This window comes from Mauremys reevesii, linkage group 3 (genome assembly GCF_016161935.1).
Source record: "Mauremys reevesii isolate NIE-2019 linkage group 3, ASM1616193v1, whole genome shotgun sequence".
NCBI classification, from domain to species: Eukaryota; Metazoa; Chordata; order Testudines; family Geoemydidae; genus Mauremys; species Mauremys reevesii.
In genome coordinates, this window is record NC_052625.1 from 117,841,097 (window position 1) to 117,959,393 (window position 118,297).

At 42.1% G+C, this 118,297-nt stretch overlaps 1 protein-coding gene across 5 annotated transcripts; it reads right to left on the bottom strand.

Annotated features, from left to right (window-relative positions):
* Nucleotides 1-11,740: 11,740 nt before the first annotated feature.
* On the bottom strand, nt 11,741-103,274 carry PKIB (cAMP-dependent protein kinase inhibitor beta). 5 transcript variants are annotated; one of them, XM_039531555.1, is made up of 4 exons: nt 103,164-103,274; nt 21,776-21,840; nt 19,083-19,263; nt 11,741-12,747 (listed from the first exon to the last, which is right to left on the bottom strand). In XM_039531555.1, exons 3-4 carry the CDS (start codon nt 19,234-19,236, stop codon nt 12,662-12,664), a joined length of 240 nt encoding a protein of 79 aa, XP_039387489.1. In that variant the 5' UTR covers nt 19,237-19,263; nt 21,776-21,840; nt 103,164-103,274; the 3' UTR covers nt 11,741-12,661. The 5 variants fall into 5 exon arrangements, with proteins under 5 accessions (XP_039387489.1, XP_039387486.1, XP_039387488.1 ...); XM_039531552.1 differs by lacking the exon at nt 103,164-103,274 and adding an exon at nt 98,922-99,131; XM_039531554.1 differs by lacking the exon at nt 103,164-103,274 and adding an exon at nt 98,362-98,403.
* Nucleotides 103,275-118,297: the final 15,023 nt, after the last annotated feature.

Consider the following 118,297-nt stretch of genomic DNA (forward strand, 5'->3'; position numbering starts at 1 on the left):
CTCTCCACACCACTGGCCATTCTTCTAATTACTGTCCCAACCACAACCCTCCCCTCAGGGCTATTACTAGAGGGCTCCCTGTAGGATTCCACTCCCCAGACCCCTTTGTCTATGAGTCCTCTGAGCTCGTCCAGAATTACCATCTTCATTTTAGGATCAGCTAGCCCGTGGCTGAGCCACTTCTTCCCCTGAACCTAGTGGCCTCTGCACAAACCTTCTGAGTGGCAGGGTTCCTCAGCTCTGGCCAGTACTGTCCCATCAACACTTTTCACTTGTCTTTCTGCCAGCTCTTTTCTTCAGCTGCTCCCAGCTACTGTTCACTGGTGCTGTTCATGCAGATCTCCCAGGGAACTCCCACTAGTGCCCTGCTACTGCTTCCTGTTCCTCCATCTACCACCTGGCTCTTTATAGAAGCCAATGGCCTTTATCAGGGCCCATTAGGAAGCAGCTAATTAGTCACAGGTGAGCTGGACCTATTATCTCTGAAGGGGCCAGGCACCCTGTGACACTGATCCTTCCACAGTTCATCGGAAAGAAATCCAACTCTGACACATCAGTGAATTGGGTATCACTGGTGAACCTCCCCAGGTTTGCTGGAGGTGGGGAGAGGGATATGGGAAGTTGAAGGGAAGACTGGATGAGAAGCACTGCTGGAGGATGGTGAATATGGTGATATCTGTGTAAAAGGAAAGCGTTGTGATTAGAGGTACATAGAGGATGGAAGTTCTGTTTCACAAAATATTTTGAGATTTCAAAATCTGTCTTCATTCCAAATCAGAGCAAAAACTGAAAATTTGGAATCCTCCATGAAGGAAAATTCCGTAGTATTTTCATTTTGCATTGAAAGAAACATTTTGTTTTGACAAAAATCAAAACATTTAGTTTCACTTTAGACTTTTTAAAATTTTGTATTATGATATATAATAAAAAACAAAATTTTAAAAATTTGGAAATAATGTAATTTCAAAACAAAGAATTGGAACATTTCAACACTACCAAAACTTTTTCTAATGGTTTTTGTAATAAACAAAATTCCAGTAAAATTGACACCATTTTGCAGAGCATTTTGATTTCAATAGAATCACATATTCTGATGTAATTATGTGCTATCAAAATTCCTCCAACCAGCTGTACTTGTGATGAAAAAAAGTGAGTAACTTTCTTCCATTCAATTTTAAAATCTCTATCGTGGGCTGTGTTAGAGACATGATGACCATGTCTGGGTGATGACTTGAGGTTGTGTTACTGTTGGTTAGTTACAGAGAAAAAAGGAAGAAGGTGAAATTCTCTGTTAAGGTCACATTTCAAATCTGACTGATCAGTCATTGTTTTTTGTTGCAAACTTAATCATTATTTTATGAAAAAATAATATGAAATTAAATTGTCTTGGACCAGAAATTGTAGTAAATTTAGAGATTAAATTAAATCCCTTAACTGTGAAATTGAGGGATTTTAAATCCTGCTTTAGGTGAAAAAATTACTATTATTTCATCTGTGAAGTCAATAATTGATGTCTCCTTCATATGTACTACTGGCACATGTAAGATGTGTTAGAGTGCCCTCTGCAGACAGCTGTATTGCATTTCTTAGCTTAAATTCCTAGCCAAAATAAAAGAATCTAGCTGCTCGCTCTCATTTCTACTCTGCTACACTATGAGTTCTTTCTTTCTTGGTTTTAAACTCATACGAAAGGAGTTTCAAACAAATTAGAGAGACAATGTGTGTGAGGTAATATCTTTTATTGGACCAACTTCTGTTGGTGAGAGAAACAAGCTTTCAAGTCTACACAGAGCTCTTCATGTCTGAAGAAGAGCTTTGTGTAATAAACATTACCTCACCCACCTTGTCTCTTTAATATCCTGGTACCAAAATTACATACACTGCATACGTTCAAACAGATTGTCACTTGATAAGACATCTCAGACATAGGAATAAGATTCCCTAGTCTGGATTTGAAAAACATTTGTATCGCAGATGATTGCAGTGTAGCCATCCTTCTGCTTGAAATGTGCTTGGAATGCCACCTAGTGTTTGCTGTCATGTATTCTCCTGGTGCATTGGGCACTGGTTCTGCAAATCAAATACAGCTTCATCGTTAGAACATTCCTGATTACAATGCAAATTGATACTTTCATTTCAGAAAGAACATAACCACATCTGTCAATCAGACAGTAATGAACTGTGGAAGAAAGATATTAATATGGAGAAGGGCTCTACTGTGTTTTTGTTTGCTTGTTTGTTTGTTTGCTCTGGTTTATGGTAGTTGTTTATTATGGCATTGCAAGAGCAGATTCATGAGGATACATATATGGATATCCATGGCTGTACACAGAGACACACACACACAGAGACCAGCACCAGCATTAGATTCACAAGGCTACGATGTAGCTGTGATAGCACTTAGAATCTACTACCATCTTGAATGGTCCCTTGAAAGTGTTCTTTCTTCAGAAGGAATCAGTATGGGAGGATTTAGGTTTCTCAAAACTGCATCTTCCAATCTCATTCATGGTTGGCCTTGTGTGCTACTACCTTCCACCTCAGTTCTTTAAAGCTTCTGTAAAAGAGGACCTTCTTCTGCATGTTGGACATGAATCCTACCACTGCAGTTGTCTTGTTCTCAACAGATGCAAGACTGGAATTTGCCAAGATCATCTAAATATCACTTTGTGACAAACTTCAAACCAATAAATGTTAAGAATACACCGTAACTTTTGACACTGAAAAATGTTTAGTTTCCTCACTTAAACTGTTTTTAATGGCCATGTTTCAGCTCCATATAACAGGCTTGTCATCACCACCACACTGAAAACTTGTATCTTAGTTGTCACACAGACATATCACTGTCCAAACAGAGGCCTTTCAAGATTCTGAAATGCCATTGACACAAAACCAATCTGATGTGACTTCTTCAAATTTAGAACCTCCTACTATCAACTGACTACTCAGATAGATAAAACTATTCACTCATTCAATGCCACTGCTTTCTACGTGCAGTGTCAGCACGCCATTTGTTTCTGTTTTATAGAAGACATACACAGCTTTGATTTTATCATCATTGATCTTAAGTCCCAAGGAATCTGCAGTCTTTCACAGTTCTTCCAGCAGTAGCTGTAGTTGTTCAGCAGCTTCCAAGAAAGGCAATAATCTATATACTTGAGATCCTCTAAGAATGAATATTTAAATTTCACACTTCCTACTCATACACTTCAGTCAATTTTGTCATCGGATAGTCCAGAGGTAGGCAACCTTTCAGAAGTGATGTTCCGAGTCTTCATTTATTCGCTTTAATTTAAGGTTTCGCGTGCCGGTCATACATTTTAATGTTTTTTAGAAGGTCTCTCTATAAGTCTATATATTATATAACTAAACTATTGTTGTATTGTAAAATAAACAAGGTTTTCAAAATGTTTAAGAAGCTTCACTTAAAATTAAATTAAAATGTTGATCTTACGCCGCCGGCCTGCTCAGCCCGCTGCCGATCTGGGGTTCTGTTCACCTAGGCTGGCAGTGGGCTGAGTGGGGCCTGTGGCCAGGATCCCGGCTAGCAAGGGTCCAGCAGCCAGAACCCCAGACCGGCAGCAGGCTGTGTGGGGCCTGTGGCCGGGACCCCAGATTGGCAGCAGGCTGTGTGGGGCCTGTGGCCGGGACCCCAGATTGGCAGCAGGCTGTGTGGGGCCGGTGGCTGGGACCCCAGACCGGCAGTGGGCTGAGCGGCTCAGCCCACTGCCTCTCAGGGGTTCCATCCGCCGGCTCCTGCCAGTCGGGATCCTGGCTGCCGGACCCGCTCAGCCTGCTGTCGGTCTGGGGTCCTGGCCCAGCCCACATACAGTGGGTACCTACCTTCTCCCTGGTTCTGGCCCATTCTCTTCCTCTCTCTGCACTGAGCTGAGGGTGGGAGTGCACTGAGCACAGGGCTGGGGGTGAAGGAGCAGGCTGGGGTTTGGGGTGAAGGGTCAAGCCAGGAGCTAGAATGAGGGAGGGGGATCAGGGTTGGGGCAGGAGGTTTGGGTGTGGGGCACTTACCTGGGCAGCTCCCATTTGGTGTGAGGGGTGCAGGTGGGAATGTGCAGGGTGTGTGTGTGCAGGAGCTCCCATTTGGTGCTTGGGGAGGGGAATGTGGGGAGGTGCAAGAGTCAGTATGTGGGGGGTGCTTGGGTGTGGGGGGGCTGGGTATGTGGGGGGGTGCAAGAGTCAGGGCAGAGGGCTGGGGGCATGTGAGGGGGTGCAGGTGTCAGGGCAGGTGGGGGGGCTGGGTATGTGTGGGGGTGCCAGAGTCAGGGCTGGGGTCATGGGGTGGGTGAAGGAGTCAAGCAGAGGGCTGGGTGTGTATGAGAGGGATACAGGGCTCAGGGCACGGGCCTGGGGTGTGTGCGGGGCTCTGGGGCTCAGGGCAGAGGGCTGGGTGTGTGTGGGGGGGGTCAGGGCAGGGGCTGGGGGGATATGCCCCTATTCCACCCCCCCTTCCCCAAGGCCCTGCCCCTGCTTCTTCTCTTCCTCCGCCGGGATCAGCGAGCATGCTGACTATGCTCCTTCCTGACCCCCTCCTCGCAAGGGCCATCAGCTGATCGGCCGGCAGGGAGGAAGGGACGGAGAGGCAGAGGAGAGGCAGGAACCCAGCACACTACAGGAAGAGGCAGGGGAGCCGGCAGGACCACACTTCTGCCCATAGGCGTGCGCAGCACATTTCATTAGGGTGTGCACGCCAGGATCCCTGCCCTAGCCCCGCCCCTGCCATGCCCTAGGCCTGCCCCCATCCACTCCCTCCTACTTCCTGCCACCTGACTGCCCCCCTCAGAACCACCAACCGCCCCTGCTCCTTGTCCCCTGACTACCCCCTCCTGGGACCCCTGCCCCTAACTGCCCCCCAGGACCCCACCCCCTACCTAAGCCTCCCTGCTCCTTGTCCCCTGACTGCCCCCCTAGGACCTACCCCCTAACTGTCCCCTGACTGCCCCGCACCTTATACACACCCCCACCCCAGACAGACCCCTGGGACTCCACACCCCATCCAACCACTCCCCACCCCTGACAGGACCCCAGAACTCCCAACCCATACAACTCCCCGCTCCTGCCTGTCCCAACCCCTCTACACACCCCTGCCTCCTGACAGCCCCCCCCAGAACTCCCAACTCATCCAACCCCCCCAGCTCCTTGTCCCCTGACCACCCCCTCCAGAGACCTCCCACCCTAACTGCCCCCCAAGGACCCTCCTTACTCCCTGTCCCCTGACTGCCCTGACCCCTATCCATCCCCTGCCCCTGACAGATTCCGGGACACCCATGCCCCATTCAACCCCCTTCTCCCTGACTGCCGCCTCCAGAGACCCCGGCCCCTAACCACTCTCCAGGATTCCACCCCCTATCCAACCCACCCTGCTCCCTGTCCCCTGACTGCCCCCATCCCTTATCCAACCAGGCCGGGCCCGGCAGGATTTTTAATGGCATGCTGCTGCCTGCCGGGACTCTGGCAGGCAGCAGCGTGCCATTAAAAATCGGCTTGTGTGCCGTCTTTGGCACATGTGCCATAGGTTGCTGACCCCCTGCCCTAGAATTGAGCAAGCTGATGACTCTCCTATTTTGAAAAAAGATTTCCAGTCTTCTGGAATGTGACCAGTTTCTCAAACTATTAAGCCAACTCTATGAAGGCAGAGAACTAAATCCAGGCCTCCACTCTTTAGCAGTTCTGATGAAATAGCAAGACAAAGTATTTTGTAACTGTTTGACCACAAGCATCACTTGTCACCAGCCTGTTTTCTGCTGGATTCATTTTTTGATTACACTGTAGTTTACCTGTTGGTGGGGATCTGTTCATTAATTCACACATATGCTCACCACAGCATCTAAGTTGTGCTTCAATATCTTGGCAATATTGTCTATTTTTGTCCTTAACTGGTGGAAGGCACAACAATGGCTGGGCATTTAGGACCTTTAAAGTCTCAATTACACATTTCTGGTCATGTCTTTCAGAGGCTTCTTTGATGCACTGCACCATACTATTTACACACACACACACTCTCAGGGCTAGTCTACACTACTATGCTACATAAAACCTTTATATCATGCTGCATCATTTTATATCCTGGGTTCACATCTCTGTGTGACTGTGCACAGACATTTAGACAGACAAGGTGGGTGAGGTAATATCTTTTATTGGACCAAACCTTTGTCTCTCTACTATGCTAGGACTAAACACAGGTACAATTACATTGCACATATCAAGACATTGTCACTATATGGGAATGATAAAGGATGTATAATGCCTTGTTATGTAACTCTGACATTAGGACATAACCATGAATATGTTGACAATGTAAAAATTGCTGTAGTAATACTAATTCCAGCTGTGTGATGTTTACACAAGAGCATTCAAACATTTTTTAAATGACCTGTAAGTATAAATGCTAATGACATAAAGTAGTAACACAGATGGTACAGGGTATACAGTACATCATCTGCCATTTAGTTCAATAGCATCCATTCAGGGAAGATAATAGGATGATATTGATTTCTGTTGAGGTGCATTTCAAAGTTTATTGAGGAGCACGGTAAACACAGACTTAAGCAAGGTTCAGAACTTGTTAGCCAAATCACTCTTCTTTGTATTGTGCACTGTTAGGAGCCATTTTGATCTGTTTAGAACGCATATAAGGTTTAAGCCACCGCTACTACTATATCTGGGTTATGATCCCTAAACAGCAGCTGCAATTACACCCCGAGCCAACTTTTATTGTAGTCAATGGGCAAGCCATTGACTTCACTCCCTGGGAGCTGAATGTGGCCTTTAGTGAGCTATTCTGGAGTCTCTTTTGAAATGGCATACAAACCTTGTGTACTTTGCCCATTCCATCAATCACCTTTTTTCTAAGCATGGTGGATATAATACTATACCAATACAAAACTTATGGCATAAGTCCAGCTGAGGAATAGATATATTAAGTGCAGATAAGTTGCTTTTTAGAAATTGAAGAATTCTACTCATGAAGTTGCTCTTTCTAATTTGAGAAAATTTTAATAAATCTCCCCAAAAGTATATTTGCCCATTTATTGCCATGCAGGAAGCAAATGGAAATACATCTATTCATACCAAGAGAAGATCCAGCCCAATATGTTTGCTATATATCATATATGTCTTCTGACAGCAAAGCCATAGGTCATAGCCAAGGAACATTATCTTTCCAATGAGATATGTGAGTGTTCATGGCTGACTCTGTAAGCACTCAAAATACCCAAAACATATTAAATATATCTACAGCATAATGAACTAATGCTTTTTTCATAGTGAGTAGTTGAAAATGAATAATTGCTCCATTAAACTCTAAAAGCCACATCATAATAGATACATTTTTCCTGCTTTGTAGCAGAATTGCTCTCTTTCCTCCATAAATCTACAGAATACCATGCATCATTTACACTGACAATAAGGAAGCTTACAGTAATATACAGCACTTGGACCAAATTGGCTGGAGTGGAAATTGGGTTCAATGCTTTGCAACATGTATCAGACTACCAGGAGCTTAAGCGTGTACTTAATTTTAAGTATGTGAGTAGTCCCATTGACTTCAGTGGGATTAGTCTCATGCTTAAAGTTAGGCATCTGCTTAGAAACCTGGCTAAATCAGGGCCTTAAAGCGGTTACTGTATAAATGAGAAATTTGTTAGTCTCTAAGGTGCCACAAGTACTCCTGTTCTTTTTACGGATACAGACTAACATGGCTGCTACTCTGAAACCTGTCATTGCTGACCATTAGCAATGTTGCTCCTTGTATATAAAGCTGGCACCAAATACTTTCCAGACAGATTAAATATGTTGACCCTGTTGAATTTAGTCATGTTTAAAAAAATCCTGTTTTGTTACTGTTTCTTTTTTCCTTCTCCTTAGATGAAGGTAACCAGTTTTCTATTTTAGATTTACTCCTTCCCTTGTTTATTTCTGTACTACATTTTCTCAATGGCATCTGTACCCTGGCAGACCAGGCGCCAGCTCATGCCAAGGTCCCCATGTCTCAACTGAAGACTGACAGATACGTAGCTGAAATCTGTCTGGTTCACTTGTGGTTTAATAGTGATAAAATAAGTATTAGAATGACGGGAAGTTTTTAGTCTTTGGACTCTGTTGAATATTTGTGGTTACTGCATGCATTAACTTTAGTTGTAATATGTGTATTCTATATTGAATGAAATATTTGGGCGGGTGTAGTGTGAACCCCTCTGTGACTGTAGGCATCACTGTACAGTAGCAGGACATTAATTAGTGTGAAGAGCTGCTAAATTGTTACACCCCCCCACCCGAAAGAGGAGTCCCGTCAATACCAGACAGGCTGTTGTTGGATCTTACAACTGGAAACTCTCTACTTCTGGTTTGAGGAACAGTCAGCAAATGGACTAAAGACTCTTATCGTTCTGATCTCCTCCCAATGAACGGGAGTCATGCAAGTGGACTCTTCCCACCACCAGAGTGCGCAGTTGAGAGCCCATGGCAGGTGTGGGAGTAAAAACCCCAAACTAAAGGAACTAAGGATCTCTCTGGTGCTGGAATTCTGTGGGGGGAAAGGCATTTCCTAGGCCTATGCAAGAAAGCCCCAGCTGTTTAGCTGGGGTTAACCCTAAAGAACAAACAGAGCTTGCTGATTATAGAAACCTCTTTTACCATTTAAAACCTAGAACTCATTCATGTGTCTATATTCACTTGCTTTACCCTTGTAAATAACTCTCTAGTTTCCTTCTCCTATTTAATAAATCTTCATAAAATGTATTACAGGATTGGCTACAAACCTTGTCCTTGATGTGCAAGGTACAGCACAGTTGACCTGGGGTAAGTGACTGGTCCTTTGGGACTAGCAATAACTTGAATATTACTGTGAATTTTAGTTTTAAGGGCCATCTATCACAGAGATATGCTCACGTGGGTGACAAGACAGACTGGAGTCTCACGTGGGTGACAAGGGGACTGTCTGTGATTCCATTTAAGGCTATGTGCCCCTGAGGAGTTTGCACTTAGTGCAATTGGTTGGTAAAATCTCAGTTTAGAACTCATGACCAATTTGGGGTTTGGGCCCTAGTTTTTTAACTGTCTGCCCTGAGGTTGGTACCCAGGCTTTTGTGTCCCTCTTGGGAACGTCACAGCATCTTTTTACACATCCCAGAGCAATTAGAGCCCAACCCTGCAAGGTGCTGAGTGCCTCGTGTGAGTTTCTGAGCACGAAAGCCATGATCCTACAAACAGTTAAGCACATGCTTAACTTTACACATGTGAGCAATTATGGGACTACTGTCATATAAAGTTAAGCACATGCGTATGTGTGTGCCGTATTGGACCTTGCATCCCATTGATTCATTTCATTAGCATTCTAATAGAAAACTCACGCAAAACACCTTCGGTTAATTAAAGCATTTGTTTAGCATCAATGTATGTAACCCGGCTTTCACTGTCAACGTCAGTGATTCGCAAACTTTTGTACTGGTGACCCCTTTCACACAGCAAGCTTCTGAGTGTGACCCCCCCTTATAAATTAAAAACACTTTTTTATATGTTTAATACCATTAATAATGCTGGATGCAAAGCGGGGTTTGGGGTGGAAGCTGACAGCTCGCAACCCCCCATGTAATAACTTCACGACCCCCTGAGGAGTCCCAACCCCCAGTTTGAAAACCCCTGGTCAATGTACTGTAAGGTGCAGTTTTCAAAATAGCCAGTGTTCCAACTGTGAAGAAAAAGAAGGAGAATTAATATAGGCTAAAGCACCTGCTTCACTTTAAACCTGTGAGAAGTCCCATGTAATGGTACTTTACTGCTTAATTTCCATGGGACTACTCAGGTGTTCAAAGTTAGGCACATGATTAAGTACCTTGCTAGAGCAGGCTGTCATAAAGGCCTGAAATGGGGACTGGAACATAGAACCAAATAAGAGCAGGCACTGCAAGTGCAATACAACTTTGAATTCCTCTTGTTTAATCCTTCTGCTTTGCTTTTCTGATGCCATTTCCTTTGCTCTTTCAACCTTTGGCAGCGCTTTGATCTTGTTTTAGTGGAATGGTGCTTTTATAACGTGCGAAAAGCTCTAGGACTTAGTTCCTGCTGGACAGGGGTCGGAGGGAAGTGGCGGAGCTCAGCTCCCACTCAGTTCGGGGGAAAATCCTCCTTTGCTGAAAGGCCCACACAACAGGCATTCCTGGACTGGGAGGAAAGGGATGTGAAGGCACAGTATTTGTGCAGGGGTGCCTCTGCACACTCTGTGCACAAGGGAAATGTTCTCTGTGCCAGCTAGGAATGAGCTGATGTGAAGGGAATATAGTAGTTGGGATATGGAAATAGCAACTGAATCTGCACTGACGTAGTTCAATGGCCAGTGATGTCTGCATAGGGGTTGCACAGGCACAGCAGTCACTACTAGGGCTGGGCAAAGTTTTGGTGGAAATCATTTGTTTGCTAAAAATTCAGTTTTTGTTGGCCAGAATCCAGTCACCAATTCCATATGCCCATTTTGGCAAGGGAAGAGATTTTCAGGTCTAGCAAACAGCATGTGTCCCCACTTTATAAACTGTAGCCCAATAGCTAGGGATTTGCATGGGATGTAGGAAAATCTACGTTTGAATCCCTGTTCTGAACTAGGGATTTGAACTTGGAATTCCCCTAACCACTAGGCCAGGGGTGGCCAACCTGAGCCTGAGAAGGAGCCATAATTTACCAGTGTACATTGCCAAAGAGCCACAGTAATACGTTAGCAACCCCTCATCAGCTCCCCCACCCCCACTCCCAGTGCCTCCCACCCACCGGCAGCTGTGCTGATCAGCTGTTTTGTGGCGTGCAGGAGGCTGGGCGGGGAAGGAGTGAGGGCACAGGGGGCGGGAAGGGCTGGAAGGGGGGCAGGGCCTGTGGCAGAGCCAGGGGTTGAGCAGTGAGCACTCCCCAGCACATTGGAAAGTTGGCGCCTGTAGCTCCAGCCCCGGTGTTGGTGTCTATACAAGGAGCCGCATATTAACTTCTGAAGAGCCGCATTTGGCTCCGGAGCCACAGGTTGGCCACTGCTGCACTAGGCTATAGGCTATTCTAAGGTGAGCTGCTCTCAGTTTCTCCTGTTGAAGTTGTTCCACTTTGTAGAAATACCTAAATATACATTGAACCAAAAAGAGAGAGAGTGAGAGAATGATTCTGTAGCCTGGTGATCAAGGCATTCACCTGGGAGGTAGGAGATGTGGATTCAAACCCCTCCTCTGAATTAGGCAGAGAAAAGATCACTTTGCCATCTTATAGATTGTGATGCAGCCCTGCATCTTATCTCTAGGCTAGGGTGTGCATCATGCCCCTATCCCTCTATAGGGCAGCCAGTAGCATAGAGCCCCATTACTTTGGCTCCGTGTGGGATTTATGATCATCATCCTTTGAGTACTGCTAATACCCATGTACCATTAATACCTCCACCTGTAAGCCATACTCCAACAGAAACACACTGTGCAAATAAAAGTGCCTGATTATCAGAATTAGCTGCACTCTATACCTTTATAAGAATTTCAAATGACCATTGACTCCGATTCCAACACAAGTGCATGCATTTATGTGACTCTCTATCCTGAATAATAAAGGGATACATACAAAATATTTTCAGGGATACAATCTTTGTAACAAAACATGAATGATCTTTTAGTGCAGGCAGAAAGTCTTTGTTTAAATATGTTTTAGTAAACCCAGAATGAATGGAATAGCTCTGTCATAAACGGACAAACAAACAAACCACAAATGAAACAAAAACATTGTGTATTATGGTACTTCTGATTCATTCCTTGCCATACAGGAGAGACATCAAAGATTCAAGAACACAAAAGAGACGGGATCTATTTAATATCCAGGGCAAGAGTAAACAATTTAAATCACTTACAAATGTTGCTATTTTATTTTAAATACATCTGAACAAATAGAGCATTGAGGCTGTGCACAGAAAAGACAGAAGGAGTATGATTGTTGGGAATAGAAGAACCCAGATAGGGGGATAGGGCTGAATAAACTGAAGAGATTTTCAAAAAGTTTTTTTGTTTTTTAAGATGTATATAGAACATTTTGGAAAAGAAGAGGAGAAAAATGTGTTTTGTTTCAGGCTTTTTCACCTCATTTCTCTTCCCAAAGAGAACAAAAATCTCAGAAAGTTCCAAAAGTTTGTACATCATGGATGTATGTGTTTCTTCTATCTTTAGAGGTCAAAAAAAATCCCCTCCCTATCTGCACCCCAATACACTTGACATAATCTCATCTTGGATGGGAAACAAGACTTGGTGTCACTGAAAAAAATAATTTGGAAAATTAATCGGAGTTATATTTAGCATGGTTATTGTGTGGTGTACAACTGTTAACCATAATCATTGAAATGATCAAAAAGGGTTTGGTTGGATTAGTATCAATATGGTGCAACTGACAACAATTAAAAAAAAAACCAACATACATTCTTTAGCTTTTTCCTGGCTGTGATTTGTAGATTACTTGCTTTTTGATGGACTACAGTAGAAAACAGCATGAAAACCCTAAGTAGTAGCTGCAAGTTAATGTCATCCAGATACAATTGTTTTGAATAGTCCTGCCCAGACCACTACCGTTTCTACTAGGGCTCGGAACCTGTGAAAAGCAGAACATTTGTAAAGTCTGTCAATGGTCATTGTAAATCCAGCAATCTCTAGAGATTAGGATTAGATTTTCCTTCTATCTCTGGGTTTTCCAACATGACTTCGGATGATATTTCTCCACCTTCTGCTTCTTCATCTAAAGAGACATAAATACATGATAAAACACCCAGCACATGCATTCTCATGCAAGAGACTGGCTATTTAATCAAAGATAAATATTTATTGATCACTGCTAGTATCAACTGGCTCTTAACTACCACAGTGACAGACGTTTTAGCAAAACCATTCAACAGCTAGAATAGATAGCTTAGACAGATAGGACTTGCATCTCATTTTCCAACAGCAATTCTCTGTTGATGCTGAGTTGCTTGCCCTGTGCTTATATTGATCAATGGGCATTTGGTTGTAAGATTCAAATTGGAGATAATTTCTTTAATTTTTCTCTTGTCATTTCCCAAGATAAGAAAGAATTTCATATCTCTGAGTGTGGCTTGGTTGCACATAGAGAATGTTACAATGTATGGGGCTGCCCGTTATGGTATGACTGACTTTTCTTAGCACTGAAATGCTTCATAGACTCCACTTTGCCTTTGCAAGGTGAAGATTTTCTTTCTAATTTAGAAAGTTCTCTTATGGACTGGGTTAGAGTGATTGTTTGAATACAACAAAACCAAGGTAGCCTGAAAAGATAATTAAAATAGAATTCCACTGTATAACTTCTGATGTATTATACTGTTAATTCTTTACGACTGATTAAATATACAAGTAAATATAAACTGCCCTCTGTTTTGTTTTCTTTACTGCTCAGCAACCGTTTCTAAAACTATACTGCCCTCAAGCCACATGTGGCAGAACCACTGATGTCAATGGGATTTGCACACCCAAATCTAGGCCAGACTATGGCTTTTAGGGATCCGTTCAGACCAGGTAGCTCTGATTTAAACATACATTACTTGGCCGTGGAGCTCTCTGAGTCCTATGAAGTTTGACTGTCAGAACCTAAGGGGTAAATTTTCAGCAAGCAGCTCTAAGAACTTGCCATAAAACTACCATTAGCAAGAAGAACTGTGTATCTGCCAGAGTGAAAATATGCAACTAAGCATCATCCCCTTCATGAGTTGCTTAGCACCCTGATTGAGCTGCTCATGCTTGCATACAGCTGCAATGAGCTAGCTCTAATTCTAGAGCAGGGGTTCTCAACCTGCGGGTCAGGACACCTCAGGGGGTCATAAGGTTATTACGTGGGGGGCCGCGAGCTGCAGCCTCCACCCCAACCCCACTTTGCATCCAGCTTTTATAAGAGTGTTACATATATAGACATGGCTTTAATTTATAAGGCGGGGCTTATGTGAAAGGGTGCTTTGTGAAAGAGGTCACTAGTACAAAAGTTTGAGAACCACTGTTCTAGAGTGATTGTGGTGACAGCTAATTTATCCTCTGCTCTTAGTCCTTGCACAGCCAGCGCTGATTGGCTGAGAAAGAAGCCATATTGAGGTCATCTGCCAGTAAGTAAGAACTTTATTGAGCTGACCACTAGCTGGTTCCTTCACAGGAAGCCAATTTCTAGGTAGGCTCAGAATAAGTAACTCCCACAAAGGGGAGGAATCTAAGCATTAACTTGATGTGATCTTTACAGCACACAGGGCTACACCATAGACCAATGTATGCAACTCCCATCCTTTGCTCCATGTGGAAGGGCATCTTGGCTTTTCACCAGTATTATAGTGGTTTATGGCATCTTGGAGACAATGTAAAACTTATGGCCCACAAGCATTAAGGAAGGACAAACCTATTTGGATAAAGTCTCCAAGATCACCACCTACATTTAAACCCAAATTGAATTTCCTTTCAGATATGGAAAAGTATGGCTTGCTTTAAAAAATAAAATCATTCCCCTCTGCACTTCTCCTCTCAGCTGGAAAAGAGGCTGTTCTTGAAGTATTTCTGGCTCAAGTGGACGGAGGAATTGCCAGAAACCTTGTAAGAAAATCCTTTCATTGTGAAATCTCCAGCTCGGTTGCAGATGAGGATCCAAACTTTTGGGTACTTGACCCTCCAAACTTTCTGGCCATTGTCTTGTCCTAAATTTACTTCCAACAGTGTATATGGGCTACAATCTGTTGCATACATTGAGAATTCTTGAAATAGGTTTATGTGGCATTTACCAGAATGATACAGAACCATTCTGTAGCTAGTGTCAAGGAAACCCTCTGAGAACTCTCTGCTCATACAGCACTCCTGAGTCATCCCTAAAGTTAGAGCCAAATTGACCCCGATCCTGTGCAAATTTCCTATTACCTCATTTTCACCATTGCAAATTACTGATATCAGAAATGGAGGATTCAAAAGCAGCCCTTTTCAGAAACAGCACTGGTCTACAACAGTGTTAAGAGCAATTGACAATTCATTGTTCTTCCAATCTCTGCAGATTACATCCCTGTATTCATGTGAAAGAAGCAGCACATTTTGCTGGAGCTACTGTATCTCTGTTTTATTTGTTCTTAATAATAGATTGGATGGGCACCAGGAGTGGATGATTATTCTGTCTGGAGGCCTAAATACTTTTACATTTTGTGTAATGTCTTGGCATTTCTTTTAACAAGGTGGTCACTCTTTCATGTTCATTTTCATGTGGTAAAAGACTAAGGGGAGAGGCTCTGTGCTGTAAGAAGCACATTTGTTTTTTCCAACAACTAAGCTTTCCAGAGGCTAAAATGAAGCAAATGGGAGGAATCTTTCTTGATCTCCAGTTGTTTTGTTAACTCTGTTTTATTGAAGTTAGTTATGTGTCTCTCTCTTAAGGGTGAGTGTGCTGAACTATATAAAGCTTAATAAGATTTTTTTAAGCCAATGAATATTTCATTGGGCTTGGCTAATGCAGTGTTTCCACCTCCACAGTTCCAGCTGTGAATAACAGCCCAAATCCACATTGTTCTCAGCTACATCCCATTCAGTAATGGAAATAGCAGCTCCCCAGTGGCGTAGTTGTAAAAAAAAAAAAAAAAAAGAGAAGTGGGTAAATGAACCTAAACTAAATTCTATATTCCCCAAATGCGAAATTGGTAAACTCCATTTACCTGCATTTACCCTCATTACACTATTGCAGCTCACTTTTCCCCAGTCTGAGCATAAAGGGAACCAAGCCGAGCTCAGAGTAGGAAGATTTATTACAGTTCTTGTCAAATGAAATCTTATACGTTGACCAACATAAATAATTCTCATTATAATATGTATCAAGAATGTGGTGAAGTGGACTCTTAGGATATGTCTACATTGCAATTAAAAACTCATGGCTGGCCCATGCCAGCTGACCCAGGCTCAGGCTAAAGGTCTACATTTAATTGCAGTGTAGATGCTGGGCCTTGTGCTGGGCTCTAGGATCCTGTGCAGTGGGAGGGTCCCAGAACTTCGGCTGCAGTCTGAGCCTGAACATCTACACTGCAATTGAACAGCTCAAGTCCCACAACCCCAAATCAGCTGGCACAGGCCAGCCCCGGATGTCTAATTGCAATGTAGACATACCCGTAGTGCTACAGGAACTAAGGGCAGCCTCTGTCATAATGCAAATGCCTGCAGGGAGATATTAAGATCTCAGTTTCTCTAGAGGTCTGATCCAGCTCTCACTGAAGGAGAGTTTTTCCATTGATCTTAGGGCCTGATTCAGTTTCCATTACCTGCCGTCACTGCTGTCAGACTCTCAGGGCTGCCAGCACTAGGGTCTCCACTGCCCTCCCCTAAACCTAAGGCAATATCTTTGGACCACCCCTACTGTCTTTCCCTTCTAGCTAAAGCAATCTTGTAACCATCATCAATTATCTTTGAAAACTCATGGAAGACGGGTGAGTTCCCAGAGGGCTGGAGAAGAGCAAACATAGCACCTATCTTTCAAAAGGGGAACAAAGGGGACCCAGGCAAGTACAGACTGGTGAGCCTAACTACAGTACCTGGAAAGATATTGGAACAAATTATTACACAATCAGTTTGTCAGGATCTAGAGGATAATAGGGTTATAAGGAATAGCCGGCACACATTTGTCAAGAACAAATCATGCCAAAACAACCTAATTGCCTTCTTGGACTGGGCTACTGGCCTAGTGGATAGGGGAGAAGTAGTCAAGGATTTTGACACATTCCCACATGATAGTCTTATAAGCAAATTAGGGAAATGGGGTACAGATGAAATTACTACAAGGTGGGTGCACAACTGGTTGAATGACCATACTCAAAGAATAGTTACCAATAGTTTGTTGTCAAACTGGGAAGGCATAACTAGTGGGGTCCCATGGGTCAGTCTTGGGTCCAGTTCTATTCAATATTTTTTAAAGGCCTTGGTAATATACAAGAAAATATACTTATAAAATTTGCAGATGACACCAAACTGGGAAGGATTGCAAGCACTTTAGAAGACAGGATTAGAATTCAAAATGACCTTGACAAATTGGAGAATTGGTCTGAAACAAACAAGATGAAATTCAATAAAGATGACTGCAAAGTACTACACCTAGGAAGGAAAAATCACATGCACAACTACAACATAGGGAATAATTGGCTAGGTGGTGGTACTGCTGAAGAGAATCTGGTGGTTCTAGTGGATCACAAATTGAATATGTGTCAACAATGTGATGCAGCTGCAAAAAAGGCTAATATCATTCTGGGGTGTATTAACAGGTGTGTCAAATATAAGACATGGGAGGTAATTATCCCATCCTGCTCGGCACTGGTGAGGCCTCAGCTGGAGTATTATGTCCAGTTCTGGGCACCGCACTTTAGGGAGGATGTGAACAAATTGGAGAGAGTCCAGAACAGAGCAACAGAAATGATTAAAGGTTCAGAAAATCTGACCTATGAGGAAAGGTTAAAAATATTGTGCATGTTTAGTCGTGAGAAAAGAAGATTAAGGGGAAGACCTGATAACAGACCTCAAATATGTTAAGAGCTGTTATAAAGAACTTCTTGTCAGAGGATATTGTGAAGGCCAAGACTAACAGGGTTCAAAAAAGAACTAGATAAACTCATGGAGGACAAGTCCATTAATGGCTATTAGCCAGGATGGGCAGGGATGGTGTCCCTAACCTCTGTTTGCCAGAAGCTGGGAATGGGCGATGGATCATTTGATGATTACCTGTTCTGTTCATTTCCTCTTGGGCACCTGGCATTGGCCACTGTTGGAAGACAGGATACTGGGCTAGATGAAGCTTTGGTCTGACCCAGTATGGCCGTTCTTATGTTCTAAAAAGAGGACAGTGATCATTTGTTTTCCATGTCCACTCAAAGTAGGACATAATGTTATGGGCTTAATCTTCAGCAAGGGAGATTTAGGATAGATATTAGAAAAAGAGGTTGGACAAATACCTGTCAGGGATGGTCTAGGTTTATTTGGTCTTGCTTCAGCATTGGGTGCTGGACTCGATTACTTCTCAAGGTCTCTTCCAGCCCTACATTTCTATGATTCTTCTCTCTGTGCCCATCTCTTTCCCCCTCTACTTTATAATGCTCTGCCCTTAAACTTTGTGCTTCTGTTCTCCAAACACATACACCCTAAATTTCTGATTCTTTTTCCACCCTTCTCATTTCAAGCCAGCAGGTGGCAAGTTGATACCTTTTTACTTCTCTACTCAAGTGCTCTATCTTCCTGTGGGATCTGCTGAGAAAAGGTCTGCCTGTTCATTACCCTCTCACAAGTCCCCCATGATCCACAGTGGGTTGGAAATATCAGTTATAGATCCTCAGAGGTATATGAAACTGCAGATAAGACGACCATGGAAGATAAATAATAGGAACAGCTTGTCTCTTTGAGAGCACCAAGGGGCCAGAAACTAGCTGAGAATCCCCTTCGGTTGAGCAAATTCTCAGCTGGGGTAAAGCTGGTGTAGCTGTCTCCTCACCACCCCTTCTCCACCCTGACAGAGGAGAACAAGGCAGAACACAGCTCGCCTCCACAAATTCACAGCTGGGGTAATAGGTACATCCCTAGATGGCTCTGATTTATGCTTGAGTTGGGGCCAAAGTTGCAGTGGTTTTGGAACTGGGGTGCTGTAAGTGGCTTCCTGACACCTCTTGCCCTCCTGTGCTGAGACCCCAGTGCAGAAGAGAATCTGGCACATAAGGCAAGTAACTGACTAACAAGATGATCGGTGGCACAACAGTGTTGTGGTGTGGATGGCTGTTTTTTCTTGTTGCTGCTGCATGGATTTGGAATTCATCTTATAATTCCAGCTCCCCAGCTAGTGAACAACAGGCATAAGGGTGGATATGGCAAGTTTAGCTGAAGTCTGGTATAAAATTAACCTTTCTCAATTACTGGGCACAACTAATGTCTGCTTTGGAAAACAGATGCAAATTTAGTTTTAGCTGGAGAAGAAATACTACCATTGCACTTGACATCATAAGTGAAAGAAGTGGTAAAAGTCTTGGGAGAAAATAGAGGATAACTGCATGAAACCCTTAGTTCTCACCAATTTGTTGGCATTACCTTTTGACACAGAAAGTTCAGCTAGTTTGTGTGGCAGGTCTGAAGTCCCTGCCCCAGCCCCAGCAGGAGAACCCAGAATATCTGGTAAGGCATTTCGGCGGCCTGCCCTTCCCGATGCTGCAAAATCTGTGACCACAGGCTCCACATCAGTCATTTCTAACTTCTTTCTTCATAGCAACATCTGCAGACAGAATACAGACACACACACAAAAGTGTAATCTGTCTTGAAACATGCAGTAATCCTGTTACTTAACAATGGAAGGTAGTCAGCTTCTGAACAATCAAATACCAACAGCTTGTGAAAAGTGACCAAATAGTGCTTTCTTAATAAATGTTACATACCTCAATACTCCACTGCCATAACTTTATCTATGCTCTCAGAAAACATTTCACTGTTCATTTCCATCTGTTTCCATTTGTACTTTAGCATCACAAACACAGACTAGCATCAGGGCTGCCCAGAGGATTCAGGGGGCCTGGGGTCTTCGGCAGTGGGGGTGGCGGGTCCCGGGGCGGAAGGACCACCCGCCGCCGAATTGCCGCCGAAGACCAGGAGCGGAAGAAGCTCCGAGGGCCCGAGCCCCACGAGAGTTTTCCAGGGCCCTCGGAGCAAGTGAAGGGCCCCACTCCAGGGGCCCCAAAAAGTCTCGTGGGGGCCCCTGTGGGGCCTGGGGCAAATTGCCCCACTTGCCCCCCCCCCCGGGCGGCCCTGACTAGCATAATGGATAGCTCCCAGTACCAACAAGGTACCTATAAATAGAGGTAGCCTTTCTATGAGCCACTTGTACTGGGGGGAGGGGTGTCCTGATCCCTTTTCTTTTTTTGTCTTTGTAGGTGGTTTTACCAGACAGTCACTTGGAAGGGAATTGAAACTCTGCCTTGCTACGTTGTCTCTGAGGATCAGTCAGTGGGTTGTATTAATTAATAATTAATCATTATTATTATTATCCTTATTTAGGCTGAAACAAAATCCTTCCACAATTGGAGCAAGGTGTAAAGAAAGGACTCTGTGCTTTAGTTCTGACAAAGAACTAAACATAAAACCTCACAATTCCACAAAAGTCCTTTATCCTGCAAGTACAGGTGCTTTTACTTTGCCCTGTTCCCATAGAAATACTTTTAGTAGGTTTAAATAAGACATGTTGTCTCTTACAAATAATGTCCTTGTGTAAATAGGTAGAACCAGTATTTCCCCATCAGGGGCGGCTCCAGGCACCAGCATGCCAAGCATGTGCTTGGGGCGGCAAGCCACGGGGGGCGCTCTGCCGGTCGCTGTGAGGGCGACAGGCAGGTTGCCTTTGGCGGCACGCCTGCGGAGGGTCCACTGGTCCCGCGGCTTCGGCGGACCTCCCGCAGGCGTGCCGCCGAATCCGCGGGACCGGGGACCTCCCGCAGGCAAGCCGCTGAAGGCAGCCTGCCTGCCGTGCTCGGGGCGGCAAAATACCTAGAGCCGCCCCTGTTCCCTATGCACTAGAAGCCTGCTTCAAAGCCCACTGCAGTCAGTGGAAAGGCTCCCATTGACTGCAGTGGGCTTTGGATCTGGCCTTAGGGACTGAGAAAAGTTATTTGCATGCAAAAGTGTTTGCAGGATCTGGCCCTGGCATATCAGCTGAGGTGGGAGGGTCTGCCCCCAAAGGGGCGGGACAGGGTGGGGTGGGGGGAATAGTGTTTCAAAGTGTAATGTGTATGAATAGCTTGTAACAATTACAAATAGTAACTGAAATTAACAGCAATAAAACAATTTGTGCATGATATAAATAATTTGTGGTAACAATAAGAGTAAAGTCTATCAATCAAATACTAATTGCTCCATTTAAAGTAATATTTACTTCCTTTTGGGGAGTTTGACTGTCTTTTTCATAAATATGGTCAATACTTAAAATGGGGAGGGGAGAGGAGGCGTGGTCTGAATGGAAGACTAGGAATTTTGAGGTTCTTACCCTGACATTCTTCATGGCAATTGTCCCTATTTAGAAGAGTTTTTTTTAAAGGAAAATATAAATCATGTTACCACTCTGTTTCTCCTGTCTAGACTGCTACTTATAATATGTTTCATTTCTCTAGCACTTTTCTCTTGAGAAGCATAAAGCATTTTACAGTCACTAATACTGTCATCCTCACAACACCCCACTGTGGTAGGTCAGAGCTAGTATCTCCAACTGAGGCAGGTAGAGATTAAACATGATTTGCTCAAGGTCACACAGGAAGGCTGTGGCAGAGCCAGAAATAGAACCCATTTCACCTGACTCCTAGTCCTGTGCTTCAGTGACAAAGATGATTCTTCCTCCCTTCTTGTAAACTCCTTGCAGTTGTTTAGCTTCAATTTCAAGCATAAATATTCTAAATTCATCTTTGCATTTCTCAAGAGCTAAATATACTTTAAAAATTAATGGCCAATAGTGACAGGCATGAGCAAACTGTTTCACACGACATGAATGTGTAAATGAACCACTCTGTTTAAACAAGGGCAGCCGCTAGAAGTGCAGGTCTGGTGGGCTAGTAGAACCTTCCTGCCTTGAATGCAAATGGGCACAGGTTCAGATCCTCACCAGGCTTGCCCAGATATGATTTAAATAAATATAAACTGATATAATTATCTATCTAATATGCTACCCTGACAAGAAATGCTGAAAGGAGATTTTACATATTGCATATACATTATTCATCATAAATATTTGTCTGTTTTTACTTACTTCCTAGAGGAGTTCTGAAGTTATTGCTCATGTGCTCAGTCTTCTCATGACAGCAAGGAAAGAGGCTGGAAATCAGATTTCAAAACAGAAAAGAGCAAGACTGTAATCAGTGTCTTCCTCAGCCATTAAACTTTTAAACATTGTTACTTATTCCTGGTGCCCAGCCCCCAGTACCACAGCAGCGCCTTCCTCTTTTGAGCTAGTCAGTTAGGTATTGTGGTGGATCTAGCCAGTCCAGTATTGTTCCTCTTTGACTGCTGTTTTTTAAAGATAAGCGGTGTGGTTGTAGCCATGTTGGCCCCAGGATATTAGGGGGGCAAGCTGGGTGAGGTAATATCTTTTATTGGACTAACTTTTGTTGGTGAGAGAGAAAAGCTTTCAAGCTGCCTAGCTCAAAAGCTTGTCTCTCTCACCAAGAGAAATTGGTTCAATAAATTATCTCACCCACTTTGTCTCTCTATTTATTTAAAGACGCAGTTCAAAACTGGCCTCTGTTTTTAAAGGCCACAATGGAGGTCTTCCAACCTATGTCATGCACACGATCTCTCTACTCTTTTCTCTCAGAAACTGGCACCTCTGTCCCCCAATATAATTTGTGTATAGGAACCTCCCCAGCTACAGCTCGTACCATCTGAAACAAGCTTCCTGTATGGTATAATCTCCTTTCATCTACCTCATTTCAAATTTCATCTGAAAACCCTTTTTTCTCCATTACTCCCTCTTTTTTCTCCCCGATACAGTTTATCTGACTGTAATTGTATTGTGTAACTCTGGAAAGTATTCTGACATACAGTTTGCATCTATTTTATTTTTCTTAGATTTAGATTTATACATTAATAAAAATGTATCTAGCCACTGCTCTAGGCACTTCTGAGAAAAACTGACAACACAGCCCCTCAATGTCCACCAGTTCAGCAGCCTGGTTTTGTGGCCACTATTGCAGTGTAGCCAGCCAAAAAATAATCAAAAATACCCCATGCTACCTACAAACACCTCCACTCATTTCCTCCTCCCTTTCCAGCATTGCTGAAAGGTCAGTAGATATAGGATATTTCAGATCAAAGGGAGGAGTGAGCCCAAAAGTTGAGGGCCACTCAAAACATCCTGCCTGCAGCCCCTTTTCTTTTAACCCCAGGGTGCTCCAGCTCAGATTCCTTCTCTAATTACAGTTGTGGTTATATGGCATGAAGAGAGATGTTGTCCCTCAGGTAGGCAGATTCTAAATTTTATAGGCCAAAACCAACACCATAACTCCACCTGGAGACCAACAGGCATGTATGAAAGACCCTATTCAGAATAATAAGGCATTGTATTGTGTAAAAAAGCCCATATTTTAATATTGTCAGAGATTTATTTTCCTAACTCTTTTTTACTGTAATGATTCCTGTGGCCCACCTCCTCCCCTTCCTATGGTGCCCTTGTACCCCTCTATTGTCCTAGCCTGTGTAGGTAGAGCTGGGAATTACTCTGTCATTATCTATTGTAGCCAAGTATCTGAAAAGGTCTGGTGTACCGTAATGTCTCAGTTTCAGTCTATGGGAGGGGGGAAGAAATAGTCAATTACAGTGTGATTTGCCCATAGTCCAGGTAAAATTTCATTATTGTAGCTATCAGAAGTTTAAACAGGCATATTTTGGATATTTGGACAAAATATTGACAGGCAAACAACCAATTTTTTTTTTTTAAGTGAGATCACTGGCTTATTGTTCCTTAGCTGCAGGACTTTCTGTCAGTGGCATACCCACCACTCCAGTCTCCTGAGAGAAATGATTCACAGAAGCTGACAGGGTTTATTAAAAGCAAATGCCAAAGGAAGAGACCGAATTACTTTCTTGAAAGCCAACATCACAGTCATTCTCAGAATCAAGAATAAAGTGTTTCATGGTGAATGGGACTAATAGGTGCCCCAACTCATATTCACTGTCAGTAATGTCTCTCTTTCACTCTATCAGGAAGCAGACAAATCACATTTTTGGAAGCCTTTTTTTCTCCCAGTCTTTTCCCTGAACGCAAGGCTTACTCGCAGACACATTACTGTGGTTATTCTGCTTGGGAGGACTGACTAATCCTCATGAGATGTCATAGTGCCTGACATCTATTGCTGCCAGTTCACACAAGAAACAGAAATGAAAAAAACATCTCCACTTGGTATTCTTAAACGTGTCTGTCTTTTCTAAATCTTCATACCTGGTTCTTAAGAAAATACACTTTCTGCCCACCGTCAAAGAGAGAGTTATATTTCTTAACACTGTCATCTTTTGAAAGTCCATTTTTTAAGAAGCCTTCATGTATCAGAGAACTACACTCAAGAACATCTGGAGAATATGATATATAATAACTAAGAGTTAATGGGCCAGAGCCATATTAAGATTAATTCTGTGTCTTGATGAACTCTCTAAGCATGGTCAACATCATTTAAGTCATAATTTATTAATGAAAATCTTTCCATTTGTAAATAATAATAAGACGTTGTGCTCTTATAGCATTTTTCTCCAAAGATCTCTGGCTACAAGAGGGCTTTCATGTCACAGCAGCCTAGGCCCCTATTAAATGATATACTACCTGCAGTGCAAATGAGAGGAAAATGACACCTTCTTAGCTATGCAATTCCCATGTTTTCATAACCTCTTTTGTTGTGATATGCTCTGATGGCATTACTACCTACTCCTAAGAATTTCTTCTATACTTAGGACTCCCTCATAATATATGCTAATACTATTGCTGGTGGGAAGAGGGAAACATTTTGAAGAGCTTGCCACCACCATTGTATCTCCCACCATATGAGAAGTCTGCTATCAAATATTCCAGTTAGACTATATCCTGGGAGTTTGTCTCAATTCACTGTTTCTGGACACCAAATTAATTACGGCTGCCAAAACCCTGTTACCTGAGACCAGTAAAGCGGCTGCAGATGATGGCCTAGCCAATCCTAGCCATTGTGACTTCCAGGCTGGGTCCGTGCACCTTGCTGTACTTGGAAATGAATGTCCTGACCTTAAAAATACTCTGATTAGTCCAAAACACAGCAGCCTGGCTCCTAGGCAACACCAGTTTTAAAGAACTCATCAACCCACTGCTCTGTTCTCTCCACAGACCTCCCTCCCCATAGAAAACCAACATATTGGCCCTCTTCTTTAAGACCTTCTATGGCAATGGGCCAATGTGTGCTCTCAATAAGGGACCAAGACCTCCCTCAGCAGTGACATTCCACAGGAACAATGACACTGTCAACTTCAAGGGTGAAACTCACAAGAGCAGGGGAGAGATCTGTCTAAGCAACTGTCCAAAGACTCTGGAATTCCAGAGGAGGGGAGAATGATGACAGACCTCAAGGCCCTTACAAATAAATGTAAAACTTATTTCTTTATCCTAATCTTCCCACAATAACACCCAGAGCAACACCAAAGAAAAAGAAGAGAAGAGGATGAAGAGAAGCTCACACACTTACATTAAAAGAAGAGAGGAAATTACTTTCCAGCATCTTCCTCTGGAGGAGGGAGAGATTAAGCCAGGGTCCAACAAATGAGCTCTCAGTTCATTTTGGGGAAATATTCAACTATCTATAGTGATGGTACCAAACAGGAACCTAGATAGATAGATACATGGATAGCACCTTTCATCAGAAAGAACAGGAGTACTTGTGGCACCTTAGAGACTAACAAATATATTTCAGCATAAGCTTTCGTGGGCTACAGCTCACTTCTTCAGATGCATAGAATGGAACACACAGACAGAAGATATTTATACATACAGAGAACATGAAAAGGTGGAAGTACCCGTACCAACTAAGAGGCCAATTAATTGAGATGAGCTATCAGCAGTAGGAGAAAAAAAACCTTTGAAGTGATAATCGAGATGGCCCATAGAAAGTGTGAGGAGAACTTAACATGGGGAAATAGATTCAATTAGTTTAATGACCCAACCATTCCCAGTCTCTGTTTAAACCTAAGTTAATTGTATCTAATTTGCATATTAATTCGAGTTCAGCAGTCTCTCTTTGGAGTCTGTTTTTGAAGTTTTTTTGTTGCAAAATTGCCACCTTCAAGTCTGTCACTGAGTGGTCAGAGAGGTTGAAGTGTTCTCCCACTGGTTTTTGAATGTTATGATTCCTGATGTCAGATTTGTGTCCATTTATTCTTTTGCGTAGAGACTGTCCAGTTTGGCCAATGTACATGGCAGAGGGGCATTGCTGGCACATGATGGCATATATCACGCTGGTAGATGTGCAGGTGAACGAGCCCCTGATGGTGTGGCTGATGTGGTTAGGTCCTATGATGGTGTCACTTGAATAGATATGTGGACAGAGCTGGCATCGGGCTTTGTTGCAAGGATAGGTTCCTGGGTTAGTGTTTATGTTGTATGATGTGCAGTTGCTGGTGAGTATTTGCTTCAGGTTGGGAAGCTGTCTGTAAGCAAGAACTGGTCTGTCTCCCAAGATCTGTGAGAGTGAGGGATCATCTTTCCGGATAGGTTGTAGATCTTTGATGATGCGCCGGAGAGGTTTTAGTTGGGGGCTGAAGGTAATGGCTGGTGGCGTTCTGTTATTTTCTTTGTTGGGCCTGTCCTGTAGTAGGTGGCTTCTGGGTACTCTTCTGGCTCTGTCAATCTGTTTTTTCACTTCAGCAGGTGGGTATTGTAGTTTTAAGAATGCTTGATAGAGATCTTGTAAGTGTTTATCTCTGTCTGGAGGATTGGAGCAAATATGGTTGTATCTTAGAGCTGGCTGTAGACAATGGATCGTGTGGTGTGTCCTGGATGGAAGCTGGAGGCATGTAGGTAAGTATAGCGATCAGTGGGTTTCCGGTATAGGGTGGTGTTTATGTGACCATTGCTTATTAGCACAGTAGTGTCAAGGAAATGGACCGCTTGTGTGGACTGGTCTAGGCTGAGGTTGATGGTGGGATGGAAATTGTTAAAATCATGGTGGAATTCCTCGAGGGCTTCTTTTCCATGGGTCCAGATGATGATGTCAATGTAGCACAAGTAGAGTAGGGGCATTAGGGGATGAGAGCTAAGGAAGCATTGTTCTAAGTCAGCCATAAAGATGTTGGCATACTGTAGGGCCATGCGGGAACCCATAGCAGTGCCGCTGACTTGAAGGTATATATTGTCCCCAAATATGAAATAGTTGTGAGTGAGGACAAAGTCACAAAGTTCAATGTATAAATATCTTCTGTCTGTGTGTTCCATTCTATGCATCCGAAGAAGTGAGCTGTAGCCCACAAAAGCTTATGCTGAAATAAATTTGTTAGTCTCTAAGGTGCCACAAGTACTCCTGTTCTTTTTGCGGATACAGACTAACACGGCTGCTATTCTGAAACCTTTCATCAGAGGATCTCAGTGTGATTTTCAAACGTGAATAAAACTCACAACACACTGGGAAGGAGAGCATTGTAACTATTTTACAGATGGATAAAGGGAAGCACAGACGAGTGTAAGTGACTGGCACAATATCACACATGGAGTCAATAACCAAATCCAGGTGTCTTGAGTTCCACTTCCCTGTGCTAACCACTGAACAACATCCTTCCCAATAACTAACACGCAAAAGTGACTCAAACCACAGAAAAGTTAAAGCAGAAAGGAAAATAAAATCCTCAACTTGGATTTCCCCCCATCCGTTTAGTTTCTTAATGAATGACGACAGTGAAAGCAAGGACATAGCAAAGTGGTTTTCCCCACATCCTGAGCGCTGACCACATGGGCCTCTGCACTCTACTTCATGACTCAGGAAGAGAATGCACAAGTGCCATTCCACCCAGGGAGACTGAATTACATCCCTGCGTCATCCTTTTCAATCCATTTACAATGAAGCAGCATGTATGAGTTTTTCCACAACTCTTGACATATTCTTGGTCTCATGTGGTTATATTAGCTACTTATGAGCTTGGGCATAACACTTAACCATTGTTATTTGTACTCAAAAAGTTTTTCATTCCTTTTGGCTCCCTCTGTTCTCTGAAGCTTGACATGTTTGTGTTCCTGCTTGGGTCTTACGTTCTGGACCTGACACTTACTTCTTATGGCATTTGTGCACTGTGGAATTTCCAGCTATAGAGCTTCTTTTGGATCTGCTCCATGCTGACGGAATGCATTTCCATATGATTCCCTTAGTATTTTTAAGGTCAAACTTAAAACATGGTATTGCTGGTGTTGCACTCCATATGTTTTATAGAAATATGCTTATGAGTATGAATATGATGTAACTGGAATATGCTTTATGCAAAAGGCGTCTTGTAAGGTATCATAACAAAGGTTATAAATTATTCTTACAATTTGTATGCATGTATCATTCTTGTATCTGAAGCTAGAAATATGAAGTATAACTCTGAGGTCCTACTGTAATTATGCAAAGTGTGGGCCATTAATGGTGGTTGAGAATCTTGATGGCTCCCATTGACTAGGACAATTGGTTGTAAACGGTTTATTTACCTGCAAGCCTTCCTGTGTATGTGTGGGCCAACCCAGGAAGAATGGAGACTAGGGGTCTTACAGTGACATGTGACCATGTCACATGATACTGGAATCCATCTTAATCCTTGTACTTTTCCATTGATGAGGTGGGGGTGGGGACAAGCACAGACAAAAGATTCCCGCCTTGTGCCAAAGCTATAAAAGGGGGTGGAGCAGGACAAAAGGGTGGCCAGTCATGAGAAAACCTTTGCTTACCACCTGAAATGTCTGCTGGATTTCACAAAAACTGTACCGTGGAAAGGATTGGGCCGAGACTAGGAAGGAGTCTAGTCTGTGAAAGAAGCTTATTGGAACATCTTTGAGGGTGAGATATTACCTGTAATCAGTTTTTTAATGTATTAGGCTTAGACTTGCGTGTTTTGTTTTAATTTACTTGTGACTTACTTTGTTCTGTCTGTTATTACTTGAAACCAACTAAATATTACTTTTCATACTTAATAAAATCACTTTTGTTTATTGATAAACCCAGAGTAAGTGATTAATACCTGGGAAAGCAAACAGCTGTGGGTGTCTCTCTATCAGTGATATAGAGGGTGAACAATTTACGAATTTGCCCTGTATAAGATTTATACAGAGTAAAATGGATTTATATGGGGTTTGAATCCCATTGGGAGCTGGGTGTCTGGGTTCTGGAAACAGGTAACCTGCCCAGCTATTTTTAATTAAAGTCTGAAGCTTTGGGGGTGTGGCCCAGACCCTGGGTCTGTGTTGCACCAGGCTAGCATGTCTGGTTCAACAAGGCAGGGTTCTGGAGTCCCAAGCTGGCAGTGGAAAACGAGCTCAGAGGTAATTTCAGCACATCGGGTGACAGTCCCCAGGGGATCTCTGTGACTGAACCCATCACAGTTGGTAGTTGTCCAGTCCTCTCAACTGGAGTACAGCAATGCAAAATACCTGAGGACTTCAGTGCTTAGGAAACTCCAGCTAGTACAGAACTCTGCAACATATCTCAGCAACACTGGCTACTGTGAACACATCAGGCCTGTCTTCTGCTCTCTACACTGGCTTCCCATAGAATTCTGAATCAAGTTCAAGCTCTTAGTCCTTATGTTCAAAGAGCTGCTGGGCCCAGGGTATCTAAAAGAATAACTAAAGCTCTGGGATGAAGACTGTGGTCAACAACTTTCACACCTCTGGCACAATGGACCTCTCTAACATAAGGGTAAAGCTTGTCTGTGCATAAGACAGCTTCTTGCAGGCTGGTCCAAGACTGTGGAACAAACTTCCCTGGGAAGTAAGGACCATCACAAACCTCACCACATTCTGCTCTAAGTGCAAGGCACATTCCTCTGACCTGGCCGTCTCTAACAGAAAGACGTGTGTGTGTGTGTGTGTGTGTGTGTGTGTGTGTGTGTGTGTGTGTGTGTGTGTAAAAATTCCAAAACAAAACACTCCGCTACACACACCACTCCCACCTGGGGAGAGAATCATAGAATAAATGCATGACAGATGTGTGGTCATGTTGCTTAATGCACTACTGGAAGACGCACAGATACTACAGTGATAAGCATGGTATAAAAAATCCATATAGATAGAATAGGTTCAATGTGGGTTGTGGGTTTGATATTTGGTTTGTATAGCACTGATACACTTTGAAGTTACTTTATAAAATGAAATAACATTAGTAACTGTCCAACTTTTCCCCTGAAAAAGAAAAAATGGGGATAGGCATGATGCTGAAAATTATTTCACAAATGATTGTCAGTAAGTAAAATTTAGGCTAAATACAGTGATATTTGCTGAAGACAGTCAATACTAGCCAAGAAAGCCATCACATTCCAAATGACTTTGGAAGAGTACAAGCTGTGACACATAAGAGCCTTAGTCGCATCCACAAGTGAGGTAATGCAGCTAGAGAGAAAAACAAAAAACAGATAAAGCCTATTGTATTTGCACATGGCTGAAAGAAATCAATCACGTCCAGACCCTGCTATAGAATAAGAAATTAAGCCCAGTGGCAAACCAAGCCAAATGCTGTCTCCAATGCTGTGGCCATCCAGTCTTACAGTGTTTCTGTTCCCTATTGAATAAGTGGCATAAATATATAATGTGCTACCTATGCATGTATCATGGATTTATAGGGGCTGTGTAATGCTCCCAGCCTTTCAACCACCTTCCAGGAGTAACCCCATTAGCATGCCAGAACCCAAGGGTCCACCCAAAATACAAGGGTGAGTTCCCAAGCTATCTACATCCAAGATTGTGCCTTTGGGCCCCAGCACCCTTCTTTGTCACTCTGTGGCTCTCACCAGGGACTCCCACTGAGATCAGACTGCTGAGAGAGGTTTCAGCCTCTGAGGGAGCAATGCAACCCAGCAAGCATCTGCAGCAACACCAGGCAGCCTTTTCAAAACAAGGTAGTATTATTAGCCAACAGGAGCATAGCATACAAAAATTCTTAGATTAGTATGGAAAAGCCAAGCTCAACTGGGAGTCCAGTATTAGTAGCAGAAATGGCCACATCTTGGCTCCCTGACTCTGTGTCTCTCTGTATGTGAGCCCAGTTCTTAACAGCCACCGGAAACCTCATTCCTTTGTTCTCCTGGCTCCAGCTATGCTGTGTTCACATGTTCAGCCTGCTTTGGCTTCCCAGTTAGAAACCACTTATGTCCCAGTCCTTGGTTCTTTCATTGTCTCCTCTGAGCCCTTCTTTCATATACATTGATTCCAGCCAGTTCTTGTTAAAATATCTGGTATCAACCCAGATAAAATATATGATACCTTGCAATGCCTCATTCCCCTCTCCCCTAGGAGAAGTCAATCCTTTCATACTCAGTGTATAGCAATACAAAGGGGTGGGTAAACTAAGGCACACATATGGCTCCTAAATATATTCCCAAAAATTCCTACATTCATCGCAGCACAGAATACACTTCTTGAGTGTATCCCAAAGGCCCCATATCCTTACTCCATTCATGATCCACCTCTGCACTGATTCCTATTGGAAAACTTGCTGACTGGCAATGACAAGCTTGAGGAGTAGTTTGGGAATCATTTACATGTCCTATTTAATAGGCCAGATCTATCAGGATACTCTGGATGCTATAACCAGTCAGCTAAACTAGGCATGTGGCTGTTTTGCATTCCCAGAGCAGGACAAAGCAGCCAGAGAGTACCACTGCATTTGGCCTTATATGTATTGCATTTATTTAGCTCTGATAGTATACTTGTGGGTATATGTACATATATAGTGTGCTTCAATCTGTTTATTTGTCTATTGTTGCTTTATGAACTCCTTTGGGCAGGGATTGAGCCTTCTTTTCTGTCTGAAAAGTGTCTAACTAAGATCTTGTGGGTGCTGCCAGAAAATCAATACACAGATACATAATTCAGCAATTAATTATACCATACTTAGATTTCTTATTATATGCAGCAAATGCTGCCGTTCTCAAATTAGCTTACTCCATTGCTGGAGAAAAAAATCCTACCATGCTCCACTGCATGCAGTTTTCTCCCTCAGTGTTAGTCATATTACTTAGGCCCCAGATCCACAAAGAGACTTGGGTGCTGCAGCAATGAATGTCACTGAATGCCTAACTTTTAGGTACCTAAAAAAATAACAGAAACGACACTGAGATCTACAGAGTCTGAGCTAGGCAACTAGACTCCCTATACAATTAAAAGGGAAGAACTAGCACCTTAGACTGTGCGCCACAAAACCAGTACATTAGACGGGGAGCCACCTAAGCTAGTCAATGGGAGATGCCGATCAGAGGGGTGTGTGCGAAGACCCACCCCATCATGGAGATAGGCACCAAAGTCTGGGCTGCAGAGGGATGCTTATCTCTGCTTGCAATCCACAAACTGGGGGAAAATATGCCTGCGGGAGATCCACCGGAGCCGCCTGCCGCCCTCCCAGCAACCGGCAGAGCGCCCCCCGCGGCATGCTGCCCCAAGCACGCGCTTGGCGTGCTGGGGTCTGGAAACGCGGGACCGGTGACCGGCAGAGTGCCCCCCGTGGCATGCTGCCCTGCTGGGGGCGGCAAAATGTCTAAAGCCGCCTCTGCTGAGAATTTAACTGCCCACTTCACATGGCATATATTGACATCAAAGCAGCTTTTGATTCAGTCAATGGGACAGCATTTTGGCTCTCACTGAAAGGAGTTGGCATCCCAGATGTTCTGCTAAATCTGGTGGCCTGATCTTTACATTGGTACTGGTGCAAAAGTGTTGGTTCCTGGCTTTCACTGCATTTCTATACAACTTCAGGTGTGCAGCAGGGATATATTCTTACCCCGGCACTATTCTGTTTAGCTATCAACTGGATATTAAGACTCATTGCTCCACAGGTGAGACTCAAGATTGGCCAAGAAGTGTTCACCGACCAAGATTACACTGACAATGCTGCCTTGCTCTTGGACAAGAAAGAAAATTTCAGCCCCCCCTTCCAAGGTCTCTATGATGCTGCTCATATTACAGGGTTGAATGTCTTGTAGCAGAAGCCCAAGGTCAAGAATCTCAGAATTGGGCCATCAGGTACACCAGTGCAGGTGGGGTTGAGTACCATGCGAGTTCATCTACCTAGGCTGTAAGTAGGGTTCAAATAGCCGCAGCAAACTGGACATTCTTTGATGAATAGGTCTCGCTGCCTCCTGCATAAAGTCCATGTCTCGCTTAGGGATGCAAAAACATCTTTGCACTGAGACAAAGTTTGGGATCTGTCAAACATGTATACTACCTGTATTGCTATATGGGTCAGAAACCTGGACCCTTGTACAGGCAGACTTGGAGCAGCAAGAGGCATTCCGTATATGCTATCAGTGCCAAATCCTATGCATAAAGTGATTTGACTTAGTGCAAAATGTCATAATTTCACAGAGATCTGGCCTTCCTTCAATGGCTTATTATATTCAAAAGTGTCATGGCATGCTCTTTGGCTGTATCTCCAAAATGGACAAAGACTCCCAGAATATTATTTTCTCAAACTTTCCATTGACACTTGAAGAGGTGAACTTTCTGACCCTACCTGGTGCCACTCACAGGGCCACCCCAGAAATTTATGGATTCACAGGATTGAGCCAGAGCTGGTGCAACGCCATCAACTGTGATCACATTCGCTGGTGCAATGGTCCCTTAGTAGACTATGCATGTTTGATGATGATGATGATGATGATGATGATGCACATGTTGTCATGTCGTTTTCTACTCCCTTAAATTGAATATAGTTCTTGTGAGAGATGCTGGAGTTATAGCCCTAAAAGTGAAGTCTTCTATTGGTCAACAGAACAGGAAGTAGCAATCCAAATTTCTGCATTATTGTGCCTCAGATCTGTTCTGTGGAGATTGCCTCCAAGGATTAGAAGATTTTTCATTCTCCACAGCTACCCAGTCCTTGCCCCCTCTTCATCTTGAGGCTTCCTGCAAGACTCCCAACTGTGATAGTATGTATTATGAAGTGGATGATCTCCATTATGAAATGGACTGAGAACATCAACTCATTTTATGTTGGCCACCAAATAGTCAGAGGATAATGATTCTTGTTAATTGCCAACCTAAGTAGATGTGAAAGCCTCCATATTGCTCATTACTGAGCCATCAAGCCCTCAGACTAATTTTTATTTTAAAACAAACAAAAAGAACAAACCCTTTGTGGTTTTAATCCCTCAAATTAAGTAGATCAAGCCCAAGTTCATGGCCAGATAAAATTTGACAGTAAAACCCATCAGATTTATGATCTTCATCAGCAGGTTTTGGGGATTTTTTTATATGTTAGAAGAAGAATTCTCCCTGCACCAATTCAATAAATTACATAAGTAATCTAGGAGAGGGTTAATATTTTAAAAAAAAATCTAATTATGAGATTGTAATTATATTTTGATCAATGAAGATATTTACTGCAGTTTAGTTGGTAACACTGATTATATAGTTAAAGAATTAGAAGTATTTAATATATTGTTTTTGCTCATGGATATCTGTTAAAAATATAGAGCCAAATTCAGCTCTTGGATATTCTGTTGCAAATCCAAAGTAAATCCACTGAAGTCAATGGACACACTTTGGATTCACATTGGCTCAAATGAGAACAGAATTTTTTGCAGAGTGGTGAAGTATTCTCTCATGTAGAAGCTGATCCAAAGCCCACTGAAGTAAATGTCAGAGGGCTTTGGACCAGTTCATCCTTTCTCTTATTCTGGGCCCAATTCTACTTACTGTTGTGACAATTCTCATCCTCAGTCATCTTTACAATCATGTCCTTTTAACACCCCTTTGCCTGAAGAGAGATAGGGAGGAGAGAATCTTTTCCCTCAGGTGTAATATTTTTGTCTTGTTAAGCACATTAGATGGACACAGGTGTAACTGGATCTATTATACTGGAGTGCCAACTCTGCTGGAGGGTAAGCAGTACTTTTGATTCAATGTTCTCATCTTCTCATTCTGACTCCAGCATAGGGTGGGCATACTGAAACAAAAACCCCTACACCTGCAGACCAAGAATTATTCACCGCAGTTATTTGGAGAATAAAATGAACACATTTGTGAAGGGAAGAGAATTTGATTCAGAAAGTCACAAGCTGTTCTCAGACAGTTTGAGGTGCAACTTCTCAAATATACTGTTCATTATCAATTACTCACCCAGTCCTAAAGGAGAACATGTAAAGGCCTGGCAAGCTAAACCATTTCAGGTCTTTACAGTCCAAGAACATAAGCATATGGATGACTTTATTTTTTAGGGCAGCAATCTGCTTACACCCCCTTGTATAAATTAGTTTTTTAAATCTAAAACACATCTAGATTTTATTGTTTGGCCAGATTTCATAAGAATCAGCTTTATGGGTAAAGTGCTGGCACTTGTTACATTAATGGTTCACAAATTTAAAGTATCAGTGAGTGTGTCTTCATCATCAAGTTATGATTGTTTGTTGTGCATCACTAATATCTTCACCCCCATCTGAATCCCTCCTCTGTCTCCCTCTTCTCCATGGCATCAAGTTCAAGGTTCTTGTCCTTACTTTGAATGCCCTACAAAATTCTCTGCATCTCTAATTATCTGTTCTTGTCTCTTACGTGCCCCACCCCTTCTGCTCCAACAATGATATAGGCTTCACTGCCCCATTTCTCTGCTTGTCCCATTAATGTCTACAGAAAATCTAAAAAAGACAGTTCATTTTGCTGCTTTAAGAAGATAGGGCATTAGACAGTGATCCTGGCATTTCATTCGTGTTGTAGAATGCTAAGTCAATGGTTAATAAAACATAGACCACCCATAAAGCTCATGAAGACCCTTGCCTTTGCATAGAGAACTGAGCTTAAGGAGGACAATTCTGCTGGATCATTTTGGTGCAGTTGGTTCCCAACAGGAACTCACTGAAACATGAACCAACAGGGAGTAATTGTGCTGGTACATCTGACCTGAAGTGTAGGGGGTCTCCTATGAGGAAACCAGTCCTGATATAACATGTCCATTTGGAATGGGAGCCCTGTAATAAAGGCAAAATGGGACTAGTGTTGCTGTCCCAATCACTTCAGTACACTGGAGAGTCCCTGTGTGAGCTGATGAAGTTTCTTACTGCTGTGACATTAGAAGCACTGACTCGGACTTTAACATTCATGTAGATGACAAGTAACCAGGAACATATAAGGCTGGTTCAGGCCACATTCTTGTTGCAATCTCCATAGGCTACACTTCAGGAACTTCTGTTTAAATTCTCTTTTGGTTTGGTTTGCTTTTTGATCTGAAATCAGCTTTCCAACTTTTTTTCTTCAGCCCTGCTCTATAAATCACATTTACACTTTGGTTATATTTTAACACATTTTATATATCTCAAACCCAGCTGTTGCTGACTATCAAATGAATCCTAATTTATAAATGTTCCATTTGTTTTCCTGCATACAGCATGTGTACTCTGCCTAATACAATTGCGCTCATTACACACCTTCTAAATCATAGTCATTTAATCTCCAGAATCTCCTGCTTCAATTATTTTAATGAAATTAACCATAGAAAAATCGGTCTCATACTAGGGTGACTAAACCGTGAAATTTGATTTGAGATTTTATTATTCCAAATAGCCTAATCAGAAATGTGTCTATGTAAAACCTCATAATTTGAATTAAACAGTTTCAGCTATCCTTGACTCACAGATCTTTAAATCATATTTTTGGAGAGTTTTAGCTACAGATGGGGGAATATGTGCAAACACTTTCAAACCTTTTGAAACTTTTGAAAGATGTCCCCATGAGTACAACTTTAGGCTCTGATCCTACAATTATGCAGTGCTTAGCTTCACGCATGTGGCATCAATGAGTAAAAGTTTAGCACATACCTAAGTGTTTGCAGGATCAGTGACTTCAATGGAACTGAAGCACATGCTTTGCTGAATTGGAGCCTCAGTGCTGAATCCCATGGGCAGCTTTAATTCCAGCTTTTTCCATTCCACATATGGGACTGGAGCAGATTTTGATGCACCATTATTTTGTGTTGAAGGGATGCACAGATATTGGTCCTTGGGAGCCTCCGATTCTCACATGGAGGCTCTCCATCGGATTTGCATCGCCATGGGCAGTTTACAAGGGATATGGAATCAACATCATCTTAGTATGACAATCAAGTTCAAGATTTATTTGAGCTGTATCCTTCCCATACTGTTGTATGACTTAGAAACATGGACACTGTGCTGCTCAGACTGTACAAAGCTGGAGGCTTTCCACACAAAATGTCAATGTTGTATATTGGGCATATAGTGGAATGACTTCATCTGTCATGATGGACGTCCTGCAAAACACACACAAAAAATAATGGTGCAAAAAATCATATCCAGAAATGTGGAATGGAAGAAAAAAAAAGCTGCCCAAAAGATTCAGCACTGAGGCTCCTCCAAAGCAAGCAAGCTGTTTTGCGTCCGTTGTGAACTCACTGATGTCACCAAACACTTAGGTATAAACTAAAACTTTATTGATGCCACATGCGTGAGCTTAAGCTACTGCATGTAGGATCAGAGAAGTTGTACTGTACTCATGGGGACATCTTTCAAAAGTTTCAAAAGGTTTGAAAGTGTTTGCACATATTCCCCCATCTGTAGCTAAAACTAAGATGTTTATGGTTACTCGGGACTACAGACTACTGGGGCCATTGTTCGCAGGTGGGTTCTTATGCTTTTTGGACATGTCTCAAGGATGCCACAAGACATTCCAGCGAAAGCCATTCTCCAGGTGGCTTGTAACATCCGGGATAAAATTCCACCAACCGAGGGGTGGAGGTGGCCCAAAGGCAGAGCCCCTATTACATGGGTTCATCAAGTCTGTTCCAATGTTGGTCTCTCAGGCCGTGAAGCCTTTCCAGTTGCAGGTGTGGACCAAATTGTCTGGCTAAGCGTTGAAGAGAGAGAGAGAGAAAGAGAGAGAGAGACTCTGGGTATCTGCAGGAGGGATTGATGATTCATTTGCAATATGGAATCATTTACAATTAAAGAAATGTCAAGCTAAGCTCAGCGTTTTGGGTGGTCATCTTGATGCATCCCCAAGTTACGCAAGTATGCAGAGGTTGCAGCAGTTTGTAATGACAGGCAGTGGGGATAAGTGATAATAGTTCCAGTCCCTAAGCAAGCCCACAGCCAAGTAAAACTATGTGTGTATATACAATGGGTTGTGATGAGGGAAGAACACAGCTCTGATGCTTCCTGGCTCCAGTCTTATAAATGCTGTCATTTAGAAGAGAGCAGCCTGGAAACTCTACTGATGTAACACAATAAAAAGAAGCACACGGGTCCCTCTGGAAATACCTGATTCAATTTCCTGATTTTCAGAAGAAAGGTTTTTTTGGTGGAGGGGGGGTCAAAAATAAACTTGTTTAATATTTAACTGTAATTTGTCCAAAGCAATTTTGGTTCTATCCAAACATAAAAAAGTATGCAACAAAGCTACCAAAAAATAGTAGGTCTCCGGATATAAAACGTGTATGGGCTATCCCTTCCCTTTTTTTTTTTACCCCTTTTCTCCATCTAAATTTTCCTCCTCCTCAATCCTCCACTTTTGTCCCATTCCAGTGTTGTTATTGCAGGTGTAGCACTGCTAGACACGGTACCTACTAAAGGCCTCTTCCACATACCTTATTCTATTTAGATTTTACCCTTTGTGTAATAAAGGGTAACTGCAGTGCCCTATTTGCTCTTCTCTTTCCATTTGTAGATGACATCCTTTACTTCCTAAATCTCTTCTTCCTAAGCCTCCTTTATTTTTATCATATTATCACAGTCTCCTCTTTTCCAAGGGCAACAGACCTAATGGGCCAAATTCACCTCTGTTATAAATCCAAAGCAGTGGAGTTACACCTAGGATTAATTTGGATTAATTTAATTATCCTTTCACCATACCATCATTTTAAGAAGGTATGAATAATTTTGATTACTCTCTGCTGCCCACACTCCAGGCCATTATAGATCCTATCCTAGCCTTCCTATCATAGAGCTTCCATTATAGAATACATTGATGAAATAGTAAGTCTTCAATTAAAATCCTTAGTAACAAATATATAGGAAATTATTTTAAAGGCTCCTTATGCTTCTTAAGGGAGAGAGAGAAATTATTGTCCAAACAAAAGCCAGCCCTAGCAAACCTTAAATCTAAACAGTATGGCCATCAACTCAGACAGTCATCCCACTGGCTTGTAGAGGACTACCCCCACACAATCTACACATGTTCAAATTAATGTAGTATGAAATTATTTTAATGCAGATTAGTTCTAATTAATGCAGATGACTTTCAAAGAGCCTTTTCCCTTTTGGTAAATGATCCTTTGGTAAATGTAACCTAGTATCAAAATACCTGAGTAAGTATTCTAAATGGGGACTGAGAACAAAATATCCAGTGTGCTAAGCAGGGTGCAGAGCCAAGCAGTACAAATAGGGCCATTTGAAAGATGAAAGGGGAGAAAGAAAAAGCACTAGTTGAACTTGATTTGAGTCATTTATAAAAAGCCAGGCTCTTTATGCTATTTTTAGCTGGAACACAATCAGGTATAGAACTTTTATGTTGGCTTTTTTTTTTCATTTACATGGACCATTGAGGCTTAAAGGGGAGGAAAAAAAAGAATAGAGCAAAAAAGCAATTGGGTCTTCTCTCATCTCATTGAAAATTAGATTAATCCTGTCTCTGTCATACAGGGTAATGATACTTGGCAGCCAAATATATTGATCTCTCTGGTTTCTTTTCTTAATTTCTTAAAATTTCTTGATTTTTTTACTCATGATTTTCTATTGGATATTCATGTGCTGTTTGCTATATTCTGGGTTACATCAGTGTTTGCTCTGGCATACAAGACCAGAGGTGTTCTCCCATTCATGGCCCAAGGAGCAAGCAAAGAAGGTCCCAGCAAGTGTTTTTACTTAGATTGCCTACAGAGTGGTTCTTCAATGTTTTCTTTCAATCACTTAATCAGACAAAGGTGCTTTTCCTGGATGATTTACCCTCCAACACCCCAATCAACTAAGTCTTGAGGGTCAAAGAGTTTCAGTCTATGAACTACCAGTGATTTGTAGAACATAGTTTGGGGGGCTTACAAGATTTTCCCAGAAGATACAACATTCAGGATTCATTTCAGCAAAGCATTTAAGCATGTTGTTAAGTCCATCTCTAAACCTTACTGATCTAATGGGATTTAAGCACATGTTTATGGTTACGTGATCAAGTGCTTTGCTGAAGTCAGACCTAAAGTTTTTGCCATACAAGATTCCTGTCCCTAAAGGTATAACCAAAGAGAGTAGCAATGGGAAATTGCATCTCTACTGCAAGACCCATCACCTATAGAGTCCCAGAAGGATCAATTCTCTCTCCATTCCTATTCAGCATCTACATTCAGATGCTAGTTGGACTGATCAGACCACATGGACTTAAGTGCTGGCAATATGCAGACAACACACGGTTCTGCCTATCTTTCACCATGCAAGCCCATCACTACCAAGATAGTTCATTGCTTGGATGGAAACAGCTCATGTATGAAGAATAGCTGGTTGAAGCTGCATCTGAGCGAGACAGAGATTCTGCTGATGGTTTGAGCTACTTTGCACCATGGCTGCACACTCTCCACTCTCCTTTGGCTTATGGTACACACCTACAATTGGTCAATTGATTCTGTAGTTTAGGAATGCTCCTGGATTCCTCACTGACCCTGTACTCTCACATAGCAGTACCCATGAATAACACTTTATACTATCGCCAGGTGGCTAGCAGACTCCATCCCATCCTGGTGGACTATGACTTGGCCTCCATTATGCACATCTTCATCGCCTCTCAGCTGGACTACAGGAATGCATTATATCTGTGCATGGAGTCATCAACCCTTAGGAAAACTCCACTATGTACAGAATGCTGCAGCACATCTTTTCAGCAACGCTGGCTACCAGGACCAAACCAAGCTTGTCTCTGTTCTCTACACTGGCTTTCCATAGAATATCAAGTCAAGTTTAAGGTCTTGGTCCCTATCTTCAAGGTACTCAATGTCCTGGGCCCAGCATTTCTAAAAGATCAACTAAAATATGGGAAGACGACCATGGTCAACAACATTGCCTTTCAGGCACAATGAAACTTTTTAGCATGTGCAGGAGACAGCATTCTTGGGGGCTGGTCCAAGACTGTGGAATGAAATCCTGCCACCCAAAGAAGTAATGACCATCACAGACTTCACAGCTTCCTGCCCCAAGTACAAGGTGCATGTCTTTGTCTTTACTTTCTAATATAAATGCACAGCAGGGTATAAACACACACACACACACACACACACACACACACACACACACACCCGCATGCAGAGAAAAAATACCAGAACAAAAACTCTACCTAACACACACAATTCTCCCCTTAGAAAGAGGATGAGAGAAAGAATGAAACATAAATGACAGATGTTAGTCATGTAATTTAATGCACTACTGAAAAGCACTCAGATCCTGTGGTGACAAAGCCAGTATAGGAATCTATATAGAGTAGACTTAATCAGACTTTTTGTCATATCTGTGGCATAGAGTTAACAATAAGACTTTATGTTAAATTGTAAGCAGGACCCTTGAAAACCACAATTAGGATTTTATGACTGTCATGAAGTTTAACCAGCTACAGGTACCTGCATTAATGCATGTTAGCTCAGTAACTCCTGAATGATCAAAGTTCTCTGTCCATCTGCTGTGACTATGACCTATTCCAACTTCTCTATAAACTGTGAACATTTTCTTTTTTTAGCTCTGCCTGTATAATCTTATTACAACCTGACACCAGGCAATGAAATTCATCTGTCTCATTTCTTATGCACAACTCCACACAAATGGATTTTTCCCTATTGCATTTATTAAATAAAGATAGGGAGGGAGGATGGAGGAGAGATATCCTCAGAGATGCATGCATCACCAGCTAATCTTTCTGTAAATTGATACTTCTGCTTTGATATAAATTGGATCCCACACAAAGTGAGCTGAGTGTTGAAGGACATATGCTGGAAAAAAGAATTTTTCCCCCTCAGAAACATGTTCCAAAGGACCCATATCTGCATTCTTTAGGGGAACGTTCAGAGGGGTTTTGGTGTGTTATTACAGGACTCACAGATCTGCTCAAATGGTTCAGGAAAGACAATCAGCTTTTGGTATTCAGTTCTAATTTAGGTAAACACTTGTAGTGATTGCTGAACCTTCATTGATTTAAATATTGATTTAATATTTTATAAGAACCCAAGAATGGTGACTGATGCTGTTCTTCCAGCTCAGCTGGAAATTGGAGTTGAATACAACCCTTCTTTTGGTATTTCTGCACTTCCACTTTCACTCTTCATTAGTTATTGAGCGTGATGGAGGAAGGAGATGTGGTTTGGGTGGATTTTCCCTGAAAGTGACTACCTGTTCTTGAAAACTTTCAGAAGATCATAGAAACCAAGTGCAAACATATTTTCCTCTAATTTTCTTGCTACATTTCGGTGACTCCATTTAAAACAGAGCAATAAAAAGTGTTGACTTCCTTTGTGCCCTGTGTTTTCCTCAATAAAAACAAGAGCAGTTCTTAATTCTTACTCGTGTGCATATACAGGGTTTGTCTATATGGTGGAGTAATGAGCACTGGGGATGTGATTTCTAAGGCATGCTGTGTTGCACATTAATAGGTCCTTGTAGACCCCTGCTGATGTGCACCGAATATTCCCTATTGCACTTGGGAACATTTAGTGTGCACCTGTAGGGTCTACATGGACCAATTAATATGCACCATGTGAGTGCGCTTTAGAAATCACATCCCTGGTATGCATTGCCCCACTGTATGATGATCCTTTCAGTCCTGAGGCAGAACTTGAATTGGGCAGTTATAGGTAGGTATGTCATACCCACCCTTCTCATTGGTGCTGGTAAAATTCCCATTGACATCAATAGGGTTAGAATTTCACCTTAGGAATTCAGATGTTATTTTTGCTGATTCAAACCCCAAGTCATTTCCACCTCTCTATATTGTGCCTTAGCTGAACACTTTGTTCCCCAGCCCTTTCCCATATATGATAATCTGAGATACAGCTTAGTTAGACTCATTTATATTGCAACAGGGCTGAAGTGCAGTTGGCTGTTTCAGAGATGTGACTGTGTGTAAGTGTGCTAATTTTAAAGACAACTTTCTTGCTAAGATAAAGACATTAGGATCTGCATTTTGCATCAGGCATTACATACAAGTTTATTAAGGTGTGACTACTAGATAAGTATCAGAGGGGTAGCCGTGTTAGTCTGGTTCTGTAGAAGCAGCAAAGAATCCTGTGGCACCTTATAGACTAACAGACGTTTTGCAGCATGAGCTTTCGTGGGTGAATACCCACTTCTTCAGATGCAAGAAGAAGTGGGTATTCACCCACGAAAGCTTCTTCTTGCATCCGAAGAAGTGGGTATTCACCCACGAAAGCTCATGCTGCAAAACGTCTGTTAGTCTATAAGGTGCCACAGGATTCTTTACTATTAGATAAAAAACAATTGCCAAATCTATTGTACTATTTTCCAACCTCCACCCCCAAAAAGTATTGTGTCAGTAAATGGTATGATAAAAGGACACATTTTAAGAGAATGAAATGATGCAGCTTCCCTGAAGCTTCAGCATTCCGAATAATTAGTTGTTATGGTCTTGAGCCTGCCATTAAAAAGATAAATTGTATTGGTTTTGCTTTATAAGCATAATCCAGAAGATTTCAAAGATGTAACAATTCTTGGCTATAGTTTGTATGATCTGCTTCGTTTATTTTTCGTGTCTAGTTAGAAAGCAGAATGCAGAAAGGCTAGACTCATTAAAAACATCTGAAGAAACTCTTATGAATGGATGGGGCTTTTAAATGATATCGTGTAATACAAGACCAGTTTTATTATTGGAAGTAGCACACATTTTGAAGTAATCAAATGAGAGGAAGTATTGGGTTTTCCAACTCTGGGACAATTCTCACTTTGTGTAAATTGGTATAGCTCCATTGCAGTCAATGAAGCTATACTGATTTACACCAGCTCGGGATCTGGCCCATCTGAACAAAGAATTAATAATCAAAGCTTTGAAGCATGTCTTTATTCTGAAATTCTTTCTGTGCACGTGCCCTTTAAATATGACATTTCTTGTACTGATTTTAGCCAGATTATGGTTATTTTAGTTCTGGAGAATGAAACATAAAGGGATTATTGGCTGATTCTCACTTATCTCATTTAAAGTTCAAATGCATATATATATATATATATATAAAGCATCCTTGCAACTCTCTAGGGTTCCCATTAATGCCAGCTAAAGGAAAGATTTCTTGACCTGTGACTGTAGCTTCTAAAACTGTGACTCAACAACATTTTCACACTTAGCAGTTTGCCATTTGGAGTTGTGCCAGACACAGCAACTGGTTTATCAACTTTCTGTTTCTCAATGTGATGTTTTAAATAAAGTTTGCCAATTAAAAATATAGGAACAAATGCTATTCTTTCTTATATTGGTGTAAATCCAGAATAACTATGGATTTAAGTGGAGTTACTCCTCATTACCCTAGTGAAAATCTAAATAGAATCCAGCTCATCATATAGATTACATAAAACAACTATTGGCTCCAAAGTTTCAAACAGAATTGCTCCAGGTTGAAAACAGCCTAATCTGGGGTGTCATTACTTATTCAGACACAGTGCTAAGCCTTTATTTGTTTCCCAGATAAGATTGCTCAGGTTCTGCCTTGTTGACTTCCTCCACGGTAGAAGGACCTTGTTGAGAATGGGCGTACAGAAAAATCTTCTCAGCTTGTGTTTCAGCTAGCATTGATCACTGAGTTTCTCCGGGTATGTGAGAAGATTTGGACTGCAACTTCCAATTTTGGCCAATTCCTCTTAGATCCCAACCAATGAAACATCACATCATACATGGCACAATGGTGCTATATCTTGTTCAGCAATCATAAAGAAATGAAAGGGAATTAGATCTCTGATATTAAAGTGGTGGCCATATGCACTCCTGTTATTATAGGTGTGTCAGCATTTCCCTTATAAAGGCCATTCCCAGGGGGTTTATAATTTGCATTTGTTTGTATCACATACCTTTGATATTGCTCCCTTGAGACATGACATCTTATTTCATTGGGGTCTTAGTCCATAGGTGACTTGGATTCTTTTCTGTCCAATTGTCTTTACCTTAGCTATAAAGGTTGGAGGATTAGTCAAACAACCTTCCCTCAATTCAACCAGATATGGGACTGCTCCTGCTCCTACAGAAGTCAGAAGTCAGTGCAAAAACATTAACTGAAGTCAATGGGGACAGAATCAAGCCCATTGCAAGCAGCTACCACCAAACCTGAACCTTTGGTGAACTGCCATGATGAAGGAACAGTGCAATCACTAACCCATATATCACTCCGCTCTCCCCTCCTACAGGACTCACGCCTTAACTCCCTCTTCTTCTTGACAGCATTGCCTCAAAGTCCTCAGTCTTCTCCGAGGTTCCTCTCTCTTGAAGCTCTAGGGATCCACAATGGAGAACTCAGGAGGAGCAGGGGCAGCCGCACAGCCAGCAGCCAGAAAGAAGCGGCGCTTTCCCCTTCAAAGCCGGCTGGAGAGAAGCGGCGCTTTGAAGGGGAAAGCACTGCTTCTTTCCAGCTGCTGGCTGCACAGCTGCCCCTGCTCCTCCTGATCAGGGCCGGCTCCAGACCCCAGCGCGCCAAGCACGCACTTGGGGCGGCGTCCCGCGGGAGGGCGGCAGGCGGCTCCGGTGGACCTCCCGCAGACGTGCCTGCAGAGGGTCCGCTGGTCCCACGGCTCTGGTGGAGCATCCGCAGGCGTGCCTGCGGGAGGTCCACCGGAGCCGCAGGACCAGCGGACCCTCCGCAGGCACATCTGCGGGAGGTCCACCGGAGCCGCGGGACCAGCGGACCCTCCGCAGGCACATCTGCGGGAGGTCCACCAGAGCCGCGGGACCGGCGACTGCCAGAGTGCCCCCCGCGGCATGCCGCCATGCTTGGGGCGGCACAAATCCTAGAGCCGCCCCTGCTCCCGAGTCTTCCGGCCCGTGCTCGCAGGGTTGTATTCTGAAAGGGGTTTAGAGCTGCAGGCCAGGGCCCCAGGGCCCCCATAGCCTAGGGCCCTCAGCCCTTAAAGCCCCTGCGCTCTGGGTGGCCCTGCCTGCCGGGGGGAGGGGAGGGCAGCTTCCCCACTCCCTTGCTCCCTCCCAGAAAGTCCTAAGTGCCGCCAAACAGCTGTTTGGTGGAGGGGGAAGCACTGGGAGGAAGGGAGGGGGAGGAGGCTGAGAAGAGGAACTTGTGCAATGTTCCCTTGTAAAGTCAGCCAAACAACATTATAAGAGAGTATTGCACAACTTTAAATGAGTATGTTCCCTAATGGAGCAGCGATGTAACTTCAAAACAACGTTAAGCGGGAGCACATTAAGTGAGGAGTTACTGTACCAGTAAGCAACATAATGAGCAAATAACTACTTGGCTGATTAACAGGACTAGGTTCAATTCTAATTTGTGTTATCTGACCACTTACATATTGCTGCGGGGAGCCACAACTCTTACCAAAGGAATTTATCCAGAAGGAACTTGCTGCCAGAGAAGTGACCTCTGAGATACAAGAAAAAAACGGAGTCCAGCTGAAAGTTAAAACTATGCATTTTAGCAAATCACAGGTGATACAGTGGAGCAGATACAGATCTGGCACATAAATATCTTGAAACACCAGCTACAACAATGCCATGAGAATGCCTGTTCTCACTTTCAGGTGACGTTGTAAACAAGAAGTGGGCAGCATTATCTCCTGCAAATGTAACCAAATTTGTTTGTCTGAGCAATTGACTGAACAAGAACTAGGACTGAGTGGACTTGAAGGCTCTGAAATTTTACATTTGTTTTATTTTTGAATGCAGTTTTTTGGTACATAATTCTACATTTGTAAGTTCAACTCTCATGATATAGAGATTGCACTACAGTACTTGTATTAAGTGAATTGAAAAATACTATTTCTTTTGTTTTTTTACAGTGAAAATACTTGTAATCAAAAATAAATATAAAGTGAGCACTGTACACTTTGCATTCTGTGTTGAAATTGAAATCAATATATTTGAAAATTTAGAAAACTTACAAAAATATTTAAATAGATGGTATTCTATTATTAACTGTGCAATTAATTGTGATTAATTTTTTAAATTGCGCAATTCATCGTGATTTTTTTAAATCACTTGACAGCCTTTCTTTATGTACAAAGAGGATCTGAAAGTTACGGGGTTTAAAATTTCCTGATGCTTGTTTTTACATTGTAAGTTCAGCCTGGAAGACTACAATGAAATGAGAACTAGTGAAATGGCATCACAGAAAGCATGAGAATGTAAGCTGAGCAACTGAGAGGGGAAGGGACTTTCAGTCAAACTGTTTTAAAGTCTTGGTTTTAGGTTTGTTTTTGTTAGCACTGGGATGTTTAGATGTTGCTGTAATACAAATAATTTTATTTAAGCCAAACCCGACACTAGAAATATTGTTCTACAAGAAACTGTTGAATGGTTTGCTAAAATATAATTTCCTTTTGTGTGGTGGATATTTGATTAGAAAAACAGTGACGAGCCAGGCACTTACAGGTGAGCCAAGTACCATATTCAGATTCTCCTGGAGACAGGTGTTGCAAGATACTTAGCAATATTTAATATTCCCTGTGAGTGAAAGTAAATGGGATTAACCAACAAAGAGATGCCAATCTGTCTAAAGGACAGCTATAATTGCCTTGGTTGCTGCCCTTTCTCTTGACTCAGTATAATGAATATCTTATTTCCACAGGGCATGTTTACACGAATTGCATATGACAATGAAAAGTTACCATTGTTAAAAGGAATCAATGGTGAGTTTTCAATACTGGCCTCAATTTTATCTAGTATTTGTATCTACCAAATTTTCAAAGGACAATAATTCTCCCATGGTAATGAATTTGGAACAGGTGTGTAACCAAGAATTGGAAACACAGGCATAGTGTAACCCCATGCCAGCCTTCAGGGAAGTTCAAACATTATACACACATTTGTATGCCAGACGTATTGGAGCACAAAGCATGAAAAACAACAAATGAGGTCAAATGTAAGCTGTTGGGTGTACAGCACTTTACAAAACTGGGCCATTTAATTAGGTGCTCAAATATGGATATAGAAGCCTAATGGTAGGCACTACTTTTGAAAATCATAGTTATCTTGTATGTCCTCCACTTTCATCTTTCCCATCATAATCATCATAGTAAGGACAACTTTTCATTCTCAAAAATGGGTCAGTTATTTTTGTTTAAAGTTTTTTTAAAAAATCACTTCTGAGAGAAGAACATATCTAGCAAATTTAAGCCCCAAAATTACAACATTGAAAAGTGACTGCAGGCACCTGAAAATGTCCCCTTAAAACTGAAGTGTTTGTACAGCTATGCACTGCACTCACTATACATGTATACTTTTTAACTGCTGCAGAAGCTGAGTAATTTGCAGGTTGCTAATCCATATTTTCAATCTGATTTTTATCTTGGTTACGTCCCCCTCATTTCACAGTTTTCTGATTGTTATTTCACATAATTTCATTAGCCAACTCATTGTCTGCAGCCAATCACAGGAAAAGTCTAGACTGGCTTTTTTGTGTCTCCTCATTCCTGGTATGGAATCTGACTATGCAAATGATAAATGCTGCTGAAGAAATTGAGGCACAAATTTTCTGAACTGTAATCAGAGCCCAGTTAGGATAGAAAAGAAAAACAATACGCTTCAACATTATCTTGTCTGTCATTTAAAAAAAAAAGTTAAGCAGTAACAGAACAAGTCTACTTCTTAGCAAGAAAAATCGTAATAAATGTTCAGTTTAAGGTAAGTTGGGACTCCTTCAAGTGATTTAATTAACCTACACTTCCCACCCATCACAGTCAGGAGAGAAAAAAAATTAGGCCTGATATATGCGGTCTTATAAATAAACTCAAGCACATTTTCACAGTGGTGTAGAATCAGTTGAAGCCAATGTTCGGGCAGGTGATGCTTTTTTCCCACATCGGCCTCCACTTCACCGATTCCAACAGATGCTACATGAAGTCATGTAGATTTGTCTTGCCAGTGACTAAGCAATTGTTTTGCTCTCTGGAGCCCAGTGTTTTATTTCCACCTGGCTTTCAGTCCAAACAACACATATGTTTGTTGTCTTTGGTTGATTTCCTGGTTTCACTACAAGTGATATCTCCAAGATATTTGCACTCTGGATGTGCCTTCCTTCAGCCTGAATGTGGTTGATCTCAGTCAAAGCCAGCACACTGCATCAGTTCAGTTCAGCCAAATGCACCGGCTATTCTATGTTCCTGCTGATTGCCTCTATATTTTCATTGCTGGCTATGGCTTTGAGAGTTCCTAGGTTAACACACATGTTGTGGACAACAGAATAGCATAACTGAGGGAGACTGTGGAACAATGAATGGATACAAAACATTTTCTGGAAAGCTGGGTTCAATTCCTGGATAAGTAACACTAGTGATAATTTGAGTTTTCATCATAATGGAAATTTGTGGGCATCACAAAACCACCAAACAGCTTATCACAGCAATCTTGGCTTGGTGAAGAATAGCAGTGGTACTGCAACTCACTGTGTGCATCATCAGGCTGTGTGGGAAAGCCTGAACAGCACTTTCCCAACAAATGCCTAGCTATGATCAAAAGCTCACCTGTAAACTGGCACATAAATAAATACTCTGCTGGCCAGACTGTCAGATCTGAGACCCCTCTGAACTCTACTGTGCGTATTTTTCCCCTTCTCTTGCTCTTTATACAGCGAGCCAAATTCAGGCTTGGTGTAGATCACATGAAGTCAATGGAAATGTGCCTGGGATGAATTCGGCCCACTGTACTCAGGGAAGGTATTATTTAAGAGGAAAAATAATTGTGTGGCAAGTGGGAAGAGGAGGGCATGGACTTGAGGAGAGTGGAATGATGATGATCCCACTCTGGGAAACCATCCAGCCAGCAGTGGGCAGGATGACTCAGGGAAAGCATAGGGGTAACACCCGGTGGGTGCACTTAACTGCTGCTAAAAAGGAGCAACACACACAAACCCTGGGACATGCATTTGTGTATTCAAGTCAGCCCTTTTCTCACTCCCTTACCAATTCCCTGTTTCAATTCCAGCATCCCTACAGTCTTCTGCACCCTGCCCCACACTCCAGCTCCTCTCTCCAGACAGATATGCAGTTCATTCATATGATTAATACATAATATAGATAGAAGCAGACATTGGTGCTGGAACTAGGGATGCTGGGGGTGCTGGCTTGAAGTGGTTTCCATCATATACAGGGTTTGCAGTTTGGTTCAGTGGCTCTCAGAACCCCCACTACACAAATTGTTCCAGCACTGCTAGAAAGAGATGACTTAGCTCATGTCTTAACATATGCAGCCAGGAAGAGGTGGGTCTCTGGAGAGGGTTTGGACAAGGAGAGGCTAGCAGCTTTGCAGACCTGCTCAGGGAAGGCATTCCATGTGCAGTGGCGGCATAGAAGGAAGTACAGACAGTTGTGGGAGAAACAGACAAATAGGACAAAGCTGGTTTAACTGGTGAAGCGTTGAGTGCAAGGAGGCAATGTGACAGGAGCAAATAAACAGGAAGGTTAAAACGTGATGTGTGATATTTCATGGTGCAGAGCATTTACACTACTTCCTTTTCTACCAGCCTCAGGGTATACCTACACTGCAAAATAAAACAGTGTGTTCTTAACTCTGGTTAGCTAATCCATATTAGCTAACTCAGGTTAGTAGAGTGTGAGTCAAAGCCTCCAGGGAAATTAAAAGCGGAACTGTTGTGTCTTCCATGCTATTTTAACCCACGTTAACTAACACAGCTTAGCTAAACCAAGCAAAGAACACACCTTTTGCTGCAGAGTAGACATACCCTTAGTAAAGATTGATCATTTAAAAAAATAATGTCTATAAAACATGTGTGCAAGTGACTGAGAACCCATCAACTGTTAGTGCCAGTAGGCCCAGTATTGAAGGAATGTCAAGTTTTTTGGCAAACTGGGGATGGCACCAGGTACCCATCAGGGTTTGGTTTATGTACCACAGAACACATGGCAACCCAAAAGCAGATGACTACATAAAAACAAGCTCTCTTGTACTGAGTGAAACTGATTCTGCATTCAATTTCAGTGCCCAAGTGGTGATTTTTATTACATGTTTCTACTCCTCTGAGAAACTCAGCAGGACTGGAAGGAGAGAGGGCCTTTCCTTGCACATGGATATCCTGAGACTCAGGAACAATGAGGAAAGGAAACACACAGAGAGTGAACGCAATAATATAGTCAGTCACAAAAAAAGATTTGTCACTGTTTTCACAGGTGAGGCGGGGCTTGTGGAAACGCCTGATTACATGGGTGCTGGAACAGTTTTTTTATAGTGGGGGTGCTGAGAGCCATTAAACCAAACTGTAAACCCTGTATATAATGGAAACCACTTCAAGCCAGGGAGTGCAGCAGCACCTCTAGTTCCAGCACCTATGCCTGATTAGATGCTCCGTGTTTGAGTTCTCCTACCTGTTGTGGATTAGGTTGGTATTTCCAATCCTATGTCCTTGAAAAGCCAAATGCAAAGCAGTCAGTGTGCTTGCTATTTCTTTATTCATCAATATCATCTCTAAGAGGACAGATGCTCTTGTTTACCATTTTCTCATTTGTCAAACCCTCTCCATTGTGGTTGTTGAGCTCCAAGTTTTACCATACAAAGCTGTCTCCTTTCTTCTCTTTATTTGCTTTTGCTACCCACTTCTATTGACAGATTGGTTACTGTTTAAATAGTTTCCATTTTGCATTTGGAAATGTTCCTCACAGCTCAGTGAGCTCTCAGATTCTTAGGTTTAATTAAGAGTCACTGGGACAAGTGAGTTACTGAGGGACTGTAGAAAAACTCTTCAGTAAATGAGATACACAAAATGTTTATTCACGCAGCTCCATTATATTCACTTGAAGCTCATCTGTTCTGTAAGAATTTCAGGAGACAGATAATAGTTACATCCACCATTTCCTTTGGATATTGACTGTCTTCCAATCACTTAATAAAGTGGAACTTGCTTGTTGTTAGACTGAAGGCAATTCAGTTTACAATGATGTAGACTCAAAAGACTGAATTGATTAACTACACTGTAGTGCCACTCAAATTTTATTCCCAGTTTTAGTAAAGCTGCTTCCTGGGAAGAATTACTTCACTATAAGAGCACTAAACTGGCTGGTTCCAGTTAAGCAGAGCACTTGACTATGTGCTTATCTTTAATTTGATTTTAATAGGAATAGTCATATGCTTAAAGTTAAGCACATACTTAAGTGCTCTGATCAGTTGGGGCCAATGCCTTTTAATGGTTTGTCATAAACATACAATTAAGCGTTAATTCCTCTTTGACCTGTACAGGGTTAAGAAGCTCACATAACCTAGCTGACACCTGACCAGAAGGACCAATAAGGGGAAAAAAGTCTTTTGTGTGTGCTTTTTGCTGGACACAGAGAAAGGAGCCATCCCACTCCTACTAGGGTAGTGAGTATTTAGAGAAGGAATGTATTAGATTACTTTTATTTTCTATTTGTGATTTCTTTTACAAAATAGAGGAAGGATAAAATTGGGTTCTTTGTGTAACTTTAAAGTTTTGCCCAGAGGGAAACCCTCTGTGTTTTGAATCTGTTTGTCTGTGAGATTATCTTGCATTCTAATCTCACAGAGGTTCTCCTTTCACCATTTTCTTTAATTAAAAGTCTTCTTTTAAGAACCTGATTGATTTTTCATTGTTTTAAGATCCAAGAGTTTTGGATCTGTGTTCACCAGGACTAATTGGTGAGGGTATACTCTCAAGCTTACCCAGGTAAAGGAGTGTAAGGACTTGGGGAGGGGAGAGGAATTAGTCTCAAATCTGCCCAGGAAAGTGGAGGGATTAGGGACTTGGGAAATATTTGGGGAAAGGCAGAGTTCCAAGTGGCTCTCCCCTAAGATTTGGAACACACTTGGTGGTGGCAGCTTACTGTTAACCTAAGCTGATAAATAAGTTTAGGGGGTTCTTTCATGCAGGTCCCCACATATGTACCCTAAAGTTCAGAGTGAGGAGGGAACTTTGACATGGTTACATTATTTTATCTAGTATGCCATTTTAATATCTATTCAAAACTTAAAGACATATGACCAGGTCATAATTGGCCCAAATTTTAAACTTTACTGCCCTAAATCTGCAAACTGATGCACACTTTTGACTCCTATTGAATGGGAGCTGAGGGTTCTTGACATTTGGGGGGTAGGGTCCTGTAAAGGCAGGCATTTGCCAAATCTAAGACCAAAAGGAATGTTTCCACCAATTTATTAAATCCCAATGGAACTTTTGTTAAACAAATATACATTCCTCTGCTCCTTGCAGCCTGTTGTTGCAAGTTCATACACAAGTAAGTGCATTCTTGCAAATCCAAATTATAATCTTGACCAAGAAAAATGAAATTGACTAGAACACAAAAGTTAAAATACAGTGGCCAGTTTAATTGTCCAAATCACAGTTGCTATGAGTAGCTTTTTAAATGCCATGAACTATATTTCAAGTGAACTGGTGGGTCCCCAGCTAGCAGATAGTTCTGTGCATATTCTGGGGATCTTCGTGATATTTTTTTTCTTATCTTTAAAGATGAAAAAAACAAAACCTAAGTGAAAATTCACCAGAACAAACAAGAAACTCCCCAGCATCTTTCAGACCCACCCTTATTCAAAAAGTCATTCCTTGTCATCATTTTGTTCACAGCTCTAAGCCCCATGGCTCTGTTTCCTTCCTGGCTTCCCTTTTTCCCATCCCTCTGGCTCCCCTGTTGCAGGAAGTGTAATTAACTGCTGGACCAGATTACCAAGCGATGTGGTAAATTCTTCATCTCTTGGAGTCTTAAATATAGACTGGCTGACTTTTAAAAAGCAATTTTTTAGTGCAACTGTGAATTATTGGCCTACGTGCAGGAATGACTGGGTGAATTATGGCCTTGACTGGCAGTAGGTCCAACTATATCATAATGGTCCTGCTCGCCTGAAAAGTCTGTGACTCTGATCCTGAATATGCTTACACACATGCTTAACATTACTGCTGTGAGTAGGAATAGTCATGTTAGTAAAGTGAAGCATGTGCATAACCATTTGAAGCATCAGGGCCTTAAAAATATACTAAATGAGAAAAGGAGGCAAGTAGCTGTGGGAAAAGTAAATTAGATTTAAAATATTTTAATTTTAATAATCAGAGATTCTACCAGTAACAGGGATACAGAGTTCTTTCAACTATAATTTTTAACTTGACAATGTCCATATTATGTTTTATAGCTGTCTTCACAATAAAAAACATTTTTAAAGAAAGAGTCTCACCTTTGTTTATAAACGGATACCTTCATGTTATACATGTTGAGCCAGACTCTGATCTGTGGTACACCAGTGTAAACTAATGTGAATGGAGCTACACTGGTGTAAATCTGGAGTAACTAAAACCAAAATCTGCGCCCTTGAGATTAGAGTTTGGGGTGGATCCATCCTTAAAGGAAAATGGGGAGAAAAACACCCCAAACACCAGCCCCTAACCTCAAATGTAGGACATTTCAGGATCCACAGGCGTAGTAACTGAGCCTGAAAGAGTAGAGGAAACAGGTTGTATAGAAGCCTGTTTGTGCACAGCTTATTATACTGTGCACAGGATTTTTGTTAAATGCAAGTATACTCTGTCATCCTATCTAAAAAGAGTAGTCACCATGGCAACCCCTAAATCACCTGGCACTACATGCTTGACACCAATCTGGCTTGAAAACATCTCTTTAAAGGAACACACACGCACAGAGCATACTTCATATTTGTGTATATATTGCAGTGGATCCAGTATAAAAGTTGTTTTATGTATTATAAAGAAAATGTTTCCTTATTGTGAAAATGGGAATTTTAAAATAAAATCATGTTCTTCACAAATCATTTCTGATTTCAGATCCTTTCCCCACTACCCGTATTTTCTTCTTAACAATTAAAAATATGAAAAGTATTTGGGTGTAGAGGAAAAGAGTGATGGCTGCAGTGAAAAGCTGGCTTGTTGATGTATCATTTTTTTCTGCACTATAACTGCTGTGGGAGCACAGCTTCATTCTGTCTGCTGGAATGTGTACTTAGACATTTTAGGGATCAAATCTAAATATGGCTTCCATCCCAGGGTTCTTGAGCTCCTCCCAAGCACTGAAAAAATAAAAACAACATCTCACTTTCTTTATTCTTTCCCAGCTTGTTTAAGTATTCCCAGTATCAGCTTGTTTAAGTTGGTGTTTATTTGTGTGGGTAGAACTTACTGAGGGAAAGTTAATTTAAAGAAATGAGGTTTGCATTTAGCTCTGAAAAGGAGTCTTGCCTTCAAGATGTGCCTTGTCCTGAGATGCAGTCCTCTGCTGCGCTACAGGCATGCGATCTGATACTGTGATTGGAACATCCTAGAAGTTTGCTGATTAATTTTTCCAGTTTTCATGGCCCAGTTCATTCTTATAGCAGCCTTCAGTTCTTTTCCAGTTGCCCCTGTTACTTTCCTGTATCTTTGCCAAAAGCCTTGTCTCCCTTTTGTTCCTAGCAAGGACTGGTAACAAAGGTGAATGAAAACAATCCCCCACTCTGACCTACATATGGACCTCAGCTACCCACCAAAATTTTTCCTGATGCGCTGGGCTGGGTATTTTCTGTTTTATTCTTTCCCAAATTATCATCCCTTTTATTATTCCAAATAATGCTGTTTATATACTTAATCTTCTTTTTAAAATAATCGTTTCCCTTCAGTCTGGTTCCATCTTCATCGTTATCCACTCCATCTTTCGCTGTTTTGTTTCTCAAATGAAATAGCAGCAAAGAATCCTGTGGCACCTTATAGACTAACAGACGTTTTGCAGCATGAGCTTTCGTGGGTGAATACCCACTTCGTCGGATGCAAGTAGTGGAAATTTCCAGGGGCAGGTATATATATGCAAGCAAGAAGCAAGCTAGAGATAATGAGGTTAGTTCAATCAGGGAGGATGAGGCCCTGTTCTAGCAGTAGAGGTGTGAAAACCAAGGGACGAGAAACTGGTTCTGTAGTTGGCAAGCCATTCACAGTCTTTGTTTAATCCTGAGCTGATGGTGTCAAATTTGCAGATGAACTGAAGCTCAGCAGTTTCTCTTTGAAGTCTGGTCCTGAAGTTTTTTTGCTGTAGGATGGCCACCTTAAGATCTGCTATTGTGTGGCCAGGGAGGTTGAAGTGTTCTCCTACAGGTTTTTGTATATTGCCATTCCTAATATCTGATTTGTGTCCATTTATCCTTTTCCTTAGAGACTGTCCAGTTTGGCCGATGTACATAGCAGAGGGGCATTGCTGGCATATGATGGCGTATATTACATTGGTGGACGTGCAGGTGAATGAACCGGTGATGGTGTGGCTGATCTGGTTAGGTCAGGAACCAATCCATGCAACAAACCTTGATGCCAACTCTGCCCACATATCTACACCAGCGACACCATCACAGGACCCTTTAATACTACATGCAAAGAAGAGCAGATATCAAGATTTCTGCCATTCAGAAGGTGCTGTGACTGAGTATCCAGCGCCTACACAAGAACAAAATTAAAATGGGGAAGCTGCCGTGCTACCTTTGTACTGTATATTGCACATAAAATGTTAAGATGATATTGTAATATACCATCACTTTGTGCAGAAACACTGCCATTTCTGGAAGTCATGTTAAAGTGCAGGCCATGGAATACTTGTTTCGTTTAGGCAAAATGATATACTATAAAAGTAGGAAGGGAATGAGACAGTATTCTGGCATATATGCACTTTGCATACCCTGTAAGTATGCCCAAGAGCTTTCAAAGCTGAGTAATGGCTTGTTTGGAAAAACTGGGCTTGAAACTGTAAAGTTTCATCCAGTAAGGATGCAGATTGCTGAACAACATCCCTTGGACTACTGAACTTTGTTGAATATTAACTATAGAACATGTGCTGTTTTGAAACTACAGAAAGGAGAGCTGATTGTGTGTGAACAGTTATGCTCTAAGGACAGAAAGTCTACCAGAAATCATTACATTTAGAGTGCTGAGTTCGTTTTGAACGCCCCCATAGTATTTTGCACAAATTAAATTTTGCACCAAAGCACCCAAAGGATTACCATGGATACAGATGTCCAAGGTTTCACTGAATGGAAATAAAAACATCTGTGCTATTTGTGCAACATGCAAATATGTCAGAGTATTACCACAATTTCCCTCTAGCATTACAGTAAATGTGTATATATACACTCTACAGGCCTGCTCTTAGGCATAAAGGTCCCATTAACTTTAATAGTGTGGGATCGGGTCCTGTTTGCATAAGGAAGAGTTAAAAGTTAGCATTTAAAAGTGTTATTTTTTTAAGACTATGAAAATTAGCTTCATTCAATTGTATTGTTTACAAATGTTCTGTGTATAGATACAGTTCTGTAGTAAATGGTACATTGGTTTGGTAGCACATAAGACTCTAGATCGGTGGTCCCCAACGCGGTGCCCACGGGCACCACGGTGCCCGCCGGGGCATTTATGTGCACCCACTTAGTGCCCAGCAGGGGAGAGAAGCCACGGCCCTGTGCCTGCTGGGGACCGGGAACTCCAGGGCTGCAGGCTGCGGGCACCAGTGTTCTCGGTCCTTGGCAGGTGCGGGGCTGCAGACCACGGGTGCTCGTGTTCTCGTTCCACAGCAGGCGCGGGGCCGCGGCTTAAGCCGGAGAGAAGCCGTGGCCCCGCGCCTGCTGGGGACAGAGTACTCCGGGACTGCAGGCTGTGGGTGCCAGAGTTCTCTGTCCTCCCGGCTTCTCTCCGCACTACCCAGAACTGGCGCCAAAAAAACCCAAAAAACAAACAGAAAAAACAAAACAAAAAAAACTGCTCCGACTCTGCAAAATGGACGGAATGCTGACCCATAGCATGTGCTGCCCCAGGCACGTGCTTGCTCCACTGGTGCCTGGAGCTGGCCCTGTATGTGAGTAATTGTTGGCGCCTGCCACACTCTTCTGAAAACATGAATGTGCTACTGGCCACAAAAAGGTTGGGGACCACTGCTCTAGATAGAATGATACAACACAATATTCCTAGTATACTCAGAAGTCAAAGTAACAAATTATTAGGAGATTATTGGAAATTAATTCCTTGAATAGGAAATTGAATTTTAAAGTCTCCAGAGGCCTGATTCTGATACTTTTACTCAGTGAATAACACTTTACTCCATGAGAGGCCCCATTGCCTTCGATGGATATTAGAACCCAGCCTTTGGTAACATTTGTTATTGTGATCTTTGTATATTTCTTGCGAGTTTTAGGAGTTGGAGTAAAGGCTGAGAGGGAGGTGTAAATCGGGGGGGATGACCATGAGGGATGAAGGATAGTATGGCCTCCAGCTCTATACGAACAGCTAAGAGAGTAATAGAAATAAACAAGTCCTTCCTCAATGATTTGTTATGGGACAACAATATACTCAGTGTTGTGAAATGCACAAAAATAAAGATAGTCCTTGCCTGAAAGAGTTTACTGGTGAATGACTAATTAATTACACAGCCCAATGTAGTCTGGAAGATATTCTAAAGCAAACACGGAGGAGAAGAGAACGCAAACCAAACCAATGAATAGAAGTTCACATTATATCAGCAATGTCAGAATGAAGATCCATTTGTTTTTCATGTTAGTTCTTATATTTGGGGTCAATGTAAAAACAGTGAAGGTCAGAAATGTGATGAATGCATCTGTTTACCTTCCATGAAAGGTCATTATAAATTTTGCTGACAATAAGACTATGAACTCTTCACTTTATACAGCTGCTTTTGTAATTCCACCTTCACTGAACCTTGGTTAACACAGCAGTCTTGTAATGCATTGTAAGCTGCACAACAGTTTACTTTTAGATCATTGTCCATTGTTACTATCGAAATATACATGGCTGTCAAATACAAAAGTGTGGACATATGTTCAGTTTGCATTTCTATGAACACACTTTATGGAAGCACTAAACTGCAACCTTATGTTATATAGCAGCAACTGGCGAAGAGAAAATCACTGTAATAAATAGATGGTTAAAGATTTACTCACACAACAAAACTGGAAAAGAGCTTCTGAAACTATAGTAATTCCATTGAAGTCTATTCGGTTACACAGGTGTAAAACCAGCATGAGGACAGAGTTAGGCCTGGTCTGCCTAAGAGAATTAACAGAACAAAAAGCTGCCCTCTGGGCTCCTCTTCTGGATTCAAATGGCAGCTCAGGATTTCATTTCCTGGGTTCTATCTTAGTGTTAATGCTCAGATACACTTGATAGATTTTTCTGTCTCACAGAGAATGACAAAGCCAGTGATAAAGCCTGGATTCTCTGGCAGATTTATCTTTGAACTGTCACAGATGATGCGGAAGCTGCTTTGTTTTTTCTAGTTGAAAACAGCACACAGAAACAAAAAGAATTCTGCAAAGCATGAAGGAAGAGTGGGACAAACTCAACCCACTGCTACTGTAAAGTAGGGTAACTCAAATTCACGTGATTGATTAGGCTCAAAAATGAATTAAGACAAACAGAGTAATGCATTCCTAGAGCGGATCTACAGTACTCATTCATCTGGCAGAAGACCTAATGTCTGCTCATTCCCTGCCCATGCCTAACCAGTTCCCATCCACCTGCACAGGATGCAGAATAGCAGCCCCATGGAAGAGGCTGTCCTGCTGCTCACAAATGCAGGTCGCCTGGGCAAGGGACTAAGGAGATGCTTTACACATAAGGCACCTCACAAGTGAGCTCTGTGTTATAGTCAGCAAACACAAACTACAGGTCAGCTTGTATCCGTACTATGGGCCAGACTGTGATGCCCTTACTCATGTCAAGTAGCACTGTACTCCATAAAAATGCCATTGAAATCAATGGGACTACTGGTGAGTAAAGCTCTACTCCAGATGAGTCTAAATTTGGACCTATGAATTGCATTTTCTTTCTCCAGTCTTCCTTTAAATTCCAGCTATCCAGAGCCCAACCTCTCTGTGGCCCAGGAGGGTCAGTGGCTACTTACTTCAGAAGGAGAACTGAATATTGCATAAATTTACTCTGTAGGTTTCTGTTAGATGTTATCCCTAAAAGCTGTTATGTGTAGCCATTAAAGATCCCATGACCATCTTCATAAGATGTTTAAGTTGGTCTCCTTGGTGAAAATTTTATCTTTCTACCCCACTCGCACAGCTCTCCAATGTGATGTGCCCTTGGTGGCTGCCTTCCCCCTCAGTGTATTGTGCACATTTAGTTTGTGAAGATTTGAAGATAAAAGATGCTGTATAAGTGTAAATTATTACAGAAAGAAAGTTGCTTCAACATGCAGTAAGGACCTGATTCAGCTCCCACTAAAATCAATGGGAACCCTTCCATTGACTTCAGTAGGCGCTGGATAGGGCCTTAAGAGAAAGAGATTTGTGGCAATGGACTCCCAGCAGTGAAGAATTCTGCCTACAATCAGGCACGTCTGACCTTTCAGATGAAGCATCACCCTTTAATCCTCCCTCCTATGGACTATTCTAAATATGAAGGATATTGGAAAGCCTGCTTTTCTGTATTGTTAACTCACTGTGAGGCTCTTATCTGCCAAGTAGGTGGAATTTACCAATTTGCATGCTTTTGCCATTTCCGGAACTGTACAAAGATATGTGCTGTACATGAAACCAGATAAAGATTCGTTTTATTTCTGAACCCATGTCATGCAAAAAAAAAACCCACTACAACTTTTATCATGTGCATTATCTTCAGAGCAATAAATGGAAAAATTATTTCCTATATAGAGTAATGCTTTCATTGAGTTTATGTCAAGTTCTGATTGGTAGGTCAGGCTTATGCATAGACCAGTTAAATAAAACTTGCAGGTCCCTGACAGGTGCAGTTCTTTCCTTACCCAATAATTTTATAGGCAAGATAGTCTCTTCTTTTCAGTGAGGCATGCTAGGAATTGTCTTGTGCTTTTATATATAGAAATTGTCCCACGTATGAGAAGATTTTGCCAAACAAACAGAGAGAAGAAATCAATTTTTCTCTTTTAAATCCCTACTACTGGCACCTCATACTCAAGTAAATTATAGAACACATTTAAAAAACTTGGAAGCCTAGAATTAGCCACCTGAGCAAAGATTTTCAGAAATGACTAGTAATTTTGGGCATCTCCATTTTTAGGTGCTCAGCTGGAGACTGATTAAAGGGGCATGGTTTTTGGAAAGTATTGATCACCCAGCTTCTGAAACAATCAGGCTGAATGAAGGAGTTTCAAATAAGAGCTCCTTAAAAATCTTGGCCCTAAGTCCCTGTGTAATTAATCATGGAGGGGACTGAGAGCTTTGAATGATCAGCATCTCTAAAAATCAGAACACTTAACTACGTGCCTAATATTAAGTATCCAGACTTGAACGTTTGGCCAATGCCTTTTATTTCTTCTGATTGTCAGATGTATAGTTCTTCGCTAGAGTAGAGAGGTCATGCTTCGACTGTCCTGTTTTGAGTTTCTCAGGACCAAAACTCACAGAAAATCAGGAGGAGTCTTTCCACTGATTTCAATGGCCTTTGGATCAAACTCTTAATATCTACTAACATGAGAGTGAAAAAGATCAAAACACCTACAATTCTTTTATCTGTTAACCAAAATCCTTTGTGTGTATAAATCAAAGTGATTGTGTATCTATAAAATCTAATGCTCTGTATCTATCAGACTATTGTGCTTTGTTTTAAATTGAGCTAGTATATAATCTTTCTAACTCCCTTAATCTAGTCCACATGCCCAAGGAGGAACTTTTGGCAACTAATTCTGGATGTCTTACTACAGAAGTGTGTTATAATAAACAAGAGTGGGTCATTGATAAGGTGTGCATATGGTCTAATTATGTTCTGTGATTGATAAAAGCTATTTGTTATTACAGATGTTTTCTGTGATTTATAAAATAATGACCCATGGAAAGATGTTTTTAACTTGTTAGGAACTGTTTGTCACCACAGCTGTTAATAATAATAATAGGATTAGAAATCCTTTTATCTTGTCAATCATGTAAACTGAGATATTGAAATAAATTCCATACATAATGAGGTAAATTAAGATATTGAAAACAGAATACATGGTGGGATCAACTGTGAGAAAGTAAATTTTCCTTCCCTCCAAAGGAATTTCTTTGTCTCACACCCTGTAAAAGGAAAGTTTTGGGGAGTTGGCAGCTTGTTCACTCCCAGCCTCTCTTTTCCCCAGGTACAGAGGAGGAGAACAAGTTGCTCTCTCTTCACCATTCCAAGAAGGCGGGAACGTATACTCTCTGTATTCTGTACAGTGCTGTATAAATCTTTGACTAATAATTCTGATTAAAAATTCCAGTTGAGCTGATTATTTGACATCTCATTGTTTATTACTGGCATTAAATTCAATGCACAACACCTCTTAGACTCTTACAGTACCCACATATATACCCTTTGAGAGTGATTCAGCCACTACTCCCTCCAGCTTGCCCTCACAAACCAGTACATCCTAGCTCACACCAAACAATATTTCAGCAGTGAGGAGCATATTAGTGATTCTCTTGCCTTTACTCCAGGTGTTCTTGTATTCTCCTTTGCCAGGACTTCTGTCAGAAACGAACACTCTGCAAATCCCTACACCTGCACAGACACAATCTTTGCATTTGTGATCTACCACACTAAGCATTTCCAATCCCCCCAGAGTCAATAAATAATAAATCACTGCTGCTCTCAATGCAGAAGGTGCTAGGTTGTGGCTGTTGGATGCTAATCACTAACAATGTATGGATGTCTATGACAAACCCATCCTGGAACTTAAATACTAGATGAAAAACAAACTGATGTCCCTGCTGTGTTAATTCAAAGCAAGCTGAGTTACCTCCATGTACCAGAAAAAAACTCCAATATGCATCAACAACTGTTGACTACAGCTCCAAGCCTTTGCTTTGTAGATGCCTCATTGTGTCAAGAGTAACACACCATGTCCTGGGTGTGTATGTGGGGGTGGCGGGGGATGTTGAAGTTTGGATTCTGTTCTCCCAGGGCGGGGCAGACTGTGAAGGAAGAATACTGGCCTCCTAAGAGAGGGAGCCCCAGAAGCTGTGTGCCCTACTTCCACAACATGCCCAGCTCCTACTGGAGCTACCCACATAACAAGACAATAAGATCCTATGTGGCCAGCAGAAGTCAAACCAGTCTGGGGTGGGGAAAAGGGACATTTTAATGGAAAGATAGAGAGCTATTGGCTAATCACCCTCCCACAATAAAATGCCACAGTTTTCAAATGATAGTAGAACAGGCCCTTGCTAATTGTTCAGTTCCAGGCCAAAAGGCAGCATTAGAGCATGAAATGGCATTACAATCATTGAAAAAGGCTCAGTCAGGAGGAGGAATGAAGAATGTCACATTCCTGTTGGAATCATGTGAGCCCAGTACTCATTACGATGAGCCCGGCTTATCTAGGGTGAGCAGACAGCACATGTGAAAAATCGGGATGGAGGTGGAGGGTAATAGGAGCCTATATAAGAAAAAGACCCCAAAATCGGGACTGTCCCTATAAAATCGGGACATCTGGTCACCGTAGGCTTATCTGGTGAAATGAAAGTTTCACTACATGGTAACCAGCCAGAGAAGCAGCGCTGCAGAGTCATTAAAAGCCGTGTGACTTGCTGGCAATAGCAGCAGTCCTGTAACATTGAAGGGTGCTCTTCCAAAGCACAGCAATGCTAGCGATCGATTTGTAAGCTGTGTGTAGAGCAAGGTTATACGGAGGAAGCTTAGACGCGGCAACCACCACTGTAAAGAAACACCACTCAGTCTCCTACCTCTGTAGTCATTACTGATATTGGACAGTCAGGAGATAATCACTTATGCCATATACTGGCCATAAATAAAGCAATCAGTCTATATGCCAGAGCTGAAGTCAGCAGTTTCAGTATCCATCCTCCCTTTCAAAAGAATGAATAGAAGAAAGAGGACATGAAAAGCATAACACTCCATTATTGTGCACCCATGCATGCAGCTGTTCAGTGCTTATAAGAGTTCAGTCTAAACAGACTGCTGACATGTGCTACTGCCTGTCATTCTGGCAGTGCCTGCCAAAGGCTTTGTTCCTTCAGTGGTGTCAACCCTGAACAGCTGGTGCCAAGGTGCCTGGCCCCTGAGCAGGTGCACAAAGGAGGGGTGGGATCAGAAGCAAGGAGTCCTTCACCCCCTTGTGCTCCCGACACAGAGGCCAGACACAAATGCAGTCCCGGTGCTCTCTCCTGAGCATCAGGGCTGCTCCTTGGTAGGCTCCCCCGAGGTGCCAGCAGCTTACAGGGGAACAGAATGGACAACAGAGGAGTCAGGGACTTTGCCCTAACTGCGCTGCACCAGTCATCTGAGTTGCACCCACTGAAACAGTGTAAACAGCGGGCAAGCTACCCATTTGCTCTGAGGAGCTCTGGAAGGTATTGTGCTTCCCTGAGGAATAATCTATCCTGGTACTCGCATGGGGGAAATGCAACTCTCCACCATCCCCTCTTCAGGAAGGCCCAAGATTTGCACTTCCATACAACCAAAGATCGGCTCCATCTATATGACTCAGATGTGTAATTGGTATCAATACATGAGTGGCAGGACAGGATATGACCTTGGTAATAAGCCTTAAGAAACCTTTTTGTAATTGCAGTCCCATAGCCCATGCACTTCCAGCAACATTACCAATTTTGCTGCCAGTTTCCATGCTTGAGAGACTTTTGAGATTCCCCCTACCCATTTTTCAGATCTTTCCTGTTACCTCAGCATCTCTCCTCAAGCACCTCTGCACAAAAGCCTACTGCATTATTAGCGAAAGTAATTCACTCCAACCATTCAGATTCTCTCAACCCCAGTCACAACACATTTTGCTACATTCCTTTTAATCTAACGGATTTTGACTGATGACATGTCATCCTGCATAATCCTCTAGAGAGATCAAACTTCAAACCAAACAATCAAAGGAATCCTCACAACATCTCAGAGCAGAAAATACATCATGTTTATGCTAACTAAAACAGATGGCTGTCTATGTACTCAATCATTTGTGAAGACGAACCTAAGGAATCCTAACCAATATTTTCTTCTTTCCCTTTCAGTGAGATATGTACTGAATCCATCTGAGAGGAGATTATTTGTTTACAAAGCTTTTAACAGTGTGTAAATGACTATAATTCCCATGAAAGGCAGTGGATGTACATTATTGGAGAAAAGCCCCCTCAGATAACAATAGCATGGGAATAGCATAGGAAACAATGGTGGAAGCATCCATTACATCATTGAGCTAATGTGCATTCCTACTCTGCACTTAACAGAGCATGTGCACAAGATATGATCTAAACATACGTCCTATTATTTGTTTATTATAATGCATTCACTTCAATGGAAGCAGATGGGATACAACAGACAGTGTTTGAAAGAAAAACAAATCATCTAGGGAAATTCTTTCTTCTGTCTTTATTAGGATGACTCAGATTCTGTCTTTTTAATATGTCCTACCCTCCAGTTCAGTTCAGTTCCACAAGAGATCAGACTGGATGATCACAATGGTCCCTTCTGGTCTTGCAATACATGAAATCTATGAAATAGCTGTATGTATGCACATATGTACAATATAACCAACTACATTGTTGGTGTAAATTGAAACAATATACAACTGCATCAATAATTTAAAAAGCTTCCACACCAAGGGTTAAATCCTCCCATAAGACCCTCAGTACAGACATCAGAAAAAGAAAAAGAAAAAGAAAAAGAACAAACTGGCTTATCCTGGTTACAGTACATAAATGTCAAGCTTCTGGGCATTCTCATGCTTCAAACAGGGATTTGGTCAAGCTGCATATCAGGCATGCATTCAGGCAAACAATCCGCAAAGGTGGAGCATGACTTGGTCAGAAAGAAGGGGGTTTATTTATTATTTTTAATGTCATCCTGATGCACTCAATTTAGATTCTAGTGTCCCAAAGCTGCCCGAAATAAAGACCAGACAAATACCTTCTGTAGGATAACGGATGTGCAGCAGCCTCCTCAAATGCACATCGTAATTAGAATGCTTTACTGTAGCTTTATTCACCAGAGCTGGCAGGAAATGAGAATATTTTCCCCATCAAAAAATGCCATTTTATCAAAATCGAAATATTTCATGGAACAGAATTGTTATTTTCCAGCCAGCCATAGTATTCAACATTACTTGGTGGTGAGAAAGTTCATTATTACTGAAACTGGGATTTTCAAATGACTTGGCATTGGCCTAGCTCTGCTCTCATTGAATTCAATGGGAGTGTTACCACTGACTTCAAATGGGAACAGAATTAGGCCAATGCTGAGCACTCTTGAAAATCCCAACCCTACCTACTTACTATACAGGACTGGAAGAGAAAATTATAGAGCAGAGCACCTATGGACTTCTATGGCAAGGTTGTGACAATATGTATATAGAAGGTGTGATCAGGGGAAGGAGCACGGCTGGAACACTTCTGTGCTCCTGTGAATCCCCCACTGCCAAATGGTCCCCTAGGTAGCTGATGCAGCTGGGCATAATTTAGAGGAATGCTGAGGCTACTCTAAATCATGCCAGGGACCAAACTGAAAATGATGGTGAACAATCAGCTAAACATGAGCTTCCAGTGTGATGCTGTGGCCAAAAGGGCTAATGTGATCCTGATATGCATAAACAGGAGAATTTTGAGTAGGACAACAGAGGTTATTTTACCTCTCTTTTGTGACCACTGCTGGAATACTGTGTCCAGTTCTGATGCCCAGAGAGAGTTCAAAGAAGAGTCACAAGAATGATTAAATGATTAGAAAACACACATTGTAGTTATAAAGTCAAGGAGTTCAATCTATTTAGCTTAACAGAAAGACAGTTGAGAGGTGAATTGATTACAGTCTATAAGCACCTAAATATGGACCAAATATTTAGCAATGGGCTCTTCATTCTAGCAGAAAGAGGTATAACATGATGCAGTGGCTGGAAGTTGAAACTAGACAAATTAGGACTGAAAATAAGGAATACATTTTGACTAGTGAGAGTAATTGACCATTGGACCAATTTACCAAGGATCAATTGGATTCTCCATCACTGACAATGTTTGAATCAAAATTGGATTTTTTTCCTACAAGATCTACTCTAGGAATTTTTGGGGGGGAAATTCTATGGTCTGTGCTATCCAGGGGGTCAGACTAGATTAGTGGTCCCCAACCTTTTCGTCTAGCGGGCGCCAGACGAAGGACCGTGATGGCGGTGGAGCATCCGCTGAAATGCCGCCGAATTTCTGCAGCGTTTCAGCAGCGACGCCTCTCGATGACGTTGCTTGTCAGCGGCAAGTGGTGTCATTGAGAGGCGTCACCGTGGAATTTCTGCGGCGTTTCGGCGGTGACCCCTTTTGATGACGCCACTTGCCGCTGACAAGCGACATCATCATCGAGAGGCGTCGCCGCAGAAACACCACAGAAATTCAGCAGCATTTTAGCGGATGCTCCACTGCCAGCCAGGATGTGGGTGCAGTTAGATGCCCCCGTGGGCGCCATGGCACCCGCGGGCACCGCGTTGGGACCCCTGAACTAGATGATCACAGTGGTTCCTTCTGGCCTTGGAATCAATGAAACTGGCCTCCAGCCAAGCGCAGGTTCAGAAGGGTGTAAAGATGGCACATAGCACCTTTGCCCACCATTGGCCCTTGAGTCCTGTGCCAAGCATAGTTCAGCCAGACTTGAGGATTGGGCCAATATGAGTGCAAGTCTCTCTTGAACCAAGAAGCTGTTCCTACAAAAAAAACACTAAAAGCTGTATGAAAAGTTGCTTTTCCTTTACAATGGCTACTCTGCTTTTTCTGGTCTCCTAAGAAGTGCCTAAAAATCTCACACAGACGAGTGCCACACAAGACAACACCAAGAACGTTGCACAGAGGTCAGGAAGATGAGGCAGCATGTAGGATGGTCTGTACTTTTCCAGAATATGAAGGGGGCGTTCCTTTTAGCATCTGATGTAAGCCAGATAAACCTTCAGCACCATGAGTGGTAACATAGCCGTGCAAGTTCCCATTGAAGTAAATGAGATTTGTACAACTGACTTCTTGTCTAGGGCACTGAGTATCTCCCCACTCATCATCATTTCTTGTTCATTCTGGCATTATCGAAAATTCTCAGCTATGTGGAAAAATATCTGAGGACTAGGCATGAGTTCTGCCTACTAAAACATAAGGGCTTCACCACCAGGACTCCAAGAGACCAGATTGTTGGGCTTAACATTCAGGCCCTGAGCCCCTTTTACTACAAGGATTCACTCAGCATCAGAGTTTCATCTGGTCACAAGTCATTCTCTGATTTTATGCCTCTAAACATTTAAAGGCAAATATTTGTTCCTACAAAATTGTGTGTTCATCTGCATTGGCAGATGCAAATCAGGTACCTGTGTGTCAAGACATCCGAGGTTCATAAGAAATGCCACTTTGAATGTAAAAAGGGAGTAATTTGGTGGTGCATTTTTGCACACACACAGATCACAAAAATTGTCAAGGATGATAAAGACAGGGGAAACAGTCAAATGATAATCAGCTTCCTGTATTGGTAAAAGGCATCAAGAAGATTATCACTGATATTATAAACACAACTACAAAAGAAAGCAAAGAAGTAGAATATACTGGTAGAGCCTTCCTGAGATTTCGTACACCAAGAGAAGATGCGGAACCTGCAGATCTGAAACTTGAAACTTTTTCAAGAATTATGATTTTCCATTGGCACAACTGAATTCAGGGCACATCACTCACTCGCTCTTTAAAGGACAAATTCTGCTTCCTTTCACGAATCTCTCTTTGCTATTCTGCATTTTGAGGTTGTCACACAGTTGAAAGCCCAGTGTCTTATATTTGTTTCTTGGCAGGCTGGGAACTATGCTGGGAACAGTAGATGGTTTGAAATCTACTGGTTAGCATATGCATGTATCACTGCTACTGTTTGTGAAGAAGGCCTATTTTGCTTCTTGAGATTGAAAATGATATCTTTGGCCTCTGTGTTCTTCTGCATAAAAAAGCTTGAAAGCAAACAGTTCTGCATTCTCTTCCCTTTTATGTAGCACCACTGGAGATGCATAAAAGAGAGAGGGAAAAAAAGCAGAATCGTGGAAAAACACACTGAGGATCCATAAGAAAACCTGTCCCAACTTCACAGATCCCTGGCCAGATGAATGGCAGAAGAATTCCATTTCCCCCCCACCGTACACATTCTCCTTCCATTTGCATTTTAAGAATGACATTTATTTTTAGGCCTGACTTGACATAAGTATTTGGACATGGGTGAGGCCTCATTTCTTGGGAGACAGGATTAGGGGAGTTAAATGGATCTGCAGGCAGGATACAGAATATCTGTGCTAACCAAGATAAAGGGGAACTCCCAGGGAACCATTTACAATGGATAAGATAACAACAGATAAGATCAACCTGAAACATTAGATGCGGTAAAGAGTAAATCGTGCATGGACAGGTTGTGCTGTACAATGACCAAGCCAACCCCAAAACTGTATAGTAAATCCAATTTCTGAGGCACTGTATAGTAAATCCAATGTAATGTGTAAATGTATATAAAGGAAGAGGTTTGTTGTGCAATTTTGGGTGTGTGGTATGCCCTATATCCTATGCTTGAATCTGATCAACTCAGCGTAGCTTTGCTGTATGCCAGATAAAGGAACCTGAGTGACAAGACTGGAGTCGAACTGAGTTCTTGGGGAACCAAGTGCAAGAGGAACCCCCAATATCATTTATTCTTACAGAAAAGCTGTAAGAATTTCTGACTAACTATAGTCCAAGTAAAAACTGGCCTATGCACCCCCACAGGGGAGTAAGGGGAAGAAAGATCTTCCTCACCCAACAACCTGAGCCTTGGGCCCAGTGCATAGGAGTAAGCATGCTTGAGAGCTACTCCCCTTCCAGAGCAGTGGACAGGGGATGCATGGGGCCTCAAATCCACCCCGCAGCCCTCAATATGGCAGCCAGTCAGCACCATTAAGCCCACACAGTTTTCCTATAATTTGCTGCTGATACGTGCCAACAGTAAAATTATTACACCTCATTTCTGCCTCCCCCTGTCCCCTGGGACAAGAAAGGGAATTGCAAGTCCATGTACAATGTCTGCTGGGGCTACCTTTGGGTGACTGAGCTCACGCAGCTCCCTTTCAGGCTTTAAGCCCTAAAGGCCTGATTTTGCCATCCTTACTGACTATGATTACTAACTCATTCTGCAAGTAATTCAATTCAAATAATTAGGACAATGCACAGTGTAAGATACTACTCAATGTGAGCAAAGTTAGCATGATCAGGCTCTAAAACAATTAAACTGAATTGATTACAGCCTTAGTTACTGAATTGCCCTGGAACAAAATGATCTCCTAGGGAACTAACAGGAATATTAAATCTGAAATTACATTACGAGAAAGAAATATTCATACAGAGAATTGAACACAAGCTGGTCCATCACAGCTATAAAGGAAAGTATGTTGATGGTGGGGAAGGGTGTTGTGCAAGTGAAAGGTGAATTGGATAATTAGAGATTAGTGTTTGGAGAACTATTGGATGTTCCATACAAATAAAAACCAGATACTCCAAACAGGAGACAAATATCATTTATGTTGATGCAGAGCTCACATACTACAGCAAAGATGAACAAGCCAAGATTTGTCAAAGCCCATTCAAGATCAGTGAAGGCTGGTTGGGTAGCATTTCACAGAATCCAGCCCCCCAAAATTTAAAAAACATCTCAAAAAGCCAATTTGATAAATTCCTCTCAGCCTTTCCATCCGAGGGATAATGAAAACAAGAGGGATAACTGACTGAGAATTAACAAGTAGCCTGCTGCCATGTTAGAAATTTCTTTTAATTGAATTAGTCTTTACTATTAAGTAACATACTGATTCCTATACATCTCAATAGCTATTGTTGGCTTGGGGCTGGGACAAGAGACAAATCCATGAGACCTTGGATCCGTTAACATGAAAAGCTGGTGGAGGGGAATAGGGCGGGAAAGATGACAATAACTAAGTCACATTTCTTGTGAGTTTCTAATGTTCAATTTACAGTTTCCTTCTCCATTTGTTTGCGTTTGTGCCGAATACTCACAGTTTTTGTTCAATATCCTGGAATCTCCTGCTATTGTTTGTTGAACTTACATAATAATTAGACACCCATGTTCCAAGATGAAGAGAATGGTATAAATAAATGTCAACACAGAGAGAGGAAGAACTGAGAAGCCAGATATGTTTAAATGATACATGACACCTTCCCTTGCCCTAACATATCCTTCATTTTATCTTCTGCTCACCAATAGATTCTCCTCTAAAATCTCCCTCAGAGAGACATGATAGAGGCTCTTCACACTAAATCCAAGCTATGGCATCTCTGCTCTGGCATTAAAATCCTTGGAGACTCAGCAGCCTGGCTATGAGTAATGTATTCTAATTGAATATACTCATGAACAGAGGAGACCTTTACCACTTTTATGTTACTAAGAACAGTTTGAATAAGTTCTTGAAATCTTTGACTGTATTTGTCCTCTGCCTTGCAGACAAACGTGGCATTCTGATAGTTCCCAACAGGTTGCATTGGAGCCGTTCCCACAGCTCTTGAAACATGTGATTACAATTATGAACAATTAGTATCCCAAGGTACATTCATTTTGGTACCCAAAGTTCTCATAGTTAGACTGGAAAAATATCTGCAAGGGATTATTAGATCTATTCTTCACATTTTGGTTATGAAAAAGACCTTGACTGTTGCACACATTAAAATATAGACATTTCCCATTAGGCCTTTTCAAAGTGATATTATCTGTTTCATTTCCTAATAGCAACAAAGTTTGACATCGGTTTTCAAGCACAAGCATATTACAATGGATAGTTTTTAAAAGAAACACAATATTGAAATCTTTTTCAAAGCCTAGGGCATGAGCTCAAACCACCCCTTCTCTCATTCTTTTTATGACTGCTACTCAATAAGTAAGGAATATTTTATACTTCTGGAGAACCTTGCATCTGAGACTCTCGAAGCACGTTACTAGCAATAACCCTCGCTTGTATGAATAATTATAACTATTCCACAGACTGATAAACTGAGGCAGAGAGATCAAGGTCACAGAGCAAGTTAGAAGTGGAGCCAAGAACAGAAACTGTGGGCTTGATCCCACAAGGTGCTGAGCACTCTAGCCCAATCCATCAGAAGACTTATGCACATGCTTAACTGTAAGCACATTACTTCACATGTTTTGCTTTAAGCATGTGCTTTAGTGTTTAGTTGGATCCGGCTGCAGTGCTCAGCACCTAGCAGGATTAAGCTCCGAGTCGCAATTCCCGGTTCTCTAATGTTAAGATAACTTTCCTGTACTTTGCATATTGTATACATTTTGCATCAACAGTTCCCTAGCTGTGGTCTAAAGAGCCCTTGCTGGTAGTCTGTGAAGGGTTAGCTAGTCATATGGCACGGGCCCCTACCCCTTGTTTCCAGCTGCTTCTCCGAGGTGTGTCTGATATGTAGGAGGAAGAGAACAAACAGGAGCCAGCCTAACGGACTGGAGCCACCAGCATGACTGAAACTGGTAGTCACTATCAGGAGAGGAATGTACAGAACAACAGAGTGAGGGAACTCAGTAGCAGGAAGGAAGAGAAGAAGCAATAGCGGAGGAAGAGGACAGTGAGGCAAAGGGGAGTGGAGGAGTGTGAAGAACAGAACAGATGGAAGTAGGAAAATTAAGAACAATTTAGTGATTAACTGTTTTCAAAAGGCGCCAAAGATTTATTTATTCAGGATCATTAAAATACATAAATTCTTTCCCATGTAAGCACCTGTGGTAGTTGCCACCTGGAAGTTGCATGATCATGAATGGGAGAGGAACTTGGCAGCAGCATCACAGTGAGGATGGTCCATGGGGCAATCTCTGTAAGAAGATGTGGTCCACACTACGAATTGGTTGAGAACCCCCAATGCTACACTATTTACCGTGATGATTTAAAAATTACTATAAATAAAGCTCTCCGTAATGCTCAGGGCCAGATTTTACTCTGGCAAATGGACATGCTGACAGTCCTCAGATAGGACTAACCTGGTCTTTACTACAGTGACCTCCTGTTACATCAGCTCTTCAATGTGTCCATTATCATTTACGATCAAAGCTAAGTCCATGTTAACCTGACCTTTTGCTTCAGTTCTCCACCTTATATAATGAACCCTGCTGTCAAAAGCATTGCCCATAACCCCATGGGTTGATGGCACAAAACAAGTGTTCAAGCCTTTTTTGGCTTCTGCAAACCTTGTTGGCTGAACAAGTTGTTCACCCGTCAAGTCAATGATGTGCTCCATTAAGATGTACTCTGCCCACTTACTGATTGCTTTCTTAGTATACTGTAACCTACAGGGGAAAAAACACTGTTCAAATGAAAATGCCACAGCCTGAAAAGCACAGTCAGTTTTTTTTAGAAAAAATAACTTCTAATTTAGTTAGCAATTGCAGCACAATCTGAAAAACAATTTTAGTCATTTTTACCTCCTCCCTCTGTTTCTTGTTTTTCTGATTTGTAGAAAGGGGATCGGTTTCCTCCAGAAAGCTGTGGCAATAGATATAGTGGTATTTTGTTCAGATACTTTGTTAGCAGTGTAAATATTTAAATTGGATTCCCAGTGACTGCATACTAAACGCTCACCGCAGTTAAACTTTGTTTTTTCGAGACGAGTATCATTTTAGTTGTCATATTTTTGTGGCAAACATTATAAACTAACAACACAGTGTAGCACTTCTGTGTGGAACTACAGATCTAAAGCAGTTATCGGAAATGAGTTTTCCTGCTGAATGACAATCTTCTGCTGACACATAATTAAAAAAATCAGTACATAACCCTATAACATTTCATCTGCAGCTTCCATTTGCAAGCAATTATGGTGCTCAAGTTTATCTTGGCTGAGCTGAGGCTCCTGTGCTTTTCCATGAGCACTGACTTGCAGAAGAGAATATACAAAGATGTGTTCCTCATGTACATAAAGCAGGGAGTGCAATCACTGGAATGCTGCTCATTCAAAGCTACAGCTGTGTGAATAACTGATTTTTCAGTTTGCTGGCAGTTATGAAAAATACAAAAAAATGTTTCAGGTTAACCCAAAACAAACTATTTTTTTTATTCTTCTGTTTGCTGAAAATTTCAAAATATTGTTTTGAGTCAAACAAAATGTTTGTTCAATCCAGAATGAGGCTGTAATGATGCTGCCTCTGGCGGGACACAACTGAGAGTCCCAATTCAGGACAAATAGCTTAGAGCAGGGCAGTTACAGCCCAAGGCTGGGGTTTCTCCACCTTTAAGCTACACCAAACCAGCCAGACAGAGAGGACTTTGGTTTTATCCCACTGGCTAACCATAATCCATACAAGCAGTTCCCTTAGACACTCCAGTTCCCCAGTATCACCACCAGTGCCACTCGCTTTGGGGATGAATGGTTATGAAAACCAATCCCCCAGTAAAAGAAAAAAGGTTCTCCTGATCCCAAAAGACCAAGACCAAGACCCAGGTCAACATACAAGTTCGATCTTACCCACAAACCATGCTGTTGCCAATCCTTTAGAATCTAAAATCTAAAGGTTTATTCATAAACAGAAAGAAATATAAATGAGAGCTAAAATTGGTTAAATGGAATAAATTACATTCAGTAATGGCAAAGTTCTTGGTTCAGGCTTGTAACAGTGATGGAATAAACTGTTGGCACAAATCAAGTCTCTGGAGTACATCCCCAGCTGGGATGAGTCATTCAGTCCTTTGTTCAGAGCTTCAGTTTGTAGCAAGGTTCCTACAGAGGTCAGAAGCAGGACTGAAGACAAGATGGAGGGGTTTTCAGGGCCTTTTATATTCTCTGCCCATGGAAGGATCCCTCATTGTTCTTACTGTGAAAAATCACAGCAGCAAGATGGAGCGTGGAGTCACATGGGCAAGTCTGCATGCATGACTCAGTTTGCAGGCCGACTGCCATTGTTTACGTTAGTTTGAATGTTCCCAGAAAAGCTCAGATGTGGATTGGCGTCTCCCAAAATTCATTGTCAGTTAAGTGTTTCTTGATCGGGCACTTCCTGAGAATAGTCCTTTCTCAAGAAGCTGACCAAATGCTTCACTGAGGTTACTTGGAATCAAATACATTTGAGATACAAGTACATAGCCCATATTCATAACTTCAAATATAAAAATGATACACACATGCATCTAGCATAATTATAACCAGCAAATCATAACCTCTTCATAGACACCTCACATGACAACCTTCGTACACTATATGACCTTGCAACAATGATCTATACAGTCACAGTTCATGTCAATAACGTCACAGAGGCATTTCAATTTCAAGCATTTTTTAAACTTTCATTTTTTTTAATAAAACTGAGGAAATGTCAAAATGAAAAGATATTTCAAGTAAAAAAATTGAAATGTTTTTGTTTCAAAAATGTCAAAACAAAATGTTTTGACTGTTTGGGGTTTTGTTTTTGTTTTTTGTGCAACACAAACAATTTGGCAAAACCAACAGGAATTTGTGAAAAAACTGAGTTTCCCTGACTCTGCACTTTTCACCAGCAGAAAAATTTCACCCACCTCTATTCCAGGAAAACTTATGCACCTTTTTGGAAGCTCGTATTCTACATACGTGTGAGTTATAGCAATCAGTGCATAGACATCAGACCTGGTCATGTTGTAGTATTCCTTAGCTTAATTCTTAACCAGGGATACACTCCCCAGTAGCATCCATGCCTCTCAACTGTAGCAAGTTATAAGATACAATTGACCACTCTTTTTAGCCTCTCTGTCCCACACAAACCTACTATTCTCGCACTGAAACTGTACCAAAGAATTTCTATTCAATGTCATTAGGCTTCCTCTATACCCATACTGACTGAGGTTAGCACTTTTTTCACACCATTTTGAGAAGGTACTTGTACCTTTGACCAAGTGATCCCACGCTATCTGAGATCAGGGTCTGGAGTTTCTCAAAGAAACATGTAGCAGTTTTTGCCTTCACTAAGGCAATGGTTACCACTGCCAACGGACTGAAATGCAGCAATGTTTATTTGACATGGATAATAAAAATCAAGCCAATACAAAGGTGAAGCAGAATAAAACCTAATAGTATGGATACCGAGTCACAGCCTAACTAGCCAGGCCATATATTCTGGGGACAATCTATTGCTCAAGTAGGATTCAAAGTCTTACATCTTAGCAAAGTCTGTCCTCCTTTCCAATGCCATGCTAGTACAATAGGTTGCAGCACCTTTTCCCCCATGTTCAGTCTCTCTCTTCTAACAGCACAGACCTCCAATAAACATCCTTCTATATTTAACACTAACACAAGTTCTCCAAGTTACACTTTGGGATGTAATGAGCATATCAATATTTGGTCATATCAAAAAGAGTTCTTTAAACTCTACCAATTGCCACTGTTACCTTATGCAGCATCTGACCAACATCTCCTTTTTGTGAAGAGTTTAGTTTCAAATGTCATTTATGTCTCACCTCGGCCTAAATTGCCAAACTCTCTGACTTTTTATACACACAGTTAAACAACTGGCTATTATTTATATATCAAATCATCAGATGCACAGGTATATAAATTATTGACATCAGAAATATTGAATGAGGAAAGAGATTATAGAAAATTTTATTCACACTAGAGAAAAGCATTAATATAAACTACATCCTCATGGTAATGCTTTTCTTCACTGTTACATCTTTGAGTGTTGGAGAGTTGGGAGCTACAAAAAAAAAGATTTCTTAATTCCCACCAGGACCAGTAGAAATCCTCATAGTTGAATTAGACAGGGGCTAGAAGTGGAACTTTTTAAACACTCTTTCCTCACTATTGTTGGTTTAGGTAAAAAGGAACCTAGATTTAAAAAAAAAAATCAGACCACATTTTGGCTTTTCAAAACCAAAATCTAAACTGATATGTTTTTTTAAATGCTCATTGACTCTTCTGGAACAATAAATATAAGATCACAAAGTTTTGGACAGTTAAATCTCAAGGGAGAAGTATAGAAATTAGGTCAGGGCATAGAACTGATCATGTACAAAGGGCCTACTTCAGCTCTTACAGCTCAGAATGTATTTCTGAAGAATTTACAATTAAATCTCCCAATGAGTTCATCAGCATCAAGCATTTTTAAATGGGCTTTTTTTTGTGTAAGCCTCATCTTTTTTTTTCACAGATCCCTTTAGTGATAAAAATATTGAATTCTGAGGTATGAAATTTGACTAACTTCTACATTTTATCACAGCTTAAGGTATGGGCTACTTTAAATTCACTAAGATGACAACTACCAATTTATATAACAGAACAGCATTAAAAGGAGGATGTCAGCTCATGTGAACTTTCAAAATAAATGTCTGAACAAACTGTGCACTTTTTAAAAAAGCTTTAAAAGCTTTTGTTCACCAGTTACCAACATTTTGAAAGACAGACAGACTCCAAAATGATTTCTTCTTTCTTTGTGAAATATAATTTAGTTGTTTTTACAAAGACTGGCCCGTTGACCAATTAGTTTATCAATATAGTAAATACATTAGGAGTTCACTCAGACTATATAACAAAATTTCCATAATTATGTTAGCTTTTCACATTTAGAAGCATGTGCTGTTTTATGCAAATCAAATCAGGTGACTGACTCAGTTTTCTTGTGAATACTCTACATCAGTGGTTCTCAAAGCCAGTCCGCCGCTCGTTCAGGGAAAGCCCCTGGCGGGCCGGGCCAGTTTGTTTACCTGCCATGTCCTCAGGTTCAGCCGATCGTGGCTCCCACTGGCCGCGGTTCGCTGTTCCAGGCCAATGGGGGCTGCGGGAACGGCGGCCTGTACATCCCTCAGCCCGCGCCACTTCCCGCAGCCCCCATTGGCCTGGAACAGCGAACTGTGGCCAGTGAGAGCCACAATCTGTGGCCAGTGGGAGCCGCAGTCAGCCAAGCCGGCAGACTTTGAGAACCACTGCTCTACATTGTTTTATAATTGCGAGGGTTTTTATAATACTCAGTTACAAACATTAATTCTTCATTGCAATATTTTTTGGTACTTACCACTGAAAGAAATGCTGAAGAGTCCTGGTTCCATACATGATACATCAACAAATATAGAAATTGGACAGACTCATCATCCACTAATTTTGTCTTTTCATAAGTAAGAGAATGCAATTCAATTCCGGGGGGGGGGGGGAGAATCAATCCTAGCTGATGTTCTCTCTGAGTGTTTCCTCTAGGGCTCCATTCTGTGAGGCACGGAGTGCTTCTGGTAAGGAGTTGATGAACCCCCATTCCCCGTTAAGTCAATGGCATTTGAGGCACTCACAGCACAGAAGGATCAAGCACTTAGGCCCCAATCGTGCCTAAGTGCACAGGAGTCCAACAACGTAGAACAGTTTGCAGGATAGGGGCCTTGATTTGCAATGCCTAATGGATGCTCTTTAATGTTGTTTTTTTAAAATGTGCGTAAGACTTTATATACTAAGATCTATTATACCATTATATATTTGCATAGTCTCTAAATGCTATGGTATCAGAATATAACTTCCATTAATGTTGAAGGGAGATTTGTGCATAGGTTGAATCTAGTGGATGGTCCTTAGTTTTTATTTAATAATAATACTTAGCACTTAAATAGTGTTTTTAAGTCTTCAAAGAGCTTTATAGTCTAACTCATTAATCTTCATTACCCTTTTGTGATTGAGGAAGGTAAGCATGACCAACCCCATTTTATAGATGGGGAAAATGAGGAAAACAGCTTCAATGATGTGGACCAGGTCATGTCCTTTTGTACCGTTCTAGTTCTGGACAGAAAATCACAAGGAAAATGACATCCACTATTTATTCTGCCATTCTATACTTGAGTGTATTTTCAAAATGGCAGCCAAATTGTTAGTATTTTTCTCTGTCCACTAAGAACTGTGCTCTAGGTTGTCCACTGTGACTTGTCCAGTACTTACTAGATAAACTTGAGGAAATTAATATTGTTTTATATATTACGATACATGATAACTATCTTAAAATTAGAGTCAATTCCATTGGCATGTTAATGGAGCATTCTTTAAAAAGAGACTAATAAAACATTATGTGAACCATTGTACAGACACCTCCTGTTCAATTATACACCTTTGTTGGAAATGGGGAAACCTTTTTTAGGAAATGTAAGTCAGAATGCAAGCAAAACACCAACAGGCAGAAATAATGAGTAAAAAGACAGGCCTATCTTATAGCATTACTGTGTAGGACTTTCATAGACTCTAGAGACCCTCAAATATAAAAGATATGTAGATTGAACAGTACTTTTTAGAAGATTAAAGGAAAGAAAAAAGGGGGGAGGATGGCAAGACACAGAGTTACTTGCTGGACTATGTCTCAGTGAGGGGAGTGATATGACACACAGACTTTCAGAGGGAAGCTGAAACTCAGAGGTAACAAGCTGGGAGAAGGCCCAATAGCCTTCAGGTGAGGAACTTTTTACTGTGAAGCACTGTGAAGTAGAGTCACTCTCTACTTTGTAACAAAGGCTCTATCCTATTTTTTGTTATCATATCTGACCAGATGTGTTTACTTTCAATTGTCATTTGATAGTTTTCTCTTTGTAGTCTACCCCAGGACAAATATGTTTTGCTTTTGTTTAAGATAATTGGAACTGACTGCATATGCTCTTCCATTGAGGACAACTGCTGATAGGCATCCCACAGAGGCTCCCCACTTGACTTCTGACCTTAACAGAGCAGGAGCAGCAGCAAAGTTACTGTTTGGCCATTTGATCAAAGGTCAGGAAATTGTGAGGGAGCTGACAGTGTGAGCCTGAGGAGAGCTGAAACATCAAAGAGGCAAGAGGCCTGGTTACAGGTGCCCTTTGGGAGATGTGTTTCTTTGTTGTTCTACCTGCTCGCATTTTTCATGGACCTGATCCAACACCCATTTAAGTCAATGAGAGTCTTCCTAGTGACATCACTGGGCTTTGGATCAGGCCTCCTAGGCACAAATCAGATCAAAATTTGATCTCAAGAGAGCTGCAATACCTAGTCTCAATGGGGTGAGACAAGAACAGAATTCTCATTTTTTCAGGGCTTTAAACAAAACCCTGAATTTCTCTCTCTCTCACACACACACACACACACACACACACACACACACACACACACACACACACACAGTAAGATAGAACTCCAATCACAGAAGTATATGCTCTATGTAACAAGTAAATCAGTGTTTAAAGAATAAGAAAGCAAGACAATTGCTGCAGACGGTAAAAGGATCACGTAACACCTTCTACCCTGTACTGAGACACAGATGATTCAGCTGAGCGAGGAAGCATACAAAGGCCATTATTCAGATAAGAAGCACATAATTCATATATTACACTCACCAGGCTCTAATCTAGCAATGTTGACTCACCTCATTACTTTACTTACCTTCTCTCACTTAGATAATTTCTTTAATAAATATAGGGAGACTGTAGAAGAGAGCAGACTTTCCTGACCCAGCTGCCATTGTTAAAAGTTTACCATTCAGTTTCTAAGAACATACGAATGGCCACACTGGGTCAGACCAAAGGTCCGCCTAGCCCAGTATCCTGTCTTCTGACAGTGGCCAATGCCAGGTGCCCCAGAGGGAATGAACGGAACAGGTAATCATCAAGTGATCCATCCCCTGTCACCCATTCCCAATTTCTGGCAAACAGAGGCTAGGGACATCATTGCTGCCCACCTTTGATGGATCTATCCTCCATGAATGTATCTAGTTTTTTTTTTTAACTCTGTTATAGTCTTGGCCTTCACAACATTCTCTGGCAAGGAGTTCCAGAGGTTGACTGTGATTTGTGTGGAAAAAATACTTTGTTTGTTTTAAACCTGCTGCCTATTAATTTCATTTGGTGACCCCTAGTTCTTGTGTTATGAGAAGGGGTAAATAACCCTTCCTTAATTATTTTCTCCACAGCAGTCATGATTTTATAGACCTCTATCATATCCCCCATTAGTTGTCTCTTTTCCAAGCTGAAAAGTCCCAGTCTTATTAATCTCTCCTCATATGGCAGCCATCCCATACCCCTAATCATTTTTGTTGCCTTTTTCTAATTCCAATATATCTTTTTTGAGATGGACTCACTTAGATCACTACTGTATATGATGGATGGGGACAGATTTTATATGCACATGTGGGCTAATCCTCAGAGATGCTGATCACTCACATCCTCCATTTAAGTTATAAGAGCTTTATAGATCTCGGCAATTCGGGGGCGGGGGGAATTAAGTCACTAATAGATATGAATTATATAGAACAATGTGTAAACTGTCCTTTATGTAAGGATTAAAATGTATCAGAACAGAAAAGTTAACTACTAATTCTAATTAAGTTCTTTCTTAGAGACGTAGTGTCACAGGATGCACCACTCACCACCAGACTGGTGTCTCTTCCTGGTACTCTGGAGATTTGCTCAAGGCCAACACCCTCCATCCACAGTTGGCACACCATCACTCTGTCCGCCTGCAGCTCCTCCCACAGCCTCAGGAACCACAGCATACTCTTCATGGCTCAGCCCCCCAGCCACATAGCTGTCAGTGTTCCCCACTCCTGCAGGAGGTTTAGCTCCTCAATACTCATAGGCACTCTTCCCTCTCACTGCCTCTGTGCCACTCAACCACTGACTGGTAGGGGAACCTGGGCCCACCCTCTTTTCCAGATTCCAGCCCAGGGACCCTCAGCTCAGCAATCTGGATCTTCTTTCTCTGGTCTCACTGCTCTATCCCTGGGCTTCTTCCTACTGCTGGTTCCCCTTGTCTTCCTGGGCCTACCAGTTCCCAAAAGCCTCCTCCCTTTTCCCAGGGAGTGACTGTCATCTGCAGTCTCCACTCACTCCTCTCTTTCTCCTGGAAATGTCTGCCTTTTTCTAGCAGCCCCCTTCTCTTTTCAGCTCTTGAGCTTTATAGGCCCCGCCTATTCCTGCCCAGGTGAGCCTCCTTAATCTGCTGCCTATTGGGTTAATTGGCTCATCTGGGTAAGTGTGGGATAGTCACCCCATCACACACAGCATATTCAATGAAATGTTTTATTTTGTCCTGATCCAATGTTAATATTCTTCACCATTCAGATGAATACCCTGCAGCCCACATCAATACAAGAACATTCCCATAGTAACTGAGAGATGTGTATTGTTGTTTGTTTTTTTATTAAACTCACTTTCTTTCAGAATTCTGACTTTTCCAGCACACAAATGCTGAGTCTCAGATAAAGAAATTCCTGTAATGTACACAGAACAAAGCCTCACCTTCAAATTCTTTTAAACTTCTAAACCTCTTTAAGGCAAACAGCCATGAGTGAGAGACCTAGTCTACACTAGAGCTAGGTTGATGTAAGGCAGCTTACATCAACCTAACTCTGTAAACAGCTACACTAAAATGTCGCTCCCACCAATGTAACTCACCCACTCCACCTCCACAAGAGGCGTAGCACTTGAATCGATGTAGTTAGGTTGACTCAGTGTCGGTGGAGACACTGCTTTGCTTACATTGATTGTTGCTGCCTTTCAGAACCTATCCCAGGTTAAATCAGTTAAATCAGTGCAAGCGCTCCTAGTGAGGATATGCACTGCCAGGGTTGTAGTGTGGATATGCAAAAGCAAATTAAGTACTGTGATGGCTGTATGTCAACATAACTTAGGCTGACTTAATTTTGTAGTGTAGACTTGCCCTGAGAAGTTTCAAGCTAATGATGGGAGGGAAAAGAGTGGGTGGATGGAAGCAGCACCTGCTTACTAATGCAAAAGCTTTGTTTTACCACTCAGAGAACACATGTTCAATTACCTACCTAGGAGCCCCTGGGCACTCCAGCAATTTCAGAATACAGAGAAGAGCTTTTGCCTGATGTTTACATAAGTGTGACCACATCTATAATAGAGGTAATCACTCTTCATGGAGGCAGCCTTAAGTCCTAATAGTATTAGTGAAAAACTATACTTTCTCTGGAGACTTCATTAGCATGAGCTTTCACTATACTTGAGCTCTCCTGAGAAGTCATTTAAACACTGTGTTAAGAGTAAAGAACATGAAAGTTGCTCTTACTGAACTTTTTAAATTTGCTCTTCCCAGAGAAGAAAAAATCACTTGTCAGATATTTAAAAACCACTAACCTTGTGCAGAAGTCCCTTCTTTAAAACCTAGACAATGTTCTATTATAGCCTGTGTTTGATGACGGGGGAAGTGAAAGGATTAGCTTTTCTATTCTGAACATCTAATGTAAATATTTGATTGTGCTAACACTTCAGCAAAAAATATTTTTACGAAACCTTCACATTTTCCTAACACTGCATTTTGCCTTCAGGAACACTCTTAATCTAACAAAGGCTATAGTTTACAGAATACAATTGTGACAGCCTGGACATTGCAGGTACAGTAAAAGCACATTTGATATCACACAAACAAGCCCATATTTAACATAATTTATATTAGTGAATGTGACCCAGAGACCACTTCATGCCAAATGGCAGAGGGAACAAGGGGTACATGGGGTTTTACAGGGATCCCTGGGTCAGAAATATGCATAATCCTTCACCAAAAGTTGGCACTTGAGGTCCCTAGAGAGAACTAGTAGCCCACTGGTTATCATAATCATTGCAAAATGTATGTACAGATAATATTTAAGGAGTTATTTATGTATGCTAAAAAACTATCTTCTTAAAGCCTTAGGGTATGTCTACAGTATGAAATTACTCCGATTTTACAGAAGTCAATTTTTGGGACAGATTGTATAAAGTCGAGTACATGAGTCCCCACTAAGCACATTAATTCGGTGTTGTGCGTCCATAGTACCATGGCAAGCGTCAACTTTCAGAGCAGTGCACTGTGGTAGCTATCCCACAGTTCCTGCAGTCCCCACTGCCCATTGGGTTGAGCTCCCAATGCCTGATGGGGCCAAAAATTTGTCACAGGTGGTTATGGGTAAATGTCATCAGTCAACCCTCCCCTCCATGAAAGCAACAGCTGACACTAATTTTGTGCCCTTTTCCCTGGATTGCCCGAGCAGATGCCAGAGCACAGCAAGCATGGAGCCCGTTCAACCTTTTTTCACTGTCACCGTATCTCTACTGCATGCTGCTGACAAGAGTAATGAGGACATGGACACAGACTTATCTCAAAGTGCGGGCCCCAGCAATGTGGACATCATGGTGTTAATGGGGCAGGTTCATGCCGTGGAATGCCGATTCTGGGCCCAGGAAACAAGCACAGACTGGTGGGACCGCATAGTGTTGCAGGTCTGGGATGATTCCCAGTGACTCCAAAACTTTCGCATGCGTAAGGGCACTTTCATGGAACTTTGTGACTTGCTTTCCCCTGCCCTGAACCGCAAGAATACCAAGATGAGGGCAGCCCTCACAGTTCACAAGCAAGTGGCGATAGCCCTCTGGAAGCTTGCAATGCCAGACAGTCGGGAATCAATTTGGAGTGGGCAAATCTACTGTGGGGGTTGCTGTTATGCAAGTAGCTAACGCAATCACTGAGCTCCTGCTATCAAATGTAATGACTCTGGGAAATGTGCAGGTCATAGTAGATGGCTTTGCTGCAATGGGATTCCCTAACTGTGGTGGGGTGATGGACGGAACTCATATCCCTATCTTGGCACTGGACCACCAAGGCAGCCAGTACATAAACTAAAAGGGGTACTTTTCAATGGTGCTGCAAGCACTGGTGGATCACAAGGGACGTTTCACAACATCAACGTGGGATGGCCGGTAAAGGTACATGACGCTCGTGTCTTCAGGAACTCTGGTCTGTTTAAATGGCTGCAGGAAGGGATTTACTTCCAAGACCAGAAAATAACTGTTGGGGATGTTGAAATGCCTATAGTTATCCTTGGGGACCCAGCCTACCCCTTAATACCCTGGTTCATGAAGACGTACACAGGCACCCTGGACTGTAGTAAGGAGCTGTTCAATTGTAGGCTGAGCAAGTGCAGAATGGTGGTAGAGTGTGCATTTGGATGTTTGAAGGGTCGCTGGCGCAGTTTACTGACTCACTGAGACCTCAGCTAAACCAGTATTCCCATTGTTATTGCCGCTTGCTGTGTGCTCCACAATGTCTGTGAGAGTAAAGGGGAGACGTTTATGGCAGGGTGGAAGGTTGAGGCAAATCGTCTGGTGGCCGATTGCACGCAGCCAGACACCAGGGCAATTAGAAGAGCACATCAGGAAGCCCTGCACATCAGAGAAGCTTTGAAAACCAGTTTCATGACTGGCCAGGGTATCATGTGACAGTTCTATTTGTTTCTCCTTGATGAAAACCCACCCCCGCCTTGGTTGACTTTAAAATTCCCTGTAAGAAAACCGCCCTCCCTCCTTCGATCACAGATTGGAAATAAAGTCACTATCGTTTAAAAACCATGTATTCTTTATTAATTGATTATAAAAATAGGGAGATAACTCACAAGGTAGCCCGGGTGGGGTGGGGGATGAGGGATAGAAGAGGCAACTTCAATACTTGTTGAATGACAGCCTTCTGTCCTCTGGGCTGGAGTGGTTGGGTGCCTTGAGCCTCCTCCCCACACCCCCGTGTTCTTGGGCATCTGGGTGAGGAGGCGGCTATGGAACATGGAGAGGAGGGAGGCTGGTTAAACAGGGGCTGCAGCGGCAGTCTCTCCAGCTGACGTCCCCTGAACCTCCACCAGACGCCGCATCGTGTCCGTTTGTTCCCACACTAGCCTCAGCGTTGCTTCGTGCATCTTCTGATCTTCCTGCCACCACCTCTCCTCATGTTCACTGGCCACTTTCCTGTCCTGTGCTATTGTGTCCCTCCAGCCCTTTCTGCTGAGCTCTTTCTGTGCAGGTGGCCTGCATGAGCTCAGAGAACATTTCATTGCACGTGCATTTTTTTCGCCACCTTATCTGAGAGCCTTTGGGATGGAGGAGGGAGGCTTAAAATATTTGAAGCTGCAGGAGGAAAAAAAAGAGAGAAGTATTTAAAGAGATACATTTTACAGTGAACAACACTATTCACATTTAATAGCACATGTGATTTTGGTACAAGGTCATTTTTTGCATCTTATATTGAGTGCCTGCGACTTTGGTGTTTAGACATCAAACACTCCAGGCAACAGAATTCGGCTTCCAGACGGCCATGGTAAGCTATAGTCTTTCAGCTTCTGCAACCTTCATATCAGCAGTGCTCTCCTTTCCCATACCAAGCAAAGCCCATTGAGTTGTCCATTTAGGGCTGTGGTTTTTGTGTTAACGCGCAGCAGCAGCAACCAAACTAATCCTCCCCCCCATCCTTTTCTCTGGGATGACCGCTTTAACCCTCCCCCCACGGCACCGTGTGGCTGGTATCAGGGAAGATCCCTGATAGCCAAATGGGAACAGCTCAGTACCAATGCCCCCCCCACACACACACACACCGCTTGGCTAACAGCGGGGAGGATTTCTTTTCAGCCACAGGCAAACAGCCCAGTAGGAATGGCCACCTATGAATGTCCCCTTACTTAAATTCACGTATTTCAACCAGATTACCATGAATGATATCACTTTCCTGAGGATAACACAGAGAGATAAAGAACGGATGTTGCTTAAATGCCAGCAAACACCAGGACCATACGCTGCCAGGCTTGGTCATGCAATGATACCAGATTACTTGCTACTAGCAGGGTGTGGTAAAGTGTTCTACCATGGAGGACGGAATAAGGCTGCTCTCCCCAGAAACTTTCTGCAAAGGCTTTTAGAGTACCTCCAGGAGAGCTTCATGGAGATGTCCCTGGAGGATTTCTGCTCCATCCCCAGACACATTAACAGACTTTTCCAGTAGCTGTACTGGCCACGAATGCATCCCAAGTCCTCAGGGCAAATTAATCATTAAAAATGCTTGCTTTTAAACCTTGTTTTATATTTACATTTTTAAATATACCAGTACTTCAATTTAGCCTCTAATTTTACAGGTGTCATTTTCACACTCACCAGTGGTCCCTTCTACGGCTTCATGGTCCGGGATACCACCTTGGGAGGATTGGGAGGGTATTTCAGTCAGGGTGAGGAAAAGATCCTGGCTGTTGGGGAGAATGGTGTGCTCTGTGGTCTCCTCAACCTCGTCCTCCTCCTCCTCCTCATTTTCCCCGTCCGCAAAATCCTCAAGCATGGTGACTGAGAGTACCCCATCATCGGAGTCCACGGACAGGGGTGAGGTAGTGGTGGCGGCCCCCCCTAGAATTGCCTGCAGCTTAGCGTAGAAGTGGCATGTCTGCAGCTCTGTCTTGGAACATCCATTTGATTCTTTGGCTTTCTGGTACGCTTATCTAAGTTCCTTAAGTTTCATGTGGCACTGTGTTGAGTCCCTGTTGTGGCCTCTGTCCATCATGGCCTTGGAGATTTTTTCAAATGTTTGGGCATTCCGTCTTTTGGAACAGAGTTCTGATAGCACGAATTCATCTCCCCATACAGCGATCAGATCCAGTAGCTCCCATACGGTCCATGCTGGTGCTCTTTTTTGATTCTCGGACTGCATGGTTACCTGTGCTGATCAGCTTTCCACGCTGGGCAAACAGGAAATGAAATTCAAAAGTTCGCGGGGCTTTTCCTGTCTACCTGGCCAGTGCATCTGAGTTCAGATTGCTGTCCAGAGTGGTCACAGTGGTGCACTATGGAATAGCTCCCAGAGGCCAATACTATTGAATTGCATCCATACTAACCCTAATTCGAACCAGCAATGTCAATTTCAGCACTACTGCCCTCATCAGGGAGGAGTACAGAAATCAATTTTAAGAGCCCTTTATGTCGACAAAAATGGCTTAGTTGTGTGGACGGGTGCAGGGTTAATTCAATGTAATGCTGCTAAATTTGACCTAAACTCACAGTGTAGACCAGGCCTTAGAGTTAAGGTGGATCACCAGGAGGTGACATACCTCAGAAATGTTCCTTTCAGGCAGGAGGTAGCAGATAACTATCTGCCTGTCTGGTCATGTGTGTATTGTATGCCTCTAAATGGAGGCCTATTTTCATACTAAGTCAGGGGCAGAATGAAAGACTGAAATCTACAACAGAGAAAATTTACAGGTTGAAACACACAGCAGGAGGGTGTCCTGTTCATGAATAAATTACGAATTATTGTTCTGGCATATCCTAGAGTGCAAGGAAATACACAAAATCCTTCACCTAGGAGGCAAGCTGACAGAGTACAGGTGTCATGAAAGGAGGGTCACAGCCAACCTGGCTGTTAAGCACTGCAAGGATTTGGGGTGGGCAATACTCTAAGACATGATAAAATCTTGTCAATTAAGTTTAGGTTCCAGATTAAGTTTATATGTAACCGTTTGTTTCTAGTACTTCTTCCATTACTCGAGTCTTTGCACTTTGTTAAATAAATGTATTCTTATTTCATTGTAAACAGACCTAAGTGCAGTGTGAGTTAACTTAAGCAGAGCGGTGATCTGAGGTGGAGCTGGTAAGCTGGCGTGTACTGCTTCTTTGCGAGCAGCAGATAGGTGAATACTGTGAGTGTCCAGTGGATCGGGGAGATGCAGGCTCAAGAGATGGGGTGTACCAATCACTAACCTGTAGAGTGGCAGCAGGCCCTACGAGGCCTAGAGAGAAGTGTTTGTGTTGCCTGTGGCCAGTAAAGTTGGGAAGACCCAAACTAAGGATACACACAAGGCTCCCTCATGCTAAGGGCAGATGGTAACGAGGTGCATCACAACTCTGGATACCCCTGGAAAACATCACAGTAAACTCTATAGAGCAGGGGCTGTCATTTACTAACCCTTTGTACAGTGTCTCTCTAGCACAATGGGGCCCCACCTGGTTGAGATACCTAAGTGATATGGCAATATAAAATGTTAAATATCAAATATTATTAAAAGTTCTATCATCTATCTTCATTTACTCTAGAGAGAAAGAATCCCTCCCCTCATTTTTTATATTTCAGCCACATCTGACAATTGTAATCTAGTAGTAGGACAGCAATTTTGCAGAGGACTAGCACTGAATTTATACTCCAGCAAACTGGATCTTCTCTGGAGAAAAATCCATCATGTTTTACAGAGAAAAAATTGGTAATGGAAGAGCCAGAGTTCCAGGATTGTGGACTCTAGTCACCAGCCCGAGACTCTGCTTCAGGAATGGAGTTATGTTCCAAGGTCTAACCAGGGCTCCTGGAGATGCAATAAATAGCTAATCTTAGGTGCCAACTCAGCTTCTGTAGATGTTCAGTCTATATGTATGACCTGGTGAGAGAAGAGCGGGCAGGCTAAAATGTGGGCAGGCTTACTCTGAGTAGTTCCTGCAAATTACAGATGAAAATTTCTTTTGGTTCCAGTTATTTTTGCTTCTTTTATTTAACAGTTCCAAAAACTAAATGTGGTGCAACAAAATATTATTTTGTTTATCTGAATTTATTTAAAAACAAACACCTATCCACAGATTTGCAGGCACAAGTACAGTACATTTATTTACAGTAACTCGCAAGAAGGACCAATGTCCTTCATCCCCCTACATGGGAGTAATCTGAATATGGGACAATATGACTGGATAAGTGACTAATTGTCCAAGGCCAAATAATGAACCAGGAATAGAATTTAGGTGGTCCTTGCTCCTATTCACTCTAGAAACTGTACTGAACTGCTTTCTAATATTATACGCTACATTTTTAAATATACCAGTACTTCAATTTAGCCTCTAATTTTACAGGTGTCATTTTGTACTGTATTTAACTGAAAGAAAATGTGAGAGGCTTTATCAGCCTACCTGATTTGTGGGAGTGAACATGCTGATATCTAATTCTTATAATTGTGCACAAAAATAATTGCACAGACAAAAGCAGCTTTCAAAATGAGAACTAACATTATAGTTGGCACTAGGAATAAAACTAAATAAATACAAGTAACAAAAATTAATTTCTGTAAACCCTCAAAACAAGAAGCGATTTAAAAGCCAAACAACAACAGTGTTGGGAGATACTCATCTTATTTTTTGTTGCATTTCTTCCACCAAATAGGACTTTCACTGTATGTCATATATTAGTTGCTGGAAGAAATGGTATTAGAAATTCAGCACTATTTACAGCAATAATCAGTGTGTATTTTATTCCTCAACCCCTGAGCTGTTCCTCCAGCCAGAATGGCACAGAAGTTTTATAAGGCAGACTCAAAATCATTTAGCTTAGGGCTTGTCTTTACTGCATGCTAAATCGGTGCTGCTGCAATCAATTTAGCAGGGTCGATTTAGCAGATCAGGTGAAGACACAATACATTGATGTGAGCACTCTGTCGACTTCAGTAATCCAGCTCAATGAGAGGCAGAAAAGTTATATTGGTGGGAAAGCATCTCCTGCTGCATAGCCAGGGCCGGCTCCAGACCCCAGCGCGCCAAGCGCACGCTTGGGGCGGCGTCCCGCGGGAGGGCAGCAGGCGGCTCCAGTGGACCTCCCGCAGATGTGCCTGGTCCCAGTGGACCTCCCGCAGGGTCCGCTGGTCCCGCGGCTCTGGTGGAGCATCCGCAGGCATGGCTCAGGGATTCACAATTCCCTCTCTGTTCCTCCCTTAATCCAGGATACAGAGGGGGCATAGATTTGCTGTTGGCACAGGTAAGCAGCAAATACCATCCCACTGGATCAGAGAGGTGTGACCCACATGGCCAGCACATCCCTCGGCCCGCGCTGCTTCCTGCAGCCCCACTGGCCTGCAGCAGTGAACCGCAGCCAGTGGGAGCCAAGATCAGTCGAACCTGCAGACGCGGCAGGTAAACAAACCAGCCTGGCCCACCAGGGGCTTTCCCTAAACAAGCAGCAGACCGGCTTTGAGAACCACTAGTGTAACTTACATTGACTTAAGTGTAGACAAAGCAGAGAAGCCTTCAACATACCATCTATATCCTGGATGAAAATGAACTACTATAAGATTGTTTAAAATCTGATCATATCATCTGCCAGCTCAGTACAAAGCTATTTCACAGCTGGTTAAGTCCTAGGGACCATAAATACATCCCTAAGATATTGCCAGGCAATATCCAGCCTTTACTGTGTACCACTGAGGAAACCCCAGCTGAGTTCTAAATGCTATTTTCAGAGCTACATGCCCGATCAAAAGCCCAATTTCTATATATATTCTTCCCCCTTTCTCCTGCTGCCTTTCCTGCTCAGCTCTAAACTACTATGAGCAGTCACTGGACACAGGAATCCTTTCCACAACAACATACCTTTTAAGTTCTCCAAATAGTTACGGACCTAATCCCAGAATTCCTCTTCAATGGAAACTCCCATTGACGTCAGTAGGAGTTTTAGCTGAGCATGGACTGTACGATTCAGCCTTGTTAACTGTACTTACTAATTGCTTATAATATGTGCACAGCACAGTACATATTGCCAAAGAACCAAAGCTAGATTGTTGCAAAGGACGAAGACTATAATTATAGGCTCATTTTAATGTTAATCTTTCTTGGTTCATAAAGCAATATTAAAACACACTTATTAATGCGGATAAAATATTTCACATCTGCTAAAGGCTGCAATTCTGTCTGAGCAGATATGATTTAGTGAAGAAATCCTAAATATCCACAGGCCCTATTTCCCTACCACAGGACTGAATACTGATAGCAAAGAGAGCTTAAGCTGCACTTAAATGATGCATTGGCTCCATGCAGAGAGGTGAATTTCATGATGGTGTGATATGAAGATTTCATTGGAACTCATTTAGTATCAGCTGAATAACTCAATCATGGCTTTACCCCTTTTAAGCAATATGGTCATCGCAAGTTCATTCAGTACCACATCATCAGGTATTCTCTGTAACGTATATGAATATACGCATATACAAATATATTCCAAATGAAACCTTTCTAGCAAGCATATAAGTGGTTTCCTTTTCTGAACTTTCATTATGTCACAGCAAATATTTATATCTCTGTCTCAAACTCATTCACATCCAAGTGTTCCACCACAGCCACAACCTATGTTCCCAGCATGCAAACTAAGATTTACTTCCTCTTTGATTTCAGCCATACACATTTTCAGTATGCAGTTCCTTATCTTATCCAATAAGTTCCATCATATCAACACTGCTAAATGATTTGAATTCACAAATAATGTAAAATGATATAGCGCTCTAGCAGGGCTATATGGTGGCACAAATTAACTCTTTATGTCTCTGTGCAGACTTGGATCTGGATGCTTAGGCAAAACCAGATGTTATGTACCCATTATTCCTCTCCCCTCACTCCTGGAGCAGATGGGCAAGGAGTGGGAAGGGAAGGAGTGGCACCTTGGCTCTGCATCCCCAATACACTGGCCAGCAGAGATAGGATACAGAGGGGGCAGAGATTTGCTGTTGGCACAGGTAAGCAGCAAATACCATCCCACTGGATTAAGGGAGGAACAGAGAGGGAATTGTGAATCCCTGAGCCATGATTTCTCCCCTGGGATTCTCCTAAGGCAACGCAGCAACATGCCACACCCTGCTGTGGGCTGTGTCTTTGTAGCATGATCTGGTACTGAATTACAAGTGTCCATCAGATCATTGAGGAAAGATCTGTAGTCACATCCAGAGACACTTCCTTTGCATATGCTCAGCACTCACCATGTTTGACAAGCTAGGTGGAACAACCCTGATTGATGGTGAACTCAGATGTCTTCGCTAGCATCAGTCTGCCCAAGTTCCATTTTCAGAATCTACTCTTGATGTATGCATTTTAGATTCATTCGTGCTTGATTTAAAAGGAAGTCATCTGCTTTAGTTCATAAAAACATTGACTTACTTCTTTTATACCTTCTTCTAAGTAGTGAATGCAGAGTATCTGTACTGTACTAAATAACCAGATAACTGTCAGAGGATCCAACTAGTTAAAAAGGAGGAAAAAATTTGGCTACATCTATCTAAGTACAAGAAGATGAAACAGAACAAATGGTTATGTGTGTGCATATTCTTCTTATAGCCCACTCAAAATAGTTTTAATAAGTGGGCCTGATTCTCCCCTCATTATTGTAACACTAGTGTCAGAGGAGAATAAGGTCAAGTTTACTTTGGTTATTTAGTGAACAAACACAGATGTTAATATTTAAATCATTTTTAATGCATTTTAAGAAAAGGTTAATGCACTTTTGGTGCAGATCCATATTTTTTAAAAATGGCCTCTATTATATATGAAAAATAATTTACTATAGATCATACAGAGAGAGAGAGAGAGAGAGAGAGAGAGAGAGAGAGAGAGAAGGCAAGTTCAGATGACATATATTCTACTATATTAAAGAAATTAGCAAATAAACTTACTATCCCAGTGATACTCAGACCTCTGTGGTTCTGAAGCCAAATTAGTGATCAACATTACCCAAAAGAGCCAGGAGTAGGGTGAATTTATTGTTGCATTTTACTTTAGTACTATATATATATGTATATATGTGTATATGTATATATATGTGTATACATATATACACATACATACATATACATACATACATAGTACTATATATTCATATTTAAACAGTATGACAGGGGAAACCTTTCATTTATATATTATTCTCACAGCAAAATGACTAACCAAGTATTATGTTATCAACTACAATTATCATGACAGAAATCTTAATGTTATTTAAAGCATGCTTACTCAGAATTATGGGTTATCCATACTTCAAATGATGATACTTCCAGTGCTGCAAAATGAGATTCAGCTTTCAAAAACCCAAGCTGATACATCTGACAAAAAATACTCCAAACACAAGTACTGACTCGGAGGGGGAAGTATGGAAGGCAGTAATGATAACAGAAATGATGATAGCAGAGACTAAATAAAAGGGATTACCTTTTAAAAGTCAACATTTATCTGCAGTTATTACACAGTGGCAAATGAGATACCAGAGTTATTTCCTATTCAAAATATAGGGAAATGTTATGTTCTCATAAATAACACTGAGCAGTAACTGTTGATGAATGTTGACTTTCTGACCACAGTAAATAAGAGATAACAAAACAGTTAGTCCAACTTTGGCCACCCATCCACGGAAGTATCAAATCAAGTAAGTAATAGGCCCCCTCTGCACCTGGAACATGGTGTTCATTTCTTGGAATCTCATTTTTATGATAATTCTGGCAAACTGGAGTGCTAAAATGACTACTGGGGACAGGAGGCATAACCAAACTGTACAAATCTTTGATGACACTGAACTCAAAGGAAGGGAAGATTGAGCATAATAAAAAAAGTAGCATAACTAGGAGTGATGGGATGAAATTAACAAGAGGAAAACTTAAACAGGAAAGATTTTTAAAAGAAAGCTATTAGCTTGTTGAGTAATCTTCAAGAGAGGTTTCTTCATCTGTTTAAAGCTAGACTGTACCAAACATTATTTGACCAGCTGTGTTTAGTAAGCAAATTGATTTGTGTTTTCACAAATAAATTGTCATGTTTGGTTTGCTATGATCCTTGGAGGGTCATTTGATTAGTTGTCCAAATACTCATTGCTAACCACCACATACTCATGAAAACACAAATTCAAGTAGTTTCACAAATTTTAGCACAAATGTTCATTTATCCAAATATTTATGCTGCAAGGGTTTTGTTTCTTTGTTTATTTGTGTGTGCTTAGTGTTGGTCTCCCATTTAATAATCCAGGGAATAGAATACCACCATATGATTTAGACGACTATTCACAAAACATCAGTATTGAACACCAAACAGTAGAAGCAATCAGTTCACAAATACCCTGTAGGATGAAAATCACTGAGCACAACAATTTACTTTTGAATGGTATATATAGGGCCTAGAATGGGCTAGTACCTATTGGGCATGCCTGCATTTATTTCATGCCGCCTTCTTGTTCTCCAGAATCTAAGCTTACTTTTTTTAAAAAAAGAAAATGTCTAGCAGAGAGATCCTCCGAAACATGACCTGAATCTCACTGATGTTATGACCTCTGCCTACATTTGCAAAAACTGAAACAATAAGTCTAAGAGGTGTGACCTGCCCTATTCATTTCAATGGGTGCTAACTCCATTGCCCCATACTAATACTTTAAAAATATACATTGTTAACTATTTCTCTGTTCCTCAAATCATGTTAAAAAAGGAGGGTGGGGCAGCTGGAAAAAGGTTCCAGTTAGGAAGATCTTCACAATCTACTCTGTGACAGCTCATTGTGCCATGGGTGAGAGAGTTGGAAAGTTACTGTCATTTTTTTGCCCTCTCCATCCACCCTCATCAAGGATTCATACCCAAGGAGACTCAGCCAAGAGGAGCCAAAAAGGGCCCTTGAGTCCCATCAAGGAGAAGCCAAACCCAGAGAGACCTGCAGAGTCCCTGGGTGTATTTGGGTCCCAGTGAGGGCAAGCCATGCCCAAGGAGCATAGAAAGCATGCATAATAATATTTTGAACATCTCCACCATCTACTATAGGAAGTATCTCTTGTGGGCAGAGATTACAATAATACAAATAGCTTCGCTTTTTAATAACTGATCCCTGAGCACAAACATTTATGAAAATCAGACTTGCTCATGAATGATTCATTAACCAAACGTGGGGTTCAAATCTTGTTTGAAATAGATAATTATACTAGTCTATCAATAAATGGACATTAGGGGACATTTTCGTACTGACAGGCAGATAACTAGATGACCTAACAGGTCTTTTCTATGTTTGGATTCTATGGTTCACATCAATATCTTTCTTTGAGTTTGTCTGGATTTCTTAAAGATCATTTCTGTTTTTATAGCACATCAGAGTAAAACAGCATAACCTGCATGAACTTATAACTGCTGGGACATGATTAAACTTAATTAAACTGGATTGGTATGCATATTCCAACCTACATGGAATAGAAAGCATAAGATTAAAACTTTCATTTTTATGGTGCACTAAAGGATTGGGTTTTGGAAATTACTTGCATCTTTCTAGGAGTGTTTTAATTTAGGTTTTTTGGTTTTTTTAAATCAGTTATGATGCAGCATTTCATAATCAACAGATTATAGACAGACACTGTAGTGAATTATTTCACCATTTCAAAAGGGATATTAGCAATTCTAATTAAAAAACTGGATCAGCTTGAACCCCAAGGTATCTGCAATGAACAGAAGTAAACAAGAAATAATCCTTATTTTATCTCTGCTTTTGGGATTTCTGATCTGCTCAAACACTTCATCAAGATTTTTTTGTTAGCAGCAAAAGGCTTTGAAGACATAAACAAGTCAAGACACAGATCTTCATATTCCAAGTGCCTACACTGATACTGCTAAACTCAAAAGGGAATTTATTCTCTGCTCGGATTGTTGGAACAATTAGCATTGTCTACAGACTGAAAATTGAGTTAGTAGGGATGGCTGGAAAATAAAAATTCTGCATTGGAATGAAATCTAGACCTTTTGAAATTTTTCACAAGAACAACCACTCGCACAAAAGAGACAGATACTTAACAGCCCAGTGATTAGGCAACACATCTAGGATGTAGGAGATCCAGGTTTAAGTCCATGCTTGGGTTCATTTGGAATAGGACTCAAATGTGTGTCTCCCAGATGAGTAGGAGCTTCTCTCTCTCTCTGCTTTTTACCAGAATTTCAATTGTAGAGCTGAGAAATCTTCTGTTTTCACAAAAAGTTGCAGTTTCCACAAATCAGCATTTCTGACAAAAAATACTTTGTTGAAAAATTCCTGACCATCTGTAAGAGTTAAAACCGTCTTAGAATTACCAAGGTCTATTATTTTTATTATATTTTAAAATAAATCTATGGGAACTGAATGTGTCTATAGATACTGGATATACAGTACAGTGTATTGTAGCTCATTTACATGCCAGTTGCATGTTAGGTGACCAGAAGAATAAATGGATTTTGCATGTTTTCTTATTCCTTCTTTTTAGAAAAACTCTTATTTTCTGTCCAGAAGCCAGGGTGGTGGTGGTGGTGGTGTTTTAAACATTTGTGGGAGGGAACCATCATAACTGATCCAGGGAAAGTTTCTCTTACTGCAGTTACTTTGTTACCATTAGAAAGGAGAGGAAATTTATGTTAACATTTGAACATTTTCTACTTGAACAATAGACCAAGATATAAAGAAATCTCTTTCAATCACAGATAGCTGAAATTTTAAGATATATTTTATCCCATTTTCCAGGATTGTTGTTTGCATAAAAAATGCATGTTGATTTAATCTATATAGCATCACTGTTCATGACACAATAGTTCTGGACTTCTAGGATCAAATGTATTGTTCAGAGATTTATTTTAATTAATGTTATTGTATTATATTCAAATAAAGCAGAACAAATAATATTTCTTGTTTACTTTCCCATATTTACATAACTGAAAACTGACTAATTTCAGAACTAAATTTGGTAAAGGATTAGAACATAATAGCTTTGGAGCACTTCTGACCATTTTTGCATGGGGAAATGTATTATATCTGATTGAGAAAGAATCTAAGGTACTTATGACCCTTATTAATCTAATATCCAAGCATCTCAAAACCTTTAATGAATATAGCCTCACAGCACCCTTCCTCAGATAGGAAAAGACTGCTAGTCCTACTTTACTGATGAGGCACTGAAGCACAAAAAGACTCTAAGTGACTTGCCCAAAGTCACCCAGAAAGTCTAGGGTGCCTTGAACCCAGGTATTCAGAGTCCCTGGCTAGCCCCCTAAACACTGGACCATTAGCACCTATTTTAGAACCAACTGAGTCACCCTTCCCCACTGCTTGAAGGGTAACTTTTTTCATGCCACCTTTCAAAAGAATTTTTAATTATATGAACCCAGCCTACATGTGTGCTAGCGCCTAAAAGGATGGTAATAACTGTTGCAATCTTTTGATTCAATGATCTGTGAACCATGATGGATTTAGGCAATAATCAGTTGTCTGGAAAATCCACTTTTTAGTGAAAGAATAGAGAATCTGAGCCATTAGGTGAATAAAATATATGTTGTTAACGCTACATGAGCAGGCAAGTAGTATTCCCCTCCCTCTAGTAAACTGTAACACTTTATTTCAAACGATTGTTTCCTGTGCTCTCAATTTCCATATACATTTATTGATTTCCTGGGTATGCTGTTGACTCAAGAGCTGCACCCATTCACTACAGCTTTTAGAGATTTTGTTTTAATGGTAACTAGGGCTATATAACATACTTCCTTAAAGCACTTTGTCACAGAATGTATCTGCTTAGGATATTGATTTTTTTTATTTATTTCTTTTAATAAAGAAACAATTGACTAAAAACCTGTGGTGCCCTTTTCCTACTCTAAGGCCTGTGGGAAGTTCTATTCGAAATAGGGTCTCAGCTCCCAGAGTCAGCCTGATGTAGACTTGTGAAAATCTTACTGTTATTTCAGCGTGAGGAGGGAGCTGTCCGTGGGCACGTTTTAGAGCCAAGAGAATAATTCCCGCAAATGCCATTTAGGCCACGGAATAATCCTGGCAGCGGAGTTTGTGGGATTTTTACAGATATCGAATGAAAAGAGTCAAATAGAAAGCACGTGGCTGGCTGTGAACACAAGAGTGCACCGCTCTGAGCCCCTTCTCAGCCTTCCGGGATCAGCAGAAAGCATCTAATCAGCGATGGGGGAAGAGGAGGGGTATCAGGTCCTCTCCTCCGATGTAAATTATCCGGTAGCACAACACAATCTGGGACCACACCAGCAGGCAACAGTACTCCCCGGGTCCCTTCCCAGCACTTACCTGGCTGCCTGCCTTCCAGGCTAGGGAAGGAAGCATCTGTCCTCCGGCTCCGGCGGAGCTCAGTGCCTGCTTTAATTGCTCCCTTTTTCAATCCCATGTGGGGAGCCACAGCTGCGCCGGACTTCAGCACTTCCCCCCAGGGCGACTTTTCTTCAGCTGGCACTGAACAAACCTGCCCGGCAACGAACCCAAAGTGCCACGCTGGGCAGGAGAGAGACACTCCCGAGCTGGGGGCCGCCAGGGCATCCCCCGCTGTGAAATATGGATTTGCGTTGAAATCACCGGCTAGGGAGGCAGGCAGGAGGGCGGGCAGGGGTGGGAGGGAGGTGGATGTCAGCACTCCGCGGGCAGGATTATGAAGAATCAAAGTATTTTTTTTTTAAATCTACGACCCCCAACAGCTCAGCTGATGGGAAAGCTCAGTTACACGGCACCAGGTGATAACAGACTGTAGTGGTGGGTTTTAAGGGCGCGCTAAATGCAAATCTGAACCCACCACGCAGCAAACCTTAAAACCTGGGGAACTTTGGCTTGTCCCAAGCAGAAGCCCCTGTACTCACCAGTCACTCGGTGGAGCAGAGGCACACAGATGAGCTCCCAGCGGCGATCGGAGTTTCCCTGCTTTGCCCCCTTCCAGACTGACAGCCTCAGGCTTGCAGCCTTCCCAGTCCAAGGAGGGCACCGCGCAGCTAACAATCAGGGAGGAGCAGCTCACACTCCTGTGCCAGCTGGAGAAATGAGCATCGACGCGGAGGGAGGGAGTTACGGGGATGCACCCGCTCTCTCTCTGGCTTCTTTGGAGATCCCACTAAAGCGCTGCAGTTAGTGCCCGGGCGAGTGAATTATACACCCTCCCCTTAACCCTTGAGACAGCGGCGAAGTCAGAGCACAGGCCGTACCCATACAGCATGTACCAAGAGGTGGCAGCAGCCAGCGGTCCGGGGCTTTCTTGTCGGCTCTGAACAGTTTCATTCAATCTGCCCTCTCCGCCCCACCCCCCGTATGTTATTAAATCCCAGAGGCGGGGCTGGTGCTGGAATGTTTGAATTCCTGTGCCTCTAGGTGACAATGGGAAACTACAGAAGGTAGAGATTAAATAGACCAGGAAAAGGTAAAGAGCTGGACCCGCAGGCAGCCTGGAGCATGAGTGCCACCCCGCGCCCCAAATGGATCTGACCCAGAGACCCTGCCTGAGCCGTCCAATTTTTGGCCCTCACACTCCAAATTCCATGGCATGAATAGAGAATAAGTTTAGCCATTCCTAACACACACACACACCCCTCTCTGCCTCTGATGTAGACAAACAAAAAAAAAAGACACCATAAAAACCTGGATCAATTTTTGGCCCCTTCCACAAACCAAAGTGTATGGTACATTATTAAAGAACACAAGTGCTGCTGCACCTTGCATTAGTGGGAAAATGTTGACCCTGGTGCATTTCCACCCAATAGCACTGGGAAAATATACCCGTTACTTGGATCCATCGCCTTTTTAATTTCAGTTCACTACATTCACAGTCTTTGTACAATCTGGAGGATACTGGCCAATTAAAACCACTAGTACATCTCCTGGATCCTACATGATCAGAAACTTCAACACATTCTGCTGCATGAGCAAAGCAAAACACAAATAACTGGCACCTAGATGTTACCAGATCCAGGGGCGGCTCTAGACCCCAGCGCACCAAGCAGGCGCTTGGGGCGGCCGTTTCCCGGGGGGGCGGCATTTGGCTCCGGTTGAGCTCCCGCCGTCATGCCTGCGGCATGACTGCGGCGGGTCCCGTCTTCCCACGGCTCCGGTTGAGCTCCCGCAGGCATGACTGCGGCAGGTCCGCTGGTCCCGGGCTCCGGTGGACCTGCCGCAGGCACGTCGGCAGGAGCTCAACCAGAGCCGCGGGAAGAGGGGATCCGCCGCGGGACCGGGGAAGGGCGGCGCAGCGCTCCGCGCTGCTTGGGGCAGCGTGATTTGTAGAGCCGCCCCTGACCAGATCCAGTCTTTTTTTTCCTTGGGCCACAAACCTGCACAGTCTACTACATGTACTATGAAAATCTAGCCTCTAGTACATCCTGATGCACAAGAACTTGAAAAGTCCAAATATGGACCCTCCTGCTTCCAGCAAAGTGTTAGGTTATTTTTTCACTTAAACTACAAATCTCCCCTCTCCCCCAGATAGGCAGCAATTGCAGCCATCCTTTAACATCAAATAAACCTATATCTAATTCTTCATGTTTCAGTGAAATCTTAATAATGGAGATCCTCACATCTTGATCTTTCTCCATACAACCAAATTTCATGCCAACAGAACTTGTCTAAGCAGATGTGGATGGCGTGAGAGTTTAGCTGATCAACTCTTGACTTAGATTTTCCAAACAGTCTAGGGGATTTAGACTCAACTTCCATTAATTTTAGACATATTAATGGAAGATGTGTATCAAAGTCCCCCTAGACATTTTTGAGAAACCCATTGTATTGGATACAGATTTTTCTGATGTATTCCTCTGTCTGTTTAGATCCAGGTACAGTAGGAGCAATTAACTTGTTCTCTATTCACGCCATGAATTTTGTAGGCACTGGTCCAGCAAGACTGATGTGCTTGATCTGCATTCTTGCAATGTTCACTCTCCAGAACATGTCAGTGTGTGTGTGTATTTTCTCTGTTTTGCTAAGGTTTGAGGCCAAAAACCAGCAGGATTCAACACTATTCAGAATGTACCTTTTACCCTTTTCTGAAGTGATCTGGTATTTTAAATACTAGGATGATCCTAGAATTCTTAACCTTATTGTACTAGGTACAACACTACATTTCCCTCCATAGAAGATTGGCAATGGCCCTGGAGGTTTTTCGCCTTCCTCCGAAGCATGGGGCAGGGGTCGCTTGCTAAGGAGTGGGTGGATCGGCTTATGTGGCCTGCATCTTGCAGGAGGTCAGACTAGATGATCATAATGGTCCCTTCTGATCTTGAATTCTATGATTCTATGATACCTAGCATAAATTATAACACCTTGTGTTGTGATCACATAAACTAAGCAAGGATAGGCTGGGCCAGTATTTAGGGTGTATCTTCACTGTAGAGTTAACTTGGGCACTTAACTCCTGTTACCTCAACCTGCTTTCCTCTCCTTCCCCAACACACACACACACCTCACTCGCCCACTTTTAATAACACTTTCAACCTGGGCTAGCTGTCTTATTTCAGGCTGTAGGTGAAAACCTGAGTGCAGCTTTCATTTGGGGTGGTAGTCCACCCATTTAGCATGGAGGACACGGGCTAAATCATTCCAGTGCTGATAGTCCTCCAGTGATATTCCACAATTCCCCTTTGTGCCCAGAAGGACAAATTCTCCCACAATTCACTGGGGGGAAATGATTGACCAACTCATCTTACTGCAGCACAAAAAACCTTGGGATATGCCCTCAGAAGTCCTAGTGACACACATGGGAGAGTACAGCATCAGGGAAGATACAGTAACTCAAATATGGCTTTGCAGCATGGTTTTTTACACCCAGTCCAGGCTAACCTGGGGCTTGGACCAGTTTGCTGATCAGCTCCAAGAAAGGAGCACTTATTACCCTGTCTGCAGCACCTAATGGTGAATCAGCTGGTGGCACTCTCCCATCTGATACAGACTTTGTATTTTCTCAGATTCATAGATTTTTAAGGTCAAAATGGCCCATTAGATCACTTAATCTAATCTCCTGTGTTTCACAGGCTGTTACATTTCACCCAGTTACCCTGTATTGAGCCCAATAACTTGTATGACTAAACATATCTAGAAGCCCAAATGCAACTGATTTTCACTGAGACTTAGGCTCCTGAGTGCCTATGTCATGTTTGAAAATATAATTTAACCATCTAAATCACTTTGCAATTTTGAGTGCATCACTGCCTACCCACCTTTAAAAATCTGGACCCAAGTGCATAAATCACTTCTAAAAATGGGCCATGCACTCACTTGGTAACATTTTCAAAAGCACCTATCTTCAATCCTGTTATTTGTAAAGAAATCTCTGTATGATCATATATTGATTGGCTTGGAGTTATTTTATTCCTCTTACATATTAAAATACATGTGTTTTGCTTAGAAGTCATGTTTCTGTTCTCAACAAAACCTTTTCTCTTCTGGAGGTGACCTATTATATCAATTAGTTTTATTGATTCTTCCCTTTATCTTTTGATTTTATAATTTGGGCTTGCCTTTTGGTTCCTTAGAAAGCCTTGTGTGACTGACTGCATTGTGCTGGTTTTCTTTACTTATGCAGACTGACAGGTTTCCCACATATACACACCTGGGGTGCCACCCGATGTATTGGGGTACCATTGAGCCCACCTGTTCCACCAGCCTGGGCTCCCTTACTGTCCTTCTGAGCCAGGCCCTCAAACCTCCTCCAGCACACACAGGTAGGGACATGCCCAGCTGCAGAAAGACACAGACACTGAAATCAGCTCTGCATGGGAGGACTCAGGGAATTGCCCAGCACTCAAGTGCACACACCCTCTGGAGTGTAAGCCCCAAATTGCATTGTCTTGCATTGCACAGAGAACTGTACAGCGTAAGCTCATGAAATTCGCTCCCTCCCTCAATGTGGAAGAAGACGTACACAGCTTTTTGTCCCCCAGTTATGAATTCCACAAACTGGTTTCAGAGAAAACAAAAAACAAGTTTATTAACAACAAAAGATAGATTTTAAGTGATTATAAGGGTTAGCAAACAGATCAAAGCACATTGTTTTATTTGCTAAGTAAACACACAAGCTATGCTTAATACACTGAAGAAACTAGTTACAAGTAGTAATTTCTTACCTTAAATGTTGTTTTAGACAATTTGCAGAGGTTTTTGAAGGCAGGCTGCTCTTGCCTGCAGCTTAAAACTCCAGGTATTTCTTTCACAGGCCAGACACCTTCCCAGCCTAGGCTCAGTCCTTCTCTCCTGCCACTATCCTTTGTCTTTGTTTCTTAGATGTTTCCAGCAGTCATCCTTGGTGGGGATTCAGTGGAGAATGAACACTGATTAAGTCACTCCTTGGCCTTAAATAGGTTTTACATATGGTGGGAACTGTTTGTTTTCCAGTGTGGTTCCACCCCACAGTGGAAAAACACTGATATTTTATCATGGAGTCCAGTACCAGGTGACATGATCATATGACCCTGCAGTGTCAAAGCAGCCATGAGTCAAAGGTTGTTTGTAGCATCCCAGGAAACTTCTCAGGAAGATGGGAGATTAACATCTTTAAAGACCTATTGTTCTCCCCAATGGCCCATCCAGACTGATTGCATTCTGTCCAGCGGGCATTCCCCAGGTGTAAACCCACTTGTAATTGATACATAGTCAATATTCCTAACTTCAGATACAGAAATGATACAGGCATACAAATAGGATAATCATATTAAGTGTGAGAATTATATGGGAAATTTATTCAGATAAGTTAAAAAATACCTGTAATTGTTCTTCCATGAAAATAATATTCAGATAGAAATTTATACTCACCCACTCACTTTCCTCATCCAGGAGCTAGAGATTAGTGAGATTTAAGTGTGACAGGTTACATTGTATCTAAATCTTATGGGGGCACATGAGAAATGGTAAAGTGAGGACAGGAAGCCTAGAGCCTCCCTGAGTGTTGGACTACTGGGCCAATGACAGTTCCACTGTGGATACATTCTTAAATACTCATTGGGCCAGAGATAGAGACACAGATAGAGAATGAATGATTCTGTAATCCAGTGGTTAGCACACCCACTGGGAAGGTTGGAGACCCCAGTCCAGTCTCCCTGCTCCAACCACTCTTTCATTATTTATCCACAGTGAAACAGCTTCAACAGGAGGGATGGAGGGACCCCTACATCAGAATATCCCGTAGCTCAATGGTGTGAGCACCCTTGTGAGAGACCCCTGTTCAAATCCTCTTCCCCTCATCTGGTAGAGAGGGTGGCATTGAACCTGGGTCTCCCACATCCCAGATGAGTGCTCTAACCACTGGGCTAAAAGTTATAAGGTGGGTATAACAGCAGCACTTCCTAATTTTGAATGGGACCTGGTCCGGTAGGCATGCTCAAAGGGCCCCTATCAAATCAGACCCTGCATACAAGTTAGGTGGCTGAATGCCTGTCTTCCCCTGGTTTGTGGATCACTCCGGGGCTTAGGAGGGAGATAGAGAGGGCCAACAGTGAACATGCTCAGATGTAGAAACACAGACATCTTGGGAACTTTTACCCTGAAAACTTACATGCTGAGTGACATTAGGAGCCTACAGGGTCTGGTGGAAGGTTTATGGATTTCAAAGGAGCCAAAACAGAGAGATAGGCATCTAAGTACTTTCAGGGATCCCACCCAACTGTCCATTTTGTTTCAATAGCGCTATGAAAGACTGTAAATTACAGTTGGTAGAGTGAGAAGATCTTCTAATAGTGTGTGGCTGTTCCTACCGCTGAACTGAGGGAAATGATTATGGTTTTCCTTCAAGGAGCAAGTCAGTCACACTTGAGCTCCACTGTAGCATAGCGCTATTGAAACAAAATGGACAAGATGTGTTTTCTGCCACAAGCAAGCCTTGAGAGAAGCATGGAGCATTACATTTTAGAACCACAAACATGTTTCTTTATTACAAACTGTTATTCCTTTGATTTATTTTCAATAAATTTCTCTCTGTAGTAGAATGAATGTCACTTCACAAACAGGTTTTAGATCTCAAAAGGCTTGCCTGGAAACTTTTGATGTGTTGATTTTGTAATGTTTGTATATTTTTAGACACCTAGAGGATTAGGAAAAAATCCTAAGGTATTTGAGCAATACTAGTACCAAATATGTCTTTACTTATATTACACTCTACATATTGTCCGACATTTTATATGGAAAAAAAACACAGGTTTAAATAAAGAATGCTCAATATTTCAGCAAGTGATATCATGAAAAACCACACCCAATCCACCAAAGAAAATACTGTAAATAATAAGTGTTGTTGGGATTTTCTGACTCCCAGGGAACTTCTCATCCGATACAAACTGTAAATTATTGTTCAAGGGTCCATGATCCTCCTACCCCGGTCTGTATATACCTGTGACAATGTGATTCAGTGTGAGATGGCTAAGATTCCTCTGTTGAAGGGGGGTTAACACACAATGAAACACAAACAGTGTGATCTGTCTCACTGAAGTATCCCACTTTTGCCACTTTCAGTTTAGTAACAATGAATTACAACAAAGCCCTTTATCTTTTGGCTGAATTGGGAAACAAACAATTGTGGAATTCAATACACTCTGCATCTATTTACACTGGGCTTGATTGTCAGAGAGGCTGAACAGCCAGAGTTCCCATTGATGTGCATGCATAGCTCCAGCTGACCTTTAAAAATCAGGCTCATCTTTCAAACTGAGGGCAAAGGCTTGGTGGCCCAGTAAGGGTTAGTCAACTCTCTCTACAGATCTGTGTTCACAGAGAAGCTGGAATTTTGCCCTACTACAGCCATATGTTAACAGCTCTTATGGGGGCACCAGCAGTTAAACTGGCCTTCATTAGCAAAAAGGTTCATGGACCTAACTCACATGTCCCAGAACTTCAGTGAGAAACACCAACTGACATTCTGATTCTGCATTTTCTGTTCCCCACACACTGTACTACCAAGGCGACAGACGGTTTGGTCTGAAGCTGAGCAATCTTATTTGCAAAATAAGTTGCCAATTCCCCATTGAGAAATACTCTACACTGTCCCAGATGAAAACAACCTGCATTAACCAGATCTGGATGCTGGTGTGCGGAAGATATCTTTCTTTGCCTGCAGCACAGCCATGATAGAAGAATTTTTAAAAAACTCTGTCCCAATTCATTAGCCTCAGAACAGGACTTCTGCAACCAATGTTCTAGCAGTCTGCTCTCCTGTTTGATCAGTGGCAGATCATCTGAAAACCATGGTGACTTGTGAGAATAAAGTCAGGGTAACGGCATTTAGGAGCATAGCTGAGTTCTAGAAAATGTACAATAGGAAGCAACTTTGCATAGAATGGAGATGGGCAGGAATATGGAATAGGTCTGTTCCATTTCTAATTTCTATGATTTAACAACTCTGCATTATAGACCTATTTTCAAAATCCTGGGCATCATATACAGATCATGGCTACACTTAGACTGTGGAACAGCAACATATATTTATTTCAATATGCACTGAAGTTACCTGAAAAAACAAACAAACAATCTATTGATTCTCCTAGTTCAATTAAAACATGGGCAACCTTCCTGGGAATTCCATGAGACTTTTTATGGTTTTTACACTAATCTTTTTAAATGCTAATTTAGAGGATCTTAAGAAAAGTGATACTGCAGGGTTTGAAAAGCTACAAAACTGAGTGCTAAGCCTGCTATTTATGGTGAACAAGAACTGTATGGTTGAGTCCCCTCCAATTTAAAGGAATAAACAGCTATATGCTGCTTAGTATGTACCATACTTAACTATAACATGTTTTCAGTCCATCTTCTATTGTGTATATTTTTAAATGCAACTTACTACATATCTCTTGCCTTCTTGTACTTTCTTTCCTTTCCTGGCTTCTTGCCAAATTTTCTTTCCTGGAATAACTCTAAGGCCTGATTTCCACAGTTGCTGAGCACCTATCACTCACATTGACTTCATTTGGAGAGTGGATACTCAGCATTTGTGAACATCAGGCTCATAGCATTTCATTTCCTGTGCTGCCTTTAACATCTGTCTCCTCTTTTCCTCCCTCCCACCCCACTTAACTCTCTTTTTTTCCCTACATTGTGTTCTCTATCTCCTCCTTTATATATTCTCCTTCCTTCTGCCCATAAAATCTTTCTTTAAATACCATATTTCTCCTATCAAAGGGGCAGGAGTGTTAGTCTGGATCTGTAAAAAGCGACAAAGAGTCCTGTGGCACCTTATAAACTAACAGAAGTATTGGAACATAAGCTTTCGTGGCTGATGAAGTGGGTATTCACCCACGAAAGCTTATGCTCCAATACTTCTGTTAGTCCAGTGGTCCCCAACCTTTTTGTGGCCAGTAGCACATTCATGTTTTCAGAAGCGTGTGGCGGGCGCCAACATTTTTTCAAGGCTTATTTTGTATTTGTACATTAAATATGAAAAACATATTTAATATTACACAATATATGAATCCATAAGATAAAAATGGTAATTTTACATGTAAAAAGGTATTAATTTAATTATTCGGCAATTACTCTTTCACCTTACCATTTGAATTTGCTCTTTTTATCTACCTGTAAGAAAAATTAAGGAGTTTTTACAAAATAAATATCCAACAGTTTTCATCTTATTTATTTTAAAAAAGTAAAACATTGTTGAACTGCTGGTCCAAATATATGTATTATTCTTACTTTAACATAGATAACCAGTTATGGTTAATTAAAAATATTCTTTGTATTATTACTTGTATCTGGATTTCAATAAACATACAAACAAACATGAAAAAAAAGTTAAACACAAGTTAATCATACACGCTCATCAGCACTTACTGGAAAATAGGTACCATTAATTCACATGTTTTTTCTAATAAAGTCAGTGTGATTTTTGGCACTGCATTTCTTCAGCCAATTTTTCATAGTTGGGAGAGTAGGATGATATTCCCATTCATAAGCAATTGTCAAGATGGGCATCTGTAAGCCGAGAACTGCATTTTGATTTTATGATGTTCATTGCTGAAAACAGAACTTTGCATAGATAACTGAAACTGAAATAAGATTTTATTTTGTATTCTACATTAAGGCAGGAAACTTTTTTCGGTCAACCAGATTCCAAAAGTTTTCATCTGTTGCACAGGATTTTAGAACAATATCATTTTGAAGGTCCAAAATCTCCAGTTCCATGTCTTCTGTTCTTACTTGAATGAGACTCGCAATTGATGTAGCCATTTCTGTTACCTCTATTTGGCAAGTAAAAGGATTCACAAGAAAGGCAACAACAGGCTCAATGATGATCAACTGTTGTGTCATAAACAGATAGTTAAGGGTTAACACCTCTTTTACCTGTAAAGGGTTAAGAAGTTCACCTTGCCTAGCTGACACCTGACCAGAGGAACCAATGGGGGAACAAGATGTTTCAAAAGGAAGGAGGGAAGTTTTCCTTTGTTTAGAGTTTTCAGTTTCAGCTGTAGTGAAAAAGATCAAGGAACTAGCCTCTTATCAGAGTAGTAAGTTTTAGAAAGGGATAAATAGGTTTATGTTTTTCTTTGTAACTTGTCTTGGTACCATTAAGGGAATTATCAAATTTGGGTATTCTTGTGTGTATTAAGATTTTTGCCCAGGGGAACAGCCTCTGTGTTTTGAATCTGTTGTCTGTGACAGTAGCTGGTATGCTAATCTCAGGGCCACCCAGAGGATTCCGGGGGCCAGGGGTCTTCGGCAGCGGGGGGCCCCCGCTTCGGCGGTAAGTCGGCGGCGGAGGGTCCTTCCTTTCCGGGATCCACCACCAAAGTGCCCCAAAGACCCACGGCGGGGACCCCCCTCTGCTGAATTACCACCAAAGTGGGACCCGCCACCGAAGTGCAGCCCCCACCACGGGTCTTCGGGGCACTTCGGCAGCGGGTCCCGGAACGGAAGGACACCCCCCGCTGCCGAATTACCGCCGAAGACCCGGCTGCACTCCGGCAGCGGGTCCCGCTTTGGCGGTAATTCAGCGGCGGGGGGTCCTTCTATCCCGGAGAGGAAGGACCCCCCACCAGCAAAGACCGGGAGCGAAGAAGCACCGGGGGCCCAGGCCCCGCGAGAGTTTTCTGGGGCCCCCGGAGTGAGTGAAGGACCCCGCTCCCAGGGCCCCAAAAAACTCTCGTGGGGGTCCCTGCTGGGCCCGGGGCCTGGGGTAAATTGCCCCACTTGCCCCCCCCCCCCGGGCGGCCCTGGCTAATCTCTCCCAGAGGGTTTTCTTTTACCTCTATTTTCTTTAATTAAAAGCCTTTTTCTTAATACCTGATTGATTTTTTCCTTGTTTTTAGATCCAAGGGGTTTGGATCTGTGTTCACCAGGAAATTGGTGAAGTCTCTCAAGACTACCCAGGGAAGAAAAGTAGTGCTTGTGAGTGGTGGCAGCGATACCAGATCTAAGCTGGTAATTAAGCTTAGAAGTGTCCATGCAGGTCCCCACATCTGTACCCTAAAGTTCAGAGTGGGGAAGGAACCTTGGCAGGTTGAAATCTCTTTTCAAATTGTTCCAGAAGTGTTTGAATGTGGATACCAAATGGTGATGGGTTAAAATCACTGTCACATACCATTTTCTTCATACTTGGGAAATGTACAAGAGACTTTGTCGTCATATGTGACATCCACAGGATCAGTTTTGCTTTGAATGATTTTACAGAAGTTCAAGTATCAGAGGGGTAGCCGTGTTAGTCTGGATCTGTAAAAGCAGCAAAGAATCCTGTGGCACCTTATAGACTAACAGATGTTTTGCAGCATGAGCTTTCGTGGGTGAATACCCACTTCGTCGGATGCAAGAGTGGAAATTTCCAGGGGCAGGTATATATAGGCAAGCAAGAAGCAAGCTAGAGATAATGAGGTTAGTTCAATCAGGGAGGATGAGGCCGTGTTCTAGCAGTTGAGGAGTCCATTTGGTATGATGTCCATCCATTTGCATAAAGTGCCACAGGATTCTTTGCTGCTTTTACAGAACTTATCATTTGAGCCACATGTTTGTCTTTTCCCTGGAGCTCAAGCTTTAAAATGTTCAATTTGTCAGTGATGTCGGCAAGAAAAGCCAAGTCCATTAACCAGCTGGAGTCTTCTAGCTGCTCGAAGTTCTGATTTGTGGATTTCAGAAATTCTTTGATCTCTTCAATTAGGCTTAAATAACATGCAAGAACTTTACCTTTGCTCAGCCATCGTACTTCTGTGTGCAAGATAAGATCAGATTGTTTATCATCAACATCTTCCAACAGGGCCTTAAAAAGTCGGTGTTGCAAAGGTTTCACCCCAATAGAGTTAATTATTTTAATAATGACATTCATGACGTGTTGAAAAGAAAGAACTTTGATGCACAAAGCTTATTGGTGAATAATGCAATGATAAGACAAAGTTCGGAAAGGATTCTTTCTTCTTACAGAGTGCAATGAATCCATGGGCGCTGCCCATCATTGCTGGTGCCCCATCAGAGGTGATCGCAGATAGCTTGTGTAGCGGCACACTAATTGATGTTGCATATGATTTGAATAAATTATAGATGTCCTCACCCTTTGTTCGCCCTTTCATAGGCAATACTTTTAGTAACTCTTCTTTTACGGTGAAGTCACTAAATACCATCCTCACCATAACTGCCAACTGCGCTGTATCCGATAGATCTGTCGACTCATCGAATTGCAGTGAAAACCAGTCACATATTTCCAAGTCATCCTTTAGCTGAATTTGCATGTCACTTGAAATTGCATGTATCCTCCTCGTAACTGTGTTGTCTGATAACTGCAAGTCTTGTATTGCTGACAAAATCTCACCCTTGTTAGGAAATCCTTGAAACAGGCAATCAGCACCAGTCAAAAATGCTTCCTTCAACAATTCACCATCTTGAAAGGGTTTTTTCTTCTTTGCAAGCAGATGAGCAATTTTAAAGGAAGCAATAGTAGCACCTTTAGACTTTACCACTTGTCTAGTGAAAACAGATTGCTGGGCAGATAGAAGAAAATTAATCAACTCAAATCAAACCTTTCTCAACTCAGATTTAAGTGGATGGCTAATGTCAAAAGAGCCGTGATTAGTTTGTAAATGGCATTCGGCATTATGTTTTTTCGGCACTGCAACAGCACCCCTGCACAATAAGCAAACACATTTCCCTTTATTTTCAATAAACAATAGGATTCTTCCCACTGTGCGTTGAAATAATACGTACGTTGTCTTTTATTTGAATCACTCATTTTGGGGCAAAATGTTAAAAAAAAAAAATAAAATCGCAAGGCACAAGAAAACAGCAGTATCAGTGCAGCAGAAGAATACTCACATACAGGGCCGGCTCCAGGTACCAGTGGAGCAAGCACGTGCCTGGGGCAGCACATGCTACAGGGCGGCATGCCATCCATTCTTGGGACGGCAGAGTCAGAGCTGGTTTTTTTTTTTTTTTTTTTTTTGGTGGCAGTTCTGGACAGCACAGAGAGAAGCCAGAGAGGACAGAGAACACCAGCGCCTGCAGCCTGCAATCCCGGAGAGAAGCCGTGGCCCCGTGCCTGCTGGGTACAGAGAACTCTGGGGCTGCAGGCGCCTGTGTTCTCTGTCCCCAGCAGGCGCGGGGCCCCGGCTTCTCTCTCCTGCTGGGCACTAGGTGGGCCCCGCGCCTGCCAGGGACCGAGAACACCGGCACCCGCAGCCTGCAGCCCTGGAGTTCTCTGTCCCTGGCAGGCGCGGAGCCGCAGTTGCTCTCCCCTGCTGGGCACTAGGCAGGCCCTGCGCCTGCTGGGAACAGAGAACACTGTGCCCGCAGCCTGACTTCTCTGTCCCCATCAGGCGCAGGGCCGTGGCTTCTCTCCCCTGCTGGGCACTAGGCAGGCGCACATAAATGCCCCGGCGGGCGCCATGGTGCCCGCAGGGACCACTGTGTTAGTCTGTAAGGTGCCACAGGACTCTGTCGCTTTTTACATATATTTCTCTTGTGTAACAATATATCACTCATATCCTTTCATACATAGGGATTAGAATTTAACCAGCCAGCTCCTAGGCAGAAGAATACACCTACTAGCCAGACATCAGTGTAGAGGACTCATGATCTGTGTGAGAAGTCAAAACATCCTACCCCAGGGCCAATTTTTTGGAAAGAAGAGGATGCTACTAGTGGTTCCCCTCAACTCTGCTCCGGGCTTAGTCTGTCTTCCAGATCATCCCCCATGTAGTAAGTTTCTGATACATTTGAAGCTCCACCCCCTCCAACTATCCCCAATCCCCCTGGTTGCCAAAAGGGAAAAGGAAAATTCTCTTTCTTTCCATTCACCCCAGACACTTCTAGCAGCTGAGATGAGTGGGTGATACTTCTATTTCTCTACTGTTCACAACCTCCATTTCAGAGTCTTCTTTCCCAGTAAGCTGGTCCAGGATCTGACTCGGTTGCTACTCATAGCTTTTCCAAGGAGCAGCAAAGTGTCTTATGCATGACAATATCACTGTTGGTATTCAGAACCCTGTAAGCAGCTGTGACAAATAAAGTTTTGGGTGGTTTTCACTGCTACAGCTTGACAAAGCTATGAGCAACAACAGAGGAGCTGGAGCTATCTGTCTGGAGGTCCTGGAAAATAGTACTGCCTCAGTTAAATCTGGTTCATATTTAAATGACCTGTACAATCATAAGGCTTGTAATCTGTATCTTGATGATAGTTTAGACGGCTTAGATCTCAGAAGTTTGTGGCACTTGTCTATGGAGAACAGGAAGCCCTCCCAGGCAAGCAGATTCTTCAAGCTCTCCAATACTGGAATTTTTTTTTTTTTTTTTTTTTTTTTTACAGACACTCGACTTTTTCATAAAATACTGATATCATCATCACAGCACTGTGGCTTTGAAGTTTCCATAGTTTAATTATGCTGAACAGTAAAATCTAGGAACAGAAATTAAAAAAATATCTCTCTACCAATTAATCAGAAACATCAGAGTGGCTAGATTCTTATACCATAACAGCCCTCCCAGAAACACACAGAGCCTCATTCTGATCTCACCTGGGTGTAAATCAAGAGTAACTCCATTAAAGATCAACACTGGTGAGAGACAAAAGTCAGGCCTACATTGCATGAGGTACACCCACACATATGCACATCTTGAGGACCAAGGATTCTGTCTTGTATGATTTAGAATCAGACATCACAACTTGCTGTGACCCAAAGCAGAACTGCCTACTATATGTATAAAATATCCCCAAAGATATAGGAAGGGATTACATTGCCCTGATTCAAAAGTGTCTACCTGGAGTATCTGTAGATGAAATTCACATTTATATCAGAATAACAGAGCTGGAGACTGGACTGCAGTGTTGCTTTTTTAGTCAGGAACTGGCACTGACAGGTGGCATGTGAGAGGTGCCCTGCAGCCATTTTCCTCTCGTTTCCCCTCCCATCCTCGTCTTCACACTCCCACACATGTTCATGAAAGCATCAAAATACTGAAATAGCCTGGATGTAAAGCTACAGAGAAACACTGATACAATGTAAATTACACAACCTTTTGGCACTATTTGAATCACGCCAGCCCTAGCCTGGTCTATATCTATTCTAAGCATGCCTCATTATCATTTCCAAACCAGCTCTCTTTTGATGTTTATATTGCAAGTTGCATGGCTTTAGTTTTTATTACTTGATGTTTTCCTTTCTCAATTCTATGAACATTCTTACCAAGTCTCCTTAAGTAGCTAATTTCCATAATTTCTCTCATCTTGTTCTGTGTTTGATCTTCAACTCTTCCAAGAAATGTAAATAACTGTAATAAAAAAAATCAAGATAAAAAAAAAAAGAGTCTATCAAGTGAGCAGCCTCATAACAAATGCTTACAGGTGTGTCGCATCTTACGCGCATTTAACATGCGCAATTTCAGCTTTACGTGGTCGGCAAAAACAAAAACAAAAAAGAAAAAAAGAGAAAAACAACAATTTTAATACTGTACTTGTAGTGCGGGCGATTTCGCCCGCCATTCAACTCAATGTAATTTTGACTATATGCGGTTTTTTTACGCGCTGTCACGGACTCACAGATCGTGCCCACTCTTGGCCCTGTGCGGTCCATGGGGGGTGCCCCTTTCAGTGAGACAGCCCTTCTCGGGGGTCCACTCTCTCTCGGGGTCAGGCCCCTCCACCTCCTGGAGCCTTAGCACGTCTGCCTCTGCCGTGGGCCCCCTCAGGGAGTCCACGCGCTCTGGACCCCCTGGGCCTCTTCACCCCCAAAGGGGTTGATGCAACCCTGTTCTCTAGACCAGAGTGACTCTCAGCCAGCCTGAAACAGGAGGGTTTATTGAGAGTTGAACACAGCACAGGATACTCTCAGGGCCTCAGGCCTGGCCTCTCACAATAACAGCACATCCCAGTCTCCCTGCATCCAGGTGGGCTCTGCCTGCTTCCCCTTGCCAGCCCCAAGCCCCCCTGCTTCCCAGCTGGGCCTCTGATATCCCCAGCCTCAAGCCCCGCCTCTGTCCATTGTCTTCTCTCCAGGTAAACAGGGTCGTAAACAGGAAGGCCTGGGTCTCCTCTCCTCCCAGCTCTCCTCTGGCTGGAACCGGCTGGTCAGGTCACCGGGGTCCTCTCTCTGCAGCCTTTGTCCTCCCACTGGCCAGAACTGGTTGTGTCTCCTGAGCTGGGTCTCCGGGTCACCAAGTCACCAGTCACCGGGGTCTCCATCCTCCAGGCCATCGGCCGGGGTCCTGAGTCCGTCTCTGGTCCTCTGTAACAACAAACTCCCTCTCCTCGTTAAACCAGTAACACCCATGGACATTGAGTCCCATCCCCTGTGCATGCAAACCACTGGAAAACACAGAAAACCCCAAGAAACCCCCCCACTTCGTTACACGCGCTAACCGTGGAATGGAACCCCCGCGTAAGATGAGACTCGCCTGTATTAGAAACAAAAATAAAACGTCAAGAAAGGGTGAGCAGACGTTCCAATCCAGACTATTAAACAGGCAGCACGTGGAAAATGCAATGTTGCCAGTCCCATCAGATGGAGAGGTGATAGGAAGGAGGACTGGTCAACATGGTTATAGGCACATGCTTAGGGAGTCTGTCCCTATTGAAGAAAAAATGTCCTGATGTAACCCACTGTTTGTTGTGTGAATTACAGGTCTTCCTCTATGCCCAATTTGTTAGGAGAGAATTGGACTTACTACTCAGCCACCATCAGATGGAAACAAGAAAACCAGAGTCAGGAAAAATCTGGCCTTGGCTTAGGCAGACATAACAAAAACATCTGCACAACTGCAATGTTACTAACAAGGACGGATTCATGAGAAAGGGGAGGAAGTCTGAATAACTGACCTTGGTCTGTGTTTGTAATTATAAGTTTCTTGCTGAAGTTGCTTTGCTGATAAGTAGAATAATGAATTATTATTTGCTGTTGCTGGGGAGATTTTTAGCCTATTAGAGTTCATTATGAGTTATGTGCTTGATCCAGAGAAAACCTATAAAGAGTTTAGTTAGAGAGTATACTTTGGAGAAGTTTAGATTTTCTATGAGCAAGGAGTCTCTGGCATAAAACTCCCCAGCAGCTAGGAGAAATGTTGGCAACTGGAAATCCGTTGCTGACACTCAACGCCACCTCAGACTTTGAGTAACTATATTCTGGGGTGTTCTAGACTACTGCATTTTGAGGTGTGCTTTGTACTTAAGAAAAACAAAGATTTTGGGGCAGAATCGCTCATGTGTACCAATCATTCATCAGACGGTGGTGCTCTGTCTCCCACCGATTTATTTCTGGATGCTGCCTGGAAAACAGAATAATTACCATAGCTTTGGGTTCAGATAACTCCGGGTAACAAATCCACAGAGGATGTGAGTCTGTTACAGTTCTTAGCTTGAGAACCTGGCTCTTTAGCTTATGCGACAGCCACTCATGCTTTTAGCTCTAGAATTCCGCAGTTCAGTCATTGGGATCAGTCAAGATAGTGGCCATCACACAGAACCAGTTACAGGAAAAACTGCCATATATGAGACTAGGAAAGAACAAAACACTGTTGGTTGTCACCCTTACCAACCAAGGTTTAATAGTGTGGTGTGTGGACATAAATGATACTTATAACCAACCACATCACTAACTGGTTACAAATTCGATTAAAAGTTGTAGGCCTTGTCTATAGGAGAGAAGTTTGCGGTTCTACCCATTGTTTGGTCCACCTGTTATGCCTATAACACGTCCATCCATAGACAAAATGGTCCCAGTGATGCGTAGGAAATCAGACCATGAGTTGGTGATAGAAATATAGTTAGTGATAAAGATATGCTTTTAGAATGGTTAGTATGGTGAATAGCAATATTCAGAACATATATTTAAGAATTATTATCGCCACCTTAGCTCAGTCTTACAGTAAAACAAGGTTTCTAATTGGTGATAACATAAGTATACTGGTCCAGATCCTCAAAGGTACCCATGCATCTAACTCACTTTGAATTCAATGGGAACTAGGTGCCTAAATACCTTTGAGGATCTGGGCCTTTGCACTTATTTCCTACTGAACTCTGGTAAATATAAAACCAACTGGGGTTAACTGGCAACAAGCACAGCTCTGCAAGAACACATTAGAATGATAAAAACACCTCATTTTTGCAACCAAAATTTGTTTATGGAAGCATTTGTAACAAATGTATCTAAATGTATTCACAAATTCCTTGTCTGGCCTTCTTGATGAAAGTTCATTGAAAGAATCAATTAAATAAGTGTATTTGAACACCAGATGTGCATGTCCTGGGGTATGTTTTACATCAGCCAGGGACACAATGCTATGGTAAGTGATTGATTAATGCTCAGCTGACTATTTCACAGAGCAACAGACAAACATTTGATCGATGTGAAGGAATACTGTCCAGCTGAAAAAGCAGAACTGAGAAATTGACCCAATTAGAGTTAAAAATACAGTGGCAAACACAGAGTTATAACCAAAAGGTGTTCTAAAGATACAAAGTATGAAATTATAAGTTTAGTTATACCAAGCAGCCATTCAGTAATTCCATACATAAAGTGGAAGAGGAAAGACTTGCTTTGCAGATCTATGAGTGTATAAACTCTTGATTAGAAGTGGCATTGCAAAAAGTAACAATGCTATCAGGTTCCTGTTCCTCAGTATAATGGAGGCATGGGGGAGTCCCAGAGATGGCATGCTGGCCTGCCAAAAAAAAAAAAAAAAAGGAGGGGGGTGGTACTTTCTGTACTGCAGCCTGACTTACTGGTTCAGTGAACAAACCCAAGTGGTCCATCTCCAGAGAGTCATGTTGAGTGCACTCAACTTCCATGGAAATATAGGCAGCTCACTGAGGCCCCAATCCTGCAAACATTTAAGCATGTGCCCATCTTTACTACTATGAGTAACCATCCATGATCAGGGCCTGATTAGTGCTGATAGTTCTACACTACTGGAAGAAGCTTGTTAATTCACAGTTCTCTTTACCAGTGTTAGAAGCATCCATGTTATAATATTTTTTATTGTTTGTAAACAAAAAACATGCTTTAAACTGTTTCCTTTAGTTATAGAAGAGTATTTTTCTATCCACATTGCTAGTACTGTTTTTTTTTAAATTGTGATTGCATTTAAATAGGTGTTGAAGTCAAGCATGTCAGTCTAAATATTTAACCAGTAGGGGGGAGGGATAGCTCAGTGGTTTGAGCATTGGCCTGCTAAACCCAGGGGCAAAATCAGTACTTGGTCCTGCTAGTGAAGGCAGGGGGCTGGACTCAATGACCTTTCAGGGTCCCTTAGAGTTATGAGATAGGTATATTTATATTTTATTTATTTAACCATTCAACAGCTGAGGAAAGGGCATTAGGAGAGTCCATGAGGGAACCAGGCAGCCCTTGCAAGTATGTGATCTACGTCTTCTCACTGGCCACAGTGGCAAAGGGGAGTCACAAAGGCTCCACATATAGCCATTTGCAGCACATCTGATCACTCTACATCTGAAGCAATAGAGCTCTGCCCACAGATGGTGCAAAAGGTCAAAACCAGGAGACTGAACTATTGGATCTGTCACAAGATCGGCAATGTCTATGTTTGAAGCTTGTTCTTGCCACCTAGCCTGCCACCTCAAAGGCAATATGAAGGTTCTTTAAAAGAATTGTCCAAATGGGGTGCCTGGAGCCAAGCCAGTAGATCAGTGGAATAGACATACCTTTAAAAAGGGATAGATGTGACTGATCTTGTACCCTAAGGAGCAGATTTCGCAAGGTGACTTGTCACTTGATGTCAGAAGGGGCAAGACTGAACAGGACCAGCAGCCTGGCCAGGTTGGTTGGTCGGTCTCATGGTACCAGCTATTCTACAGATA

Coding starts and splice junctions, on each gene's coding strand:
- PKIB (XM_039531555.1), bottom strand. CDS start 19,236: ATGACTGATGTGGAGCCTGTGGTCACAGATTTTGCAGCATCGGGAAGG. Junction 12,748..19,082: donor TGAACTTTCTGTGTCAAAAG/GTAATGCCAACA, acceptor ATGTCTCTTTAG/ATGAAGAAGCAGAAGGTGGA.